This window comes from Nelumbo lutea, chromosome 1, assembly GCF_056320005.1.
Source record: "Nelumbo lutea isolate HS-2025 chromosome 1, American lotus-T2T, whole genome shotgun sequence".
Lineage (NCBI taxonomy): Eukaryota > Viridiplantae > Streptophyta > Magnoliopsida > Proteales > Nelumbonaceae > Nelumbo > Nelumbo lutea.
In genome coordinates this window covers 178,002,959-178,147,137 of record NC_142684.1, presented here as the reverse complement: position 1 = coordinate 178,147,137, position 144,179 = coordinate 178,002,959, and the positions used below count along the sequence as shown (strand labels likewise).

The following is a 144,179-nucleotide window of genomic DNA, read 5'->3' as shown; positions in this document are numbered from 1 at the left end:
GTTGGCTTACTTCTTTTCTCTTGATGAACTGCCTTAGGTACCTACGGCGGATCAGCTCTTCGATCTCGTCCTTGAGGTTCTTACAGTTTTCTGTATCATGACCAATGTCACGATGGAAATGACAATATTTATTTGGGTTCGTATTTGTTGGGTCACCTTTCATCTTGGGTGGCCACTTTATATATTCAGTTGATTTAATATGCATTAAAATTTTACCCCTTTTTTGCATTTAGAGCAGTATAATTTCTATTTTGTACAAGTGGGGTTCTAGATTGTCAGCCTGATCCAGAACTTCGATGAGGAGACTTGCTCTTTCTTCTTGCCAACTTGCTTCACCTGTTGCAGGGTGACCAACTTCTTTTTGGCGATTTACTCATTCATCGCGGTTTGCTGCTTCCTGCTTCCTCTTCTACTCGCTTCCTTTTCCCAAACAACTCCGATCAGGATCCCAATGCTTCTTCCGCCTTTAAAAACTTGTTAGCTTCAATGAGGAACCTCTCCATGGAAGTTGGAGGGTTCAACTCGATTTCCCAGCGCAGGTTGGGGTGGCAGACGCTGTTCGTTGCCGCGGTGAGTTGTATAGCTGGGTAAAGGTTGGGGATTTGGAGATGCTCCAGGTTGAACCTCTTGATGTATTCGTGGAGTGTCTCATTGGGTCGCTGAACGACATTCAGTAGGCAAGTTACAAATTTGGAGTGCTTTTTGCTGGTGCCGAAGTGAGTGATAAACATATTGGGGAACTAATCCTAGCTTTTTATGGAGTTGGGGGCCAATCCTAAGTACCACAGCTGAGTTGTATCTCGGAGAGTTGTTGGGAAAGTGATGCATAAACTTGCGTCATTGGCCCTTTGGAGTTGCATTAGGGCCTGGAAGCTGTCAACATGGTCCACGGGGTCTATTGTCCCATTGTACAACTCAAGATTGGGGGCCTAAAATCTTTGGGTCGAGGAGCAGTAAGTATCTTGGGGGCCAGTGGCGAGGTGTGAGATAAAGGCCATCCAAACGAGGTGCTTGCCTAGCTGATTTCTTTGCTTTCAGTCTTCTTATCCATCATACTCGTGGATGGAGTGAACTGACTTTTCTTTGAGGCACGGTGAGCATGTATGCAGTGCCTTCTTTTGGACCCTCCAGAGGAACTGGCGGCCTCAGTTCCGATAGGTGCGGTTGCCAATCTTTCCACCAGGGGCTGATTCAGGTTCTAATCGGGTACCTGGTTAGGATTTTGACCGGGAACCCGAGCAGGAGATGGGATAATGTTCAGCCCGTCATTCTGTCGCTGCTGTGGTCACGGCTGTTGTGTTCGCTAGTTTTGTGGCTGATGCTGGGTCTGTTGCTATGGTCGCTGTTCTTGAGCATTGAATCAAACTGGATAATCTAATTCAAATCCACATTTTACCTATATATTGGATATCAATTTTAATTCAAATCTCTCATATTCTTATCAGCTTGATTCATATTTTACCTCTACCCAAATTTGATCCAAACCATAGAAGGAAATGAAGAACTGTCACATGACATATATACCAATTTTTGATTTATTGAATGATTAATGGTGTTGAAAATAATTCTTCATTAATTTAACGATGGATATAACATTGAACAGAACGAAATGAGATCTAACCATCAATGGTAGCATGTATTGTGTAGCCATGTATGTTGGTCTGTTGGTTGAAGCTAATTTAAATCCATGTAATTGATGTGGATTTCTTTGTAGACTTGGTTTCTTTCTTTTAATTGCTTTTATACAACTCAGACATAGACATCTGGTAGTAGAAGAAGAGAAAATGATTATGCCATAGAAAGCTTGGGGGAGGGTTTACTGTCGAAGAAGTTGGGGGGGGGGGGGGGGTCTTATGATCCCTTGTTGATTTTAGAACTCAAAGACATGTTAAATTAAATTGAAATGTTATTTGGAGTGTAAGACTTCCCTTAGTAGACTCCCATTAGTTTTCAACTAAAGGGGGCTGGGTTAAGTTGAGGTTTTCTATTGGTGAGTACTAGCAAGATACTGGTCTGATCGCAGGGACTAGCTAGCAAATGCAGACTCCTACAGTGTTAATCCTTTCATAAGCAAAACTGATGGGAGATCGATTTTTTTTTTTTCATTTGCTCTATTTCGAATCCAATCTCTTCCTCTCTGGCTCTCCCCTCTCTCTCTCCTTTTCCTCTTGCTTCCGCTCTCCCTAGCGGTCATATAATAGTGACCATCACCGACCATAGTTCTATGCCATTGCAATTCCGGCCACCACTCAAGCAATACTTCAACAGTTCAATCTTCTTTTAAGATTTTTGGTTTAACACTTTAATTAATTATTCTTTAATTGTTCATCAGTTCATGGAGGAGTCCTAATTAATCTCCACGTCTCTCTTTAATTCCTTGACAAGGAGAGCTCTCGTTGATTAAATTCCAGGGCTGCAAGTCGGGCCGGGTTAGGTTGGGTTGAGGCCAACCCTAGCCTAACCCAACCCGACCTACCCAACCCTAACCCTAACCTTAGCTAATTCCTTCAACCCTAACCCAACCTGATGTCAACTTTGGGTTGGGTTGGGCTCAGGTTTGGGCCCAACCCAAGCTTCCCATTCCTTAAAATCTATTAGAAAAATAAGTATTTGTTTATCGTGAGTTATGACTTATGATAGTTTTTTCTCAAAAATATAAATTCATGAAATCAACAATAATGAAATACAAAATTATGGAAATAAAATCACTAGTAACAACTCATAGGGTCAAACAAATAATTTGAATATATTAGATAGATCACACATAAAAATTACAAGGCAAAAAGAAAAGACAAGTAGTCAAGTACTTGTGAATAGCTTAAAGAAAGGGGGCTATGCAACTATCATGTAGTAGAGTTGTAGACTAGTAGTCTAGTACTATAGGGGATTGGATTTCAATCCTAACCCTAACCCGATCATCAACCCGGCCCAACCCATCCTGACTTTTTCGGGTTGGGTTCGGGCCAACCTGGCCCAAGTTGCAGCCCTATTAAATTCGCTACTGATGGCCAACTTTCAGCAATAGGGCATGGGGCCCATGGTCCATGAGGCAGTTTTTGTTGATGAAGATCTATTTATGTCGTTGTAATTTTGGCCGCACCACCCAAGCAACAGTTTCCATTATAGTTCTAGCGAGTTGCCTAATGGTATAAGTCGGGAAGAACCCATTGAAATCTCCTCTGAAATTGATTCGGTTCAAAGTGTTCTTGAACCGAGGTTGCAGTAGATGATCCTACCAAGTGGACAAAGCTGAGGTGGAAGGATGAAGCCGTGTAGCAAATCTGCAACCAAGAACAGAGTCAGAGGCTGAGTAGTTGAGAGAGCAGTGCTGGTCCGAGCAGAGTAACAGTACAGGTGCTAGAAAGTCAAAAGTCCCTTACCTCAAGCGGGGATTGCCTAATTATAGCCGAAGATACATGTCCAATTCAGATTAGGCTTCCGAAGTTATCGGGATGAGGTTATCCATCGAGGTCTTCTGGATAAGACCTAATCCCCGGTAGAGCTGTCCTCCTTATCCATGCGATGCTCTCCTGTCTTGATTGCACTTATCCATCTGAAATGGTGACAACATGGCTGAAGAGATAAGATGGCCGTGGAGGTGACACGTAGCACCTAGGTCTAGCTCAACCACAACCCAAACACCACTCCCCAGTTCCGAAGTCGAGAAGTGTAGTGCTCGGCCGCGATGTGGCATGGAAGAGCTCTTTAGTTTTTGGCTAAGGAACTTGAATTTGAAGTCCGATTGAGCGTGCTATTTGGGCTGAGCGACTCGAGGTTGAAACAATTTTATGGATGAACCGGCCTGCTCGGTGCTCATATTGTTTTCAAGACGGGTTGACGGGAGCGCCATTTCATTCCTCGAGGCTACACGCGTGGGAAGGGCAGTGGCATCGTTTTGTCTTCCCGATCTGTCAAAGGGTGGCATTTGATCTACGCCATTGATTTGGATCGCCAAGTGCCCTATAGAAGGAGTTGAAGAGCGTTTCTACCTTGTCATTTGTGAAAGAGGCGCTTGTAGAGCTTGGCGAGAGGTAGTCTTTGGCTTGATGTTGCTTTAGTTCCGCAGTCTTTGTTAAGTTCAGTAAAATGTCTTCCTCGTCCACTGACTTCTCCCACTCTTCTTCCTCTTCTTTAGCTTCATCTCGTAGTGACTCCAAGTCGGATCTCTCATCGAGGTTGTCGTGCTCAATACAAGTCAGGCCGATAGCCAGGGGGCTGAGGCTGGGGAGTTTATGGTGCTCGATCCTGAGCGGGTCGCTGAGTGGGAGGTTGAGGCCGAGGAGGCTGAGGCGGGGCCATCAACTAGGGAGGTCGACCTTCCTCCACAGGCTGGTCATCGATTAGAGACGACTCTGTGTTGTCTAACGCCCGAATGAAAACCTTTATTGTATTCCTAAGGAGTATGAACATAGGTGCACGAGAGCTAGTGATAAGCCCACGGACGCTTGGCCGGGCGAGCTCTGTGTGTACAAGTACAGCCTGATAGTTGGGCTGGGGTTTCCACTGGGTGAGGGCATTATTGAGTCGTTTAGGTGGTACCGCATATTGCTTGTCCAGTTGATGCCAAATTCCTTTTGTTATGTGGTCAACCTTTTCTGTTATTGTTCAATCCATGGTCTTGAAATCATCCTCCCGATGTTTGCATACTTCCACCAACTGAAGCATCAATAGCAGGGGTATTATTACTTCTCGGCCCGGCAACGCATTAAGGTGTTGGTGGGGGCCCCGTCTCCAGTGAAGCGCTAGAAGGGGAAGTTCTTCTTCATGTGATGTCTTGGAGGCTCGCCCCTTTCGGTCGAGCTCCAAAAGCCAAGGACCAAAGTGAAGGCATCCCCCCAACCCAGCTCACCAAGGCAAAAAGGACGTCGGTAGGGATGATCGAGGATATCGATGTGATGGAGTACACGTCCTTTTCGAAGTTGATAAGCATCAGGCTGATGAGTGAGGTGGCCGGTCTATTTGTTGTGCTAACACCTTCGATTTCTCCTTTTTCGGAGCTCTTTCACTTGGTACTAATTTACTATTTGTCTTGCGTAGGTGCTGAAATGGCCAGTTGCGAGGAACTATACCATCACATGAGGGCCGCGGCTGAGAGGGCACGGTCTAGCTGGACCCAGGGGCTCAGCCCCAAGAGGAGGTGCAGTTGAGGTCTGTAGAGCACACCCCCCATCAATAGAAGTGGCCGAGGCAGGCCAATTAAGAGGTCGTAGTGGTCGACCAAGAGGAAAGCACCTAGGCCGTCCACTGCCCTTCCCTACGAGACAACGCACCAGAGGGCAGCAATTCGGTCATTTACATGCCGTAGTGGAACGTTTGGCCTAAGGATGAGCTCGAGATGGAGGGCATTATCGAGTATCTACTCTAGGGCTTGTTAACTCTGGCCATTAGGCATGAACTTTCCAAATCTTCAAGTGATGCTCAAGAGAGCATGCTCATGCTCCAGGCCTCCTCAGTAAGTCCTTGCTTCTTTTTGTTTATTCTTGTTCTGGCTGATCATTCTTGTTGTGTTGACAGTTAGTTTCTTTTTGCATAATGCTTGCTCGGCGATTGTCATGGTCGAACATCTTCGAGTAGGGCGGCGCCTTACAAGGCTAGTCAGGCCGAGGTGGAGTGCTCCAAGGCTCGATTGGCAGAGCTCGAAGCCAGGAATACCCACCTGAAGCACGACATCGAGGAGCGGAGTGAGACTATCTACAAACTGAAGAGTTGTGTCACCGACCTCAACGGAGTGCGGGAGGCACTGAAGAAGGAGGCCGATGAGCGGGTGTCCTGGGCCAAGGAGGAGGCAATTGCTAAGTTCACGGCCTCAGTGGAGTACCTAGATGACTTCGCCTTGCACTCTTGGGCGGAGGGCTTCTACCGCTACCATGACAAGATTGTGTGTTGATTGCCTGATGTCATCGAGGTCACATAGTGTTTGGGCCCGTACGCCGCCACCACACAAATCGAGGGTGGTACTACTACTGTCGAAGTGCCCGAGGAGGCCGAAGAGCACCTGACCAAGGAGTGAGAAGTCTTCCCAATGTTGTTACTGCTTTTGTTTTGTTTTTTTTAGTGTAGGTCTTTTTTTAGTTATTGATGTATACAACTCCGTATGCCGAGCTTTTCTTTTTGTAATTAATGAAGAAGATGCTTTTTTTGTTTCAAGTAGTGTGTCTTATCTCCATTTGTTTTTTGTTTTGTCGAGCATAGTTGTAAGCCTCGATCATATCTTGGTCGAGGTCTAGGGTAGCCGAGATCTTGACGTCCTAGTCTTCGGCTTTTGCTGGCCGAGGTGCTTCCGAGCTCTCATCACTTAGGGGATGCTTAGTGGCACCTGGTCTCGGGGAGCCTTACGCTCTTATTGGGCTGGCCGTTTCTCAGCTAGCTCTAGTATGACAGTTGGTCAAAAAGGTGTGCGAAGTTTGATGACCGCCATTTAGCCTTAGGAGGTGGGGGCATCCTTTCCGCTTTGGGCTCTGGCCAACATCAGCCGAGTCAACTAGTTTTCTTGATCGGTTGTGCACTGCCAGATACGTTGTGGTCTCTAGCTGTTAGAGTTTGGCTGAGTTAGTGCACGGGTGCCTCAGCCATTAAAGTCCGGTTGGGCGATGCATGTTACACGACATTTGTTGTGCTGTGCAATGTGCTGTGCAGTGTGTGCTGGACAACTAAATGTAGAGAATATTATCTTTATTATCGTAGATTATTGATAATACATCCTCAAGTTCTTGGTATTCCAACTCCTCGGAATGGGCTTTCCGTCAAGGTCTTCTAGTCTATAGTTACCAGGTCCAAGGACTTTGGTCACTCTGTATGGGCCTTCCTAGTTCGGTCTAAGCTTTCTTTCTCCTGGCGCGGGTACTATGACTTTGCGAAGGACAAGGTCACTTGTCTTGGATTTTCTTCTTCAAACTTTAAAGTCATAGTACTTGACCATTCTCCGTTGTTGTGCTGCCATCTTGAGGTATGCTTGGGTACGTGCTTCATGATGTGTGTGCAAATTATACATAAAATTCTGGTGTTTATGCATGGTTTTTGTGTTGATTTGTATAAAGTTTTACCCTAATTCAGCTTAATTTCAGGAATTTATCCAAGGAGGCCAGCTTAGAGAAAAGAAAGCACAAAACCAAGAAAAATGAGCCAAATTGGAGGTAATTCAGCCCAACTGTGATCAAAGAAGGGCCATTCGGCCCATGAAACCCATGCTTCACTCTTGGGAGAGCCCAAAGAGAAAGCCTAGCCGCAACCTCCAAAGAAGATTCAAGAGAGGCTAAGGGCAGCAACTTCTAGAAGAGAGAGGGAGCTGAAGGAAAAACTATATAAAGAGAAATCTTGGAGGGAAAAGGGGGTTCAGCACCTTATGATTCAAAAAGCCTTGGGGTTCGAAGACCTGAATTCAAACTCTCCTTGGCTAGTTCAAACACTTGGGGTAGAAAACTCCTTTGTTTGAATTCTTAGAGGGAGAAGAGGGAGATAGGCTCAAGAGAGGAGAAAGGAGATTCAAGCAACTTCAAGAGAAGAAGAAGCTGAATTTGAATTTGGGAGAAAAATCCATTGGAGGAGATCAATCTAGGTTGTCTTCTTCCTTGACTTCTGCACCATTGGTAATTGAAATCAGCTAGGGTTTCATGTTCAATTCTCCATTAATTTTTCTTTCTTGTTGTAATTGAAGCATGATTTCTATAAATTCAGATATGTAGTTAGCTTTCTAGGTTCATTCGAATGGATTCGATGCATTCATGATGTTTCTTTATTAGAAATTTGATTGCTAGAACTGCTAGCCGAATTGATCTTGATTTTTGTAATGTTTGAATTGCTTGAGAAAGAATTTAGGCAACCTTAATTCTATTTGTTCGAACTGTTCTTGATTCTTAGAAGTTCTAGAGTGCTTGAGAAAGACTCTAGAAATTTGGATCTGTTAATCAAGAACCGAATTGAGTGCAAGGTTAGAAATAACTTGCACAATTTGGTTGGTGTTCATTCAATCTGAAATGATGCCCTAGAATGTCTAGATCTTAATGCATGCATGGGGATTAGATTCTTGATAGAGATATAAGAATCATCACTCATGCATAGAGTGAACATGCACTTGAGAGAGGCTGTTCATTGCCTTGGGGTTTCACCGAACCAAGGCTGAATCCTAATCTACTCGAATGACCTAGAGAACTAATTGTTGACTCAAATCTATGCATATTTAGCTTGTCTTCTCAATTTGCATGCAAGGTGTTTGATCCAATTTCTTAGAGATAGTTTGTTAGCTAGGATTTCAGTTTTATGTTAGATATACATTTCGGTTTATCAAATAATAGAAGGTTGATATGCTACTAGTAGTTGCTGCATAAGTCATCGTGGGAAATGATACTCTATTCATCACTCTATTACTTGTGCGGCTAGTGCACTTGCTAGTGTAGCAAATACGCATTAAGTTTTTGGCGCCGTTGCTAGGGACTTATTGCAGCAATATTATGAACTATTAGCCACTGTTAATCTAATTTCTAATTCTGTATATTAGGATTCAGATCTGTATATAGTAACCTCCATTGCTGATATAAGTAGTTTTCTTTCCTATTGCTAATTTGCTTAGTCTTTGGTTGCTGTTCTAGTCTTGGTAGTGTAGCTGATTTTCAGTCTGTATATCTTATGAAAATAGTATAGTTCAGATCTATATACATTAACTTTTGTTGCTGAAATCATAAATTTTCTTTCTTCTTGCCGAATGCCTCTAGTTTAGGTTGTTGTTCTTGTTGCGGTAGAGTGTAGTTTCTTGATCCTATAGGTTGCTTTTCTGATTTGATAGAATTCAGATCTATGTTTTGTAGGTAGAATTCAGTAGGTTGCTGTTATAGATTTCAGATCCGATTTGATAGATTTTTTTATTTGATAGAATTCTATAGGTTGCTTTTCTTTTTGGCTAGCATTCAGCTTCTATGTGTTGTAGATTGTTGACTGTTCTTCTTTCTACTTGACTTTGTCTTAGGTTGTTGTTATAGTTTTGGTAGTGTCAATTTTTCTTGATGGGATAGGTTACTTCCCTGATTTCACTCTCGTATATCAGATTTCAGATCTGCCTATATTAGCTTTCAGCTTGCTGATTGTTCTTGTTCTTGAGGCTTTTCTTTTTTAGATAGCATTCAGTTTCCTTTGCCTTGTAAATTGCTGCCATATTAGTGTTTAACAACCCCTCTTTCTTAGGTTGCTGATTGTTTGATTGTTACATTTCTGAGTGGTGTACATTAGTCTTTTTATTACTTTGACTTGTATAGTTTATGACAAGCAGACCTGAACTAGAGGAAGTCCCCTATGATCTGGAGATTGAAAGAATCCTCTGCATCCGCCTTAGAGCTGCTAGACAAGTAAGAGCTGAAACTGAAGAGATGGCCGAACCAAGAACTATGATGGATTATGCCAAACCAACCCTTACCAGGGCTGCTTCAAGCATTGTAAGACCATCCATAGCTGCTAATAACTTTGAGATCAAACCATCCATATTTCAGATGATACAAAACACAATTCAGTTTTGTGGCATCGCTCATGAATATCCAAATTCTCACATAGCCAATTTCTTAGAGATTTGTGGTACTTTCAAGCACAATGGGGTGAGTGATGATGCTGTTAGGCTCAGGTTGTTCCTATTCTCATTTAAAGACAAAGCCAAGGCTTGGCTGAATTCATTGTCGGCTGAATCTATAGCCACTTGGGATGAGATGGCTAGCCGATTCCTCTCCAAGTACTTCCCTCCATCCAAGACAACAAAGATGAGAAATGACATCACTACTTTCTTTCAACAAGATGGAGAATCTCTATATGAGTCATGGGAGCATTATAAAGAGCTGTTAAGGAAGGTCCCTCCTCATGGACTTCCTATATGGCTGCAAGTGCAAACCTTCTACAATGGTCTAACCAAAACCAACAAGACTATCTTGGATGCAGCAGCTGGGGGTTCCATCAACAATAAGACCCCTGAAGTTGCCCATGCACTCATAGAGGAGATGGCTGCAAATAACTGTCAATGGCATTCAGAGAGAGCACAAGTGAGAAAGCAGCATGGTCTTCACAATGTGGACACATATACAGTTCTATCTACGCAAATAAATGCACTTAGAAAGAAAATTGATGAGATGCAGATGGCAGCCATGCATGTGCAGTCCATGACTTGTGATTGGTGTGGGGAAGGCCCTATCTGTACTGAATGCCAAGTTGGCAATCAGTCTCTGCAGCCTCCAGAACAGGTAGACTTTGTTGGCCACTATCCAAGGCAGCAAGGAATTCAGTACCCTCGCGCCTTTAATCCCATATGGAGAGGCTACCCGAATCAGTCATGGCCAAATCAGCATGTGCCGAAGACCTTCCCCCAAAACTTCAATTAGTTGAAAAAGAAGACAAACCTAGAGGAGCTGATGACCAAGTTCATAGCTAGTGCTGAAACAAGATTTCAGATCCAAGAAGCAGCAATAAAGAACTTGGAGAAGCAAGTAGGGTAGTTGGCACAAATGATTTCAGCAAGAATACCAAGCACTCTACTAGGTAATACTGAAGTGAATCCAAGAGAGCAAGTGTAGGCTATCACTTTGAGAAGTGGTGAGGAGCTGCTAGAGGTGGAGAAGAAGGCAAGGACTGGAAACAAGGTTAGCAGGTTGGCCAACCCCCTTGAGCTTTGCATACAAGAGGGAGGAGCTGCAAGGGAAGAGAATGAAGAGATGCAAAGCATGGTAGCATACCTAAATGCCAATCCACAGTTTCAAGGGAAAGGGTGTCTCAAGTTGGAGATCTTGGACACCCCGCCAACACCAACAAGCAATCCTTCAACCCAAGAGTCACCCTCCCTTGAGCTGAAGCAACCCCCTCCACCTCTGGAGTATGCTTTCTTAGAGGCACCATCATCCTTACCGGTAATCATATCAGCAACCTTAACCCAATTGCAGAAAGAAAAATTGTTGCGGGTGTCTCAGGAACACACGACAGCTTTAGCTCGGAAGGTGTCATTGATGATGCGGTTGGTGGATGTTTTCAGACCAACGGTCATTACCTCACTAGAAGGTCGAGCTTCAAACAAAAAACAAGCGTTTGTTGGGAGGCAACCCAATTCAGATTTCTAGTCATAAACTTTCGTAATTGTTTTCTATTTTTCTCATTCATAGCATTTGAGTTTATATTTTTTTTTCTTAGGATGTTAATTGAATAAGTTGTTGATCTCTCTTTTTAGTTTTATGTGATTCTTAGCAGCTAGAGGCTTCCTATCAAAAGAGCTATTGCAGAATTCAGAATAATCTTCCGAGAAGTCCTCTAAACCCCTCTCCTTACTTGATAATGTTCTTCATGCAATTACCCCTCATTGTTGGATTTATTATTGCTCTCTAACACTAGAAACATTGAGGACAATGTTCATCTTATGTGTGGGGGAGTTAGGTTGTGGCTATGCACTTCAATCAGCCCAGCACTTGTATACATGCATTGATAGGCCAAATAGACTGAAAATCCCCTCGAGATCATTGTTGTTTATTAGGTGAATTCAAAGAGGGAATACAATGAGTTGAGGGAGACCACTGTATATGTTAATTTTTATTCTTGTGAATGATCCAACTTAGCACAATGCATGAAGTTAAGGGAGCTGAATATGACTTTCATCATGACCAGCCCTAACTACCTTCATGTGTATGATGCACTTGATTGAATTATTAATGATCACTCAAGCTAGTCCATATTTGAATTGCTAATGCATGAGGTTCAACAATTGAAAAAGGCAAAAGAAAAAAATAGAAAAAGAACAAAGTCCAATTGACTCCGTTGTCATGAACTAAATAGTAAAACTAGCGGTTTATTGTATGAGTTTAGTCTCAACTCTGCTATTCCGAGCTGAATAGTAAAACTAGCAACTTGGAATATGAGTATTATTATCTGCCTCAAGCCTATGACCATTGTGAGATGGAGCATAAAGTGCACTCACACCAAAAGAAAAAATAAATAAAAAAAAAGAAGAAAGAAGAAAATACCCCATGTGAGATGGAGCATAAAATGCACTCACACCAAAAAATAGGGGAAAGAAAAGAAAAAAATTCGGTGACAGCTGAGGTTCAAAGGGACAAAATGCGGTTGAACACTCAATGAGGTGCAGTGACAGATTCAAGACCAATCTCAAAGTGATGGTTAATTTTGGCGGTCAAGGAGCTGATCTACATATTGAATGAGAGTGAAAGTTGGAACTTGAAGAATCTCATATTCTCCCCTTCCTTGGCTCTTATGTATGTGATAAGAATGGTAGTTCATAGGAATGGAGTAGAATACTTACACAAGTTTTTCGACCACTCAATGCATCCTCCTCCTAAAAATTCATCTAGTAAATGGTGAGAATAAGGGGGAATGATCTATTTATGGCTGATGTCTTTGCTTGAGGACAAGCAAAAGCTTAAGTGTGGGGGTATTTGATGTGTGTGCAAATTACACATAAAATTATGGTGTTTATGCATGGTTTTTGTGCTGATTTGTGTAAAGTTTTACCCTAATTCAGCTTAATTTCAGGAATTTATCCAAGGAGATCAGCTTAGAGAAAAGAAAGCACAAAACCAAGAAAAAGGAGCCAAATTGGAGGTAATTCAGCCCAGTTGGAACAAAAGCCCAGCTGAGAGATCAAAGGAGGGCCATTCAGCCCATGAATCCCATGCTTCACTCTTTGGGAGAGCCCAAAGAGGGAGACTAGCCACAGCCTCCAAGGGAGCCTATTCGGGCCAGCAAGGAGGAGGCCCATTTGCAGCTCAAGAGCAGCCCAAAGAATATTCAAGAGAGACTAAGGTTGGCAACTTCTAGAAGATTCAAGAGAGGCTAAGGGCGGCAACTTCTTAGGTCGGTGAATGGCCATGGTCTAGTGATCGATCTTCAAGTCAGCGCAGAAGGCTTTGAACTTACGATCAGTGAACTATGCGCCATTGTTGGTGATGAGAACTCGAGGAATGCCAAACTAGCGGACAATACCTTGTAAGAAGATATTCTAAGCATTTTGTGCGGTAATGCAAGCCAAGGCTTCGGCTTCCACCTACTTGGTAAAATAGTTAACTACAACTACAAGGAAGGGGGGAGACACCTCAGGAAGGGGAGAGAGTGTGATCGGTAGTATAGCTGTCCCTGGATGAGGCAGTATAGGGCTGACCTATGTGCGAGTCTTTTGGCTTTAGCTCAGTCTTCTGGTAGTGTGTTTTCCTGAAGGTACTATGTTATGGGGTCCATCTAGGATGGGCATGCTGAATTGGGACGATGAGGAAGGCAGTTAGCACGATGCTAGGTTGGGCCAAAGTATCGATCTGGACTGCTTGGTTGAGGTTGGTCTATGGCGAGCTAGCGAGATTTGGTAGTGCGTCCATTCGTATGTTCTCGGCCCAAGGGATCTACTGGATTGTGAAGTGCTTGAGCCATTGAATGAGCTCTTGCACCCTATGTAGGTAGCTCACCATGGTTGTTGTCTTCGTCTCGAACTGTCTGTGGACTTGGTTGACCACTAGCTGGGAATCATTGAAGGCCTTGACTCATCGGGCATTGAGGTCTATGGTGAGCTGAAGTCCCGCAATGAGAGCCTCGTACTCAGCTTTGTTGTTGGAGGCCTTGAACTCGAATCTGAGGGTGTGCTCTAGTACTGCGTTGTCAGGCCAAGGAGGATGAGGATGGCTCCGCTGCCTTGCTTGTTAGATGAGTCGTTCACATGGAGAATCCATATCTATGGCACAACGACTGGGTCCTGCATTGAGAAGGTGCATTCGGACAGGAAATTGGCCAAGGCCTGGGCTTTGATGGCCAACTGAGGTGCGTAGTCAATGTCGAATTTGCTCAGTTCCATGCTCCATTTAACTAGGTGGCCAGATGCTTCCGGCTTTTGCAAGACTCATTTGAGAGGCTAGTCGGTAAGTACCCAAACATTGTGGGCTTGGAAGTATGGCCTGGGCTTTCTTGTCAAAGTGATTAGAGCCAGGGCAACTTTATCCATGTTTGAGTATCGGGTTTCCATGCTATTGAGAACTTTGCTGGTGTAGTAGATCGACCTTTTTACTTGGTCTTCCTCCTTCACCAGTACCAAGCTGACCACCCCATCTCCAGTCGAGAGATAAAGCAATAGCTTGTCACCGGGGCTTGGCTTTGTGAGCAAGGGAGGTGAACCAAAGTACCTCTTCAGCTTCTGGAAGGACTATTCACACTCCTCGGTCCACTAGAAGTCTTTCATCTTTTTTATGGCCTTGAAGAAGGGCAGGCATCTGTCCACAAACTTTAACATGAACCTATTGAGGGCGGCTACTAGTCTAGTAAGGCATTGCACTTCTTTGTAGGTCTGAGGCGACTGAATGTTGAGAATGGCCTTGATCTTCTCAAGGTTAACTTCGATTCCTCGCTGCATGACCATGAACCCCAGGAATTTTCTGGAGCCAACTCCAAAAGCACACTTTGTTGTGTTCAACTCCATTCAATACTTCATGAGGGTGTTGAAGACTTCCTTAAGGTTGGCCAGGTGGTCCTCGGCCTTCTTGCTTTTTACCAGCATATTGTCTATGTAGGCTTCTACGTTGCAACTGAGCTGATATTTGAACACCTCATTCATCAGCCGTTGATTGGTAGCGCCAACATTCTTAAGGCCAAAGGGCATTGCCTTATAGCAGTAGAGTCCCCGATCGAGGATGAAGACTGTCTTCTCCCGATCGTCTGGATGCATTTGGATCTGGTTATAACCTGAGAACTTATCCATGAAGCTCAAGAGTTCGTGCCCTACTGTTGCGTCGACGAGCTAGTCGATCCTTAGAATGAGGAAGCTATCTTTGGGGCTGGCTTTGTTTAGGTCAGTGAAGTTGGTGCAGATTATCCACTTCCCACTAGCCTTCTTCAGCATTATGACATTCGCCAGCCAATATAGGTACTTTACTTCTTGGACAAAGCTGGCATCGAGCAACTCCTAGACCTCTTCGTTGATCACCTACCACCATGCTGCAACGAAGTTTCTTTTCTACTGCCTTATAGGTCAGTAGCACGGGTCAACGTTCAAGCGGTAGGTGATGACCTTGGGGTCGATCCCTGAACCGTTTTCTCAAGGTCTTCTTTGGAGAGCGGCACCTGGATGAGGTCCTCGACAAGCTAGCCGCATTGTGTCTTCAGCTTGTCTCATAGGTCTATGCTGTCAATGGTCAGCGTCTCAGTGGCTTGGCGCTTTCCTCAGCAGGATGTCAGGTAACATTGTCGTGTTGCTTTCTGGTCTCCACACACTACTCCCACTCCGTATGGGGTCATGACTTTAATAGATAGGTGGAATGTGGTGGAGATAGAGGCTTATAGAGCATTCAAGGTTGGCCGACTGAGGATGGCATTGTATGACGAGAGGCATCGGACGGCGATGAAGTCCACCATTATCATGGTTGTTATATCACCATCGTCGATCAACAGGGGCAATGTGATCTTCCCTTTAGGCATGAGGGACTCTCTGGAGAAACCCATTAGGAGAGTGTTGACTGAGGTGAGACATTCCTTGTTGATGCCGAGTTGTTCAAAGGCTTCTTTGAAGAGGATGTCAGCTAAGCTTCCCATGTCTACTAGGATGCGCCGGACTTCGAAATTTGCTATCTCGGCTATGATCACCAGGGCATCATCATATGGGGTCTGAACCCCCTTGAGATCATCGTCAATGAAGGTGATTGAATCCTCCCGCCTTCTCTTCTGTTCCCTGTCGTCGATCTCGAGGAGCTGTGCATACGCCTTGTGGCTCGAGTTGCTGTCACCTCTGGTAGTCATCCCTCCTGAGATTACGACGATGACCCCAGATGGGCAAGCTCAGGCTAGAGGTCTAGCTGTCGGGTGCAATTCTTTCTTGGGCTTATCCTTCTTGATGTCGATGAACCCTCCGAGGTAGTCGTGCCTGATCAGGTCCTCGAGGTGGTGTTACAGATCATGGCAGTTGTTTGTCTCATGGCCATGGTCCCGATGGAACTCACAGTACTTGTCCATGTTCCTCTTGTTGTTCTGGGACTTCATCTTTTCCAGCCACTTGACGTAGCTGCGGTCATGAATCTGCATTAGAATCTCTGATCGAGAAGTGTTCAAAGGTATGAAATTTCTATAGGTCAGTGGCAGAGTCCTCGGTCTTCGGTCTAGTTGACGGTTTTGTCACTTGTTGCCTCTTTTTGTCTTGCAGTCGTTGGGGTCCCTCCTCTTTGGCATTGATGTACTTCTAGGTGTGGGTCATCAGCACTACCACGGTCTGAGAAGGATTCTTTGATATGGAGAAGCTGAAGGGAGAGGGACAAAGGCTGTGCATGACAGTTGTGACGGCCAACGACTAGTTCAATGCTCGAACTTGTAGGGCTTCGGAGTTGAATCTTTCCAGGTACTCCCTAAGGGACTCTCCCTTCCTCTGCCACACCTATATGTGGCTTGCCAAAGTCTTTTAGTGTTTTTGGTTGGCTATGAATTATGCCAGGAATTAGTTCTCCAGCTGCTCCCAAGAGGAGATAGAATGCGGGGGAAGGGAGGAGTACCACATCAGAGCCACTCCCTTGAGGGTTTCCCTAAAATCTTTGCACACTAGACCTTTGGACAAGCCATGCAGCATCATCTAGGCCTTGAAGGCTTCAAGGTAGTCGTTGGGGTCCATGGCTCCATTGTTTCTTTCAAATTGCGGGGCTCGCCAACCGGTTGGGGGTAGCTCGTCTACAATGTCCTGGCTGAAGACCGGCTCTTTGGCTGGCTGATTGTTGGGTTCCGCGGGCCGAGGCATGGGAGGAGCCGCACTTCTCTCAGCCTAGCTACACTCTAACTTGGTCAAGCGTTGTCTGAGTTCCCTAATCTCTACATCCCTGTTGTTTGGTGTCATGTGCATAGTCTTCTCTTTCTTGAGTGCTAGTAGGCGATCTTTAATCGAACTAGACTCGACGATGGAGACTTGTTGTTGTTGTGTCCGCTTGACGAGCCTTTCTTTCACCGGAATCCAGGCAAACCGGTATATTCTGCTATGGTCATCGTGTTCACAAGACTGGGCCAAGGAGCCTAATCTTCTTGATGTTTGTTGCCTTTCTTGGTTAGACTACACCTTACCCTTGTCCGATCGATGCAATTGAAGAGGGTCAGAGATGATAAAGAAGAAATATTTCTTTTATTTGCTTTTGAAATTATGAAATGAGAGAGGAGTTTGGATTAGATGGATTAGTCATAAAAATATATGTTTAATAAGGTTGACTTGCTATTCAAGAGGCAGTTTAGTCATTAAAATTGCATTTATAGACAACTCCTATCAATGTACACTAACATGCTTTAATGGATGGTGAGTTTTGAAAAACAAAAAACTCATTAACATGGGGTTACCTGGACATTTTGGAAAGCTATGATGAGTTTAAGAGAAAGGCCAAAAAGTCATAAAGAGTTTTAAACAATTCCCCAAAGAGAAAAAAAAAACAAATTTACAAGGAAAGAAGCAAAAATCATTAAATCCAAGTGAGAATATTCAATTATAGCTCCCTTTTGGAGAGAGCGATCACTGATATACAAATATTATAATACACATAAAATATAGAGAAGTTAACAACACTACTGTAAAATGGAAAGAAGATATACAAATCTATACTACTTTGAAAAACACAAATGGCCTCAAGAATATTTCTGGAATTTTCTAAGGGCAAAATTTACCCCTCTATATTTAAATTTATTGATAAAAATTTGAGGGCAAAAAGGGTAATCGATTCTTGATATTAAATGAGTTGAAAAGAGGTAATTTAAAGATATTCAATACATTCAATTCTCTCTCATAAAATCCAACATTTAAGTGATTAACTTGCATTCATGTTCATTGAATCATACATTTAAGTCATTTTTATTTCTTCTCATCATTAAGTTCTATTAATTAAATGCATGCTTAATAAATTAATAATTTCAATAACATAAAAGCTTATTCTTTTAAAATTTACCTAGCAAAAATAGTATTTCATAATGTAAATGAAATATATAATTTAAAGGAAAAATTATAGTGAAAGTTGATTGTACATTAAAATTAGGTTGCAGGTTGGTCCAGAAACCAGCAAAACTTTGACAATCAGCTCTACATTTCAAATTATAAAAACCTTTGCCATGTCATCGAAGGCTTATGTTGCAGTTGCCAACATGGGACTCTTAGTCCATGTTGGACACAACAAAAAACCTATACCAAAAAACCCCTCCCTCTATCTCTCCCACTCTCTCAGCTTCACTCTATAGCCAAATCAAAACTCTCTCTCTCCCTCTCTCTCTATTGTTTTCCTTCATTCTTCTCCCTCACTCTCCCTCTCGATCAATATCTCCTTCTCCCTCAATCTCTATTATTCTCCAGTTTGTGTAAAATTCATAACCAAGAGCTGCTTGTGATTTTTTATCAAATTGGTGTAATAACTTTTGAACCATACCAAGTTGGTCTCATGTTCATTTATACGATATGATTAATACCATATAAGTGTGTATGAAAAAAAAAAATGAGAGAGGGAGTGGGAGAGAAACCGAGGGAGAATGATAGAAATTAAGGAAGAATGAGAGATCGACCGAGAAAGAGAATGGGAGAGATTGAGGGAGAACGATAGGTAGAGAGAGAGAATGAGAGAAATCGATATAGAGAACATAAATATAGAAACAAAAAACCATTTTTATTTATTTTCAAATCACATAGCCGTTTATCATATAAAGATGACTATGAGTGAGAGAGTGCAAGGGAGATTGAGAGAGAGAGAGAAACTAAAAACCCATTTTTTATTTTTCAATCACCCAAAATTAAAGGGAAATTTCAATATAATTTTTTTGTTGTATCCAACATGTATTAAGAGTATCATGTTGGTAACAACCACATAAGTCTCCGATGACATGGTGAGGGTTTTTATAATTTGAAATGTAGAGCCAGTTGTTAGAGTTTTGTTGGTTTATGAACCAACTTATACCCTAATTTTAAATGTACAATTGGCTTTGACTATAATTTTCCCTAATTTAAAACTAATCCAAAAGCAAAGCTATTTTCTTATCTAAATGATGGATCATTGATCCAACTTTTCAAAGAAACCCATAATGTCATAATTGAATAATAAATATTTAAATTTATTTTTAATCATATAATATATCTAAAATTCAACTAATTAATATGAAAAAAAATTCTCACATACAATGCATGTACTTAATTAATTACTAATACTAAACAAAATAGCAGAAATCCTATTAAAATTGAAACTATACTAAGTTTTCATTCCATTACAATGTATTCACGTCATTGATTGAGTTTACTTGAAGCCCAAAACCGTGACTATGATTTGATGACATATTTTAGGGCACCAGGGATGTGAATGTCCATCAAATAGTCTTCCCACTCAATGCATTTTGGATCAAAACAAAATGTGTTTGCTTTAGCAGCATTCTTGAAGGTGGCCATTCGGAGCTTCTCTAAATTTGTATCATCAAAGCTACATATGTACAAACATGACAACAAAAATTACGGTAAATATATCACAGAACCTTTTTTTTCATTTCAATCATCATGAATTTCTGAGAGGTATAGAAATTGCAAGTAGAGAAGAGAGAGGAGAAGATGGAGAGAGATACATACATTCCTTTAAAGAATAAGAATGGCTGGTAAAGCTTCATCAGAAACATTAAATATTTGATTTTCCGATTGAGATCCTTGTATCGGTGTTGGAGATGCAGACAAGATGCTATGTTCAGAACTTGCAAACCCTAAATGAAAAAACAAGGACAAAAACAAAACAGAAATAAGAAAGAGATATTACTTACATGGAAGATCCAAACAATTGATCTGATGTAGGTTTAAACGAAATCGAGCAGGAGATTAAAGATTAGTGCCCGATTTAATAAGTAGTACTTTTCATATTTTAACTTGGCATGTTAAAATTTTCTTTGGACGATATTGAGATTTATATCCTTTATTAAGTTACATGTATAATTTAGCTTGGCATATTAAAAATTTTCTTCATGCTTGATCCTATCCCATCCCATCCAGTTATACATGCATATGGACACTTTTTAGAATATTAAGTTGAAGTTTTTTGAGAGTGTCTGTTTAAATTTATAGATATATTCTAGTAATATACATATTCATTGATTGATTGAGTATTGAATCAAACTGGTAATCAAATTCAAATCCACATTTTACTTGGATATTAATTTTAATTCAAAAATATCAGATTGGTTCAGATTTACCCATACTCAAATCTTTTCCAACTCATTTGAAGCTTTAGGCAATACAGGGAGCCTTTGTGTATATCTTTGATTCAATGGTTTTGAAAACAAACATAATTTTTGTAAGAAGAAATGATTTAAGCATCCATAATTTGACAATGGATATAGTTAAGGTTTTAAAAATTGACGCGGAACTGGAACCATTCTGGCCATCGGTTTTTAGGTTAATGGTTCGACTGTTCGGTTCGAATGGATGATTCATTCTAACTTAAAAATTTAAAAATAATTAAAATAAAAAAATGGCCAAAACCATTGATGGTCAAATGGTTTAATGGTTCAACTGCCTGAGTTAGAATGTCGCTGATCAATTCAACAACTTTTGGCCAAAAACGAAATTTAGAATAAAATGGAACCGATTGCCTAAACAGTTTCTGGGTCGAACAATTTGACCGTCAAAGTCAATGGTAATTCAAAAACACTGGACAGAACGGAATGACAAGACAGAATTCATGACGAAGCGGACCCCATATAATTGGGACTTGGAACAAGAGGCTTAGATGATGATTAATATGGTTTTGAGATCTAACCTTCAATGGCAGCATGTATCGCATAGCCATGTACCTCTGCAATGCATGCTTACTGGTTAGAACTGCATACTTGCGAATCTTGATGGGGTTTCCTTTCTTATCAACGAATGGATTATTGATAGAGAAGTAGCGGTGAACGTATTCATAAAGTCTGCTGCATTTGATGGGATTACTTCTAGAGGAACCCACTTGGTAAATGAACTGTTTGGGCTGATTGGCATGGGCAACCATGGCTGCAACCATGGAATTCACCACCATGTCTCCTGGGGATCTGTGAAATCTTGCATCTTATATTGCATTTACTTATTGACAACACTAACAAATTATAAATATATTTGAAAATTTTAACATACCAAGTCAATAATCATCTCCAGACCACAAGCCCAGAATGTCAATTTGGCTTTGGCGAATGCAGTCACCATTGCATCAACAGTTCTATAACCCAGAAAAACATTATGCAATGAAAATGCTTTTTAACATCCGAAGATTATGCAGGAAAGATTGTATGTTTTAATTGAAAGAGAAGCTAATTAATTAAGGTTGTGTAGATTACCTGAAACCTTCAATCCAACCTGGGAATGGTTCTCTGTAAGTGCTTGTCACAATAGTTGGACGCATGATAACGACAGGAACATTCTCTCTCATTTGCCCCAGAAGCATCTCATCCATCGCCTTTGTAAACAGATAGGTGTTTGGCCACCCATGAAGTCTTGCTGAATTCATTTACAAATAAAATAAAAGAATGATGGACATAACGCTGTTAAAATTTTGTGAAAAAATGGTAAGAATTAGTATTTACTACCTACTGGGTTTTATGCTCTCCCTTTCGTTTTGTTTTTTTTTTCCTTTACTCCTTTTCTTATCCAATCCAATCTGCCCAGCCAGGTCTAGCCTAGGACCAGCTGAGTTAGGAGTTTCGTTAAACGAATCCATCCATTTTTGACAATTCTGTAAAATTCAGTCCAAAGCATTTGGGATATCTGGTAAATCTGGAGTTTCCCCTACGCAGTGGAAGCCGGAAGGTATGGATCTGTTACATCAGCATCAGCCCTTCCAGTGGTTGAAAAGGCATAGATTATGTAAGTATAACTTCCCTTTATTAAATAAATGTTTGTATTTAAATTGTTTTCAAAATTGAAAAAAGTATTTGATAAACTGTTTATTGACAAATAGGCATTACATCAGTAAAACAATGAATAAACACTCAACTATTAGGGGAAGCATTAAAATAAACCTTCTCCCAATAATTGGTGCACATATAAATCAAAACCCACTTTTGTGATAAACTGTAGGTATTGTTGCTGCCCCATCTTAGGCCAGCAATAAATTGAAGGTTGTGATTCACGGTTTAACCCTAAGTTAAAAATCATATATGGACTCACCAAGTACTATATACTCTACATTGTCCACTGGATCACCCATTGAATTTGTGACATGTTTAATGTAAAACTTAGGCTGTGTTTGGTTGCAGTGCAATTTTAGGAGGGTCTACAGCTGATATGGGTTGCTGGTGGGTGGGTGAAAGAGAGAGAGAATTATAACTAAGTGTGTGTAAGTGTGGGTGGGTGGGTAGAGAGTTTCTCAAACCAACCTTTGAAGTCCCAACTGTTTCATTGCAAGTTTTTCTTCATCTTTTGTTGCTCGCTTTGCGCACAGATGCTGCAAACTTTGTTCGACCATCTTTAGCTCTTTCCTGATGTCTAAACTCGACTTCCCGCTGAGCGTTTCTCCCATTTTGAATGGTTTCTCTAATATGATTCCTGGTTTTTCACAAGCCGCATAAGCTGCAAAACCATGCGTTGTCTTGATTTGTTAGAACCCCATCCCATAAACAAAATAATAAATAAAAGGGAGAATGACTGTTCTAAGAATTTTTAACTCTACAGTATAGGTGGGATAGGTGTCAGCTCGGAATTGATGTTAATATACTGGTGGGTATTGCGGGTATTGATGATTTAAGATAAGAGTATTTATCATTTTGAATCATGTAAGATTTCAGTGAAATTCAAAATTCTATAGTATAGTACAGTCTATTTTTCTGTAAATAAAATCAGAAGAAAGAAAAACAAGTATAGGTAGGAAGAATTAATTGTGGACGAACCAGTTGATACATATACAAGCGTCTGCAATTTAACACATCTTTTTGTAAAGTCCAAGACATGCTTAGCTCTGATGGAGGGCCAGCTCACCAACCGGCGACAGCACTTTCTAGAGTCCTTACGTGATCCAACACCCATAGGATAATAGCGACAGCTCCATGCATTGGATAAGCATTGGAAGGCGGTGGCTATCGGACGGTGGAGATCAAGGCAGCATCAAGGAGGACTTCGATCCTAGCTAGAAGGCTAGGTGTTTTAGTTGTTTTAGACCTTTACAACTTTTCTTTCCTAGTTACTCTATGAGTTTCCAGATGTATTATAAATATCATTATTTCCAAGCGAATAGACACACAAGAATTCGCCAACTTCTCTCTCTCTTCCAAAGGCTTACGCCTAGTTACATCCAGCTTCACGACGAAACCTCGTGTTCGCCCGGTGCTTGCATAGCCAGCCCGATTTATTGCTTCAACACTACGTCAGGTGGTATCAGAGCGGGAGTTCGCCCAGTCAGATAGCCAACCAAGACGGTAGCAGTCACAACCAATCCCGTGACGGAGATCAAGGGTTACAAGTTGTTTGGAGAGCAATCAAAGAATAGCATACAGCCACGCGTAACATTGAGCAGCAATTGGCAGAGATCGCTGGACAACTCCGGACCTTGTTGCGGGAGGATGTTCCAAGGAACCGGGATAACCCATACCCAACCAGAGGAGACGACCACGGTAGACCACTCATCAATCCCATACCTCAGAATCCTGTTCTTGATGATGATAGCGACGATGAACTAGAGCTCGACGTCGCTCCAGTTCTTCCCAACGATGACAGAAACAGTAGGATTGGCGCAACCCCGACAATTTTAATCCTCGTCGGAATCATGATGAGTTTAAATTAAAAGTAGATATTCCTACTTTTAGTGGGGATCTGGATATCGAGGGCCTTCTAGATTGGACCACCGAGGTCGACCGTTTCTTCGAGTACATGGAGATCCCGAAAGAAAGAATGGTGAAATCAGTAGCTTTTCGACTAAAGGGATGAGCATTTGTCTGGTGGGAACGAATGAGGGAGACTCGGATCAGAGAAGGAAGAGGTCCAGTTCGAACATGGAGGTGCATGAAGTAGCTAATAAGAGGTAGATTTTTACCCCCTGATTATGAGCAGTATATGTTTGAATCATATCAACGATGTGCACAGGGAACAAGAAGCATAAATGAGTACACATCATAATTTCTGAGATTGGCTTAACGAAATCAACTATCTGAAAGTGATAACCAGCAGGCAGCCCGTTATCTGAGTGGTTTGAGACCTATTATCAGAGACAAGATTGGCGTCCAGATGGTTCTCTGTGTGTAGGAAGCAAGGAACTTAGCTTTGAAAGCTGAATTAGTGTTCCAAGAAAGGACCCAGCCGAAAGCTTTCGACGGTATAGTGGGAGCGACAATAGACCGACAACAGTCGACAAGAGTAAACCAGCCCCGAGAGTACAACCCTCCCACCCGCCAAATACAGCTAACGCCAGTAAGGCCGCCACAGGAGGAAACGCTCGAGGTAACACTTCAAACCCTCCTAAACCCAGTAATCCCTATGCAAAACCTGCTCCTTTTAAGTGCTTCAAGTGCAATAAGTTGGGCATAGGTCTAGTGACTGTCCTAGAAGGAAGGCAGTTGCCATTGTAGAGAGGGAGGAGGAAGAAGATGTTGACGATGAAGTATATTGTGGGCCTAATGGAGAGGAGGAAGAAGGTCCCTATGAACATGAAGAATACACATGTGTTGTAAGGAAACTAATGTTGTCCCAGAGAAGCAAAGATACTACTCAACGTCATCGACTGTTTCGCACTAGATGTACTGTACAGGGTAAATTATTTGATTTAATTATTGATAGGGACAGTCAGGAAAATATTATTTGCAGGGATGTGGTACAGAAATTACAACTACCTCCTGAGAAGCACCCGAACTCATATACAATTGGGTGGATCAAGGAAGTTGGTGGTGTACGGGTGGAGGAACGCTGCAATGTCCCATTCTCCATTGGTAAGTACACTAATGAGGTATATTATGATATTGTGGATATGGATGCTTTCCATATTTTGCTAGGTAGGCCTTGGCAGTTTGATGCAAATGCAAAACACTTTGGTAGGAAGAATACCTATTAGCTCGAAAAAGAGGGTGTACGCTACACCTTATTCCCCATGGCAGAAAAGAATCCACCAAAGGTTCCAAAGGCAGAGGCAGAGGAAAGAAATTTCCTTACCATTACACATCACCATGCTAAATTTGTAAGGGAATGTAAGGATACCCGCGAGGTCCACTTGTTGGTAGTGAAGGGAGAAAGCATGAATGAGTCACTTGAGGAAAACAAAATTCCAGTGGAAGTGCAGGGACTACTCGATGAGTTCCATGACGTAGTTCCTGATGAGTTACCTAATGAGCTCCCACCCATGCGAGATATCCAACATCATATTGATTTTGTTCCTGGTGCTAGTCTACCTAATCTACCACACTACAGGATGAGTCCTAAAGAAAATGAGATCTTACGGGAGAATGTAGAAGAATTATTAAGAAAGGGGCATATCCAAGTCAGCATGAGTCCTTATGCAGTACCAGCATTATTAACACCCAAGAAAGATGGGAGTTGGAGAATGTGTGTCGACAGTAGGGCCATTAACAAGATCACTATTGGCTACAAGTTTCCCATACCCAGGCTAGACAACATGTTGGATCAACTTGATGGAGCCGTGGTCTTTTCCAAAACCGATCTCAGGAGTGGTTACCATCAGATCAAGATCCATCTCGGAGATGAGTGGAAGACAGCTTTCAAGACTAGAGATGGGTTGTTCGAATGGTTAGTCATGCCCTTTGGACTAACCAATGCACCTAGTACCTTCATGAGGCTAATGAATCAGGTATTGCACCCTTTTATTGGCAAGTTTGTTGTAGTATATTTTGATGACATCCTAATTTATAGCAACTCTATTAGAGAGGTCTTGAATGCATTAAGAGAAAAAACAAATTATATGCTAATTTAAAGTACACTTTCATGAGCGATAATTTGTTGTTCTTAGGGTTCATTATAAGTAAGGATGGAGTTAAGGTGGATGAGGAGAAGGTGAAAGCCATTAGGAAGTGGTCAACCCCATCAAACGTCACAAACGTAAGACATGTCCATGGGTTAGCTACTTTCTATAGGTGATTTATCAAACACTTTAGTAGTATTGTAGCTCCCATCACTAAGTGTTTGAAAAAGGGAAAGTTTCAATGGGAGAAGAACAAGAATAGAGTTTTTCTCTTATAAAAGAAAAATTATGCACCGCTCCTGTCCTTGCATTACCAAGTTTTGACAAACTATTTGAGGTTGAATGTGATGCCAGTGGAGTTGGCATAGGGGCCGTATTGTCACAAGAAAAGAGACCAGTTGCCTTCTTTAGTGAAAAGTTATGCGAAGCCATGAAAAAGTGGTCCACTTATGACAAAGAATTCTATGTTGTTGTTAGAGCACTGAAAACCTGGGAACATTATTTAATTGCTAAAGAATTTGTTCTCTACACCGACCACCAAGCTCTTAAGTATCTCAGTAAGCAAAAACAGTTAAGGAGTGACCTGCATGCAAGACGGTCTGTTTTTATTGATAAATTCCCATACAAATTTGTGTATAAGGCTGGACAGCAAAACACAGTGGCTGATGCTCTAAATAGGCGCGTAGCTCTCATCAAGACTCTTAGCATTGAAATAGTGGGCTTTGAATGCTTGAAAAATCTGTATGCCTAGGATGATGACTTCAAATAGGTGTGGAAAAGTGCATAAATCGACAGCTAGTAGGTGATTCTTACATTCATGATGGGTTCCTTATGAAAGGGGAACAATTGTACATCCCTTGCACCTCCCTCTACGAGAAGATCATCAGGGATTTGCATGGGGGTGGATTAGCAAGACACCTCGAAAGAGACAAAATGATTGAAGCAATCAAGGGGCGTTACTATTGGCCTAAATTAAAGAGGGATGTGACCACTATTGTGAGTAGATGCTGTATTTGTCAGACAACTAAGGAACAGACCCAGAATACTGGCATCTACATGCCTCTACATGTTCCTATTATGATTTGAGAAGACATTTCCATGGATTTCGTGCTAGGCTTGCCAAAAACTCCAAGGAATATGACTCTGTCTTCATAGTGGTTGATCGGTTCTCCAAAATGGCTCACTTCCTCCCATGCAAGAAGATCGCAAATGCAATAGTGATAGCTAAGCTATTTTTCAGGGAGATTGTCTGTTTACATGAGGTACCTAAGACCATCACGTCGGAACGAGATACGAGGTTCTTAAGTCACTTCTGGATGACCCTGTGGAGACTATTTGACTCATCATTGAATTTCAGTAGTACCGCTCACCCACAGACAAATGGACAGATAGAGGTGGTGAATTGAACCCTAGGTAACTTGATCCACAGTATCTATAGGGAGAGAGCAAAGTAGTGGGATTTTGCCATAGCACAGGTCGAGTTCACCTACAACAATGCAGTTCATAAATCTACAGGTAGATCCTCGTTCTCCATTGTTTATATGAATGTACCTAACCATGCATTGGACTTAGTAAAGCTAACCAGAGTACCCAGCCTCAGCACTTCTGCAGAACAGCTGGCAGAAAAGATCCAGTCAGTCCAGTAAGTAGTGTAGTAGAAACTAAAGCGAACTAATGCCAAGTACAAGATTGCAGCTAATAAGCATCGTTGGCACCAAGTGTTTGACATCGGTGATGAAGTCATGGTGTTATTAAGGAAGGAATGCATACCCGTGGGAAAGTATAACAAGCTACATCCTCGGAAGTATGGTCCATACAAGATCATTAAGAAAACCAACGAGAATGCTTATGTCGTGGACTTGCCAGATCACATGGGTATCTCCAAAACTTTTAATGTTGCTGATCTACATCGTTACTTACCAGAGGCCACGCTTGCATATACCATTCATGACTCGAGTTCGAGTTCTTTCCAAGTGGAGGAGAATGATGGAGGGCCAGCTCACCAACCGACAACAGCACTCTCTAGAGTCCTTACGTGATCCAACACCCATAGGATAATGGCGACAGCTCCATGCATTGGATAAGCATTGGAGGCGGTGGCTATCAGACGGTGGAGATCAAGGCAGCATCAAGGAGGACTTCGATCCTAGCTAGAAGACTAGGTGTTTTAGTTGTTTTAGACCTTTACGACTTTTCTTTCCTAGTTACTCTCTGAGTTTCCAAATGTATTATAAATATCATTATTTCCAAGCGAATAGACACACAAGAATTTGCCAACTTCTCTCTCTCTTCCAAAGGCTCACGCCTAGTTACAACCGGCTTCACGACGAAGCCTCGTGTTCGCCCGGTGCTTGCATAGCCAGCCCGGTTTATTGCTTCCACGCTACGTCAAGCTCCTAAGACATTTATATTCAGTACTGTATCATACCTGCAAAAAATGGAAGAACAAACTTTTTTTTCTTCATTTTCTCATTCTTATTATTTAGGCTCTGTTTGTCGTGTTAATTTCCATTCAGAAGCTATAAATTTTGGAGAGTGCAAATAGGCTGAATGTAGATTCTGGTTTTCTTTTTGTTTCAGATTTGAAGCCGTCTTATTTGTTTATTGGGAGAAATAAAATAATATTATATATATATGATGCAAATTTTGAATGGAACTATGATGCAGAAGGAAAGAAGGACATTTGTTTGAGTGCATGATGAGAATCAAGATAGGAGGAAGGTGGTGCAAATTTTGCATCAGTATTTTAATCAAAATTTGCACTGCTAATGGGTATGTATATATATGCCCAAGTCCCAAGTAGAGTCTTAATTAGTTTCTTAAACTAATTTAATAATCCCTAGCAGGCTTTATTAAATTACCTCTCATCAAACTTGGTAGTGGCAGCTGAGTGAACGATGAAGTCGACTTCTCCCCAAATTTCTTCGAGATAATTAGAATCATTAATCCCCAAGTTCTCCCAAGTGACATCCCCAGCAACCGGAGTCACCTTGTCTGAAATGAAGGAATCCGTACATTCACCATTGGAAATTAAGATGGACTTGTTCTCTAGAGAGCAAGCAATTCCAGGTAATTGATCCATTGGAAATTAATCGAAACCCAAGGCTGAAGAGAGACTCTGTCGCTTCTTATGTATTTCTATAGACTATATGGTACAAGGATCCTCATTAATGGACGAGCTAACATAGAGTAAATGTCATGTGCATGCGTCGTGATCTGGACTGCCCATAACCAGAGACAGCAAGTTAATATGACAGCAGTACTCTACAGCATCTCTTTAAAATATATATATGAGTGAGAAGCTCCACAACATTTAGTATTTTATTTTAGGCCCCGTTCGCTATTTGATAAATTATTTATTTGAGCAAATCGTAAATGCAGTTAGAAGTGTAAATCGGGCCGCGACGCTCGTGGCCTGGCATGGCTTGGTCCGACTTTGGACCCCCCCAACAGTTTGTTTCAACTTTTTAGGGAGTTCATTATAGAAATACCCCCCAACAACTATAAACAGCTATATATGGGGGTATTTATGTATTTTGGTTATGGGGGAAGAAAAATGACACAAATGCCTCACCAACAGCTATATAACAACTAGTTTAGGGGGTATTTTGGATAAAGTGATAAATAACTTTACAATGATCAAAATACCCCTCCCAACAACTAAAAAATGGCTAGTTTTTAGAGTATTTTGGGCAATTGAATTTGATGTAACCGTTTTCGGCCACGTACCAATGTTTTGTGATGTAAATTTTTTTGGCAAAGTACGTCGTTATTCGACCCGGTGGCGGCGTGCCTTAGTGACGAGCTACTTGGTGGCGAACTGCTTGGTGGCGAACTGCCTTGGTGGCGAACTGTCTGGGGGCGAACTGCCTGGTGGCGAACTCCCTGGTGGCAAACTGCCTGGGGGTGAACTGCCTTGGTGGTGGACTGCCTAGGGGCGAACTGCCTTGGTGGTGAACTGCCTGGGGACGAACTGCCTGGTGGCGAACTCCCTGGTGGCGAACTGCCTGGGGGCAAACTGCCTTGGTGGCGAACTGCCTGGGGGTGAACTGCCTTGGTGGCGAACTGCCTGGGGGTGAACTGCCTTGGTGACAAACTGCCTGGGGGCGAACTGCCTTGGTGGCGAACTGCCTGGGGACGAACTGCCTGGTGGCGAACTCCCTGGTGGCGAACTGCCTGGGGGCGAACTCCCTGGTGGCGAACTGCCTGGCGAACTCCCTACTAGGCGGTCGATGCCTTAGAGAATGTTTGAGCTCCCTGGTGCGGCGCAATCCGACTGCCCTCAGCATGAGGTGGTCTTCTTTCCTTTGTAGGCTGCGAGAGATGAGGGACCTGCGAGAACTTCATCTTTTCCTCCTCTTTGTAGGTGGCGGGAGCTGAGAGACCTACGAGAACTCCATCTTTTCCTTCTCTTTGTAGGTGGCGGGAGCTAAGGGACCTCCGAGAACTCCATCTTTTCCTCCTCCTTGTAGGTGGCGGGAGCTGAGGGACCTCCGAGAACTCCATCTTTTCCTCCTTGTAGGTGGCGGGAGCTGAGGGACCTCCGAGAACTCCATCTCTTCCTCCTCCTTGTGGGTGGCGGGAGCTAAGGGACTTCTAAGAACTCCATCTCTTCCTCCTCCTTGTAGGTGGCGGGAGCTGAGGGACTTTCGAGAACTACATCTTTTCCTCCTCTTCGTAGGCGGCAGGAGCTGAAGGACCTGCGAGAACTGAATCAGAGGTCCCGGGGGTATTTTCCCGGTGGGGGCTCTCTGATGCTTAAGTTAGCACTCTTATTGTAGAGAGCTTTGAAGATAATATGAGAGAGCTAGAGAGCAAGGTTACTTCCCTTTCTTTTTTTCCCCTCTCCCCTTTGGGGGGTGAGGTCTTTATATACCAGAGTCCTCATGGGTTAGGTGGGTGAAAAACCTCCAAACGGTAAGACTCGTCGCATCCTGTCAGAACCGGGGTACGGTGGTGAACTCCTCGAGGTCGTCAAGCTGGCGCTTGTGTCAGGCGGCCAGGTCGGTGCCTGGGCCGGGTTGTCAGAGGGGTGCTTGCGTCAGTTGGCGGGTCAGTGTCTAGGCCAGGTCGTCAGGTCGGCGCTTGTGTCAGTCGGCGGGTCAGTGTCTAGGCCAGGTTGTCAGGTCGGCGCTTGTGTCAGTCGGCGGGTTAGTGTCTAGATCAGGTCGTCGGTGGGCGCCTTGGCCGGATCATGCGCTAGGCTGGTCCAGGTTGCGCTGGCCGTGCGCAGTTCGCGTAGGCCGCATGCTAGGCCGCGCGCAGTTCCCGCAGGCCGCGCACGCGCTTCGCGCAGGTCGCGTGTGCCGCGCACAGGTCGCACCAGGCCGGCCAGACTGGTGCCCGGGTGGGTCACCAACTTCGTAAGTTTGTTGGCTGGGTGTTTTCCTAGTTGTCACGAGGTGCCACGTGTCACAATTTCACTGAAGGGCCAAATGTGCCCTCATCAGAATTATTTTCAATTCCTATAAATAGCCATATCCTCCATCATTCTCATCACACTAATTAAACAATTCTCCTAATATCTTTTCTCATACATTCTCTGAATTCTAAAGTGATATAAACTCTATTGATTGTTTTCAAATTCTCAACTTTATTGAAGTTTCAACAAGAAGAAGGCTTGCTCTGTTCAACCAAATCAAGTATCTCAAGTTAATCAGCATTTAGCAATTTGGAAGGCTTGGACTCTTGGAGTTGAAAGACTTCTACCAATGAAATCAAGTTGAGATTCTGAATCAGCAATCTGCGTAAGTCCAATTAAATTAATTTTTATTTTTTAGAATTTAAAAAAAAATTGGTTGGCTCCTCCCAAAACTGATTCCCAACATGTTCAATGTTAACAATATTCAGTCGTATCAAAATAGTGCTAGCACCAATATGGATGTTATTGATATTGATGTAACTTTCACCCCTATTACTAATACTAGGGGAAAGAAAAAGAAGACCGCTAAGTTGGTTAGCCCGGTTTGGAAAATATTTAAAGTTGAAGAAGTTGAGGGGAAGGGAAAAAGAGTTGTTTACCAAAAATGTAGGAAAGACTTTAGCTATTGTAGCAAGAGTGGCACTGGCCATTTGGGCAGACATTTGCTCAACCATGAGAAAGAAGAAGAAGAATGGAGAGAAACAACACAAACACAAATTGGGCAGGGGATTGGTACATTTAACTGAAAATACTAAACTTGAAAATGGTTATATAATTCCATAAATCCACAATATAAAAAAAATTCTAGGAATACTATAGACCAGATGCTTTAAAAACGTTTTATTCATATAAATAAAATTTAATTTATATGTTATCAAATCTTAATTCTAAAGTTGCAATTACTTTTGATGTTTGGACTTCTAAATTTAACATAAGTTATATTTGTGTTACTGGTCATTTTATTGATGAAAAATGGCTTTTAAATAAAAGAATTTTAAGTTTTACTAGGCTTGAATGGCCACATGCTGGCCCAACTATTGCTGCAAGCATTTTAAATACTTTACATGCTTATGAAATTGAGAATAAATTATTTTCTCTTAGTTTTGATAATGCTAGTAATAATGATTCTATAATAAATAATTTAAAATCTCAATTAAAACAATTTTAAATTTGAATGGCCACATGCTGGCCCAACTATTGCTGCAAGCATTTTAAATACTTTACATGCTTATGAAATTGAGAATAAATTATTTTCTCTTAGTTTTGATAATGCTAGTAATAATGATTCTATAATAAATAATTTAAAATCTCAATTAAAACAATTTTAAATGGTAAATTATTTCATACCAGATGTGCATGTCACATCTTAAATTTATGTATTCAGGATGCTTTAAATATTATTTCTACTCATATTTCTAAAATTAGAAATTGTATTAGATATATATATTAAAAGATCTAGAGCAAGAAAACAAGAATTTAAATATTTATGTCAAAATTATAGTTTAAACTATAAACATTGTATATTAGATGTTAAACATAGATGGAATTCTACTTATGTTAGAAAGTTGTCTTTCTCATAAACAAATTCTTAGTGATTTTTATAAAGCAAAAATGCCTAATGATATTTATTATATTTGAGGAAGACTGGGAAATGACAATTTGTATAAGAGATTTTTTAAAACATTTTTATGATACAACTAATGATTTATCGGGTACTTATTATCCAACTATCCAAGTAGTTGTAGTTTAACTTATCAATTAATGTGATTAGTGATTGTTTTGCAAAATATAGAAATAATCCACAATTTAAAAGTATTGTTGAATAAATGGAAAATAAATTTAAAAAGTATTGGGAGAACATTTCTCTTCTTTATTGCTTAGCCACAATATTAGATCCTAGGATTAGGAAATATGATTTAGATATTTTACTTGAAACATATTATGAAAATATGAATATTGAAATTGGAAGATAAAATGTACAGTTTATATGAATTTGAAGTAACAAAAAATAATTCTACAAGTTATGCAGTTGCATCTTCTACTTCTGAATTTGAACTTGAGCCCAATAGTAGAAGAGAAAAACTTTTTTATTTAACAAGTAGAAGGCAAAAATCTACTACCTCAACAACAAGTTCATTTACTGAACTTAATATTTATTTATAAATAATTTTTTTTTAGGTGAGGGAATAAATAATTTTGATATTTTAGCCTGGCGGAATGAACATTCAAAAAATTATCCAGTTCTCACCACCATGGCACATGATCTACTAACCCCTCCGATGTCTACAATTCCATCGAAGTCTTGTTTTAGTGCAGGTACTAGAATGTTGGACGACAAGAGAAGATATATGAATGAAGAAAGTATAGAGATATTCATCTGCTTTAAAGATTGGTTGGATACTGATAACAGATTATAAGACAAAGTAGGGCATGATACAACACTGGATATTTCATCTGAAACAGATGATGAAAGTCATGATTCATGAACAATAGTTGTATAACACCAGCATATCCATATGCACATTAGGAATATCTCTCCATGAATTTAACACACATGTATAAGAGATATTCCTAACGTGTGGATAGATGCCAATACTTTTAGGATATGTGCAGAGTTTTGTGGGGAAAGAATTTAGGCTCAATAGGTATACAAAAATAGAAAAAGGGTTTCCAATTTGGATGTATATTAAGCAAGCTTCCCTTACACAAACCAACTTATTTCTGTCACATAGAAGGATTTCATGGCCAATCTAAAGTGTCAATTAGATAGGGGACCCACTACATTAGCCACCTATTTAATTCTACATCCCACATCATCCAATATATCCCAACTTGTATATCTCGTTTTCACAACTAGTGTATTGCCTTTCTGAACTTTAATATTCCCTATGAAAGAGGGTCTGTTCCGCCGCACAAATGGCATGGCCTTTCAAAACAAAAACTGAGTGGATGGAGGAATTCTTTTTTTCTTTTTTTTTTTTTTTTTGAGAGAGAGAGAGAGTGGAGGAATTCTGAGTAAATTAGGGGGTGTTTGTCAAATGTAAATGGTTTTGTTTTCTAAAATAAAATCAACTGCCATGTCCGTAAAAAATGCATTATTTTTTCTAGCATGACAATTGTTTTTGTTTTAGAAAAAACCATTTACATTTACAAACGCCCCTTAAGGCTCAATTTGGTAGGAGTACAAAGACAAATAGGTACTATGCAAATATATACAAAATAATACAAAATACAAGGTTTTGCACTCTGCAAATGAAATAAACATATGAGTTTCTATGTTTTATTAAATTAAAATTCCAATAATGAATCCATTTCATGATCCATATAATGAAACTATGGGTTCAAATACTGGGATAAAATGCCACTGGATTTTTTTCTTGAGATGTAGTTGTGGGTGAAACAGCTCTTTAGATAGCCCAAGCGTTAGTATCATTTAAAGAATAGCAATTCTCCCATCATCAATATTAGGGATGCAAGCGGATCGGGTCAAATTCGAATCAGGGTATAGCCAAATCTAATATGATATTGTTTATGTTGGATCTGATTTGATTATTGGATATAATAGGCCTCAATTTGAATTTGAATCCTATCAATAAGTTAGATCTTTGGATCTAATCCAATCCGACTTGTTTTCTTTAAAAATTAATAAATTATTAAAAGAAAAATAAAATATACCAATTTAAATAAAGAAAAAATAAAAAATATAAGTATTTTTTTAATTATTTTCATCATAATACATGTTCTTTATAAAAAAAATAAATAATATAACAAATTTATAAAAGTACAATATAAATAATATATTTATAAATAAATAACATGTATATGTACTATATATATTTCTTTATAACATTTATCGGATCGAATCGGATCTCAGATCGGATTGGATCTTGATCTGATCCATTTGCACCACTACATTTTATCCCTCTGAGTTCCAAAATCTAAACTATTTGATGAAGAACAAGTTATTGAACATATAAGCATTAATTTATTCCATGTAAAAGTTTATTCTAGTGGCTGAATTGGGATCTTGAGTGACAAGCATATCGGATACCGCAAAGAGAAAGATAATAGATATTAGATGAACATTTTATTAGATTGGTGTGACACACTTATTATGTGCTCACCTGTTGTGTTGGTTGAATGTGACTATCAAATTTAGATCCAATTTATACATATATTCCTGATTGGTAGCAAAATAACCAATTCAGCTACTAGATAGTCATGAATCTAGGGGTACAAATTAGGTACCTAACCGGATTATTATGCGCTTACTTGGTGTGTTGGTTGAATGAGACCATCAAATCTAGATCTAATTTAATACATATATTTCTGATTGGTAGCATTAGTTTATCGGATCAAATCTCAAACCGGATCGGATCATGATCCGATCCATTTGCACCCCTACATTTTATCCCTCCGAGTTCCAAAATCTAAACTATTTAATGAAGAAAACTAGTTATTGAACATATAAGCATTAATTTATTCTATGTAGAAATTTATTCTAATAGATGAATTGGGACCCAGAGTGACAAGCATATCGGATACCGCAAAGAGAGAGATAATAGATATTAGATGAACATTTTATTGGATAGGTGTCACACACTTATTATGTGCTTACTTGATGTGTTGGTTGAATGTGATTATCAAATCTAAATCCAATTTAATACATATACTAGCGGGAACCCGAGCGATGCAAGGGAAAATTAAATGCAATTTTTGACAAATTAAAGTAATTTATTTAGGTTCATATTATTTGATAATTTGAAGTAATATCATCCTAAGTTCTAATTTTTGGAATTTAATGGTTATTTTTACAAAGTTATACTAATTTCATCTATTTTATCATATTTTATGGAAATTAGTGGTTATTTTTCCCTAAGTTCTACTAGTTTCTAGTAATTTCTATTATAATAATTTATTAGAATTCTTGGTCAATATATACTTATTTTTTATATATGATAGTTTTTTGGTCAATTAGTGGAAATTAGTTCAATTATATAATTTCTACTAATTTCTGGTGATTTCTATAATACACTAATTTCTTGGTAAATATATACTAATGCATTATGTTTATTATATAATAGTTTATTGGTAAATTATAGTAATTTATCGATTTTATGGAATTTAGTGGCTATTTTTGGACAGTTCTACTAATTTAAGATAATTTTTGGAAAATTATTTTAATGTATTTAGGATTATATTATTTGATAATTTCAAGTAATTATCATCCTAAAGTTTACTAATTTGTGATAATTTCCTTTGATTTATTTTTAGTATCTTTTTATAAATATTGGTAATTTATGTCTAATAGTGGTAATTTGTTTTAATTTATATTTTATAATTTTTATAATTATTTGAAAATTGTTATTGTTACATTATTTGACAATTTTAGGTATAACAATTATCAATTTTCAAAAAAATATCAAATAGCAATATTTTTAACTTACAATATGTAACAATCTTTAAAGCACAAAATCTATAAATGTAAACCAAAGCAATTCAATGTTCAAAGTATCGACACATATCGGCCCGTAGCGGCCGATGCATAGTGTTGGTGGCTTCTCAATACGCCCCTATAGGGGTTGTATCTAGGGATGAGAATTATTCGATTAAAACCAAATTACTGAACCAAAATTTTCAGTTTTTGGGTAATACGGTTTTTAGTAATTTCGGTTTTCGGTTTTGGTTTTCAGTTTCAGAAATTTGGTTAACCAAAAAAACTGAATTAGCCAAAATTTACTATATAATATATAATATATGACGTACAACATTTAATATTTAATATATAATATTCTATATATTTATATATTAATATATTATATAATGTATTATAATGAAATTACATTTCATAATATATATTATAGGTTACAATATATATATATATATATATATATATATATATATATATATATATTAAATTCGGTTTTTAACCAAAATAACTGAAAACCAAACCGAAAATTTAGGTTTTATTATTTTTGGGTTTCGGTTTCGGTTTCCATTTTTGTATTTCAGTTTTAAAAATTGCAATTTATCGGTCCGTGTTGATATTTAGAACCTTGAAGCAATTCATTAAGCTAAATGCAAATAGCATTTTCAATTAACATTATGTAACAATCTTCAAAGCACAAAACCCAAAAATTTAAACCAAAGAAATTCAATAAGAAAAAAGACAAACATTATTTTTGCTGATTTTTGTTAACATTATTTATCAAATATTTAACTATTTACAGCATTTATGAATAATAGTAAGTAATTATAATATTTTATTAAATAATTAGTAGTGATAGTTTTAATAAAATTATTTAGTTATTTTTAAATTAACAATAATTATTAAATTTATGAATAGGATTTATTAACAATATTCATTAAATTAATAACTACCAAAATTAAATTAAATTAACAGTATTTATCAGTAATAGTCAGTAATTATGATATTGTATTAAATAATCAATAACAATACTTTTAACAACATTTTTAATTATTTTTTATATAACAATAATTACTAAATTTATTAACAATATTTATAATTTTAATTTAAAGTAAATATCTATTTATTAATAATATTTATAATAACAGTAATTAGTAATTATAATCAATAATTATATATTTATTAAACTACTGTAATAATCAATAATTATTAAAACCGGGTTAAAATAAATAGATAACAGTATTATAATCGGTAATGGCACTATTGCAGTAATTAAATTACTGCCATTTGGCGAAAGGGGAGACCACCCCTTTCGTATTAATAGATATATATAAGATTCCTGATTGGTGGCAAAACAATGGTTGTTTTAACGTTAGGATCCGTTTGTTTGCAATACAAACGTCAAACTGGGGTGTTTATGCACTGCGGTTCACGTTTGTGAGTGTTTGTTTGACATGTAAAAAAGTAATGATTATCATATCAAAAACGTATTTTTTTACATTTTTGTAATTTGAAAAGAGAGCATTAATGTACCTATTTTTTGGATACAATTTTGTGTTCTTTTGATAATCAACTTTTTAACCAAAGTTAAGGCATTGGTGCACAAGGTAGTTGGAAAATTTAATGATGGGCCCACACTTAGCATCGATTTCAAACAAACAAGATGAATGAAAAAATGATTTAAAATTTGATACTGCAAAGATAGAGATAATAGATATTAGATGAACATTTTCTTAGATTGGTGTGACACACTTATTATGTTCTTACTTGGTGTGTTGGTTGAATGTTCAAATCTAGATCCAATTTAATACATAAATTCCTGATTGGTAGCATTAATTTATTCTATATATGTAGAAATTTATAAATCAATAAATAAATAACATATATATATATATGTGTGTGTGTGTGTGTGTGTGTGTGTGTGTGTGTGTGTAACATATATCGGATCGGATCTCAAATTGGATCATATCATGATCCGATCCATTTGCACCTCTATATTTTAGCCCTATGAGTTCCAAAATCTAAACTATTTAATGAAAAACTAGTTATTGAACATATAAGCATTAATTGTTATATGTAGAAATTTATTCTGGTAGCTGAATTGGGACCCTGAGTGAAGCATACCGAATATCGCAAAGAGAAAGATAATAGATAATAGATGAACATTTTATTGGATTGGTGTCTCACACTTATTATGTGCTTACTTGGTGTGTTGGTTGAATGTGACTATCAAATCTAGATCCAATTTAATACATATATTCCTAATTGGTAGCAAAACAATGGTTGTTTTAACTTTAGGCTCCATTTGTTTGCAATTCAAACACCGAATCGGGGTATTTATGTACTGCGTTTCACGTTTACAAACATTTGTTTGACATGTAAAAAGTAATGATTATCATATCAAAAATGTATTTTCTGACATTTTTGTACTCAAAACAGAGCATTATTGTACCTATTTTTTTGTACAATTTTGTATTCTTTTGATAATCAACTTTTAGCCAAAGTTAAGGCATTGGAGCATAAGGTAATTGGAGCATTTAATTATGGGGCCCACACTTAGCACTAATTTCAAACAAACAAGATGAGTGAAAAAAACATTTAAAATTTGAACTATGTTTGCATTCATGAACCGAAAAAATGATAAATATGCAGTGTACATATTTGTGTTTGCATTGCAACCAAACACAGCCTCAACGCCTTTTTTACTATCTACTCCACCTCAAAATTCAAAAATTAAATCCCCAAATGTATTTATTTTCGTCTCCCCCTATAAACATCCCCTTGAATTAGAAATATTTCTCCCCTTAAGGGAGTGTTCTATAGCATGGATGAGAAATTGGTGGGTGTAGATTGGTCCACACCACACCCTGTGGTGGGACCAATCCACACCACACCACAATCTACAACTGTTCTGAACTGTGGATAGATTGTGTGGACCGGACCAGTCCACACCCACGGTAGCATTCTGTAGGTGTGGTATGGACTGGTCCACACCATACTTTTTGATTTCATGTATCTCATATACATTTTATGAGAGATCTACACAATCAATAATAAATGTCTAATTTTTGCATTTTATATGGTAAATAAATTGGAAAATTGCACAATATGTAGACAACAATTGCATTTTTTTACATAATTAAAAAAATTATTTTAAATATTAAAATAAAAAATTAATATTTTAAATACTATTTTATTGATAAAAATATTAAAAATTAATATTTAAATAATGAAAAAAAAGTTGAGAAAGAGAATCATCGGACTTTTGCTACAATTAACATTAAAAATTATTATTTTATTGATAAAATATTTAAATTTAAAATTTTAAAAATTATTAAAATATTAAATAAAATGAGAGTAAGTTGACCAATGTAATGCAGGTGTGTTACATTGAAACCTTCCCACAAACTGTCCACACTATAATGTGGACCATCCATGAGAAAATACTATGGACGATAAATTGGGGTGTGGTTCATCCTCGTCCACACTATTTTGTGGACGGGGACTGTCCACACATAGCAAAACACCATATCTTACGTTTGCTTCTGGCCACGGTATATACACACTACCAAACGCCATTGAAATTCACCTAAACTATATGATGTCATTATGAATTCTGAGTGGACTGAACTCAAATTACCCACTTGTTTTAATAGCAATTATTAGTAGCAGATATGGAGTGCAACAATTAATATATATGTCAAAAATGATATGGACTCCAATAAAAGATTCCAAAATCATAAATGATGAAACTATCATGTATGGGGTGAAGATTATTGGCTTAGCCCTTGATAGGGGTGGCAAATGGGTGGGTGGATTGGGTTGGGTAAGGGTTGAATACCAACCCACCGACCCACCATGACCCATCATCAAAGGGTCATAACCCACCCTGAAACACCTATATTGACCAACTTAACCCATACATATTAACCCTTAACCACCCTCACCCATACTAACCCACCTACCCTCACTTATAAATACAAAAATGGGTCAGGACGACCCGTATACCCAAAATAATAAAATTTGAGAAAACAATCTCTCTCACGATTGCCACGTAACAAAAATGAGTTAGGTCAAACCATATGCCCAAAAATGTCAAAATTGTAGATAAATGCAGAAAATGCAAAAAAATACCAAAAAAATTGTAGAAAACTACAAAAAAAAACTAAAAAAAAGTATAGAAAATTCAAATCATTTGTAGAAAAAATCAGAAGATATGAAAAAAGTACCAAAAAATTATAGGAAACGCATGAAAAACACCAAAAATGCAAAAATTATGCCCAAAAGCACCAAAACAATTATAGAAAATGCAGAAAAATACCAGAAATTTTAGAAAATGTAGAAAAATACCAAAATTTGCAAAAAATGCAGAAAATACCAAAAATACAGAAAATGCAGAAAATAACAAAAAAATGCAGAAATGCAAAAGTGCACTTTTATAAAAGTGCTTTTACAAAAGTACTTTATGAAAGTACTTCTATAAAAGTGATTTCATAAAAATACATTCATTAAAGCACTTTTATAGAAGTTCTTTTGTGTAAAAGTAATTTTGTAAAAGTACTTTTATAAAAGTGATTTTATGCTTTCATAAAAGTGTTTTCGTAAAAGTACTTTAATAAAAGTGCTTTCATGTAAAAGTATTTTTGTAAAAGTAATTTTATAGAAGTGTTTTTATGCTTTCATAAAAATGTTTTCGGAAAAGTACTTTCATAAAGTGCTTTTGTAAAACTACTTTCATAAAAGTACTTTTATAAAGTGCTTTCGTGTAAAAGTACTTCTATAAAAGTGCCATTGTGTAAAAGTTCTTTTGTAAAAGTCTTTTTCATAAAATTGATTTTATGGAAGTGCTTTTGTATAAAATTGCATGTGAACATGAAAGTTAATAAAATCTATTTCATTTCACTTATAATCTCAAAATGAAATATACTATGGTGGTTTGGAAGTTTAATGAGATGTGGCTATAGTAAGAGGCATGAGTTTAAATCACTACAATTTCTAATTTTTGAGATTTGGCGAGTATAGATAGAGTTGACTTTAACCCAACCCATCTTCACCTTAATGGGTACCCTCGACCCAACCCACCCTAACCCTTTTCCACTGACCCTAATGGGTAGGCATGTTCATGGGTCAGGTAGCCTGACGGGTTGGCCCAGCCCGACCCGTTATTATGTCGGGCTTGGTCATAATTTTAGGCCTACGGGCTCAGGCTCAGGCCTAAAGCACTGGGCCCAACTTTTTTTCAGGTCGGGCTCGAGCTTTCTCAAAAAATCCCAGCCCAAGTCCAAGCCTGACTTGATACTATATTAAATACTAAAAATATATTTTATTTAATAAAAATATATATACAATATTTTTTCTTTGTTCTTCTTCTCTTTTTTCCAAGTAATAGTAAGATGTTTATTATTTTTGAGTTTTGAAGGTTTTTAATATGAATAAAACACTTTTTATTGAATAAAAAAGAAAAAAATTGTTTTCAAATTTTTGGTCGGGCTCAGGCTCGGGCTCAAGACTTAGGCCCGATGGTCCGGTTGGGCTCAGGCTTGGACCTGAGTGTATTCTGTTGATACATATACAAAGCCCAGCTCGGCCCGGCCCATGAATAGGTCTACTAATGAGTTACTCAACCCATATTGACCCACCAATAGGTTGGGTGGGTTTGGTTTGATTCCAAGGTGGGTGGATTGGGTGGGTCAAATAGGCTAGGGTCAATATTACCAGCCCCAGCCCTTGATTTCAAGTGCAATGTGCCAACGCTATCCCAAGCTTGCATATGGGTGGTAATTAATAATATCGTTTCAGCTCTTATGCTTCTTCAGTCTATCTCTATGTCTATGTTCGTCTATGTTCATGCATGCTTCTACCAAGTATCTACTTAAAAGTTGGTGGTATAATTAAATAGCTAGGTTTGATTATTTACACAATTTATTAAGTAGTTGTATTTAAATGGGGCTTGAGGTTTGGGGTTTGAAGCTTCTCCTCTCCTGCTATAAGGTTGCATTTAACATTGTTGTATTATATGATGCAGCAGTCTATTGTGATAATTTTTTGGTAAAAAGGATAATATATTAACAGAAAGATCCAAACAACAGACAACCCCAGCAAATCCTGGGTTACAAGATTAATTTAAACCGCCTTCATTAGGGTTGGTCTATGTAATAATTTAAATATGACATGGAAAATCTCACCTTCAGGGCTCCCCCCCCCCCCACCCACAAATGTTAGGGGGGAGGATCGCTCAATCATTTTGGTTGCCTCCACTACAGCCAAAAGGCTCAAGCCAACCCGAGATGACCTGCCTATAAGTGAGCTGGGGCAGAGCCAGCTAGTATCCATTCTCATGCATGATGGACATTTTTCAAACCATACTGACTCCAAAGATCACTCAAATATAGAACTAAAACACAACTTTCTAATATTAAACCTCAATCAGATTAAATCTAAATAGGGATGGATGTGATCAATTGAGCTAACACTAAAATGGAATTTGCTTAATTGGCAACACACCCAATTAAGAAATTGAGATAAAGATCTAAGGCCCTGTTTGGTTTGCAGGAATAGGGGCCTGGAATTGGAATTGGAATATTCCGATTCCAACTATTTGGTTGGACAAAATCGGAATCACATTCTTATTCCTGGTGAAAAAGCATTCCCCTATTTGAGGAAATGATCATTCCCTACCCCTCCTGTAGAAGTGAAATCTCATTCCTGTTTATTTCAATTCCCATTCCCATTCCTATCTGAACCAAACAGACTATGGGAATAGACCATTCTGATTATAATTTTGGTTGCGAGCCAAACTTACCCTATGTTAGCACCTGATTTTTGCTTGGTCCCTTCTTTGACCCATCCCCTACATTCCAAATGCTCGTTCAGAACACACCATTCACTTTAAAACATGTCAAAACCCTAAGAAACCAAATTTTAGCCCAAGTGCCCATAAATCTATCATTAAATATACATGATTCCCTTTCGACGGTCTTAATTATGCCACATCACCATACTTGATCCCTGATCAAACTCCATCATGTGAAACAAAATCCTTAAACAAACAATCACACAAATTTTCAACCCTAAATTCCTAGATTTAGCCAATCATCCCTTAAAGATTTCATTTAACACTACGACGCTCCTCAAACCTAAAACCCATGATCTATACATACCTAACATGATCAAACCCTTCCAACAGCCTCATAATCCCATTCCATACCTACCCACCAATTTTTATCCCAAAATTCCCTTATTGGACCCAACATCAAGCCATAGTTCTATTTTCGCAAATTTTATTTATCAAAAGCTCACTTGCCATGGATCTTCATCATCCAAGTCTTATTTGACCAATCAGACCCCACCACTATGTTCAAAGAACCAAAGAACCCCAGCACATCAAATTTCATAACCAAACACCTCCATTTAACCGTTAAAAAAATAAGATTCCATTTTGGACCCTCTCACTGATTGGAAAATCATAAGCTAAGACCATGATCTAAACTGGATCAGTCAATCTACAACTCTAATCAAAGATCCATTACTTCCATAATATTCGGGATGATAAAAAATGCCTACCCACCAAGTTTCATCCCAAAACTCCCATGTTTGACTCTTCATCAAACAAATATTTTATTTCAGCAAATCTTATTGATTTGAACTTGTCACCATATATCTCAATCATCCCAACCCTATATGTTCGATCAGACCACACCACTATGTTCAGTGAGTCAAAAAACCCCAGCATGCCAAATTTCATGACCAAATTTATCAGTTTGACCGTTAAACTAAAAAGATATAATCAGATGTCCAACCTAGAATCTTAAAAGGGTGAGGACTAACGTCAGCTCCTTACTTGACCCTAATAAAACACGTAGACCAGTGAATTTGAGCCTAATAGGCTTAAAAAGCTCAAAATACCAAACAAACCCCCACTTAAAACTAAGAAATGACAAAACCCCATTTAAAAGTTCTTCAAATTTATGTTGTTTTTGCTATTGACAACCCCAAATACAGAACTACAACGTCAGGCACGCCCCAATCCCTCATTGGATGCATGAAATCCATGAAAATACCTCCAAACACGAAAAATTTTGTCAAACAAAGAAAAAATGGTCAACTACAGGCTCTTCTCTCTCAAAATCTTTGTCAATTTCAATGAAAGAGCTCTACTGAATCATAGGCGTTGTAGTTGGGCGAATTTTAGACCCATCTCCCTTCATTTTCTCTATAAATAGAGGCCTAGCTCGACCTTGAGGGAGAGGAGGGTAGTTTCCCAACTTCTATGATACACCAATTTTGCTTGAAATCCCGAAATCCCAAAAGTCACGCTCAAGCCTCATCCCCTATTTTCCAAACTTAACACCAAAAACGCTTAGCCAACTCCGTGCTTTGCTCAAGTTTCGCTGAAGTCCTTTCAGTTGGAGGAAAGTTTGTTTCAAGGTTGTGCACAAGAGGTAAGCCTTTCATTCCACCATCACTCTGCTTTTAATTTAGTTTCAGATTGCTTAAAATCCTAAAATCCTGGGAAACATGCATTCCTTGTTTCCTCCAGATTGAGAAAAAGAGATAGAGGGGCAAGGGTCTTAGGGAAACTAGTACCTAAGACCCAATAATATCACCTCAAATCAATTCTAGGCAAAGTTGGGAATATTTTTCCCAAATTTCAAGAGCTTTGAATGATCCTATTAATTGGTGTTTTACCAGAATTTGAGCCTGAATTGCTCCCGTTTTCAGTTGCTACAGCAACTTGGAGAGAGGGATGCCTAACATCTTCCCCCTCCTAATCCTTTGAATCCAAAATCTCTCCATTAAGTGCATTCCTTGGCGAAGAACAGAGTCACTATCAAGGCAAGTAAACCATTTTCCGAATCTAAAAATGGGTGGCGACTCCATCTCTTTGAGCCGGCCATAAGCTTCTCGAAACTCACACCCTAAGACCTTTTTTTTTGAAGTTTTTAATTTCCCAATGGAACCATTCAAAGAATATATATGGAGAGAGATTATTAATTTTCACCTTGAAAATTGGTGTGCATGTTTTGTATGCTTCACTTTGATATTACTTTTCGTATTTTTTGGACATCCTAAAAGATAGGATAAGATGTTGAATTATTGCCAAAAAAAATAGTTGAACTCCATGAAAGTCTATAAGGGTCCGTTTGGTTACAAGTTTGGAATAGGAATCAAAATCCATCTGAATCAGAATTGAAGTGATCTATTCTTTCTACTTGTTTGGTTTGGATAGGAATTGGAATCAACTAGAGTGGATTCTCATTTCCAAGTGAGGGGAAGGGATGAGGGGATGGCCATTCTAGCAAGAATGGGAATAAGATTCCTATTCCACCAACCAAAGAGTTGCAATTGGAATAAACCATTTGGCCATTCCAATTCGAATTCCAAACCCCTATTCCTGCGAATCAAATGGACCCTAAGTTCATTCAGAGGCATTTTAAGCAACTAGTAGTTCAGATCAATGTTTTGTGATTTATAAGATAATTTTGAAAAAGAGTGATGCCAATCATACTTAGTAAATGGTATTAGGGATATAATCCCACCATATCTTTTACATGTTTTCCAGGTCGAGGATGTTTGTGCCTTTTCATATGGGGGAGGATTGATAACTAAACCACATTACATGAACCTGGATATGTTGGTTAGGGGTAACCGAACTGTGGCTCTTTTTGTAAATCGAATCGGTAGTACCGGTTTTTTCATTTTTCCAAACCGAAACCGAATCGGTACCACCGGTTAATCGGTCTGCTAGTTTCTGTTTTTGACCGATTCGGTTCTTCGATTTTTTGTTTTTTTATATTTATAATATATATTATATAAATACATGTATAATATTATATTATAAATAATAAATTATATATAATATATTATAAATATTTTAAAATATATAATATATTTGTAAATAGATCATTATAAATATAATATAAGTATATATTTATATATAATGAATATATATTTATATAAAATACATAGAAAATATGTGACATATATTAAAAATATATATATAATATACATATAAATATATATATATATATATATATATATATATCGGTTGATTTGATTAACCGTCGGTTTTTTATAGGTTAACCAAAAACCGAACCAGCCCTTTGGTTTTTCAAAAATTCTGAACCAAAACTGAACCGACCAATTCGGTTTTCTCAGTTCGGTTTGGTTTTTATGTTTTTTGGTTTTTCATGGACACTCCTAATGCTGGTATTCTATGAGTTGGATTTATTGGTTTATCAATGAGTTTGATCTATTGTTGGATCAAGTTGAAGCATGCAAGTATAAGCATACCTTCCACAGAACAAAACAAAAGTGGGAATGGTGGTTTGGGAAGCCCTAAAGGGCTTCTCCAAATATTGTCACTAAACTTCATGTGTCAATTAGTTGATCAAACACATGTAACTTGGATGTCAAACCATGTGGTCAAGAATGCTACTTTCAGCAAGCATTTCATCCGATGAGGGCTTAATAGGTGATGTCCAGTCACCATGAATGCCTAAGCCATCAAATCTACATGGATAGTTAAACTCCCATGTGGGAATGAGTCATCATCATTAATGAACATTAAATGATATCAATGTCAAAACAAAACAAGATGAACATGATACTCCCACTAATCAAAATAATTCACTAGCATCTATTACACCCATATTGGATACATGACGTTGGAAGGGTTTGATAGGTAAGCCCTTAGTCAAAGGGTCAACTAGCATGTCTTCAGTGGGCATGTAAGAGACTATTAATTCCTTTTCAGTGTTATCACAATAAATCTGAAGAGGTCTATGAATAGAATCCACCACAATTAAATCAATGATGAAAGTCTTAAGCCAAGAAGCATGCCTTGCAGCTTCACAACATGAGACATATTCATCTTCCATTGTAGAGAGAGATGTAGATTCTTGCTTGTGACTTCTCCAAGAAATATCACCACTGGTAAACGTGAAAATGTATCCTAAAGTTGACACTTGAGTATCAAGATCACCTTTAAAATCTCAGTCAACATATCTCATAATCTCCAATTGGTCTACTTGGTTGAAAACTAATATGAAGTGTTTAGTTATTTGCAAGTATCTTAAAACCCTTTTAGCAGCCTTCCAATGACCCATTCCAGGATTATGTTGAAACCTACCAAGCAAACCAGTAGCAAAGAAAATACCCAGATGGGTGCAATTCATGATATACATGATACTACCAACAATAGAGGCATATGGAATGTTTGCCATTTCTTTGCATCCTAAATCGTTCTACTGACATTGCCCCTTATGCAATTTGTCTCCTTTTACAACAAGAGATTCACCTGAATTACAATTTGCCATCCCAAACCTCTCTAGTACTTTCTTTATATACCCTTCTTGTGATAATCCCAACATTCTTGATGTGTGCGCAAGCTAGACAACATTTCTATTGTTTTATGCATGGTTTTGATGATAATTTGCATGATTTTTCACCCTAATTGAAAATGATTTCAGGAATTCAAGAGTGTGGACCAGCTTAGGGGAAAGATAGCATAAAACCATGTTGAAAGGGCAAATGTGGAAGCAATTCGGCCCATCTAGAAGACAGGCCCAGTTGAGAGTCATAAGGAGGGCACTTTTGGCCCATAAAGAAACAAAGCCCCATTGGGGACACTAAGAAGAGAGCCCATCCGAGACTCTCCAAGGGAGACCTTTCAACCCACCAAGCGAGAGGCCCAAGTGCAGCCCAAATTGCAGCCCAAGGGGTCCTAAAGGCGGCTACCTTTTAGAAGAGAAAGGGTTGAAGAGAAAAGTATAAAAGGAGAAGAGAAAGGGGAGAAAATGGCTCAAACCCCCAAAAGGAGAAAGGAGAAAAGAGAAGATCTAGAGGAAGAAGGTTGTTGAATGTGAATTGGAGGAGAATCACATCCAAGAAATTGAAGATTGAAGCAGAGTTTTAGGTTGTCTTCTTCTTTGGTTCTATGCAATTGGTAACCGAATTCAGCTAGGGTTTCATGCAATTTTGTCAATTAATTTCTCTTTTTTTCTAGAATTTGAACCATGATTGATGATTTTTCAGATCTGTAGTTAGTTCTCGAGGGTTATTCAATTGATTGGATTCATTCTTGATGTTTCTTGGTTAGGGTTTTAATTGTTAGAACAGTCTTAGCCGAATTGTTCTTGATTCTTGGATTGTTTGAATTGCTTGAGAAAGAATTTAGGTAATCAGATATGCTAATCAAGAACCGAATCTAACACATCTTAGAGATAATTTGTGTAATTCGATTGGTGTTCATTCAAATCTGAATTGATGCCCTTTGAATTGCTTGCTCTTAATGCATCCATGGGGATTAAATTCTTGATAGAGATATAAGAATTGTCACCCATGGATAGGATGAGTTGTGCTCGAGAGAGGTTGGTCATGCCATTAGGGTTTCACCAAACCATGGTTGAATCCCAATTCAATTGAATAACTTCGTGAATTAATTGTTGGATCGAACCTGTTAATGTTCTTATACAGCCTTGCTTCTCTCTACATGAAGGTGGTTTGATCTGAATTGATTAGGATAGTTTGCTAATTAGGAATTCAGATTTTGATTAGGTAAGAATTTGGTTTATCAGATAACAATTGACTAATTTATTACTAGTAGTTGTTGGATAAATCCTCATGGGAACGATACTCTACTCATCACTTTATTACTTGATCGGCTAGTGCACTTGCTAGTGTAAGCAATATGCATCAATTTTCATACATCTATTACGCTAAATTTGAATACCCAAAACATCAATTCCTAGTAATAATGCCATGAAATTTACGATACCACTGTCTAGAAGCTTGCTTGAGTCCATACAATGATTTGTTCAACTCACATACCTATCTTTCATGTCCTTTGGCTACAAATCCCTCAGGTTGGTCTATTTAAATAATTTCATCTAAACCACCATTTAAAAATGTTGTTTTTACATCCATTTGATGTAATTCATAATCAAAATGTGCCACAAGAATTAATAATATTCTAAGAGAGTCCTTTCTTGAGATAGGAGAAAAAGTCTCATCATAATCAATACCCTACTTTTGAGTATAGCCCTTGGCTACGAGTCTTGCTTTATGTTTCTCAATTTGACCACTTGAGCATCGCTTAGTCTTAAAAACCCACTTGCAACCAATGGACTTTGCACCTACAGGGAGGTCAACCAATTCCCATACAAAATTTTGTTCCATGGATTTCATTTCTTATTGCATTGTCAACACCCAATCATTTGAGTTTTTATAAGTTAGGGCTTCAAAAAAACTATTTGGATCTGTGACATCATCAATAGATGAGCCAGATAAATACACAAGAAAATCATCTGATATGGCAGACCTTCTCACTCTTTGGGAGCGTTGAGGTTCTTCTCTAGAAATTGTAGAAGGATTAATAAATTCAACAGATGAAGGTCTGAACTCTGAGAGTTTTTCAAATTATACTTGTCCTTTCCCTTTGAATTTAGAAGTCTCTTCTAAAAATTCCACATCTCTAGACTCAAAAATTGCACTACATAGGTTAGATGATTCAATCAATCAATAACCCTTAGATCTTTCAGGGTACCCTACGAACACACACTTAATTGCCCTGCTAGCAGTTTTAGGTAGACCAGGTATGTTAATCTTAGCCACTGCTTCACAGCCCCAAACATGAAGATGATTTAAGCTAGGTTTCCTGCTAGTCCAAAGTTCAAATAGAGTTTTCAATGCTGCTTTGTTGAGTACTCGATTCAATATGTAGGCAGCCATTTTGAATGCTTCTGCCCAAAAGGATTCATGTAGGGTTGATCCAGCAATTATACTACGCACCGTGTCCATCAATGTCCTATTTCTCCTTTCTGCAACTCCATTTTGTTGCAGAGTCCCTGATATTGTGGTTTGATGGATAATCACATGATCTTGAAGAAATGCATCAAAACTATCATATTCTCGTCCCCTGTTAGACCTTATTTCTTTGATTTGTTTAGTAGTTGCTTTTCAACTTCAACTTTATAAATTTTGAACATTTATAATGCATCAAACTTGTGTTCCATCAAGTATATGTATCCAAATCTTGAGTAATCATCAATAAAAGTCACAAAATATTTTCGTCCACCTCGTGCAACTTGCCTAAAAGGTCCACATACATTAGAGTGAATAAGTTCTAAAAGAGAGTTTGACCTAGTACCCTTAGGAAAGGGTTTTCTTGTTATTTTTCCTTTCAAACAGTCTATACAAATATTAAGATCACTGAAATCTAGTCCTGACAAGTCGTTTCAATCTCTCCTTAGAAATGTGCCCTAACCTTCTGTGCCATAATAGGGAAGAATTATCACATTGCATTTTTCTTTTACTGTTTTCATTTATGAATATAACATCAGTTCTAGCAAGGAAACATGCATTGGACTTATTCAAATTTTACAGATATAATCCATTATGAAGAACACTTGAACCAATAATGTTTGCGTCACATAAGATTGACAAAGTATTGGAAGCAAAATGAAAGGAATATCCAATTGTATCCAATCTAGAAATGAAAAGAAGATTGCACTTCATAGTGGGTACAAATAAAGTATCCAATAAATCTAAAGCATATCTTGTATCTAAGACTAATCTAAAGGTTTCTATGCCAGTTTCCTTTACTTTATGTGCATCTCTTGTATATATTAGTATCTCCTCTCCATCATCAATTCTTCTTAGATTCTGGAACCCCTATACAATCGCTTATGAAATGTCCAGGCATTTTGCAATGGTAACATATCACCTTATCCACACTGGTGGTTGGCTCAATGGCAGTCGGATTTGATTCAGGTTGTTTGGTGGGTGACACCTTTTTACCCTTCTTATATTTCTTCTTTCCCTCATTGTCCTTCTTTGGACCTTTCTTGAAAGGTTTCCTATTAGGACCCAAGAAAGTGAAATGAGCAGATTTTATTGTTGTCTTTTTTTCCTTTCTTCTTTTAAAACACATTGATTTATCATCTCATTGATAGTCCATTTTGCTACACTTGTATTAAAATTCACCACAAAGATCTCAAAGGATTTTGGTAACTTTGACATGACAGCATACACCAAAAATTCATCACTTAATTTCATCTTCAAATCTCTAAGTTGATAAACAATTCCTGGCATCTTAGAGATGAACTCTCTAACATTCATTCCAGACTCAAAATTAATAGTGAAGAACTATGTGAACAAGCTCATTGTGAGGGCTTTGGTTGATCCAGCAAACTGTGCCTCTATGTTGTCAAGTTATCTATGGCAATGTTGAAAATGAGAATCCCGGGTCTAAAAGGTTCAGAGATAGTGTTCTGAACTCTCAAGAGTACTAGTTTATTTGCTTTGTGCCAAGTGGTGTATCTTGTTCTAAGTGCCTCAGAAGCATTAGGAGTAGGCTTAGACGGTTCAAGTTGGGTGAGACAAAAGTCTATTTTTCGAATTCCTAAGTAGGATTCCAATTGGCCTCTCCATCTCTTATAGTTATTATTGGTGAGAAGCTCAACAGGGTAAGGCTGATTAGGTCTAGCAAAAGTGTTCACATCAACTGCAATTTTAAACCATCAAATTAATCATTATTTCAAAAAAACTAAGCAATCATGATGTCAAAGGAGTATATTTGTATCTAAAGTCCATACATCATGCATCACATCTAGATGTCTATGACTTATCCACCTCCTCCTTTGGGCTGAGATAAATCATCATTTTCAATGAATAAATATTGCTCAAACAAGGCAAGTTCTATATATGAATGTATATGATTTCCTCTTACTCCTTTAGGCTTAAGAAGCTCACTTACACACCATATACTTTCCTCCCTTGTCTCATTCCATCTTTATCACAATATTAGGTGTTACCTTTGGGCTAACCATAACAAGAATAAAGAATGATAATCACAACCTACGTTAAGGTTCTTAAAATAACAAATAAGGATTGAACGCTTGATTATCATGTCGTAAACGTAAGGTACTTTGGCACCATCCATTTACTAAATGTCCCCAAGTTTCAATCAATAATGCAGCCTAAATGTATACCTTTTCCTCTAAGCATATAAAACAGAAATACAATATCAACAAATGCATCAAATAATTCATCTTGAACTTAAGGAGACAATAAAATTCAAAACCAACAAAAGAAATAAAATATAGAGCATATAGTATTTCAAATTTTGGGTTTAAATACTCATTGAAATCTATAAAAGAACAAAACATCATCAAATTCAAAAAAAAAAAACATTCAACAAACAATTGTCAGCCCTAAACCAATATGGGTTCACATAGGAATTCAAATAATTAAGATAAGAAAAAGAGGTAGTCAAGTCTAGTTGAACGGGCTTGACAAAATCAAGTTCAATACCATATACAACACTGAGATCAAAGGGTACACATTCAAAACCATTGGAATAGTAAGCATGGAATGCTTACAATACCAAAGGTATCATCGGCAACCAGCAGCCTTTGATACACTATTCTAGACAGCGGTAAGTTCAAGGTTTGGTCCCATGGTTAAGCCCTGTATTTTCGGATAGAGAAACCCTTTTATAACAGTATCAAAAAAATAAATTAATTAATTAATTAAATGGTTAAAAAAGACAAAAATTGATGGTCATTAATCATTATATTTATAGTGATTGTAAATCATGAGGAAGAGTAATCGGCTTAAATCCCAAACAACCTAATCTCTTCCAGCCAAATGAAAAGAAAAAATCAAGCAAGCCATTAGTTAAGAGGTTTGCACGTCAAGCCAAGCAACGCAAAACTTAAAAGATTAAAAAACATGATGGACGCAACGGAGACGAAGCGGTGTTAAATTAACAACATCCTTATCATACTAATTGCTTTCAACAATTCTCGGTTCAGATGTATCAAATAGATACATAACGAAATTTCACTAAAATTAAGACGCAATGGAACTCCAATCAAACCGCTCATCAACTAATGAGTATGGCTCTGATACCAATTGCAAGCGTTAAGACTTATTCAATTGACGAACTTGAAACAAATCAGATTCAGATATACAATACCTATTTGCATTCCACTTTGAGATCTGATCATTGTTGTTGAATGTTTATGGTGTGCTTCTTTCTTTGTCAGCTCTTTGAATTTACTAGTCTCTCTGAATCTTGGGGTCAAAAGTGATGGATCCAGAACCACTATGTGGTTTTTTATAACCCCCATCCAGAAGTGATCAGGACACTAACAATTCTTATCGCTGGTGGAGATTAGTTTCCCATCAAACTGATCTCAATCCAGTCCTACGGCACTTAGAATCATATTCCAAGTAGGTCATAGACCCATACTTATCAAGTGTCAACCCAATAAATAAATATATTTTTTTTGAAATTGACAAATACTAACACAATCAACATGACTCAATTAAAGAATAGCAATAATCCGTACTATATAATAAACCAGTAGGAGTGAAACAAGGACCTTGTAAACCCTATTTTAAATTGAACTTATAGCTGCTGGACGAACTTCACATTTTTCTTTTTATTTTTATTTTCCCTTTCTTGTGATATTTCTGAACAAAGGAAAAGGCAGCAAAAATAATTCCAAGTTCACATTTTTCTTTTCATTGGCCATTTCACCTTTGTTTTGTGATCCAGCAATTTTTTTTTATTTTACCTTTTCCTGATTCTCAATTTCATTTTGCAAATGATAACACATTAACACAGAATAAGATTGGACCAGAGAAAGGAAAATAGAATAGAGCCATAACCGTTCAATTTTGCCCCACAAAAAGACTCATTTTTATAATGTAAAGAATAAGGTTAATCTTATTCGTGTTGAACTATTAAAATTCTCATAAACATTCTAAATGTAGCATTTGGCTTAGAGAAGTTAAAGAAAACTCTGCCACTTTCACATTTTGGAATACCCATAATCATAAGGAAGTAGGAAGCCAAGGATCAAACAAAAATGAGTCATTTTACCAATTACTTCATGATTTCTATACCATTATATATTGAAAATATTGCAATTGGTTTGATTAAAACACCCTGATTTTACTTTCCAATTTAACCCTCAAAACTTTCTATTTTTTTCCATTGCATATATTGTCATTGCAAAATTATTATGAAAAAAATACATAAAATGAAGAAAACAATATTAATTACATTAAAACAATGAAATACATAAAAAATTTACAAAACAAAATATAGAAAATCCTAAAAATTTCTATACCATACTAAAAAAATGAGAATGTTGCAATTAATATTGTTAAAACACCCTGATTTTACTTTTCAACTTTGCTCTCAACTTTCTATTTTTTTCCCATTGTATATATTGTTATTACAAAATAATTATGAAAAAACATAAAATGAAGAAAATAATATAAATTACAAAAAAAAACAAAGAAATACATACAAAATTTACAAAAATATATATAGAAATTCATAAAAATTAAAGAAAAATAACTTAAATTACAAATCTATATCTATACCATACTGAAAAATGAGAATGTTACAATTAGTTTAGTCAAAAACACATAAAATAATTGAAAATAATTGTGTTTTTGTATTTTACTTTCCAACTTTCCAACTTTACCCTTAAGTTTCTATTTTTTTTCCATTGTATATTGTCATTGAAAATAATTGTGAAAAAACACATAAAATGAAGAAAATAATATAAATTGCAAAAAATCAAAGAAACACAGAAAATTTACAAAAAAAAATATAGAAAATCATAAAAATTGAAGAAAAAACATAAATTACAAAAAAAAACAAAGAAAAACTATAAATTTCCAAAAAAAAAAAAGAAAAAATGTAGAATAAAATAAATATTCATATCCACTACCATATATGAAAAATGAGAATGATTTAATTAGTGTGGTTGAAAGACCTTGATTTTTCATACCATTTATACCCCTTAAAAATTAATGGGTTGGGAAGGTTGGGTTATGGTGGGCTTGGGTTGAAGTAGGGAATGTATGTTATTATGTTTGCGGTTGTTAAATAGGGCCTGCAACTCATGTCCTCAGTCGTATGCAACACTGTGACACATTATGAATCGTTCGATTGTTTTATTCTTAAACAAATGTGTGGAGGTGCTCAACATGCCAAAAAGGTGTTTGCATACATGTTATTTTAGTGATTGGTTGATAAATTTTGCTTCCACCTAATTTCTTTATTTCCTCTTAGTTAAAAATTAAGAAAAAATGTTTTTAGGCTTAGACATAAGTTATTTAATAGTCATCTTAAATAATGACTTATGTTATTCAATGGTTATTTGAGTAAATTAACATCTAACTTAATTTACTTATAACCATTAATTGTAATTATTTTTATAGGTTTTAGGTTATCACAATACAAGAGATCGGTTAAGAGTGGCGTCTCCAATTCTCCATAAATTTTGTGTTTCATTGGGATGAGCTGTATCTGTATATAATGTTATTGAATGTGATTTTATCATTGATTTGGTGCTGATGCATTTGCAACCAACATTATATGCATATTACAAATTTCAGATCTTAGCATTTTGTGAGGATAGTCTTTTTTATGAAATATATAATTGTCTTAAGACTTGAACGGTATGTGAACTTTCATCTATGCCCAAGATGTAAAAGCATAGTCAAACATCACCATCAATATCAAATACCACGTGCATCGCGCACGGGCCATTCCACTAGTTAATTAAAAAAAATAGTAATAAAATGCACTATTGAAGTCCATAAACAAGTAACGCTCCAACTGCTGCAATTCCAGCCAATAACCCAACTATAACCCCAATGGGAGGCAACCCACCACCAATTGGTTTTCCAGTATTAACATCATAACGTGCAAACCGCTTCTTTGGCGCTGAACATTGTGGGCATGCATATGTGTCCGGCTGCAAAATATATAAACTTCTCTCAAGAAAGCTTCAATTTTGAAGGTATTTAATCAAAGTTAATATGTATATTCCAGATTTATCATACAGCAGAGTAACATGACTTTGACCACCCCATAAGGATACTTCTATCTCTATCATATACTATGTCAAACTTCTATTTTTAGATTTATCGAAGTCGGGGAAATTTTATAAGATCATATTTTAGGCCTCAGTGAAATGGTGGAACAAGGTTATACTGTCCCCACCAGGGATGATAAGGCAGATATTGGACATGGGTATATAATACCAACTTTGAAACTTTAACAATGTCAAAACTCAAATTCTTTGTTGTTTGATTAAGGTGATTCAAATATGTTTTTCCTATATTATGTGCAAAATACTCAAACTAAAGAGATGAAGACAGTAAAGCTTTACAAGAACCTAAGTTAAAAAGATAGAGAATATAATTGAATCTATATAAGCTTATATTTAGTGGGTACTCTCCACCGTGAATTGTTTTTCTCGTTGTCAACTGTAACCCTTGTTTTTAGTAGGTACTCTGAATCCTTGGATTTGATCCGAAGTCTTCTCTTTCTTTAAGAAAACATTTATTCAAGAACCCCCCCCCCCCCCAACACCCTTTGCTGATGCAGCATATTTTAGAAACAAGAAAAAATGATAGCATTCAAAATGGAGACCACCCCCTTAGATGGTGTTCACCAATATGTATGATTTTGTTTTTCAAAACAAAAACAACTGCCACAGCAGCAAAAAGAATATAAATTTGCAACATTAACATATTGATTTTAATCAACCAAAATCTATTAAAATAGGTCAAGCTAACACATGCACAACCCAAATTGAGAAATTGGGTCAAGACCAGCCAAAACCAGGGCAGCATGCAAAATAGGTTGAGAACCACCATCCCTGTTTTCTAAAACTCTTATATACGAATTCTGAGCAAAACAACATAGCAAATGTCAAAATATCAATATGGAAGAATTGAAGAATCATGTATCCCTGCATTTGATGTTCAAAAACAATTGAATCCCCCCATGGTAGACTAGAAATATAATCTGATTATTATGTATGAATTGGTGAACTTTATATAAAAACCAAAGGAGATAAGTAGGCTTGCCTGCTCTTCAAATGGTTTCTGTAAGGTATAAACATACCCACAATCAAGGCATATATGAGTTGCTCTGGCCTGCAAAATGGAGAACCCCATTTGATAATTCAACATAAAAAGTACATATCATCTTTCCCCCTAAAGTAAAACAATAAGCTCATGAGAATGAAAGGAGGCTTACCTTTTGTGCTTCAGTTAACTTCCGTCCAAAGCGAGGTGGTGCAGGGCGCTTTGGTAACCGTTTTACATCTACATCCCCACCTCTACACAAAAAGATAGAAGTGATAAGTGTAAGAAAAACAGTGTCCTTGTTAACATACCAATAAATTGATACATTATGCCCATAAAAATGTAAATTGTAACAAGTTCTGGTGTAGGAGATTTTTCTTTTCAGATTCATCAGATTTGTTTTCCATCCCACAAATCCACTTTGCAGTTCCAATTATATATTAAAATCTTTAGGGCAGGGTTTTTGACCCATAAGCAAAATAGTAAAGTGATATAGAATGAGAAAAACTCCACCAGTTTGAGCTTGTCTTACATCACCGGTCTCAAGCCTAGATAAGGGAGAGTGGTGTCAGGTTGGCAGCCATCATAAAATCTTTTGCCAAACTCTTATGAGCATAGATCCTGAATTGTCATTTCAATGATGATGATGTAGGATGAGAAAGAGGAAATCCTACAAATCTGTCATAGGCAGAATAGATAAGAAGAAATGAAATATATAGATTATATGATAGAGAATGCTTGAGAATTAAATTAGGATGTTTCTAGTATGTCCAGGAAAGGAATTTCTAGGCTTGAAGAAAAAAAGCAAAAGCTTTGAAGGTGTTTAGATAGGGGACAAAACCAGTTATAGGTGCAACATTGCAGAACAAGGTGCAACATGAAATAGCTACAAGCTAATGATAATTAAGATTTTTACTATATACTTGTACTAAAAAGTGGTAAAAATGTTTTGAAGACTTAGAGAGAAGACATGGCTCTTGATTGAGCACAATGGCATACAGGATTCATCTAACCAGCTACAAGTAGTCGGGGTTAAGGCTGAGTTGAATTGACCAAGAACAGTAAATTTCTAAAAGACTGAAACTTAAACCTATAACCACCTCCACCTCCATGATTTCTCTTGAACTTCACCTCCAGCCTCCAGCATTATAAATTCAAATATACCATGGTTCCCCATTCAAAACCTCACAACCATGTCCTTGGAGAAGTGTTATGATTTTAAATGCTACATGCTTTACAAAAATAGCTAACAAAAAGAGAAATGGCATACTAATGAAAAAAATGGAGAATGAAATAAAAAAATAAGAAATTTGGCACGTACAGCCTCTGGCTCAAATGGGAGATCATAATGTGTCCAAACAATTAGTCAAAAAAGCTATGTTGCTTGTGGATTTATCAAAAAATCTATGTTGCTTGCGGTACTTCTCATTGCACAAGAAAAATTTACCTAGGGATACCAATGATCAGGCTAGTAAAAATCAAGTTCCAGTTGTTAATTGCCACCAAATGGAGAGAAGTGTTGATTGCACAGAGAAATGTCAAACCCAGGAGTGGAAACAGTGCGTATGTCAAGCTGGTTTTATAGCTATTGACTATCTTAAGCCAGGTCGAGTCAGGTCAGAACTCCACCTAATACAGAAATTCTCAACCAATACCTTTTTGGGGAACTAAAATTGATGAACTTAATCAATGTCTAGAAAAGAAGACAAAATGCAGTAATATTCAAGATTCTTTACCCGTTGCACTAACTGCAGAGAGTAAAAAGATCAACTGAAACCCAATATATATAATGTCCATAGACCCTTTTGACAATGCTAGTCATTTGAAAGGAGAAGGGAAGACCTGCTAACTACAAAGTAGACAGAATCAGGCTTTGCTTGAATGGCAGTTTTGGTGAATCCAAGCTTATCTGCGGGCCAAAGTTCGTCCCCGAAGAAGCTGCTTGTGTATAGTACCTGATCCCCTACCTTGAGCCCTGCCTTTGCAGCGTTCCCGCCACTCTCCACACCCTAATAGAAAATTGGTTTCATTGCCCAAAACAACCCAAGATTCAAAATTGCAACCCCGAAAAATGCCCTCGTTGGAGTTATAATTTTATGATCGAAAAGCAAAAAGAAGAAGAAATTTAAGAAAAAATAAAGAAGAAAGAACTCACAGTGATGACAACTCCACCACCTTGTTTTTGGCCTAAAGTGAGACCTAAAGGCTTGTCGACTTCAACTTCAATGTTCTTTGCAGCACCAGCAGTCCTTGCTGTGATTTCGAGATTTCTTCTTCTGAGCTTAAAACCGCTCCTCTTCTTCTCGGCTATGAAAGAATTTGGCAGACCCCTTTTAGCATCGTGAAGTGAGAGACCTTGAAAGAAGGTTTTCTAAACAAGATAACGGAGATAAGCAGAGAAATCAGTGGTTTTTCTTTAGTGGGTTTTCATCTTTTTTCTAATTTTGATTTCAATTTCAATAACGTACCTGGTTGTGAACAGGTGTGAGTGATTTCGGAGGAGTTGTGGTGGTGGGTTGAAGAGAATGATTTCTGGTTAATGTGGAGCAAGAAGAGGAAGCAGCTGCAGCCACAGCCGACGACATCTTCTTGATTGATCTATGATGAGAAGAATGACCGAATGAACGACTGAATGAGGATGCATGATTTGCAGGGGAGAGATGAAGTAAAAGAAGTTGGTGATCAAAAGTGTTGATTTAGCTCGTGGACAGGAATGCGAGACGAGATAACCTTTTAGTGGCGGAGAGGATGACAACTAGCCAGGCACACGCCAGTCGAGGCCCATAAGACGAGCTTCTTTTAGCTCCACAAATCAAGGACGCAGGCGTTCGTTGCGTCCTTCGAACCTCTCAACTGATGGACACGTAGGAGTGTCAATTGTACTGGATTTCGTCTAATCCGATCCGCTCTAATCTGAGTTTATTATAAATGGATCAGGTCCAATCCAATAAATATTTTGAATCATTTTGTACCAATCCAATTCAATGTTTAAATTGTTTAATTTGTTTAAATTCGTTTTAATTTAAATTGGTTTCAATCTAAACCAAGTCCATTGACACTTGTATTCTCTTAGATCAATAGACTGAATATTGGCTTAATTTAACTGAATCTAATATAAATTTATTACAGATGGACCAGGTTCAGTCCAATCTAATAAATATTTTGGATAAAACTGGTTCAATCCAATATGTCTTGTTGGTCCAGTCCAAATTGACACCCTAACGAACACATATCATTCTTTGGAGTTGATATTCGGCTCCCATAATTTTCATTACAGTCCGTAAGGAATGACAATGAGACAGGAGCAAGGTCGGGTTTTGCCTGCCCATACCCAACCCCAAATTCAAATTCTTCCCCTCGAAGATAAAAATCCTAACACCATCTGATGTAACCGTTTTCGGCCACGTACCAATGTTTTGTGATGTAAAATTTTTTGGCAAAGTACCTCGTTATTCGACCCGGTGGTGACGTGTCTTAGTGACGAGCTACTTGGTGGCGAACTCCCTGGGGGAGAACTGCTTGGTGACTAACTGCTTGGTGGCGAACTGCCTGGTGACGAACTGCCTTGGTGGCGAACTGCCTGGCGGCGAACTCCCTGGTGGCGAACTGCATGGGGGCGAACTGCCTTGGTGGCGAACTGCCTGGGGGCGAACTGCCTGGTGACAAACTCCCTGGGGGCGAACTGCCTTGGTGGCGAACTGCCTGGGGGCGAACTGCCTGGGTGGCAAACTGCCTGGTGGCGAACTGCCTGGTGGCGAACTCCCTGGTGGTGAACTGCCTGGGGGTGAACTGCCTTGGGGCGAACTGCCTTGGTGGCGAATTGCCTGGTGGCGAACTGCCTCGGTGGCGAACTGCCTAGGGGCGAACTGCCTTGGGGCGAACTGCCTTGGTGGCGAACTGCCTTGGTGGCGAACTCCCTGGTGGCGAACTCCCTGGTGGAGAACTGCTTGGGGGCGAACTGCCTGGGGGCGAACTGCCTGGTGGCGAACTCCCTGGTGGCGAACTACTTGGGGACGAACTACCTGGGGGCGAACTGCCTGGCGAACTCCCTACTAGGCGGTCGATGCCTTAGAGAATGTTGGAGCTCCCTGGTGCGGCGCAATCCGACAGCCCTCAGCATGAGGTGGTCTTCTTTCCTTTGTAGGCTGCGGGAGATGAGGGACCTGCGAGAACCTCATCTTTTCCTCCTCTTTGTAGGTGGCGGGAGCTGAGAGACCTGCGAGAACTCCATCTTTTCCTCCTTTTTGTAGGTGGCGGGAGCTAAGGGACCTCCGAGAACTCCATCTTTTCCTCCTCCTTGTAGGTGGCGGGAGCTGAGGGACCTCGGAGAACTCCATCTCTTCCTCCTCCTTGTAGGTGGGGGGAGATGAGGGACTTCCGAGAACCGCATCTTTTCCTCCTCTTCATAGGCGGTGGGAGCTGAAGGACTTGCGAGAAATGAATCAGAGGTCCCAGGGGTACTTTCCCGGTGGGGGGCTCTCTGATGCTTAAGTTAGCACTCTTATTGTAAGGACCTTTGAAGATAATATGAGAGAGCTAGAGAACAGGGTTACTTCCCTTTCTTTTTCATCCCCTTCCCCTTCGGGGGGTGAGGTCTTTATATACCGGAGTCCTCGCGGGTTAGGTGGGTGAAAAGCCTCCAAACGGTAAGACTTGTCGCATCCTGTCAGAACCAGAGTACGGTGGTGAACTCCTCGAGGTCGTCAGGCTGGCGCTTGTGTCAGGCGGCCAGGTCGGCGCTTGGGCCGGGTTATCAGAGGGGTGTCTGCGTTAGTCGACGGGTTAGTGTCTAGGCCAGGTCGTCAGGTCGGCGCCTGTGTCAGTCAGCGGGACAGTGTCTAGATCAGGTCGTCAAGCTAGCGCCTGTGTCAGTCGGCGGGTCAGTGTCTAGATCAGGTCATCAAGCTAGCGCCTTGGCCGGATCATGCGCTAGGCTGGTCCAGGTCGCGCACGCCGCACGATAGGCCACGCGCAGGCCGCGCGCGCGCCGCGCAGTTCGTGCGTGCCGTGCGTAGTTTGCGCAGGCCGCGCGCGCGCCGCGCAGGTCGCGTGTGCCGCGCGCAGGTCGCGCCAGGCCGGCCACACTGGTGCCCAGGTGGGTCACCAACTTCGTAAGTTTGCTGGCTGGGTGTTTTCCTAGTTGTCACGAGGTGCCACGTGTCACAATTTTACTGGAGGGCCAAATCTGCCCTCATCAATAGCCCCCCACTCCCGAGCTGATAGTAACTCAGCAAAGGGAGTAGATTTCTTTTGGCCCGTAAGTCGATGAGCTAGTAAGTGCTGATCCAATTACTAGTATGGCCCGTAGGCTTTGGGAGTGACTCGTAGTCTATTCTTTTTTGACTTTGCCCGTGCCGGAGAGGCAACCGGGTCTTGAGCAGTAATGTGGCTCATAGGCTTTTGGGAGTGACTCGTAATCTACTCTTTTTTTGACTTTTGCCCGTGCCGGAGAGGCGACCGGGTCTTAAGCAGTAATGCGGCCCGTAGGCTTTTGGGAGTGACTTGTAGTCTACTCTTTTTTTACTTTTGCCCGTGCTGGAGAGGCGACCGGGTCTTAAGCAGTAATGTGGCCCATAGGCTTTTGGGAGCGACTCGTAGTCTACTCTTTTTTTACTTTTGCCCGTGCCGGAGAGGCGACCGAGTTTTAAGCAATAATGTGGCCCATAGGCTTTTGGGAGCGACTCGTAGTCTACTCTTTTTTGACTTTTGCCCGTGCCAGAGAGGCGGCCGGGTCTTAAGCAGTGAGGTGGCCCGTAGGCTTGGCCTGCATCAGCTTCGTAATGCCGGTGACCTACTCCTACAAGAAGCTACTAGGGGCTCGACCTTCGGGGGCAACACCACTAACTTTAGGTTGCCAGCTCACACGGGAGCCTTGGAAGGCTCGACCAGTAAAGGCGCCTATGTAGTCAGTTGGCCGCCAACACCCGCGGAAGCCACGAAGAGCTCATCTTTGTAGGAGGGACCTTGCGGAGAGGACTAATGTGGCATTATCTGAATTGAAAGTAAGGTTGGTAGAGCTACTTAGTCCGTTAGCTCCCTGCATAGTCTCTGAGTTCATAAAAAATGTAAACTATAAAGCGATAGCTCCAATTTCTAAAAAGTGAGGACTTAGTTTTGGCAAGATGAGAACTTAGCTTTGGTAGGATGAGAACTTAGCTTTTTGTAGCGGGTTCCCACAGACGGCGCCAATTGATGTAACCGTTTTCGGCCACGTACCAATGTTTTGTGATGTAAATTTTTTTGGCAAAGTACCTTGTTATTCGACCCGGTGGTGGCGTGCCTTAGTGACGAGCTACTTGGTGGCGAACTCCCTGGGGGAGAACTGCTTGGTGACTAACTGCTTGGTGGCGAACTGCCTTGGTGGCGAACTGCCTAGCGGCGAACTCCCTGGTGACGAACTGCCTGGGGGCGAACTGCCTTGGTGGTGAACTACTTGGGGGCGAACTGCCTGGGGGCGAACTGCTTGGGGGCGAACTGCCTGGTGGCAAACTCCCTGGTGGCGAACTGCCTGGGGGCGAACTGCCTTGGTGGCGAACTGCCTGGGGGCGAACTGTTTTGGTGGCGAACTGCTTGGGGGCGAACTGCCTTGGTGGCAAATTGCCTGGTGGCGAACTGCCTGGTGGTGAACTCCCTGATGGCGAACTGCCTGGGAGCAAACTGCCTTTGGGCGAACTGCCTTGGTGGCGAACTGCCTGGTGGCGAACTGCCTTGGTGGCGAACTGCTTGGGGGCGAACTGCCTTGGGGCGAACTGCCTTGGTGGTGAACTGCCTGGTGGCGAACTCCCTGGTGGTGAACTGCCCTCAGCATGAGGTGGTCTTCTTTCCTTTGTAGGCTGCGGGAGATGAGGGACCTGCGAGAACTTCATCTTTTCCTCCTCTTTGTAGGTGGCGGGAGCTAAGGAACCTCCGAGAACTCCATCTTTTCCTCCTCCTTGTAGGTGGCGGGAGCTGAGGGACCTTCGAGAACTCCATCTCTTCCTCCTCCTTGTAGGTGGGGGGAGCTGAGGGACTTCCGAGAACCGCATCTTTTCCTCCTCTTCGTAGACGGCGGGAGCTGAAGGACCTGCGAGAACTGAATCAGAGGTCCCGGGGGTACTTTCCCGGTGGGGGGCTCTCCGATGCTTAAGTTATCACTCTTATTGTAGAGAGCTTTGAAGATAATATGAGAGAGCTAGAGAACAAGGTTACTTCCCTTTCTTTTTCATCCCCTTCCCCTTTGGGGGGTGAAGTCTTTATATATCGGAGTCCTCGCGGGTTAGGTGGGTGAAAAGCCTCCAAAGAGTAAGACTCGTCGCATCCTGTCAGAACCGGGGTACGGTGGTGAACTCCTCGAGGTCGTCAGGCTGGCGCCTGTGTCAGTCGGCGGGTCAGTGTCTAGATCAGGTCGTCAAGCTGGCGCCTTGGCCGGATCATGCGCTAGGCTGGTCCAGGTCGACCAGGTCACGCAGGCCGTGCGCAGTTCGCGCAGGCCGCGCGCTAGGCCACGCACAATTCACGCAGGCCGCGCACACGCCGCGCAGGTCGCGTGTGCCGCGTGCAGGTCGCGCAGGCGCGCGTCAAGCCGCGCGTAGGTCGCACCAAGCCGGCCAGACTGGTGCCCGGGTGGGTCACCAACTTCGTAAGTTTGTTGGCTGGGTGTTTTCCTAGTTGTCACGAGGTGCCATGTGTCACAATTTTACTGGAGGGCCAAATCTGCCCTCATCACCATCCGTGCTGATATGGGGAACAGCAATTCCCGATTTTGCTCCGCTTTGGCCCAGTTATTCTTATTTGTATATTTATTATTTTACTTTATTTTTAATTTACCTAGAACTATTTTATATTATATAATATATGATATTATAATATAATATAATATATAGCATATATTAATAATTATATATATATTATATTATATAATATAATCAGGGCAGGGTGGACAAATATCATCCCTGCCCCATCCCGGACCTCAGAGTTTCGAGTTATTTCTGAACACGCCCCAAACCCCGCTCAGCTGGTAAAAAAAAATCCCCCGATCGAGATAGGACCCATGGAGACGGGTCAAATTGCCATCTTTACTATCTGATTTCCAAAAAAAAAAACGATATGAGAGGGGATGAGAATGGGATAAAAACTGAAAATTTATTCTCTTACTTGGGTATCCTCTGTTCGATTTGTTTTGCCAAATGTGTGGGAAAATCAAGTTTCCAATGTTTTACTGAGAAATTTTGTAGAAATTCATGATAAACTCACTATTGGTTATTTTACATCAAGTAAAATGTTACTGACATTTGGCTTTCATAATTTTCATTATGGTTTTGGAATTGAAAACCATTAGTTCACATTTTTTATTTTTTGCTTGAACTGCACCATAGTACCATACATAATCTTCTTGTGTCATTCTATATTAATTATCATAGTTAAGGAGTGTGCCTCGTTTTTTTAATCCTGGACTGGGGTGATCATGGGCCGGGCCGGGCCAGGCCGAGCTTGACACCTGTGGTAAGAGCCACAGCTCGGACATAAGCCCAGTCTAACCTGGATTTCGTGGCAATGATTTATATATATATATGTGTGTGTGTGTGTTTTATTTATTTTCATCCCGGCTCAGAAATTTATTGTCTGATGTGGGCCTGGACCAAACCTAACCTGAACACAAAATTTATGCCCAAACCTAAAATCTCTAGACCAGGCTGACAATGATCACCCCTAAAGGCTAGAAGGCTAGGACCAACCATATAAAATCGTTCTTTTCTCTCGTGCTTATCTTCATGGTTTTTAAAACTGAATCGGTCGGGGGTCCGATTATCAGTTCAAACGGTCCAATTATTCGACCCGAACAGTCGGCATGTTCTAACAAAAAAATAAATTAATTAAAAATTTTGAAAAGCGGTCAAAACGGTTCAAACAATTAACTGACCAGTTCAACAGTTTGCTGACCAAAATCAATAGTTTTGAGGAAAAAAACGCTTTTGGGAAAATTAGTGACCGATTCCTGATTTTTCCGATTGGTCCAGTTTTGAAAACCATGCTTATCTTTTCTAGTTTCCTTGGTTCTTTCTTTATTATAGTTCACTGCAGGGCTGAAGTTTAAGCCAATGGATGCACAATGGTCAATATTAGAGCTTTGCATGCGCATATCTATGCATAATGGTTAAATATTAGAGCTTTGCGTGTGCATATCAATCCTGCTATTTCTTACCCACAGGTGAACAAAGGAAACATACGGCATTAACAATGCAGTATCATCAATACAAGAAGGCAACTGATTTTCATTTTCTGGAAGTTCATAGATTTGCAGACCATATGCGCTGTTATGCTTCCTCTTTCATTTTTAGTACAATGTGCAAACAAATTAATTAAGACAGTTTGACTTATGGCCCAGCTCTTATGAGGAAGGTTTTCACTTTTCAATGATAAAAGCTCCAGTTATTCAGATACTCTAATCTGTATTAATCACCATTCATAAAAGGCTTAAGTTATATATTATTTTGTAAATTTAGTGACATTAAAAGCAAACATATGAGTAAATAGTAACAAACCCTTAGTAGACTAAATACCCAATACATTGTGCTTTATTGTGGGATGTTCAGTACATCTCTAGTCATCCAAATTTTTGCCCCTTTTTCCTTGACTTTAGTTTTAATAATTTCAGCCAACAGCTCATCAAAGAGGATTCCTTGTAGACATTACTTCTTTACCTAGCTTAAGGACTGGATGGCTCAAAATCAATATTTAGGAGGGCCATGCTTAACTATCCATTTTGGAAAAATAGAATACTTTCTGACATTCAAGTCTAAATTATACAGAATTACACAAAACTTAGAAGACTGGTCAGGATAGAACTTTCTAGAGTGCGTTAAGCCTTCAAGTAGATCATCTCCATATAAAATCTTTATATCCTCTGTATATTCATATTGGGGTCTAACTCGCTTCCCTTGGGCCCAAGGAAATCATAGCCCCCTTTAACATTCAGATCAAAAAGTAAGGAGCTCTCCTCAACCTTGATCTTAATTTCTTTCTTCTTTGCTTCTTCTAACTCCCGGTAAAGCTGGAAACCTGAACTGTGATTGTTCTCCTGGTTATCATTCAATAAACTCTTCCCTATCATTTCACCTTTCCTCTCATCTTCCCTCACTTGGTTCATGTTCTCCATGAGACCTGAAAGTGCTAAATTGAAGTCGGTCAGTTGGGCTCTTGTGGCTTCTAAACTCCTTGGGCATTTCGTATCAGTGGAAAGGCTCTTCTGGGCTTTCTCTAATATGGCATGTAAATACTTCCCTTGTGCTTCAATTCTTATCTGTAGTTTCTTCTGCACCTGCATGAAATTTTGTGGAGATTTTAGGGGTGAGTTATTTAAGAAAGATTGAGTATTACAGAAAATCAAAATCCAATAGTTGCCTACCTCAAGTTGCTCTTGCAGTCTTCTCTGCACCTCAATCTGATACCTTAATGCCTCTGCTATTGGTATTCCTCTGTTATAGAAGAAATGATATTAATTATTTATGTATTCAATTTATTTTTATTTTTCTGTAATTGTAGCATCACAAGAAGTGAATCTGAAATAATTCACCAGCCTATGAAAAAAAAAGTTGGTTCTATTTTTCTTTTGACCCCAGCAGTGGAGCCAGTGACCAGGACAGCTGACTGGCCGACACCTGTTCTGTAACTTGCTAGTTGCTACATGCTGTTTATGTTTCTGAGCGTTGACCTTACCTGGTAAATAAAAATATAAGATGCCCCAAACAAACATGGAGAGAAAATCTAGTCACTCGATTTCACATTTAGGGGGTGTTCTCCAATGTGAATGGCTTTGAAACAAATATGTATGATTTTGTTTTCTAAAACAAAAACAATCGACATGTCAGTAAAAATATTTTTGCTTTAGAAAACAAAAGCACTCCCTTACTGGGTGTTCAATTTGAACTGTTTTTCTTGTTGGGAGTTATAAAAGCAAAATTTATCCCACACTTCTTGCATTTAGGGTTGTCAATTAGACTGGATTTGGTCCAATCTAATCCAGTCCATTGTGAATCGATTATAAATGGACCATGTCCAATCCAATAAATACTTTAGACCATTAAGTCTGGGTTGGTCCAATTCAGTGTTTTATTGGTCTGTTCAATCCGTTCAAATTAATTTTAGTTTGGATGGGATCCAACCCAAAATCGATCCATTGGCACCCCTACTTCCATTCAGTTTATGACAAGTGTTCCCTTACAGTGTAGAAATCCTTATTCATATAAGAATACACATGTGATGGGACATCTGTTACACACCGAATGGAAGTGTAGAAGAGAAGTGTAAAACAAGTGTAGGAGGCCCAACACCCCGTACTGTGATGGTCTTGCACTTGTAGGAGTGCAAATGAACTTCCACAGGGAGGATACATACCTTTCACTGTTCTCTTTAGAAGTGCTGCTGCTTGTTGCCGAAAAATGCATGTGGTTATAACCAGAGTCTCCTATATCCATAAAGCAATGTCAGTTAGTAAAGAATACTTGTTAGAAGAGAAGAGAGAAGATCTAGTACTCTAGTTTTCACACTTGAACATTTTTCATATTACTTCCCTCCACACAGAGGTAAAAATAGGTACAGATGCAACTTGGGCCGGGCAAAAAGAAAAAGGTTGGATTGAGTAAGGATTTGTTCAAGATTATTTTAGGGTAAGGTTGGAAAATTCAACCTAACATAGAATATGATTCTTTATATGCTATAAATACATTATATTTTTGTGTTATATAATAAATACATTATATTTATATGATAATATTGTTTTTGTATTTTATTATAATATTAGTCTGTACGGTATTATTATTATATTATTATTATTATGATATTATAGAGAATTAAACAAAAAGATAATTATCATATGTATTGTATTCAAAGGGTAACACTAAAAAACAAAGTATTTGTATCTCTCAAAAATCACAGTATTTAGAAATCTAAACACCTTCACCACATTCAAAGATTTAAGAAACTTCCAAGCTTAGAACCATTTTCGAAACTTTTTTTTTATTCTCTTTTGAAAGATTAGTTGGAATTTAATTACCAAACGCTTTTATAGGGTCCCAGTCCTCTTTTATCCTTTCTAAAAGAGGGCTGTCCGGTACACCAGCCATCAGAATCCGCCAAGTTTCTTCATTTCTCCCTCAGACACGAAAAGAATATTCTCTATCTCTTTTTATCCTTTGGTTTCTTTTCTTTTTGCAGTGGTTTGAATTTAGAAAAGCCATCGCAGATGAGGTCAATACATAACAGTAAAAAGCACCAAGTCATTCCATCTCAAATTCCCCCAACTTGGGCTTCTACTCGTGTTCTTTCTAAGTTATCTTTTTTACCTATACGCAAGACATGCGAAATGCAACCGCGTCCTGCTTCACCATCAAGCCTAACCGGCAACCAGGCTAGCTAGTTCTACAATACAAACATCACGAGCTTTTGCTTTATGGAAAACCATCACAAAATCATGCGTTAAACCTTAAGCTAACCTGCCGAAAGTTTCTTCTCAGTTTAGTTTAGAATTCGTTATTCGGTTCAAGGTTCAAAATTTTGTATAGGGAAAATTTCGGATCAGTATCCTGTATTTTGGTTCGAGTGAAAATTTGGTCCTGAATTTTAAAATGTGATAATTTAGTATCGGAATTTTTGAAACATGACAATATTTAGTATCTGTTGTTAATGGACCGTCATTTATGTATATCAGGTGACTTCATGTGTGATTTAAGACTTTTGAAAATCTCAAAACTATCATTGAAAATAAAACACACTGTTCATCATCTTATTCCTCAAAAAGATGAAACAAAGCCCAAGTTCTCTATCACAAACACCAAAACCCTTGCATGGGCTTTGCCTTTCTAGCAAAGTCGTTACAAGTCTTTGCCAAGAACAAAAAATTCCAAGTTTTACACAACTTATTTTTATTTTGTTTTAACTTAACACAATAATATTTTATTCCTACAGGTTAAAGATAGGAGAAGAATTGGAAGCTTTGTCTCAATACTTGAGAGAGTGAGAGAGATCAGTGATGGTGGCCGGAGACTTTTCTCTTTTTCCATTTTTCAGATAAGATAATTACAATAGTTAAAGGAAAACTTTTCTCCTAGAAATTGCTTTGGTTTTGGTCTGAAGATGACGGAATATTCAGAGGAGAAGAAAAACAAAAATGTTGTCGTGAGGATGAAAATTCTGATGGTTGGTTTTGATTTTAGTAGATGATCGATAAAGAAAATTATATTACACTTGAAGGGCATTTGTGTCTTTTCACATGCCACTTAACGGTTGATTAACGACATGTACTAAATTGTCGTGTTTGAAAGTTAGGATATTAGATTGTCGCATTTTAAAGTTTGGGGACCAAATTATCACTCAAGCCAAGGTACAAGGTACTAATCAGAAATTTTCCCATTTGTATATTATATCAGATTTTCAAGGTCTTTAGGATTCATTTCGTTTGTGTCAGAATTAGAATTAGAGTCAAAATCAAAATTCCTTGAATTTGGAATTGAAATGACCCATTGTTATAATCTTTTTAGTTCAGACAAATTTAGAGTTAAAATAAATTGAAATGAAATTTCATTCTCAAAGGAGTGGGAGGGAATGGCCATTTGGGGGAATATCATTCTAATAGGAATGTAAATGAGATTTTGATTTCACCGAAGGGAATGACCCATTCCTATTCTGATTCCATACCTCTATCCCCACAAACCACACAGGCCTTAGTCTTTTACTAGGATCCTGAGTTCCTGACCGCTTTGTATCGGATGTATCAATCCTTTGAACATTGCTTGGGTTTGGGTGGCAGGTTTACTGGCCATTATCTGAGTTTCGGTGACCCCTCATAGAAATCAAAATCGTAGTGGTGATGTAATATTTACATGGTCCACCTAAGTGGGAATCTATGCTCGAGTAGGTTCTCACAGAAATAGTGAGGGAAAAAAGTTGATCCTTGTAGGCTGTGTTTGGTTTGACAAAAAAAAAATAGAGAGAAAGAGAGAGTTGAGGGAACATTTTGTGAGATTCTTTAACAACTTTTTCATTACTGTTTTCAAAATCAGATTGGACCGGACGGTTGGATCGGAAAAATTAGGAATCAGTCACCTGACCGGTTCCGTTTTCCTCCAAAACCATTTTTTCCCCCAAAAACCGTTGATTTTGGTCAGCAAACTACTGAATTGGCCGGTTAATCGTTCGAACCGTTTGAACGGTTTTGACCGTTTTCTAATTTTTTAAATTTTTTATTTTTTATCAAAACGAGCCAGCCATTCAGGTCGAACGGTTGGACCATTCGAACTGATAACCGAACCCCTGACTGGTTCAATCACTGGCTCATTTTTAAAACCATGTTTTCCATAACACTATATTTCTCTCTTATTTTCTATAAGCCAAACACAGCATTAGGGTTGCAAAAGTGCGGTTACTCACCAACACTGTCCACGCTTAGTTCTTCGCTCTTAGCCTGCTCTATATTGGTTCCTTTCTTCGATTGCTTTCCAAGTCTATACTTCTGCACCCACCAAAAAACCAGACATAGATCCGTTAAAAAATGGACTGGAGACAAGGCAACTGGGCTTGGTTGTTAGCCCAGCCCAACAGGTACCCTTTGGGGATGAAAATCAATCCATTATGTCATTGGGGTACTTTCATCTCTTAAAAGTAAGGGTCCGTTTGCCTGGTTTAAAACCGGAAAGAATGTTCCCAATTTACTACCCTTGGCCATTTGCATCATCAAAATTGGAAACAACCGGCGTTCCATAATTCTCAATTTTGTACCTTTTGTCTTACCTGTTTCTCATGTTTCGTACTTAACAGGCAAATTTCCCAAAAACAACATAACATCCAAATCAAGTGGCCAGAAATCATCTGATCAGACTCATCTTTTGTGAAACAATGTCTTAGATGGGACCCATTTAAATTGGACCCTGATTCAGTGAACACGTGAAAGGTCATCCAAGCCTCAGATCCATCTATGGTCATGTGACCCTAGACCATAGATGATAGAGCTCTAGACGCTCAGAGTCAGAGAGGAATGCCAGCCAGAGACGGTCGAAATTCACAAGCCTAGCTCTGTGTGAGACGGCCCCATTCCAACATTCCATCTCTGACACTTGTTGGACTGGGATATCGATAGAAGCCACCAACACCAATTCATTTGTCCAATCCAGTCGACCTCAGAGTCAGAGTCGGAGTCGGTCTCATAGATCAATATCTTCTTCTTCTTTGCCTTGTAAGTTAACAAAGAATTAAAAGTAAAGCAAGAGAACACGAGTCTACCTGTAAATGGCTCTTCAAATGGTACAATGTCAATCCCTTTAGGCCCATCACCCTCAGCACTGACTTGGGTGTTGCTTCTGTACACAATCAATTCATCCATTTTACTCAAATTATCATTCATATTAACTAGAAATGGATAGTTAATTGAAGCTCAGAACAAGAAATAACATACTGTCGGGTCCACCAAGCTTTGTCACGGCATCAACAAACCGGTCGTGAAGATCTGGCGTCCACCTCAGCCGGGGTTTAGGATCCCGGGACAGAACCATTCCCGTCTCCAACGCATAGCTCCCACAGGTCCTCTCCATCTCATCACCACCACTTCCGCCACCGCTGCCGTCTCCGTCGGCGCCACCACAGTCGCTCCAAAGCCGGAAATTTTATTTTCCTGGATAGGAACTATTCAGGAAATACGTTGGATTTTTCCGACTCCCATCCTTGTTTAAAAAGCTTATTCCACTTCTTCATAAATCATACGCCTTTTGCTTTCCTTAATGCAACTCTCGCTCTCCATTTGCTTTATAACAGTGAGAAAAAGAGAAATTCGTTAGAGAATGTCGAAAAGCAAAAGCAATCAAAAGTTCGGGTCCACCTTATTGTGTTCGTACCGCGAAAAGTCCCCGATTCGAATTCTCATTCTTTGTCAACAAGTCTCGCCTTCAATGGATAATGCATCAAAAGATGAAAGTGCAGAGCCAGATAGAGGGATTTTTTTTTTTTTTGTACAGAAGAAGCTGTTGATTTGTCCGAGGAAGCCTCTAAAGCAGATGCGTTCTTGTCTCTGTAACAAGAGCTACCACCTGGTTCACCTCTTGGAATCAAAATAGCTAGATCCTTTTGGTCGAACTGTTTGGACGAAGATTTTGATGCAAAAAGAGAAGATTTTGTGAAGAAATCCTGATAATGACACTGATGACTTTGAAATGTTTTCAATTTGAACTGCTGTTTGATCGGATAATGATCTTTAACACGAACAAAACGAAGAGTTCAGAGAAAGCAAGATAGAGAGAGGCTCCGATCAAGACTTAAAGAAGAGACTACAGAGATGAGATAGAGTTTTAACTTCAACGGACAACAAGATGAAGAGAGGAAAAAAATTAGAAAAAGAAAAAAGGGGCCAAGATTCGAGAAATAAGAACATGGAAGGGTTAAAGAGATAAAAGCAAGAACAGAGAAGAAATTCCGAGAAAAAGTATTCAATCAGCGAATGAGTGTTGGGTGCGTTACAGAGAAGGCGAGGAAATAAGAACATGGAAGGGTTAAAGAGATAAAAGCAAGAACAGAGAAGAAATTCCGAGAAAGAGTATTCAATCAGCGAATGAGTGTTGGGTGCGTTACAGAGAAGGCGTGGATGAGCCACGTGGAAGCCAGCGTGGAAGATTCGCCGGCAATTTTGGCACAGAATATTCGGCAGCCCACGTGCCACGTCGACCGCATGAGTGGTCTAGGCCTAACAAAAGGGACGCGTTTCGACTTATCCGCAAGAGACGGGAGGTCAGAGGTGACGCGAGAATATTCGCGTGGGCCGAAATGTATGAGGCCCGTGAAGGCGTGAAGTGATTTTTCCTCTCTCCCTTGTTTATACTTTACACTAGTAGATGTCTAGATTCTCCGGCAAAGCTTGGTCCCATCACGGCATCACCCATGCCCAATGACCCGGTTGTAGAACCGCCCCGGACTATAATTTGTCACGTGTCAGATCATTTACCTTTTTGGTTCTACTGTGGGGATTTATGTGGGCCCATGAGACGCCACGTATGTATATAAGGATTTATTACAATTAAAGGGCATCTGATAAGCTGATATTGGGTGAAACCGTTCTCTTAAAGTGGGATCCATTTTATTGATGGGTCCCTCTAGTCCGGTTCTATGTATAAATCCGTTATTCAGTTTGGTCGAAGTTCAGAATAGCACGAATCTAAGCAGAACCATATCTCCGTGCAGATAAGAGAATCTCATCTGGATGGCATTTCTAGCAAATTATCTAACCAATTGGCTAAAATAACCAATTGGCTAAAATACAGGGATTAATTAGAATTTCTTTAGATCATTTCTTTTACAACTAGATCTGAATCCTATCCTAATTGGTACATATATTTTCCTGTCAGGTTATTTGATAACAGTTGAAATGGCTGAACTGAATGATTTAATGTTGTCTTTTCTCGTCTCGGAAGAGTATAAATATAAATATGTATTGTATAAAATCTTGTGGTCTGTTCAAACTAGACCGCAGGGAAAAAAAATCTTGTAATCTGTATTATTTTGTATTTATAAATCTTATACTTGTATTATAACAACTGAATTAGCTGAACTAAATGACTAAATGCTTTGCCTTTTAGGCTCAGTTTGGAAAGAGTATAAATAAAAATATATTGTGCAAAACCTTGTATTTTTGTACCATATATATTTGTATTTGTACATGTATTCTTTTAGCTCAATTTGGAAATAGTATATATATATATATCAAGTCCACGTCACCATGACTCTCTTTGCACCAAACCCTATTTCCTAATTTTTTATTTTTTGAATTTTTTATTTTTTAATTTCACATAATTACCCATTAAGCCAATAAGGAAATCACACACGCTTAACTATTTCTAACAATCATAAAGAAAGAGGGATTTGTTTTTCTAATGTTTAGCCAAGGGGCACCACTTTCTCCTAAATTGACTCTAATTCCTATTTATCTCCTAAATTATCTCTAATTCCTATTTATCTCTTAAATTATCTCATAAAAAATAAATTTCAACCTCAAAATAATATTGAAACAATATAAATAATAAATTAAAAATTACTAATTATTAAATGAAATTATTAAAATTAAAAAAATAATTAATAACTATAAAAATATTAAAATAATTAACAATTAATAATTTATACAAATAAAAATTAAAATAATGTTTAAAAATTAATGAAATAATTAATTATTAATTGGACCACTCTGCCCCCTCTCCAAACTCGGTAGTCGGATCATTCATAGTGGGTGAACTCCCGCAAACGGAAGGTTCTCTGAAATATGATCTCAGTAAGCCAAAACCAGTAGCTACTCGATTCAAATCACAAAACTAAAGCTAACCTGATACTAAAATATCAGACTAATTTAGATTAACATTAGAGTAACTCAAATGCTAGTACCAGTTGTCGCCATGGCTAATATAGCATATAAAAGTTCAATCCAACAGATGATAGAAGGAAAATGATATGCAGAGAATTAGAAACTTTCTAACGTTTCTATTCAACTAATTTTAAACTTCAATAAAAAGTAAACAAACTGAACAATAAAACCAGGAAAACCATGAAAGATGACAACCGCTAAAACCAGGAAAGGCCTATTCGATTTCTAAATAACCAAGAAAGAAATGTTTACAGACATGGATTGACAGTGGGAATTCATAGAAGCTGGTTGATGCTTTGTCGGCTCTCCGTCTCCCTTAGGTTCCGATCGTTCTGAAGAGATTTAGGCCTAAATTCATTCATTCGTTGTTGTAGGGAAGAAGGAACCGCTGTGCAACAGCGGTGGAGCTTCCTTAATTGCAGACTCGCAGTGAGAGAGCAGGAGAGAGAGAAACAGAGAGAGTGCAGGTTCGATTTGAGTTACAGGAAGGATAAAAACATGTAATATTATTTTTTTAAGGGCATTTATGTCTTTTACATACCTCTGATTTATCTCTGAACCAGTAAGCAGTCGCTCTATCTCTTAGAAATTTCAGATCTCTAATAAGAGGGCATATCAAACGCTCTGTGGCGTCTGAAAGGCAACTTTTTTAGATTCAAACATCTGAAAATTGCAATCAAACGCCACCTTAGTAGAGAGGTTCTCTCCTAAACTATCTCTAATTCCAATTTATCATCTCCCCCACTTTTTATCTATATCTATCTAAAAAAAACATCAATTAAAAAATTTTAGAATTATTTAAATAATATAACAAAATTATATACTAAATTTAAAATATTTATTCAAAATTATAACAGAATTATCAATAACATTCATATTATTGATAATTCTATATTTTTACAAAATTAAATCTATTAATTATAATAGATTTAATAAATATCCTCTCCCCCACTACTAATTTTTTTAATTTTTTTTGAGAAATTTTCGATTAGTACCCTATACTTTGGGTCTAGTGCTACTTTGGTCCCCAAACTTTCAAAACATGTCAATTTAGCACCTACCATTAACCATCCCATTAACCAATCATTAAGTGGCATTTGGAAACACAAATGCCCTTCAAGTGTCATCTAATTTTGTTTATCAACCATCCAAACATTGCAAAAAATAAACAGTCACAAATCCTTGCCTCTTATATATATTCAGGAAAGTTGGGATTACGTCTTAGTGGGCATTTTGGTAACCCCAACATTCTTGAATAGAAGAGGCAAGGATTTGTGAATGTTGATTTTTATCAACACTTGTATGGTTGATAAGCAAAATAAGATGACACTTGATGAGCGATAATTTGGCCCGACCATTGACATGATGACACATGGAGCGACCCAGTGACTTGGTTATATCTCAGCAGTCCAAGTCACCTTGGGCACCTCAGGTCACTTGGCTAAGACCAGGGCCTGATCAATTCGTCATACTCATCGAGGTGCCACGTAGCCTCCTTCTAGAAGCAAGCCAATTGTCTCCAATCTCTTCGAGACCACGTCGCATGCCAATGGATCCTATCTTTATCCCGCCCGAATCGAACGGACCTAGATAAGCCTTTCTCGACTTACACGGAGTCCATCTTTGGGTGCAGAACGGACTCCATGTTAAACGGGTCAGTGATCTTTGACACATTTCATGAGGCCCACGGCAGCTTGCCTACATAAAGGCATCACCTCAGCCTCACAAAGTATGCACAATTTATCTCTCACTTGCTATTACATTCTAAGCTAATAGCTCTCCACAATATCTTATGCTAACTTAAGCATCAGAGTTCCCACACCGAATTAAGTACCCCGGGACCTCTGATTCTTCATCCTTGCAGTTCGACCTGGCCACGTAGTAGTCCAACGTTCGAGTTGCCTTCTAATAGAGAGCGAGCAGATCGCGCTACATCAGCACTTGAAGGGTGTACATGTCTTTTCAATTGCCACTTAACGGTTGGTTAATGGTATGTACTAAATTGGCACATTTTGAAAGTTCGAGTACTGAATAGTCACATTTTAAACTTTGGGGACCAAAGTGGCATTAGGCCCAAAGTATAGGGTACTAATTAGGAATTTCCCCAAAAAAATTAAAAAAGTTAGTAGTATTGAGTTGTAACTCTTAAGCTCAATTAGAGAAGAATCAAACACATATATTTATAGGGAAATTTCTTTATTAGTACCATGTGCTTTGGGCCTAGTGCCACTTTGGTCCCTAAACTTTAAAATGCAATAATTCAGTACACAAACTTTCAAAACGTGCCAATCCACTATATGTCGTTAAGCAGCCCATTAATCAGCCATTAAGTGGCATTTAAAAAGACACAAATAACCTTCAAGTGTCATCTATTTTTCTTTATCAACCAACCCAACGTTGATAAAAAATGAACAGTCCCAAATCCTTGCCTCTTTTATTCAAGAAAGTTGGGGTCACCAGAATGCCCAATAAGACGTAACCCCAACTTTTTTGAATAAAAGAGGCAAGGATTTGGGACTTTTTCATTTTTTATCAAAGTTTAGATGGTTGATAAAAAGAATCAGATGACACTCAAGGAGAATTTGTATCTTTTCAAATGTCACTTAACAGTCGGTTAACGTCAAGTACTGGATTGACATGTTTTAAAAGTTTGAGTACTAAATTATCGAATTTTAAAGTTTGAAGACCAAAGTGGCACTAATCCCAAACTATAGGGTACACATCGGGAATTTTTCCATATTTATAGTGCATATACAACATTTGCAATACAATATATAAGGTTTTGCATTGTACACATTTGTATTTGTATTCTTTCCAAACTGATCTTAAGAAGAATACAAATGCAAATATGTACAATGCAAAAACAAGGTTCACAAGGTTTTGCATTGTATATATTTGTATTTGTATTTGCACTCTTTCCAAGGAAGGGTTATTTATGAAAATCCAATCCAATTCATTTTCAATAAAATAGATATTGAACCAATCCAATCTAAAATAATATCAATAAAATTGTATTTCTGTATACAACATGTAGTGCTTTTGTATATATAGGATCGACAACAATTAAAAATAATGCAAGCAAAATTTACTTTTGGTAGGACCTATACTTAAGAAAATTAATAATGTCAAGTCAATGTGTTTTAATTTTTATAAGCCCAAAAGGAGAATCTGACACTCTGCCATCGTGTTTAGCCCAAGACTATTTTCTTTTCGTCCAAAAGTTAGCAATGGCCGAGTATGGCTTGTATTTTGTAATGGTCAAGTATATTTTTAACAATTTAGTTAAGTATTGGTTTGTAAAAGTTGTGACAGGTTTGCAATGGTTTCTAACAGATTAGTATGGATTTATATGGAGCACAGGTTTTCAAATAGCTTATAAAATTTGAATATGGACATGTGATAGTTGAATATGGGTTTATAACAGCTTGAATATGGGCATGTGATAGATGAATATGGGTTTACAATTAACAGTGGAGTAGTAGTTGTAATAATTATTTCCACCCATTTGCAAGTTGAAAATCTCTCCGTGATGGTGAATGGCCCAAAAGTGGTTGTTGAGCATGAGTTTGTTCACATGGGAATATATATCGTACCATTAGATCACAAATATGTGAAATATAAGCTTTTGGGGGGTTTTGATCCATTTCAGGGGGTAAGCATGAGGCCCTGATCAATTTTTGAGTGAAACACTTGATACCCCCCCTCCCCCATCTAGTGTATCAGGGTGTATTTATACTTTGAACCTTAGCTGATATGGATCGAACATGATACCCCCCCCCCTTGGTAACAGTAAAATATCAATCCACTTTCATTGCCAAAATTTATCATTTAAAAGGTGTTCTCAACATAAATGCCTTTGTTTTTCTGGTTTTAAGGAATGCTACACCAAGAAAGGAACAAAAAAACAAACAATTTTTATTTGAAAGAATATTTTTTATTTGATTGAAGAAAATAATGTCATCTATGAGGAGGTGGGATTGGGCCTTCGTTAAGACGCGAACATAACGGGATGGGCCTTTCATATGACAAAACTGGACTCTTTCCAGAGTTGTTTTTTTCCGTTATATAAAAACCAAATTGAGACGAAGGTAAGATGATCTATGAACAGGAAGAACCAGAGAAAGGAAGGATTTAAAAAAAATGAAGGCTCCAACTAAGGTTCTGTTATCGTTGGGGAAAATCTCGCTATTAAGGTTCTGTGAAGTATCGTTCATCGTTTTATAGTTCAGAAATCAAAACCTAAACATGGCCCCCAGTTGTTCGGTCTACACTACAAGAAAATCGGTCTGCGACCACCGGCTTAGAACTGAAGACCGCCGCCTTTCAGTCCGCCCCCTAAACCACTGCGGGCTTAAGTCGAAGACCACCGACTTAGACAGTAAAGACCGCCGCCTTTAAGACCGGTCTGACACGGTTCAATCATCCCTAAGCTGGTAGTAGGTCAAAACCACCGGCTCAGAGTAAATAAAGGTGGTTGTCATGACCGCCGGCTTAGAGCTCCTTAGACCGCCGACTTAGGCTTAGATTTTTTTTATTTTTATTTATACGAGTTAATACTAACATTTTTTTTGCACCTACACTTTCATTAAAATGTAATTTAATATAAAAACAACTTCCGATCACTTTCATTTTGATTTATAAAAACAACTTAAATAAAAAATGTAATTTAATATAAAATGTTTTAATTTAAAAAAACAAATAAATTTTATTATATCCAAAACAAATTATTCAAATACAATATCCAATTAACATAAAAATTACAAAGACTTTAAAAAAATTCAATTTGTCGAATAATATAGCACACCTTCCGATGCAAGTCCACTTAACATAATGATCACACCTGCAAATAATAACATATAAATTGTTAGAAAACATAAAATAAATGAGATATTAATAGAAAATGTATAAAAATAGATATTCATCTGCACAAAATATTAAAATGGGCCCACTCAGGCTCAATCTTAAGCAATGATCAATGTAATATGGTTTATTTTTCTAAGATAAACTAGTTATCTAATACATCAATCAACTTTTCTAAATAAGGTAGTAAGAAATAAAACAAGTGTTTCTTGTTATTATACATATGTTGATGGCATATTTCAAGCTCATGCTAAACCCTTAAGTGTAGCAGCCATTGATATGGCCCAACATAGAGTATGCACTATAGAATCAAAACCAAGAGAGATAAAACTTCCTCTTTGGTTGATTTTTGGTCTACTTATCCACATATCAGCTGCCATGTACACTACAAATTTTATTATGTTTACCTTGAGATAGAAATGTAAAATTATAAATCAAGTTTGAATTTTGAAATAATAATTATGAATCAGGTTTGAATTTTGAAATAGTAAAAAATAGTAAATGTTAAAAACATAGGATTGATACTAAAAAAATAGTATCAAGGTAAACATTGATTAGGCTTGATATAAAAAAAAAAAAGTAAATGTTAAATTATAAATCAAGTTTGAATTTTGAAATAATAATTATGTTTACCTTGAGATAGAAAGAAAGTCCTGTTAGAAAACAACCCAGGAATGTTCTTGTTGTTGAAACCTGAAACTAAGATCATCTCCATTGTTCATCATAGGTATCTGTGTTATATACTTTTTGAGGTAAGAATAAAGAACAACTTTAATGCTACTTACCATTAGAAGGGGTCTCCTTCCAGATTTATCCATTAAGATTGCACCCACAACAGTTACGGGAACCTGTTAAACAGTAGTGTGAGATTGGGTAGAGAGTATTCCATTTTCGAGGATTGTGGTAGCAATGAAAACCTGAAGACAAGCATTGGGTAGAGAGAGTATTCCATGGAAAACTTTGTGGGGGAACTGGACCTGGGTTAACTCCAATATCAACACCTGCATTGTGCTTATTTGAAGCTTCAACAATAACCCCTGCTTTAACCAAGAAGTCTTCTAAAGCCATGTCACCATGAGTAGGTTACCTTTCATGAGCTTTTTGTTCTTCATCATTCTTCTTCTGCCCTTGTTTTTTTGAAGGATAAAAAGAAGCTTTATTAAACTGAAAAAAAGAAAAAAGGAAGTACACCTCAAATCCAATGGTTGTCAAGTTGATAAACCAGATACACACTAGAAATTAAATTGAGAATGAATCATTATTACAAGGCTGTAGTAACAACCAAAGCTTGATCGGAAAACAAAAATACTAATACTACCTTGGTCTTCACAGGTAGTTTGATTACCAAACCACTTCTTCTTGATCATATTCATGTTCTCTCCCTCTGTAAGATTTAAGATTGCTCTAAACACATGGGAGACTCAAGGGGAGCGCATTGGGAAAGCCTGGGAGGTGAGGACAAGGTATTAAGATAAGAAACAAACAAAACACTGAGAAAAGGTTAGGATCTGAAATGTCCAACATAAACACATCATCCATTTAGGAGACTCCTTACAACACTGAGAAAAGGTTAGAATCAAATTCTTATTGAAATAATGCTGTAGAATGAGGTTTTTATGTATAAGGGTTCAATAGGTGCCATAAACACTTTTAGAATAAAGCTTGTTAAGTGCTGCATTATCAACCAAATTTTAAAATAAAGGTTTGGGCTGAATTATTTTTAGTGGAACAATTCCCCTTTGTCACAAAAATTCCTTCCGAGTTTTTTTTTTTTTTTTGGCAAAATAAGGAACCACAAAAAAAAACATTTATGGATACAACTTATACCCCCTGATTCACCTTGTAGCTGCATTATCAACCAGATTCACCTTGTTACAGGTTTATTGTTTAATTCACCTTGATATTATGAACTTCAAACTTCATGCTCTTGAACTTAATTGGAACTATAATTTTATGTTGAACTACTGATACATCTGTTTCCAGTTTTCTGTTCAAATATATCAATTTCAAACAACACCATGCGCACACGGCACACTTTTTGTTTTCATGTTGTTACAGTCAATCTTGCAAATCTGTGACTCAACAATAATTTCAGGCTCTTTGCAAATCATGAAACTACAAAGAAAGCAACCAACAAATTCATAGACATCCTTGCCTGCCCCACTTGCATCTGCATATCTAAACAGAATCGGTTTTAAAACACCAGAGCTTTATCGTGAGATAAAACACTTTATATATTCTACATCTAGAATTGCAGCTGAAAAAGAAACATCGGTTTGCATATTAATGTCAAGGACTAAATCTTGAAGCTATATTATGAACCTTCATGACCACATACATCACCTTTGTTGTCTTTTAATCACCTACATTAGTTTCTTTTTTATTTGTCATGCACATACATCACCATTTATAATTCATGTTACTTTTCTTTGTTGTACTCAAAAGAAAAGAAATGAATAAATTGTTATTTGCCTTTGTTGTCTTCTAATCAGGGGACATCTTTGACATTTACATGAAGACTAATTAATTCTTCTAGTTGTAGGAACCCGTAAGCCTTAATATAGCCTACACATCATAAGACAAAAACAACCATCATAAGAATTTTGGCTATTAATAACCAGCCTCCTAATTATCAAAAGGGACTGTTTGGGTGTAGTGAAGTAATTGTTGTTGGGTCAACATTACTTGGAGACATCTCTCACATACACTAAGCCAATATGTTATAATTTATAAACCTTTTTATGATATATCATTTTTTAGAGATGCCTAAATGAAAAGGTCGCAAGCAGATTAATTGTTCTTACGTTAAAGGTCAAATGACAATGCAAGTGTAAATGGGGCCAGTCCATATTTTAGACTTTGGTTAGGCCTTTGCGATCACCACCTAATGAAAGCTTCATAAAGTTGAATTTTGATGAAAGCAGGGGAGTCCTTTTGAGTCCCAATTCAGATGCCACATGGATGAGTCCTGAGTAGGTTTCTTCACTAAATGACCTGACGAGCAGACTTGTTTATTGCTTATTTGTATGTCTTACTAGTACCTTGAGTTCAGGCCAGCCCAATGCCCAAAGTATGACATTGGGCTAGTTCCAGTCTTGGGTCTAGCACCAAGCAATTATTGTGTCCAGGCCTTGCCTAAACCCAAAGCATGAGCTTGTGCCTAGGGATAGGGCAACCTCAACCTGATTAGGCCTGGCCTGATGAGTGGTGTTACATGAACAAATAAACCTACACCTGTAGGTTAGTTACAAAGTGGTCACTTCAGACTTGAACTTGTGTTCTCATGCTTGTCATCGGCGGAAGGTTTTATCATTACACCAAGAAATGGCTCCTGAAAAGAGATAATGAATATGCATGAGATAATCCTACCTAGGTTGGTAGTCCTCAGGTGAAAACCACCAAATGATAAAACTGTTATTGGGATGTGGTATTTGGACCACAGTAAATGCATCCAAGGGACTATATTACCACTTTCCTGAATTAGACCCCAGACTAATTGTGTAGAAAAATCACTAGTAGGGGAGTTAGCCCAATATAGCATAACATATTCCAAGGGCATTCTTCTAGCCATCAGATCTATTGACACTATGTCAACTTTTGGGTATTTGAGCAGCTTTATTAGAACTGGAATAATTTAAGCAAGCAATTCTTCTTGAGATTCCCAACCATATTTGTACATAGTTGTATGATTCTTCATTTTGGTTTTCATGAGAAGCTGATAACATTCTACTACTGCTTGCTATTTTTAATTACTGAACTTTTGGCCTAGAAGGCAAATTAAAATCCCAACTGAGAATCCCTTGTTGGTGTACAAATTATATATCATTGTACATGGGATAAGTTGGTGATACATAATTGTTGATAGTGCTTCAAACTAAGTGGTCGTAGTGGGTGATTTACTTCCTAATTGTTACGCATTATGTTAGCGGACTTAGTGGGTGAGTCACTTCCAAATTGTTAGGCACTATTTTGAGTTAGTGAGCCATGTTTTTCCACTTTCTAATTTAGTTGATTATTTTTAGCTAAGGTTAGTTCAGCTGTAAATCTATATATTTGGACCTCTGATGCTTTTGTATGAAGAAAATTGAATTCGAAGTGGCTTTGTTTTCAAATTAGAATTTTTGTTCCTTTTTCCCAACAATTTCTTTGGCATTAGAGCTAAATTGGGTCTTCATCTAGGCAAAGAGTAAAGTAAGAGAAAAGAGAGTTTCACCATGGGAAGCAACGGAGCCAATTCATCAGCTTTTGGAGTCTCAAAATGAAGACCATGTTCAAGTCTCAAGAGCTGTGGGACTTGGTGGAGAAGGGATTTGAAGACACAAATCCAACCAAGCCTGATCAACAGTTGCGAGAAACTCGTATGTTCTTCATTCAACAGGCCCTTGACGAAGAAATTTTTCCAAGAATTGCAACAGCTAGCACCTCCACTCAAGCATGGCAGATTCTGAAGCAGGAATTCTCGGGCGACAAGAAGGTAATTACTGTTAAATTATACTCTTCATCGTGATTTTGAAACATTGGCCAAGAAAAAAAAGAATCTGTGCAAGTATTTTTTATCTAAAGTATCTAGGAGTGTTAATAATATGAAGTCATATGGTGAAAGTGTTAGCAATGAAACTGTTGTAAGGTTTTGAGGAGCAAAGAAATTGTTGGGAAAAAGAAACAGAAATTATAATTTGAAAACAAAGCCACTTCGAATTCAATTTTCATACAAAAAACAACATCAGAGGTCCAAATATATAGAATTACAACTGAACTAACCTTAGCTGAAAATAAGCAACTAAATTAGAAAGTGGAAAAACATGGCTCACTAACTCAAAATAAAGCCTAACAATTTGGAAGTAACTCACCCACTAAGTCCACTAACATTGTCCCTAACAATTGGGAAGTAAATCACCCACTACGTCCACTTAGTTTGAAGCACTATCATAGTGTCTAACATTTAGGAAGTAAATCACCCACTACGTCCACTTAGTTTGAAGCACTATCAACACTCCCCCTTGCTTCAAAGCTTGTTACTCCCATTTGCAGTCTGAAGTACTCATATTTGGCACGTGGCAGTGACTTGGTAAGAGCATCAACTACTTGCTCATTGGTCCCACAATGCTTCATTGCTATTATTCCTTCAGCAACCAGATTTCGGATAAAATGATAGCAAATGTCAATGAGCTTCGTTTTGCTGTGGAAAGCTAGATTTTTCGCCATAGCAATGGTTGCCTTGTTGTCACAAAACACTTGAGTCGCACCTTCTTTAACTTGGCAAAAATCAGCTAACAATCTCCTTAGCCAAATTGCTTGACAAACTGATGTTGTTGCAGCAACATATTCCACTTCTGATGATGACAAGGCCACGATCTCTTGCTTCTTTGAACTCCATGAAATAACACCCGAACCAAGGGAGAAAGCATAGCCGGAGGTGCTTTTTCTATCATCCAAGCAACCTGCCCAGTCACTATCAGTAAAACCCAAAAGTTTGAAATTTGATACTTTTGAGTACCAAATTCCAAAATCAACAATTCCAGCAACATAACGAAGGATCCTCTTTGCTACACCAAGGTGATGCATTGTTGGGGTATGCATAAAACTAGAGACAACGCTGATAGGGAATGCTATATTAGGCCTTGTGTGAGACAAGTTGTTCAAACCGCCATGTATACTTCTGAAATACTTCGCACTTGCTATTCCAGTGCCATCATTAGCTATGAGTGTCTCATTCACATTCATGGGAGTTGGAGTTGCTTTGCAGTTTAACATATTGAACCTTTTCAACAAATCATTAGCATATTTTCTTTGGGAAATGAAATTCCCATCCGCACTTTGGTTGACCTCCAAACCAAGAAAATAATGCAACAAACCCAAATCTGACATCTTGAATTTTTTCATCATGCAAGACTTAAATTCCTCAACAAGAGACTTACAAGATCCCATATAAATTATGTCATCAATATAAAGACACATCACCAAAAAATCAGTTACCTTGCTTCTTCACATAAAGTGTTGTCTCATTTTTACTCCTTTCAAATCCATTCTCCTAAAAGTAGGAGTTTATTTTGCTATACCATGCTCATGGGGCTTGCTTTAGGCCATATAAAGCTTTCTTTAACCCGTAAACTTTGCTGTCATCGTCACTAACAAAACCTTCAGGTTGAGAAATGTAGACCTCTTCATCAAGTTCTCCGTTCAAAAAGGCGATTTTAACATCAAACTGGTACACAACCCAATTTAATTGTGAAGCCAAGGCTAGAAAAGTTCTCACCGTTTCAAAGTGAGGAACCAGAGAAAAGGTTTCTCTGAAATCAACACCCTGCTGCTGAGAGTACCTTTTCGCCATCAACTGAGCTTTGTGTTTCTGTATAGTACCATCAGCATGATACTTTGTTCTGTACACACACTTGAGCCCAATAACATTCTTGCCTTCCAGTAGATTGATCAATTCCCAAGTTTCATTTCTTTCAATAGCCGACATCTCTTCTTTCATTGCGTCTTGCCAAACTTGACTTTCTACAGCTTCATCATAACAAGTGGGGTTAGAAACATACAAAGCAAAGCTACATGAAGCATAAATATCCCTCAATGATCTGAATTTTTTTGGAGGTGTTTCACTAGAAGAACTTGAAGATGAGGGCTACAAGTTTGTTGGAGTAAAGGCGCTACTGTTATGGGGGGGAGATGAGTAAATGGTTGAGCTGCTGCTACCAACATATGGACTAGCCGGTTCTGGAGGTTCTGCCACAAGAGTTATACTAACATCTTTTGTAACTTGTGGTGTTGTAGGTGTTGCATTGTCGTTGTTCCAGGCCTAAGTTTCTTCTTCATTGAACTTAACATCCCTACTAATAATTACTTTGCCACCCACAGGGTTATACAACCTATATGCTTTGGATTAAGGGCTATAGCCAACAAAAATGCATTTTTTTTTATTTTTCATCAAGTTTGTTGCGAGTTGGAGAAGTAACCAAGGCATAGGCTATACAACCAAAATTTTTTAAAGTGGCTTTCTCGTGGCTTCCTGCCCTTCCAAGTTTCATATGGGGTCCAGTTCATGACAACCTTTGTAGGTGAGATATTGAGAAGATAAACTGTTGTTGCCACTACTTCTGCCCATAACTGATTTGGAACACCACTTGCTTTCATCATGCTTCTTGCCATTTCAACCACCATTCGATTCTTCCACTCAACCACACCATTTTGCTCCGATGTGTACGGTGCCATCAACTCCCTGTGAATGCCATTTTCCTCACAGAAAACATTAAATTCATTAGAGGTAAATTCACCACCCCTATCGGAGAGGAACACCTTTATACAACACCCACTTTGCTTCTCCGCTAATGTTTCAAATTTCTTGAAAGTTTCAAAAGTTTCTGATTTGAATTTCAATAAATTCACCCAACTCATGCGGCTGTAATCATCAGTAAATAACAAAAAATATTTGCTTCCACCGAATGATTCAATACTCATTGGTCAACACACATCAGCATGTACCAATTCAAAACAATCAGAAAGCCTTCCATGACTTGTCTACAAGAAATGAACTTCTACTTTGTTTCCCATAAACACAGCATTCACAAAAATCAAGATCATCAATTTTTGGTAACCCAACAACCATATTTTTTTGAGCCAACAATTTCAGCCCTTTCACATTAAAATGCCCATAACGCAAATGCCACATTTTTGCATCACTAGCTCTAGCAATCAAGGCACATTCTCTGACTTCAGAGACTTCTAACGGAAACATTTTATTTTGTGCCCTATTTTCTTATCTTGGACAGAATAACTCCATTATCCATCAATTGCCCAACACTCAACAAATTATGAGCTAAATTAGGAACATATTGCACATCATGGAGGAGTTGTACATTACCTTGTGAGGTTTTGATGGCAATTGTACCTTTCCCTTCAACTTGCATTTGCTTGTTGTCTCCGAGTTGAACTTCACTTTTTTGTGACTCATCAAGTTCTTTAAAAAGAGACTTTGTTCCAGACATATAGTTGGAGCATCCACTGTCTAAAAACCAAACTCCTTTGGAAGCATCATCAATAGAAGAATGAGCCATGAATAGATTGCTTTCCTCTTCAACTTTCTCTGTAAAATTGGCTTGTTTCTGTTCATCTTTCTGCTTGGCCCAACAATCTACTTCTTTGTGACCCAATTTCTTGCAATATCGCCATTGGATGGTGCTTTTGTGTTGACGTTGATCACCAAATTGGCATCTTCCTTTGCCGCCACCACGACCTTGACCACCTCTGCTCTGTCCACGGCCTCCATAATTTTTTGACTTTCCCTTGTAGGAAGACTCCCCCTTAACATGAAAAGCCTTCTCCTCAACCTTTTCATAGGATCTGCTCAGTCTAGATTCATGGGCTAACAGAGAACTCATTAATTCATCAAAAGTATTAGTAGACAAGTCCTTAGACTCTTCAATTGAAGCAACTACAATAATATCCTTTTCAGATTTCTCTGATGATCCTCTTGAGAAAATTTTTATCCCAGATTTGGTTGCTAGATTCTGAAACTTCAAAGGTCTTCTCTGTTTTGACCAAAGAAGATGAGGAAAATGAAAGAAAAGAAAATTATGAAACTATGAGAAATCTTTATTTTTCTGTCCTTATGCTTAAATATATCTCTTTAAGTATCCAAACATGACCTAATTAAAGAGGTCAAGCTCGGGTAGGAGGGTTTAGCTTCACAAATCCTACTTTCTTATTACACTTTAACATATTACTGATATACAAGATCAAGGATTTTTGCCTTTGAGGAACTAATAACATCAAACCAAACAAATTGTTGGAAAACGTGGGGTTACTGGTTCAGATCTGAAAATAGAATTGTATATATTCCTAGGATTGTGGAAGGATTGATTTAGAAAGTTCTTTCTTTCTATTTCTTTCTTTCTATTTTTGTACTTTCTATTTTCTTTTCTTTCTATTTATTGCAGTAGCTTACTGTATAAATATGCCCATTGGCAATAGAATGAAACATATCAATATTCTACCATTCCAAAACATGGTATCAGAGCTCTAGGTTTGTCAACCTTGAGATTTTTTCGGCCTTCATTGCCAGTTTTTTGTGTTTTTCTCTTCTGGCCTTCAGTGTTGATCTGTAACCAGAAGTGTTCCTTTATTCTCCTTTCGTGCTGGCCTTATTTTTCCTCCATTAACAATGTCCGACATGACTACAACAAGTGCTCCCGTCCAAACCGATGAAGGAGCAACAAATTCTCATTCTCACACTGGTGATTTGTAGAATACTCAGGCAACATATAGACTAAATGGCCAGAATTACTTGAAGTGGTCACAACTAGTGCGTACCTATTTGAAGGGAAAAGGAAAAATTAGTCACCTCCTTGGAACAGAACCAAGGTTAGGCAAGCCATATTTTGATGCTTGGGACGAAGAGGACTCCATGATTGTCATGGTTGTGAAGTTCAATGACACCCGAGATCAGTGATACTTGTATGTTTCTTCCCTATTTGGGATGCTATCCGACAAACCTATTCCAAAGCCCATGACGATGCTCGTGTCTATGAAGTCAAAGTGAAGACTGTGGTGGCCAAACAAAGGAACAGGAGTGTTACAGAGTATGCAAATCTGCTGCAAAATTTATGGCATGAGCTTGATCATTATCGGGTTCTTGAGCCAAAGTGCGCAGATGATGCTGTGATCTTGAAGAATTTTATTGAAAGAGATAGGGTGTATGATTTTTTGGTCGGACTGAATGCTGAATTTGATCATGTCCGAATACAAATTCTTGGCAAAGAAGAAGTGCCTCCATTGAATGAAATCATAGCCCTTGTCAGAGCTGAGGAAAGCCGTCGTGGAATCATGCTTGAGCCTAAAGATCTCGAAGGCTCAGCCATGGTGGCAAGGGGAGGAAGTTATAGTGGTTCAAAGGGTAAGAACAATCACAACTTGGCTCGTGACACAACCACCTGTGACTCTAACGATAACCTCTGGTGCACCTATTGCAAGAAGCCCAAACACACGAAAGATCGGTGCTGGAAACTTCATGGGAAACCTCCCACATCCAGCAAGGAATGGGGAAACTGAGGAGTTTCAAAAGGAGTTCAACAGGCCCATAATGTCTCCACAACCCCGCAGCAAGAACACTCAAGTCAAGGACCATTTAATGATGAAGAAATTGAAAGGCTAAGGTGCTTCATGAAATCCTTGAAACCAGGAAGTGGTTCTACCTCTCTTGCTCTCTCAGGTGAGTCTTTATCTCTAGGATTACATGCCTCGACTAGTGTTTTTTCATGGATTCTTGATTCTGGAGCTACTGACCACATGACACCCTCTTCACTACATTTTCTCACCTATACACCCTGTCCTAGTAATAGAAAATTTTCTGTTGCTGATGGTTCTTTCACCACAGTGGCAGGGATTAGGAATATTCAAATTACTCCATCCCTATTACTTAAAAATGTGCTTTATGTTCCTAAGTTATCCACTAGCCTTATCTCTATAAATAAACTCACCCAGGATGTGAACTGCAATGCTGTGTTCTTCCCTTCTTACTGTGTATTTCAGGACCAGGTTTTGGGGAAGAAGATTGGACTTGCTAAGGAAAGAGATGGACCATACTACTTTGAAGCAACCAGCAAATCATCTCACACTGTTATAAATGTCACACACGAGTCATTCTTATCTACCTCCAATAAAGATTTAATTTGGCGTCATCATTTCCGTTTTGGTCATCCTTCATTTCCTATTTTAAAAACAATGCTTCCTTCCTTGTTTAAAGGAATTGATGTTGAAACCTTTCATTGTGATGTTTGTGAACTTGCTAAGCGCAAAAGGGTTTCTTTCCCAATCAGCAATAAAAGATCTTCAACTCCTTTTTATTTGATTCATTCGGATATATGGGGCCCTTCTCAAATTCCCAACATTACTGGTTCTAGATGGTTCGTCACCTTTATTGATGATTGCACTAGGGTCACCTGGATTTTTCTTCTTAAGTCTAAATCTGATGTGGGTACGATTCTTCCCAACTTTCATAACATGGTCCAAACTCAATTTGGTGTGAGAATTAAAAGGTTTTGATCTGATAATGCTACAGATTATTTTAATCAGAATTTGTCCCCATTTTTTCAGAAAGAAGGCATTGTGCATGAATCCTCCTGTGTTAACACTCCCCAACAGAATGGGGTAGCTGAGAGAAAAAATGACCATCTTTTGCAAACCACCCGAGCCTTTCTCTTTCAAAATCAGGTGCCAAAACAATATTGGGGGGAAGTTGTCCTTACTGCTGCCTACACCATAAATAGATTACCATCTAAAGTTCTTAACAACCGAAGCCCAATACAAGTCATTTCTCAATTTTACCCTGATATTCGAGCCTCAAATAATCACACCAAGAATTTTTGGCTGCACTGCCTTTGTTCATGTCCATAATAAGGGGAAATTAGACCCACGAGCAATCAGGTGTGTCTTCTTGGGATATTCCCCAACTCATAAAGGTTATAAATGTTATCATCCAGCCACCAGAAAATTCTACACCTCCATTGATGTCACATTTGAGGAAGGAAAATCTTTTTTCACTCAATCTTATCTTCAAGAGGAGGCCTCATTAATGGAAGATAAGGCATCGGATCTACTCTCCCTAGATGTATTACCCTCCTCACAAACATTCAATCGTCAAGAATCACATCCCTCTGAGTCACATTCCTCCGAGCCCCACATTCCCGAGTCTCAACAAGAGTCAAACAACCCGACCATTGGACCAAATTCGGACACTGTTAACCCCACGAATGATGTGCATGATGATGTGAGATATATGCAGGTTTACTCTAGGAGGAAAAATCCAGATCCTCAACCTGTGCAAGTCCAAGATTCAACTCCTAATCCTAGAACTAAGGGATGCTTAGAACCTGAACCTACGCCTTCACAGTCTGAGCATGAGTATGACCTGCCTATTGCACTGAGAAAATGAACCAGAGAATGTACCAAACACCCATTGTACCCTTTAGCCAAATATGTATCATTCCAAAGATTCTCTAAATCCCATAAAAGTTTTCTAGCCAACCTTAACACCATTCCAATTCCTAATACTCTAGCCGAGGCACTTTCTAATAAGGAGTGGAGAAAAGCCATGAGAGTGAAAATTGAGGCATTAGAAAAAAACAACATATGGGAAGTTGTGGATCTACCAAGAAACAAGAAGACGGTAGGTTGTAAATGGGTGTTCACAATTAAGTACAAATCCGATGGGTCATTAGAAAGGTACAAAGCACGCCTGGTAGCCAAGGGATATACACAGACTTATGGGGTAGATTATCAAGAGACTTTTGCCCCATTAGCTAAAATGAATATAGTAAGGGTGTTACTGTCATTGGCTGCTAATTATAATTGGGATTTGCAACAGTTTGATGTAAAAAATGTGTTTCTCCATAGTGATCTAGAAGAGGAGATATACATGGACATTCCACCGGGTTTTGGAGAAGGCATTAAAGGGAACAAAGTTTGTCGATTGAAGAAAGCACTATACGGTCTCAAATGATCTCCGAGAGCATGGTTTGAAAGGTTTACGAAGGTAATGCTGAGTACAGGTTACAAGCAAAGTCAAGATGACCACACATTGTTTATCAAACACATAGCCTTAGGGAGAGTTATTGCACTATTAGTCTATGTGGATGATATAATCGTTACAGGGAATGATAAAAAGGAGAAGGAAGCATTGAAAAACTGCATTGCCAGAGAATTTGAGATAAAAGACTTGGGGAGACTAAACTATTTTCTCATAATTGAAGTTGCACATTCTAAACAAGGCATATTTATCTCTCAACAAAAGTATGTTGTTGATCTTTTGAGAGAAACAGGAAATATGGCATGTAAACCAGCTTCCACGCCTATAGATCCCAATCATAAACTTGGAGAAGCCAACGATAATGCAAGTGTAGACAAGGAGATGTTCCAAAGACTAGTTGGAAAACTCATTTATCTTGCACATACACGACCGGATAATGCATATGTTGTAAGTGTAATAAGTCAGTTTCTGCATAATCCTAAAGAAGTTCATATGCAGACTGCTCATCAAATTCTGCACTATTTGAAAGCCAATCCAGGAAAAGGAATTTTATTCAGAAGAAATGGAGGACCGACTCTTGAAACATATACAGATGCCGATTATGCAGGATCTCCAATAGATAGACGGTCCACTTCTGGTTCCTGTACCTTCTTAGAAGGAAACTTAGTCACTTGGAGGAGTAAGAAGCAAAATGCAGGGGCTTGGTCAAGTGCAGAGGTAGAATTCAGGGTTATGGCACAAGGAGTGTGTGAATTAATCTGGTTAAAGATAATTTTAGAAGACCTAAAGATTCCACGAGAAGAGCTTATGAAACTATATTGTGACAATAAGTCAGCCATCAATATTGCTCACAATCATGTTCAACATGACAAGACGAAGCACATCGAAATTGACCGACACTTTATAAAAGAGAAACTGGACAGCAAGTTGATTTACACTCCCTATGTGTCTACAAAAGGACAACTAGTCGATGTACTTACTAAAGGTCTCGATAGTACAGACTTTCGAAGAATTATAGCCAATCTGGGAATGGAGGATCTCTATTCACCAGCTTGAGGGGGAGTGTTGAAAAATGTGGGGTTACTGGTTCAAATCTGAAAATAGAATTGTATATTTTCCTAGGATTGTGGAAGGATTGATTTAGAAAGTTTTTTTCTTTCTATTTTTGTACTTTCTATTTTCTCTTATTTCTATTTTTTCTTCTTTTTATTTTTCTTTCTTTTTATTTATTGCATAGCTTACTGTATAAATATGCCCATTGGCAATAGAATGAAACATATCAGTATTCTACCATTCCAAAACACAAATTAAGTATCTACAATTGATTAATTAATAAAACTTTGAACATAATAATGAAATGCAAAATCACAGATTTTTAAATGCAGAAGTTCAACCAGATGCAACAACAATATCAACATGTCCAAGTCAAGAAGCTGATATAATATTGCATCACTAACAAAGGAAAGATAGCATATGTATCCAAATAAAATGCCCAAGAAGATCCAAAACTCAGATTTAGAACCCATAGCTGACAACAAAAACGATTCACTCGATAAAGATTTCATACCTTATTCCTTAAGACAGAAGTTCCCGGATTTTTCCCACAGGAAGTAGTTCCACTTGTGAAACTTTGAACGCAACTTCTTCCTACCTCACCTGTAACAAATTGATTTCAACAAAATAAATGATAAGGTTACGTAATCTGTATCATTTCCATGGACTAAGGAGTTTGAGACTAGCTACCAACAACCACTAGATCATTTTCATATCCCCTCGGCTCTACTGAACCCCGACCGCCCTCCATCCATTTTCAGAGAGAAACAATTCTTTGGGAGAAGTTTGGCCACTTCAGGAGGAAGAATGGCATGTCTGTACTCATAAGTACCACCGAAGTATTTCTTGGAACACTAGATCTGACCCATTTCTATTTTCTTGGCTTGATTGACTGAAGAAGGGGTAATCGAGAAAGTGAAGCACTCAGTCGCGAGAATGAGAGAGCAAGTGAGAGCCCTTTAAAACACGAGAAGTCGAAGAATATTCCAATGAATAGGAAATCTAGAAAGAGAAGAGAGAGGTCGGGGGAAGATAAGGAAAAGGAAGGAAGATAGGGTAGAGGAGGTTTTGAGGAGAAGATCGTTCAGACAAGGGTTTCGAAGAAGGGTTTGTTTAGAGAAAATTAAAAGTAATTTGCTCGAAAAGTTTTGCGCGGTTGTATTCTTTAGGCGCCAAACCTCAGCGATTACTCTTTTTTCGCAGTCGATGCAAAGGCATTAAACCGGTTCAAATTCGGTCCAAGTGTAGAAATCGCCATGCCAGTTATAAAGACCGCCGCCCAAGTTTCATTTTTTTTCATTTTAGTTTTGTAGGTGGCGCTCTTGAGAGGCAACTAGATCGCCACCTTAAATCGTTTTTCTTGTAGTGCTAGTATCTACGGTGGCCATCAGTACCATCTCCGATTGATTAATTTAATTGGAAGGATGAGATTTATTGAATAGCATCGTAGTGAATTCCATCAGCTTCTAAGCCACCTTGAGCCACGCCAAGAAATAGCCTAACACCATATCAAGGTATCCAATATCCAATAATGTCATCTACGAGGAGGGGGGAAGATTCTTTCAAAATCCAAAACATGTTTTTCCATAAGGCTAACATCTATTATATATACTAAGGTGGGATTGGACCTTTGTTAAGACGACGTGGCCTTCTCTTCCCGCAAGAAAAGGTATCTACACGTGAAATCCTTTTTCACACGCGAAAATAACGGAATGGGCCTTTGATATGACAAAACTGAATTCTTTCCAGAGTTGTTTTTTTCTGTTATATAAAAACCAAATTGAGACAAAGGAAGGTAAGAAGAACCAGAGAGAGGAAGGCTTTAAAAACAAATGAAGGCTCCAACTAAGGTTCTGTTATCATTGGGGAAAATCTCGCTATTAAGGTTCTGTGAAGCATCGTTCATCGTTTAATAGTTCAAAAATCAAAACCTAAACATGGCCCCCAGTTGTTCGGTCTACACTACAAGAAAATCGGTCTGCGACCATCGACTTAGAACTGAAGACCGCCGCCTTACTCTTCAGTTCGCCCCCTAAACCTCTGCGGGCTTAGGTCAAGACCGCCGCCTTTAAGAGCTGTCTGACACGGTTTAATCATTCCTAAACCAAACCGTCGGCTCAAAGTAAATAAAGGTGGCAGTCATGACCGCCGGCTTAGAGCTCCTTAGACCGCCGCCTTAGGTCCATCGATATATTACTTCCGTTTTTAGGTGGCGGTCAGGACTACCGGCTTAGAGCTCCTTGGACCGCCGCTTTAGGTCCATTGATATATTACTTCCGTTTTTAAGTGGCACTCGGGACCTCCGCCTTAGAGCTCTTTGGATCGCCGGCTTGTTAGATTTTTTTTTTATTTTTATTTATACCGAGTTAATACTAACATTTTTTTTTGCACCTGCACTTTCATTAATTCACACTTTAATACATATTTATTACAAATCTCATGACAATTGATTTATAAAAACAACTTTAATAAAAAATGTAATTTAATATAAAATGTTGTAATTTAAAAAAATAAATTTTATTATATCCAAAACAAATTATTCAAATACAATATCCAATTAACATAAAAAGTACAAGGACTTTAAAGAAATGCATCCAAGGGACTCTATTACCACTTTCCTGAATTAGACCCCATAGTAGGGGAGTTAGACCAATATAGCATAACATATTCCAAGGGCTTTCTTCTAGCCATCAGATCTATTGACGCAATGTCAACTTTTGGGTATTTGTGCTGCTTTATTAGGACTGGAATAATTTAAGCAAGCAATTCTTCTTAAGATTCCCAACCATATTTGTACATAGTTGTATGATTCTTCATTTTGGTTTTCATGAGAAGCTGATAACATTCTACTACTGCTTGCCATTTTTAATTACTGAACTTTTGGCCTAAAAGGCAAATTAAAATCCCAACTGAAAATCCCTTGTTGATGTACAAATTATATATCATTATACATGGGGTAAGTTGGTGATACATAATTGTTGATAGTGCTTCAAACTAAGTAGACGTAGTGGGTGATTTACTTCCTAAATGTTAGGTACTATGATAGTGCTTCAAACTAAGTGGATGTAGTGGGTGATTTACTTCCTAATTGTTAGGCATTATGTTAGTGGACTTAGTGAGTGAGTTACTTCCAAATTGTTAAGCACTACTTTGAATTAGTGAGCCATGTTTTTCCACTTTCTAATTTAGTGTTTATTTTTTGTTAAGGTTAGTTCAGCTGTAAGTCTATATATTTGAACCTCTCATGTTGTTTTTTGTATAAAGAAAATTGAATTCGAAGTAGCTTTGTTTTCAAATTAGAATTTGTCCCTTTTTCCCAACAATTTCTTTGGTATCAGAACTGAGTTGGGTCTTTAATCTGGGCAAAGGGTAAAATAAGAGAAAAGAGAGTTCCTCCATAGGAAGCAACGGAGACAATTCATCAGCTCTGCCCCTAACTCCAGTCTTCAAAGGGGAAAATTATCACTTCTGGAGTCTCAAAATGAAAACCATGTTCAAATCTCAAGAGCTGTGTGACTTGGTGAAGAAGGGATTTGAAGACACAAATCCGACCGAGCCTGATCAACGATTGCGAGAAACCCGTAAGAATGATGCAAAAGCTTTGTTCCTCATTCAACAGGCCCTTAATGAAGAAATTTTCCCAAGAATTGCAACAACTAGCACCTCCACTCAAGCATGAGAGATTCTGAAGCAGGAATTCTTGGGCAACAAAAAGGTATTTACTGTTAAATTACAGACTCTTCGTCATGATTTTGAAACAATGGCCATGAAAGAAAAAGAATTTGTGCAAATATTTGTATCTAAGGTGTCTAAGATTGTTAATCATATGAAGTCATATGATGAAAGTGTTAGCAATGAAACTGTTGTGAATAAGGTTTTGAGGAGCAAAGAAATTATGGGGAAAAAGAATAGAAATTCTAATTTGAAAACAACGCCACTTCGAATTCAATTTTCTTCATACAAAAAACATCGGATGTCCAAATATATAAACTTACAACTAAACTAACCTTAGCTAAAACTAAGCAACTAAATTAGAAAGTGGAAAAACATGGCTCACTAACTCAAAATAAAGCCTAACAATTTGGAAGTAACTCACCCAATAAGTCCACTAACACAATGCCTAACAATTAGGAAGTAAATCACCCACTACGTCCACTTAGTTTGAAGCACTATCAACACTCCCCCTTGCTTCAAAGCTTGTTACTCCCAGCTGCAATCTGAATTACTCGTGTTTGGCACGTGGCAGTGACTTGGTAAGAACATCAGCTACTTGCTCATTGGTCCCACAATGCTTCATTGCTACTATTCCTTCAGCAACCAGATTTTAGATGAAATGATAGCGAATGTCAATGTGCTTTGTTCTGTTGTCAAAAACTGGATTTTTCGCCATAGAAATAGTTGCCTTGTTGTCACAAAACACCTGAGTTGCACCTTCTTTAACTTGGCAAAAATCAGCTCACAATCTCCTTAGCCAAATTGCTTGACAAACTGATGTTGTTGCAATGACATATTCTGCTTCTGATGATGGCAGTGACTTAGTCGGAGGTGCTTTTTCTATCATCCAAGCAACCTGCCCAATCACTATGAATAAAACCCAAAAGTTTGAAATCTGATACTTTTGTGTACCAAATTCCAAAATCAACAATTCCAGCAACATAACAAAGAATCATCTTTGTTGCCGCAAGGTGATGCATTGTTGGGGTATGCATAAACCTAGAGACAACGCTGACGGGGAATGTTATATCAGGCCTTGTGTGAGACAAGTTGTTCAAACCGCCAACTATACTTCTGAAATACTTCCCACTCGCCATTCCAGTGCCATCATTAGCTATGAGTGTCTCATTCACATTCATGGGAGTTGAGGTTGCTTTGCAGTTTAACATATTCAACATTTTCAACAAATCATTAGCATATTTTCTTTGGGAAATAAAAATCTCATCTGCACTTTGGTTGACCTCCAAGCCAAGAAAAATAATGCAACAAACCCAAATTTGACATCTCAAATTTTTTCATCATGCAAGACTTAAATTCCTCAACAAGAGACTCACAAGATCCCATATAAATTATGCCATCTACATAAAGACACACCACCAAAAAATCAGAATTACCTTACTTCTTCACATAAAGTGTTGGCTCATTTTTACTCCTTTCAAATCCATTCTCCTGAAAGTAGGAGTCTATTTTGCTATACCATTCTCGCGGGGTTTGCTTTAGGCCATATAAAGCTTTCTTTAAACTATAAAATTTGCTGTCATCGTCACTAACAAAACCTTCAAGTTGAGAAACGTACACCTCTTCATGAAGTTCTCCATTTAAAAAGGCAGATTTAGGCTAGAAAAGTTCTCACCGTTTCAAAGCGAGCAACCGGAGATGAGATTTCTTCGAAATCAACACCTTGCTACTGAGAGTACCTTTTCGCCATCAACCGAGATTTGTGTTTATGTATAGTACCATCAACATGATACTTTGTTCTGTACACACACTTGAGCCCAATAACATTCTTGCCATCCAATAGATTGATCAATTCCCAAGTTTCATTTCTTTCAATAGCCGACATCTCTTCTTTCATTGTGTCTTACCAAACTTGACTTTCTACAGCTTCATCATAATAAGTGGGGTCAAAAACATACAAAGCAAAGTTACATTAAGCATAAATATCCCTCAATAATCTGAATTTTTTTGGAGGTGTTTCACTAGAGGAACTTGAAGATGAGGACTACAAGTTTGTTGGAGTAAATGCGCTACTTTTGCTGGGGGGAGATGAGTAAATGGTTGAGCTGCTGCTACCAACATATGGACTAATCGGTTCTGGAGGTTCTGTCACAAGAGTTATACTAACATCTTCTGTAACTTGTGGTGTTGTAGGTGTTGCATTGTCGTTGTTCCAGGCCCAAATTTCTTCTTCATTGAACTTAACATCCCTGCTACTAATTACTTTGCCACCCACAGTGTTATACAACCTATATGCTTTGGATTAAGGGCTATAGCCAACAAAAATGCATTTTTTTTATTTTTCATCAAGTTTGTTGCGAGTTGGAGAAGTAACCAAGGCATAGGCTATACAACCAAAATTTTTTTAAGTGGCTTTCTCGTGGCTTCTTGCCCTTCCAAGTTTCATATGGGGTCTAGTTCATGACAACCTTTGTAGGTGAGATATTGAGAAGATAAACTGTTGTTGCCACTACTTCTGCCCATAACTGACTTGGAACACCACTTGCTTTCATCATGCTTCTTGCCATTTCAACCACCATTCGATTCTTCCACTCAACCACACCATTTTGCTCCGATGTGTACGGTGCCATCAACTCCCTGTGAATGCCATTTTCCTCACAGAAAACATTAAATTCATTAGAGGTAAATTCACCACCCCTATCGGAGAGGAGCACCTTTATACGAAACCAACTTTGCTTCTCCACTAATGTTTCGAATTTCTTGAAAGTTTCAAAAGTTTCTGATTTGAATTTCAATAAATTCACCCAACTCATGTGGTTGTAATCATCAGTAAATAACAAAAAATATTTGCTTCCACCAAATGATTCAATACTCATTGGTCCATACACATCAACATGTACCAATTCAAAACAATCAGAAGCCTTCCATGACTTGTCTACAAGAAATGAATTTCTACTTTGTTTCCCATAAACACAGCATTCACAAAAATCAAGATCATCAATTTTTGGCAACCCAACAACCATATTTTTTTGAACCAACAATTTCAACCCTTTCACATTTAATTTTGTACCATAAAAATGCTAACTATTTTGTGTCATGTTTTCTTATCTTGGACAAAACAACAACCATCATCAAACAAAATAGAGTATCCACCATCCATCAATTGCCCAATACTCAACAAATTATGAGCTAAATTAGGAACATATTGCACATCATGGAAGAGTTGTACATTACCTTTTGAGGTTTTGATGGCAATTGTACCTTTTCCTTCAACTTGCGCTTGCTTGTTGTCTCTGAGTCGAACTTCACTTTTCTTTAACTCGTCAAGTTCTTTAAAAAAATACTTTGTTCCAAACATATGGTTGGAGCATCCATTGTCTAGAAACCAAACTCCTTTGGAAGCATCATCAATAGAAGAATGAGCCATGAATAGATTGCTTTCCTCTTCAACTTTCTCTGTAAAATTTGCTTGTTTCTGCTCATTTTTCTGCTTGGTCCAACAATCTAATTCTTTGTGACCCAATTTCTTGCAGTATCGGCATTGGATGGTGCTTTTGTTTTGGCGTTGATCACCAAATTGGCATCTTCCACTGTCGCCACCACGACCTCGACCACCTCTGCTCTGTCCTCGACCTCCAAAATTTTCTGACTTTCCCTTGTAGGAAGACTCCTCCTTAACGTAAAAAGCCTTCTCCTCAACCTTTTCATAGGATCTGCTCAGTCTAGATTCATGGGCTAATAGAGAACTCATTAATTCATCAAAAGTATAAGTAGACAAGTCTTTAGACTCTTCAATTGTAGAAATTACAATAATATCCTTTTCAGACTTCTCTGATGATCCTCTTGAGAAAATTTGTATCCCATATTTGGTTGCTAGATTCTGAAACTTCAAAGGTCTTCTCTGTTTTGACCAAAGAATATGAGGAAAATGAAAGAAAAGAAAATGATGAAACTATGAGAAATCTTTATTTTTCTGTTCTTATGCTTAAATATATCTCTTTAAGTATCCAAACATGACCTAATTAAAGAGGTCAGGGTCGGGTAGGAGGGTTTAGCTCAAAAAATCCTACTTTCTTATTACACTTTAACATATTACTGAAATACAAGATCAAGGATTTTTGCCTTTGAGGAACTAATAACATCAGACCAAACAAATTAAGTATCCACAATTGATTAATTAATAAAACTTTGAACATATTAATGAAATGCAAAATCACGGATTTTTAAATGCAGAAGTTCAACCAGATACAACAACAATATCAACATGTCCAAGTCAAGAAGCTGATATAATATTGCATCACTAACAAAGGAAAGATAGCATATGTATCCAAATAAAATGCCCAAGAAGATCCAAAACTCAAATTTAGAACCCATAGCTGACAACAAAAATGATTCACTCGATAAAGATTTCATACCTTATTCCTTAAGACAGAAGTTCCCGGATTTTTCCCACAGGAAGTAGTTCCACTTGTGAAACTTTGAATGCAGCTTCTTCATACCTCACCTGTAACAAATTGATTTCAACAAAATAAATGATAAGGTTACGTAATCTGTATCATTTCCATGGACCGAGGAGTTTTAGACTAGCTACCAACAACCACTAGATCATTTCCATATCCCCTCGGCTCTGCTGAACCCCGACCGCCCTCCATCCGTTTTCAGAGAGAAACAATTCTTTGGGAGAAGTTTGGCCACTTCAGGAGGAAGAATGACATGTCTGTATTCATAAGTACCACCGAAGTATTTCTTGGAACACTGGATTTGACCCATTTGTATTTTGTTGGCTTGATCGACTGAAGAAGGGGTGACCGAGAAAGTGAAGCACTCAGTCGCGAGAATGAGAGAGCAAGTGAGAGCCCTTTAAAACACGAGAAGACGAAGAATATTCCAATGAATAGGAAATGTAGAAGGAGAAGAGAGAGGTCGGGGGAAGATAAGGAAAAGGAAGGAAGATAGGGCAGAGGAGGTTTTGAGGAAAAGAAGATCGTTCAGACAAGGGTTTCGAAGAAGGGTTTGTTTAGAGAAAGTTAAAAGTTATTTGGTGGAAGAGTTTTGCGCGGTTGTATTCTTTAGGCGCCAAACCTCAGCGATTACTCTTTTTTCGCAGTCAATGCAAAGGCGTTAAACCGGTTCAAGTTCGGTCCAAGTGTAGAAACCGCCATGCCGGTTATAAAGACCGCCGCCCAAGTTTCATGTTTTTTTCATTTTATTTTTGCAGGTGGCGATCTTGAGAGGCAACTAGATCGTTTTTCTTGTAATGCTAGTCTCTACGGTGGCCATCGGTACCATCTCCGGTTGATTAATTTAGTTGGAAGGATGAGGTTTATTGAATGGCATCGTAGCGAATTCCATCAGCTTCTAAGCCACCTTGAGCCACGCCAAGAAATAGCCTAACACCATATCAAGGTATCCAATATGCTCCCAACAAAAGAACCCCTTGCCTCCGCTACACTTTTCGTAGCGCAGGCGTCCTTTCTTTAGAGTAGCTTTATGCCGTTGGTCTTCTCAGCCACGCCAAGAAATACCTACCACAATATCAAGGTATCCAATATGCTCCCCACCGAAGAACCCCTTGCTCTGCTACGCTTTCCAAATGCCGCCTCCAACAATGCCAAGACAAGTGGATACTATAAAAAAGGTACACAAATTTTGTTATTATCTAATAATCATCTTTTGTATGTTTACAGCTGGTTGATTTATGTGTTGTTTTTATTTCATTTATGCAGGTTTTATTTTACAGTTGTCGTAATACATTTTGAAAATCTGCCACATGCATGTTATAGACAATTAATATCAATGTACAGATGCATTCTTATAAATACGTAATGAGAGTTTTTTCGTCTCTGTGTTCAGTTATGTTGTTTATCCTTTACAAATTAATTTTGTTTTTTGCTTTTTTTTTTTTTTGTTCATGTTGTTTTGACTATGTATAGAAGTTCTACAATATGAAAAGGCATGGCATTTGTGCTCAAATTTTTATCAATTTTCCACTAAATATGTCAAGAACACCAATTCTTTTTTTGTAAGTCAATTCATTTGATATATAAGTATTATGTCTAATACTTGACTCCCTTGGATAAAAAACCCTAGAAATTGCAAGATATCTAAATGTAAAATCTTCATCATTCATCCATTACTTGTACTAGGGATTAATTGTACTTCAACAAATTCACTGCTCATCTCCTCCTACACCTTGTTCCTGGTTTGACAATAGTTTGCACTTTTTTGTCTAGACTAGGCTTTTGTGATATCTTTTTAGAAAGTGCACTATGATAAATCCACCACACAATGGTAGTAGTTGTAGCATAGAAAAAAACAAAGATGGGGGAAGGTCCGAATGGTAAAGATTCCACAAATAATCTGTTAGCAGACAACACTTCCATTATTGTACATGTATGCTTATAGCCGGAATCTTATTAAAATTGGGAGCATATGGATTGGTTCGGATCAATATAGAATTCTTACCCCATGTTCATTCTATATTTTCTCCCTGGTTAATGATAGTAGGCACAATTCAAATAATCTATGCAACTTTCACATCTCCCGATCAATGCAATTTAAAAAAGAGAATAGATTATTCCTCTGTATCTCATATGGGTTTCACAATTATAGGAATTGTGCCAAAAATATTTACGATGTTTAGCTTTTCGATGGCTTCTCTTGCATTGCCGGGAATGAGTGGTTGTGTTGCAGAATTGATAGTATTTGTTGGAATAACTACCAGTCCAAAATATCTTTTAATACCAAAAATACTAATTACTTTTGTAATGGCAATTCGAATGATATTAACTCCTATTTGTTAATTATCTATGTTACGCCACATGTTCTATGGATACAAGCTATCTAATGCCTCAAACTCTTATTTTTTTTATTCTCGACACTACAAGAAAATCATTATTTAGAGGCGTTTTTTATAGTAGCATCTATTTAAGTGCCACTAAATGTTAGTTTTAGTGGCGATTTTAAGAATTTCCATTATATATGTAGAAAAACCGCCACTAAATATATTTTTTTTAGCGGCTGATTTTAAATTGTCATAAAATGCATGTATAAAATTCCACTATATTTTTGTTTTAAGTGGCTTTTATGAACTTGCCATTAAAAACACTTTTAAGTGCCACTAATGTGATTTTAGACTTTTAAGATATATCATTTTATTTGAACCATTGATTTGAATTGAGAATGAAAATGAAAAATGTAATAATCAGAGGAAAGAAAAAAGGCGGGGATGCAAGTTTCTTCATCCCGTGCACCTTTTCTCCCTACCCGCTCATTTTCGTTTTGGAACAAGGAAGAACTCAGCCACACATTCTTGTTCTTAAAGCCGCACCTTAGCTTTTCTCTGCCGATTCAACTCTCTCAGAGTCGAAGTCTCCCACCACACTAGTGAACAATCTCCATCAAAGAAGCTTCTCGTTACTGATTCAACTATTAATCTCCTCTCAAAATCGAATCCGTCACATTTGGGCATTCTCAGTTTAGGTTTTTTTTTTGTTTCTCTATTTTTTATCTTCTTTCTCTGTTAGGTATCATTTTGCTTCTTTGGGTTCTAGAGAAGAACCTATTTTTGTCATTGCCAATTCGAATCTGTCTCACATTTGGGCATTCTTGTTGTAATAGTTCTTGAAGAACCTGTTATCTACATCGTCACTAGAACTGTTCTTTCCAACCTATTGTTGATTGGAGGAGCTAGAGTTGCCCACCTGCTTGGTAAGTTTTTTGTTTTTCTTTTTTTTTTTAGTATAAATATTATTTGTACTGCACAAAATAATATTATTTTGCACTTGCTCCTAATAAGAAATTTCAGTATAAATATTATTTGCATGAGCTCTCGTTGCATAAGCACCCAAACACAAGCTTCTATTTTTCTTTTCTTTTTTTTTTGTTTGTCTTTTTTTTTTCAAGAGCCGCCCACTTGCTCCTGATAAGAAATTTCAATATAAATATTATTTGTACTGCTAAGTAGTGCAAAATGATGATCTGATAAAACAACTAAAGAAACCCTAGAGCTTATGATGTCCAGAAAAAATAAAAGTATTTCTTTGTTTTTTTTTTTATTTAAGATACCTACAAAATTGAACTTAGTTAACAGGGGTGTTCAAATTAATCTCTCCCAATTGCCCATTCTGTGTGTAGATATGGTTTTAAGACCCCCTCAAAATAATGGGGATTTTATTTCCTGGTGGAAAAAAGATGTTGGAAGACAAGGCTAGACCACTTGGTATGGGAAAAAGTTAGTTGCATACGAATGCTTCAATTCTAAATTTAGATGTGATGGTTTTATTATTAGAAATTGCAAATATGAAACTTTCTAATTTCTCATAAATTTTCCTATTTTTTGGATATTTACTTTTTTGTTTAGTTTATCTCATTTTTAATTATCTATTAATTAAAAATTCCATGCCTAGGAGGCTTACACCTCATGCCTTAGGATGGTAGGACATCTTGCACCTTGCCTCCATGATTTTAAATAATTGATCTCAAGGACTTGTTTGAGTTTGCATCCAGTTACTGGGAAAGATTGTACTAGGTTTTACCTTAACTACTTATATGTATGCAAAGCCTATTCAGTATGACCAAGAACCTCTTTTAGCCTGAGCCAGAGTCTATCTGATTTTTCAATTCTCAAGATATTTATTCCCTTGTTTGTTGTGTTCCAGTAAAAAATTGATGATCTTTTCTTTATTTTTTTCCCAGTCTTTCTTAGTAGTCTAATGTCTTAAAAGTGAAACTTGTGAAACATGTGTTTGCATATATGTTGGCCTCCTGATGTTACCTCTTTCTTTGCATCGATTTATTTTGTTACCTCCATTTAAGGTTTGATCATTTCTACCAGGTCAGCATTGCCCAATCCAACCCAGAAGGTTAATATAAATAATATAATATATATTATATAATATTTATAATATATGTATTGTATATTAAAAATATATATACTAATATTTTTATATATTTTTTTGTATTTTCAAATACAGACTTATATTTACATTTTATTTTTTTTAAATATAATTTTATTAATTTATATGGACAGGCCTGGATGTCTGGCCCAGACTAGACATCTATTATCAGAGCTGTGGTGCGGGCCAGGACAAATGCAAGTAGCCCAAATGTTGTTACTGCCCTGTAATAACCCAGCCCAGCCTAGCACATGATCATCCCTACCTGCATTGCAGGTGGAGATAGGCATACTTTAGGAAATGTATGTTTGAAGTATTGTACATATATGCATCCATATAAGAAGCCTATATAAATACATAATCCATTTTTCCCATGAATAATCATTCTTCTATCTAACAGTAATGGAAAGTGCATTTTGATCTTCTATTTCTAATGACTTAAATTTTGCATCACATTTCATCAAATCTTTTAAATGCTTACAACTGAACAATTTCCCCAATCTCTGTTTCTTTGAGATTCTCTAACGCAACATACCTAGAATCAGAACTATGTGAGATATGCAACACGTAAAAAACATGCAGATGCAAAGAAAGCTCTAGAGGATCTTCTTTTCAAGAGTGGATGCTCTAGATTTTCATTTCAGGTTTACCCTTCTTGACCTCTTCTGATATGTGACATTATTCAAGAACATTATCCCCACAAATAATCTTAGAATATATTTATTATTATAGACAACTAAAAAATGTTATGAAAGAATGTTCTTTCTTTTTTTTTTTTTTTTGCAGATTGTTCTTTGAACTTTCATGGTCTTGTTTTATTCTAATTAGTAAGTTTTGCATGGGATCTAGTAATTTCTAAATCCAGTACACACTATTCCCAAATACAAGTCTTTCAACTGCATTCTCGCAATAAGAATGGTAATTGCTATTAAGTAGGTATTTGTATTTCACATTTGACTGACTTGAAGATTAGGAAATACAAGTCCTTCACTGACAAGATTTGGTGTAGTGTATATTGTATAAAGAACTCAGAACATCTTCAAAACAAATCCAGTTTAAACAAGAGGAATGGCAATTTCTGTTTAGCGGGCACTATATATATGACAGTTCTTCCTTATCAATTTGAACTACACAGGATGACTAGATGTATAGATCAAATTGAGAAGTCATCTGGGATGGGCATACCATTGAAAATTGTAGTTCTTTGTATTTGGTCTGTTTTGTTCCTATGTGCAAGTTTCCTTTTGCTTGTCAATGAATTATCTTCTTACAGATTAAAAATGCTGAGTTATAGAGGCATTGGTTCTCCACCCTCTACATGCATTGCATGTGCTATGGCTCTAAATCAAGGTTTTTAAAACTGACCTGGAAACAGAATCACTATGGCCACCGGTTTCCAGGTCAGCAGTTCGATTGTTTGGGTTGAGCAGGTCAAAACAGTTAGGGTATTGTCTGCATACTATTAGGTGAGAGGTGAGAGGTCCATCTCTACCTACCTTCAAACCCTCTATCAGACCCTCTTGACCACTCCTTTCTGTAACTCTTTTCAATCCTCTTCAAACCTAAAATAAAAATAAAATAAAATAAAGCAAAAAAGTGAACCATAAAACTTCACCATAAATGAATAAGCACGTGTTACCCCATCTTGAATGAATTTGAAGAATCAAGAACTATATTCTTCAGGAGTAAGGTTTCCTAGTTTGACATCTGATTTAATATAATTAGTGGAGGTGAATATTGGAGACTCTGTATCATGTGTCAAAAGAAGAAAGGAAATTTTCTTAAAGTACGTATCTTGAAGTTTTAATATCTACTGATTCCAAGTTCACGTATCACTGCATATCTCTAGATAAAACACTATTCTCTTCGAAGTAATGTGGGTAACCCTATATTTTATGATATTGCTTTCAAAACTAAAATAGGGGAAGGGTCTTGCTGAATGTATGTTGTTAAATAATAGCAAAGGTTTTCTTCAATTAAGGTCATGTCCAATGGAAGCTCTCGATTGCAAAACACTAGAGATGCAAGCTTGTTTACTGTTGAGGCAGCAAAGCTCATATCGAATATGAAAATCCGGATTCAAGGTCATTGTTTATCAATAATTATGCATATGAACAGTATTCGGAATTGGTACCTTGAAGATGGAAGCATTTATTCCTAGATGAACTCATGGTCGGATGTCTTTGGTTTATCCATACAGAAAATTGAATGTATTGGCTCATATTGTAGCTCAATGGTACAATCGAATCATTTTGAAGACCAGATAGGGAGGTCTCCCTCTTATATCAGTCAATCTTCTAATTAATTAAATTTATTTCAGTAGTAAAATAAAAAAAATAAAACATTCTTCTGACCATTGAAACCCAATTTAAAATATCGGGAATAACAAGATTTTAAACTATTGAACATTATACTGTTATATATTCCATTTAGTATTTCTTTGTTTTTGAATGATTCTGATAATCGACGGCACTTGGGAATAATGCTTCCATGGTGAGCCTGATTTATTGCTACTAACTTGCTATATACTGTTATGTTTTCCATTTAGTATTCAAGTGCTAACTTTCTAAGCCTGATTCATTGCTGCTAACTGATAATTCTAATCTTTGGTTTTTATATTCAAATATGAGTCAAGACCTTTCACCAAAGTAGGTAAACAAGAAAAATCAACGGCCATGTACATGCAGAAGCTGGTACCAACATTCAAATTGATGCAAGTATCTCAGAGAAAAGATGACACCATGCAACAATGCAAGTGCCATGGCTCAAGACCCAAATAATGGTAAACACACATTAGGCACAGATACTATTAACTCATGCAAATCATCCTTCATCATCTGACGCAGCGTGATGTATTCGACCGGGCTAACTATATAAGCACTCGAACGATCTAGTTAGCTTCGGACTTGAAGCCTCACAAAAAGAACTAGGCGTAGAACCTTAGTAGAGAGAGAAGTGATAAAAAAAATTATTGTGTTATTAAAGCTCAAAAACAGAAGTATTTATAATAAACACCGGTAAACTTGTAGAGTAAAATAACTAGGTAATTCGGACTTGTAAAACAACTAGGAAACGTGACTTGTAAAGCAACTTCGAACTCTTCTTTAGTATGTCTTCGATGCCCTTCGTCCGATGTCAAGGCCTTCAATGTCCACCGTTCGATGTCCACCATTATCCGATGCAGGTTGGTTGGCATACGGAGTCCTTTCTAAACTTGAGCTGGTGTCGGTTGGTTCGGTGGGTCTCAAGCTGGCCCTCTATCATTCTCCCCCACTTGGAAAGAACTCGGCCTCGAGTCGTGATCGGGATAGGCAAACGTAATTTCCGGCAAATAATGATGAAGATCAGCAACACTAAACGTTTTGGAAATACCCATGTGGTTTGGCAAGTCCACTACGTAAGTGTTGTCATTGATCTTCTTAATAATCTTGTACGGACCATACGTCTGAGGCTGTAGCTGGCTATGCTTCCTGACGGGTACATGTTCCTTCATTAAGAACACCGTGACTTCATCACCGACTTCAAACACCTGGTACCTACGATGCCTGCTAGCTACAAGTTTATACTTCACATTGGTCCTTTGAAGTTTCTGTTGTACTTCCTCCTGTACTGACTGAATTTGTCCTACCAACTGCTCTGTTGAGGTACTAAGGCCTGGTACCCTGGGTAGTTTCACCAAGTCCAACGCATGGTTAGGGACTTTCATATAAACAATATAAAATGGGGATCTACCTGTAGAGCTATGAACTGCATTGTTGTAGGCAAACTCTGCTTGAGCAATGACAAAGTTCTACTGCTTCGGCCTCTCTCTACAAATACTGCGGATTAGGTTACCCAGAGTTCGATTTACCACTTCTGTCTATCCATCAGTATGTGGATGAGCTGTACAACTGAAATTTAATGACGAGTCAAATAGCCTCCACAAGGTCATCCAGAAGTGACTTAGGAACCTCGTTTCTCGGTCCGACGTAATGGTCTTAGGCACCCCATGTAAACGGACAATCTCCCTGAAGAATAATTTGGTTGTTGCTGTTGCATCCGCGGTCTTCTTGCATGGGAGGAAATGTGCCATCTTGGAAAACCTGTCAACAACCACAAAGACGGAATCCATGTTTCGTGGAGTCTTCGACAAACCCAATATGAAATCCATAGACAAGTCTTCCCAAATAGCAGTAGGAACTGGTAAAGGCATGTAAAGACCAGTATCCTAGGCCTGTCCCTTAGCTATCTGACATATATAGCACCTGCTCACGATAGTGGTCACATCTCTTCTCAGTTTAGGCCAGTAGTAAGGCCCCTTGACAGCCTCAATCGTCTTGTCCCTCCCAAGGTGTCCTGCTAAGCTGCCACCATGCAAGTCCCTAATGACTTTCTCGCGAAGGGATATGCAAGGAATACACAATTGGTCTCCCTTCATAAGAAATCCATCATGTACGTAGAAATCACCCGTTGGCTGCCTGTTCATACATTTCTCCCAAACCTACTTGAAGTCTTCATCCTGGGCATACAAATCTTTCAAACATTCAAATCCCACAATTTCGATACTGAGAGTCTTAATCAGGGCCACACGCCTACTCAAAGCATCTGCCACTGTATTCTGTTGTTCAGCCTTATACACATTTTTTTATGGGAAATTATCAATAAAAGCAGACCACCTAGCATGCAGATCACTCATCAACTGTTTTTGCTTACTTAAATACTTAAGAGCTTGATGGTCGGTGTAGAGGACAAATTCTTTAGCAATCAAATAGTGTTCCCAGGTCTTCAATGCTCTCACAACAGCATAAAACTCTTTATCATAAGTGGACCACTTCTTTCTAGCTTCACATAGCTTCTCACTAAAGAAAGCAACTGGTCTCTTCTCTTGTGATAACACAACCCCTATGCCCACTCCACTAGCATCACACTCAACCTCAAATAATTTGTCAAAGCTTGGCAAAGCTAAGACAGGAGCGGTACATAACTTCTCTTTTATTAGAGCAAAACTTTGCTCATGTTCCTCTCCCCATTGGAACTTACCTTTCTTCAAACACTCAGTGATATGAGCTACAATACTACTAAAGTGTTTGATAAACCACCTATAGAAAGTTGCTAACCCATGAAAACACCTTACGTTGGTGACGTTCGTTGGGGTTGGCCACTCCCTAATGGCTCGTACTTTCTCCTCATCCACTTTAATTTCATCCTTACTTACAACAAAACCCAAGAACAATAAACTATCGCTCATAAAAGTACACTTCTTTAAATTAGCATATAGTTTATTTTCCCTTAATATACTAAATACCCCTCGGATATGTCCTATGTGTTCATCAACAGATTTTCTATAAATCAAAATATCATCAAAATATACCATAACAAATTTACCAATGAAAGGGCATAGTACCTGATTCATCAGTCTCATGAAAGTGCTTGGTGCGTTAGTTACTCCAAAAGGCATGACTAACCACTCAAACAATCCATCTCTTGTCTTGAAAGCGGTCTTCCATTCGTCTCTGGGACGGATTCTGATCTGATGATAACCACTCCTGAAATCGATCTTGGAAAAGACCACAACCCCATCAAGTTGATCAAGCATGTCATCCAGCCTAGGAATGGGAAACTTGTAGCCAATAGTGATCTTGTTGATTGCTCTGCTGTCAACACACATCCTCCAACTCCCATCTTTCTCCGGTGTTAATAATGCTGATACCGCACAAGGACTAATGCTAACTTGGATGTGCCCCTTTTTCAACAGTTCATCTACCTTCTCTCATAAAATCTCATTCTCTTTAGAACTCATTCTGTAATGTGGCAGATTACGTAGGCTAGCACCAGGAACAAAATCAATGTGGTGCTGAATGTCTCGCATGGGTGGAAGCTCATTGGGTAACTCGTCAAGAACTACATCATGAAACTCGTTGAACAGTCCTTGCACTTCCACTGGAATTTTGTTCTCCCCTAGTGGTTCACTCATACTCTCCCTTTTTATAACTAGTAAGTGGACCTCGCGGGTATCTTTACACTCCCTTACAAACTCAGAGTGGCGATGTGTTATGGTAAGAAAATTCCTCTCCTCTACCTTTGAAGCCTTGGTTTGATTCTTTTCCACCATAGGTAACGGTGTATAGCACACACCCTCTTTCTCAAACTGGTATGTGTTCTTCCTACCCAAGTGTTTGGCATCTGCATCAAACTGTCAAGCCTGCCAAGCAAAATATGGCAAGCATCCATATCCACAATATCATAATAAACCTCATCAATATACTTACCAATAGAGAATGGAACCTTGTAGCGTTTCTCCACACATACGCCCCCGACTTCCTTGATCCAACCAATCATGTAAGGGTTTGGGTGTTTCTCAAGAATTAGTAGCAGTTTCTTCACCACGTCTGTGCCAATAATATTCTCCTGACTGCCGCTATCAATAATCAATTCAAACAACTGATCTTGTACCGTACACCTAGTGCGAAACAGTTGGTGTCGTTGTGTGTCATCTTTACTTCTCTAAGATAGCATGAGCTTCCTCACAACACACGTGTACTCTTCATGCTCATAAGTACCTTCTTCGTCCTCTCCATCAAGCCCACAATATACTTCGTCACCAACTTCTTCCTCATCCCTCTCCACCATGTTAATTGCCTTTCTCCTGTGACAGTCATTAGACCTATGCCCAACCTCATTGCACTTGAAGCACTTAAAAGGAGCATGTTTTGCATAGGGATTAATGGTTTTAGGAGGGTTTGAAGTATTACCTCAAGTGTTTCCTCCCGTTGAGGTTTTACTGGTGTTAGCTACATTCGGCCGATGGGAGGGTTGTACCCCTTGAGTTGGTTTGCCCTTGTCAACCGTTGCGGGCCTGTTGTCGTTCCCTCCATACCATCGATAATTATCGGCTCGAGTTCTATCTTGGAACATTAACTCAGCCTTCAAAGCTAAGTTCCTCGCTTCCTGCACACTCATAACCATTTGGACTCCAATCTTGTCTCGAATAACAGGCTTCAAACCACTCAAATAACGGGCTGCCTGTTGATTGTCGCTTTCTGACAACTGGTTCCTTTCATCTAATCTCAGAAATTCTGAAGTGTACTCGTTCACTCTTCTTGTTCCCTGTGCACATCGTTGATACGACTCAAATATATATTATTCATAATCAGAAGGCAAAAACCTATCTCTTATTAATTGTTTCATGCGTCTCCACGTTCGAACTGGACCTTTTCCTTCTCTGATCCGAGTCTCCCTCATTCGTTTCCACCAGACAGATGCTCCTCCCTTCAATCGAAATGTGACTAGTTTCACCCTTCTTTCTTTCGGAATCTCCATGTACTCAAAGAAATGGTCGACCTCGGCGATCCAATCTAGAAGGCTCTCTATATCCAGATCTCCACTAAAAGTAGGGATATCCACCTTGAGTTTAAACTCATCATTATTCCGATGACGATTAAAATTGCCTTGATTTCGCCAATTCCTACTGGTCCTACCATCACCGGGAATAACTGGAGCAACGCCAAACTCTAGCTCGCCATCGCTATCATCATCAATAATAGGGTTCCTGGGTATAGGATCAATGATTGGTCTACCGTGGTCGTCTCCCCCAACTTGGTGCAATGCGCTATCCCTATTCCTTGGAATATCCTCCCGCAACACAGTCCGTAGTTGTCCAGCGATCTCTGCCAACTATTGCTCAATGTTACAAGTGGTTGTTCGTTGCTCTTCGATTGCTCTCCAAACAGCTTGTAACTCCTGATCTCCGTCACGGGGTTGGTTGCGACTGCTACCGTCTTGGTTGGCCATCTGACTGGGCGAACTCCCGCTCTGATACCACCTGACGCAGCGTGACGTACTCGACTGGGCTAACTATACAAGCACCCGGACGATTGAATCGGCTTCGGACTTGAAGCCTCACGAAAAGAACTAGGCGTAGAGCCTTAGTAGAGAGAGAAGTGATAAAAGAAATTCTTGTGTGTTATTAAAGCTCAAAAACAGAAGTATTTATAATAAACATCGGTAAACTTGTAGAGTAAAATAACTAGGTAATTCGGACTTGTAAAACAACTAGGAAACGTGACTTGTAAAGCAACTTTGAACTCTTCTTCAGTATGTCTTCGACGCCCTTCGTCCGATGTCAATGCCTTCAACGTCCCACGTTCGATGTCCACCATTATCCGATGCAGGTTGATTGGCATACAGAGTCCTTTCTAAACTTGAGCTGGCGCCGGTTGGTTCGGTGGGTTTCGAGCTGGCCCTCCATCATCATCTATAAATAAAACCCACATACCATTAACATATGCAAATGAATGCATGGCCATATAGTAGTCCCCCGAGTACTCTTCTCATGCATGATCCATGCAGGAAGAGGACGAGTCATGGACGCCCATATCTAATTCCAGTCTGTCAACAAGATCTTTCATTGGGTTTAGGGTGGGACAAAACCCAAGAGAATTTGTTAAAATTAACCAACTTAAATCTTATCATTAGACCATTTCCTCCTCCACTTTATTGTTAAACTTCTTATTATTATATTAGAAACTAGGGATTTTATGTCTAAGTTTCTATTGCTGGTGGTGCTATTTTAATGAGAACTGAATCAACTAATAAGAGAAATTATTCCCAAGTGGCAGAGAATCCTGCTAGACGTGAAAAGATCCCTTGCTAAACCCACCCATTTCTATGTATCTTATCTTCAAAATTTTCTTGAACTTCTTTATCTAACAGCTAAATTGGATAGTGATCTTTTGTAACAACTACAACAGATAGTGAGCTGTTGTAACCCAAACCTTTGCCGAGCCTATAGATCTTGTTTCCTTTCTTTTTGTGTTGGTTGTGGACATGTTCTTTGTAGCTATTGTAATGGCGCAAGATAGTGATTTGGGTGATGGCTAGTAGAGCTAGATATGCATTGCTTGTTTCCGGTACTATCATATGTTCTTCCCTCAAATTTTGATAAATTATTGAAATTTATTAGCCAGTATGCTAGGAAATTTATACACTTGAATTAATCCTTTTAATTTTAGAAGCTCTTTTACTACTTGATCACCTCTTTTACTTAGCCTTTTCAGGTATCAGCTCAGCCCTTTATTTTACGTTCACAATTGTACAGTAGTGTAAAAGACAGGACACAAGTAGATAGGGAATTAGAGGTTCGTTTGCATACTTCAAGATTTAAAATTCCTTGAACATTTAATTGATCATTTTACTTCCAAGGTTAGATTCTGTTAGTTTAATAAAAAATGAACTTATTGATGATGAGCAAACATAAGGAGAGAGAACTCATGGAGGAGCCTTTAATGAGGCCTTATGGATGTTATCGAACAATTGAGGATGCCGTTGGTTCAAGTGTTGCTTGGCTAACTTCATTAGTAAGTTTCTTTCATTGAAGTTTAGTTTTCTTACTTTTTTAGAACATTTGATTTACTGATTTTTATTTTCTTTTTGTAGGTTTTAGACATGTGATCTTTGGACAAATATGCACTTGGAAAAGTTTTTGATTCAACAACAAAGTTCCTATTACAATTGGTGAAGATGTTTTATTTCATTCCCAATTGGTGTGTTCATTCCTTGCATAAGCATTGATTTAGGTGGGATTGGGATTCCCTATGAAAAGAAAAATAGCAGAAATGGTGGATTGGGATTCATTCATTTATTTCATCTGATTATACACTTGAAAATCAGTGTTAGAGAAACACACGATCTCTTCTTTTCTTGTTATTTTCTAGTAGTTCTTCGCTACTAGAAAAAACCAGTACCTATTCTCTGGATTTTTTATTAGATTCAGAACATACCTTGTTGGATTTGAAGCAAGGCTACCCATTTGAAGTTCTTAAGCAAAGAGTTTTGGCAATGTGGGGAATTGATATAAAAATCAAATTATATTTTAATCAATTTGAAGTTCTTAAGCACTCAATGCTAAAACTAAGGAAGAAAAGAGTTTAGGCAATGTGGGGAATTGATTTAAAATTTGAAAACATAAGAGAGGACAGATAGATGGGTCCCATGATAGATTGTAACTGGTATGGTGTTGACATGGATAAACTATTGGGGCTGCCAACCTTAAGGAACCCCAACTAGATGGATGTTTTGGATTTGACTAAATCAACCTTCCACTTGGCACAATTATAGCTTTACATTAATGAGTTAAAAAAGATTTAATTAATTAGTGCCCCAACTAAACATCCTTTGCCACATGTTTCAACTGTAAAATATTGAAGGATGGGGTTCTATTGTCATATATTTGGATGATGACCACCTCTGTTTAGTCACGTGGAGGGATGGTACCATCCACCATTGAAGTTTCAACTCTTTAATTAGATAACCAATCCCATTATTGGAGCCTTTCGGCCTCATGTTTATTAATGAAAAAGGAAACCCAAGAAGAAGAAAATGGCTTCCTCCCATTGAAAGACTGACAATTAGCAACACGCTGAGTTCTTTTGAGCTAACATTGGAACTGGTTTGAGTTCCAATGTAGAATTACAGTGAAAATTTTCTTCAGAACACTAGTAAAATAAAAAATGCTTCTCTAACTAAGACTAGGAGTCTTAGTTATTTAAGTAATTAGAGAGAAGTCGGTCTGTATAATTTATTTTTTATGGACATGTTCTGGAAGAATTTCAAAAGTATGGAGATCCTGAAAATGTTCAAAGTAGGTACCAAATAGAGCCAGTAGCAGGAAATAGATAAAACTGCCTAGATAACAAGCTTAGTTGCACTAGCTGGTAAAATTTCTGACCTGAAAACTTCTGATGAAAAGTAGAATTGAATAAAAGGTTTGCCATTTCTTAATGCTTTAAACTTCATTAAATATTTAATTATAGAAATTAAGATAGTACTGAATACATTATGTTTCTTATTGCATGCTGATTTAATTTTCTAAATGTTGGCATGCTTAAGACTGTCTGAATTTTTTTTTTTTTGTCTAGCTACTTTAGTGCTTGGGGTTTAAAATGATCAAAGTAGGTACCAAGTTCAGACATGACTACAACTCTACAAGTTTAGCTACAGACCAACCATGCATCTAATAAAGGGTTCCACCCATCACACATCTACCCTAGGCAAAGGAATAGATTAAAAAGAAAAAGAAAATCAGCCCCAACACTTGTCAAACCTGGAGAGTCTCACTGATGGATGAGTCGGAGAGCTGATTAATAGTATCGTCTGATCATGCTGTGTTGGGATTCTTGAGAATTGATTGCACTTCTACATGCCTTGCAATGAGCTAAAAGGAATTAGAAGAAGAGGACATTATCTTGCCCATAAAGATTATAGATCCTGAACTGCCAGACTTCTTTTTCTAGTTTCATCTTATTAGTTAAGGACATCACCATGGTAAATCAATGCATTGGGATTTTACAATTGTCAGAGTCATTATCAATTGCCGCCGGCTCTGTTGTAGGGACCATTCAATGGTTCAAATATTGATTGATGGCATGTTAATTCCCATATTTTCAAAATATATCCAACATTGCTAATGCTCCCTGCTAACACCTAGTCATAGAAGTCATTTTTTTCTTGTTTCTTTTCCAACTTCTGTTATCTTTTTTCATGGTGTTCACGATCTTAGACCTTCTTTCTCATATGTTTGAGTTAAACAACCAATTTTCTTTTAACTGTTAAATGAAAACCAAAAAAAAAAAAAGGAAAAAGTCTTTCGATATTCATTTTACAACTAAGTTAATTAATTCATTACCTAGGATGAATGACTTTACCTAGTTTAATATATAAGAAAATACTACAACCAATTGGGTGGGTAGGGGATTGATGAATTTAAATTCTTTCTGTTTTTGTTTTGGGTCCAACGATGAATCTGAATTCTGAACCCTTAAGCTGATATGACATTCATGACTGAACTTGGTATTCAAACCACATAAGCATATGAAGAAGCTACCTTTCTTCTTTGATATCTGTTCATTTCAATAATGTTTTGTTAAATAATGAAAATGACATAGTACTACAAGGCCTTTTCAAGCAAGAGCTACCAAAGCTAAAGGGAGGCCAAACACTATTTAAGGAGCTAGGAGATTCCGTCTTTTCCAAATAGTTCCACATTACAGCAAAAAAAAAAAAAGCAAACAAAGTATAGGTTCTAATAATATTCCTACTCCAATGCATGTTAAGCATATGCATAATTGGGCTCTTAAGTACTCATATGAGCTGTAAGGCAATCCAAAAGCACACTTATAATGCTCCATGACTAGGCTTTTAGCATCTATATGCCCTTCAATGATTGAAGGATTTTACAATAGGATATGTTTGATCTTGGAAAACCATTAGGTCAAGTTCTGCCCCCTTCACCACCTCTTTCTTGCCATGGCAATATTGAAGGATTTTACAATAGCATATGTTTGATCTTGGAAAACCTATATTCTTAACTAGGTTCAAGTGTGATTTGTTTTCAAGATGCATCCAAAGTTAAGGTCTAGATTAAAATGATATTTCACGCATTGTCTGATATTGGCACCCATCAGTATTTTGCAATGCAGCCATCTATGAACTGCCTACATGGGTCTACAGCTAGGCCGGCCTTAGGATGGGCCTAAGGTTGGGTCAAATGATAGGCCCAACATTTAAGCTTCTGTAAGCCCACTTCTAGCTAGCCCAGTCAATAGGACTAATGTTGCTCAAGCTGTTATGTGCCTCTTGAAGATCATAAAGATTTTAAAATCTTTGCGAATTTGTTTGGATTTAAATGTATTTTTGCAAGATCTTTACCAAATCTAGGATTTCATGTTAGTCCTAGTTTGAAAGGTTTTTAGTTTTTACTGTGATTGGTGATGTCTTAGGCTGTGTTTGGTTTTTAGTTTTTAATATCTATTATGTAAGATTTGTCTATTTATCTATCTATCTCTAAGCCATCTATTATTAGATCCAAAGATATAATATTATATCTAGTTTTTATTAACAAGATGTATTTGTATTACTTTTCTAGATAGATTTCATGAAAAATACATAAAAAATCCTATGATCTTAAAAAATAATTCTTTGTACAATGAAAAAAAAAGTTATATTCCTTTTCTTAAGTAAAAAAAAAAAAACGAAGTTAATTGGAATTTTAATCGGATATGTTTGGTGTTTTTGAGAACCGTTTGAATCATGTACTCAAAAACTTACACGACATTTCATTATATACACTATTCTTATGTATTATATTTTGTGTTGTATTTGTCAAGTCGTTTCTTCAATTATATCAAAATGTGAATGACCCATAACCATGTAGGCCTATTCCTAATAGATTGACCCCAAAATAACACATCCAAATAATAAGAAATCCCATACAAGCCACAATTGTGGAATTTGTGCCTTGCAATTTTGTATTTGTTCGAGTATGTAAATAAATCGTAAATAAGGTCCAAGTAATAAACGCTCAAGTTTCCTTCAAGTCCCAATTCCAATATGACCCCATGCCTCATTAACCCATACTGAATCAATTAATGCCTATGATAGTTTCGTAAAACATTGTTTTTTTATTCATGTATTGGATCTCACAAAAGTAAAATGACCCAATTAATAAATGATTGCTTTTACTAAAATTTTCTATTTTTTTTGAAATGTAATGACTATAAGAGCTATTGATAATAATGATCCGCATAAAAGAGATACATAACTCAATACCATCATACTTACGTGTATCATCGACCATTGGAATTGAAGAGCGGGCACTACTATTGCAGATTGATGCATTTCACTTAAAAGACCCAAAGTGGCAAAGCCTTGGGTAAAAATAGCACTTGGTGTGGTTATTTTGCTTAAATTATTTTTATGTTTCCCTATTTTAGAAATCATAAGAATAATGGAAAAACTCCATGAAGGAACATTAATGATTCATATAAATCACTTAACGGGAAATGTCTTGAATGAATCCAACGAGTAACTAAGAATCTTGTTATATAGAAAAAAATTGTTATATGCCTTTTTCTGATGAATCATATAATCCTATGATTTCATCGATTAATAAGATCATTAAATGAACCGTGATTACAATTGAAACGATTGAAAAGGAAATGTGAGTTGATATTATGTACAAAAATCAAAAATATCATAAAATAAATCCTAAAAAAAGGTCCCTTAAGTGTAGAATGGAATTGAATTCATTATAGGATTTATTGTACATCTTTTATGAGATGTTGCCACTCGGATTCAAATGAAGATGCTCTCGCACTGCTTCCTAAGAGCAATGTGTCTACCAATTTCACCATGGTAGTTTTCTAGAAATCATAATAGCCCAATCGTATTCAACCGTCAATTCAATGCAATATTTTTTTACAAAACATTAGAATCGATAAATAAAAACCCATTCTGATTCCTATGTGAACCTTCAATAATCCTTATCCTTAGTATTAGTATCGTAGGATGGTGTCAATTTTAACAATAGGCTTTCATGTAGTTTAAGCTCTCTCGGAATAGAATAGTTGGAACTATCTAGTTCTGTCCTCAATCCATGCATATAACTACGAATTGTCCATTTTTCTATTTTATTTTCATTTTTTATTATTTATTTGTCATTTATCTGATTTCATAGTCATGGACTTAAAATGGAAAAGAAAATTCCACATCACTTATTCTACTGTAGTGGATCTTACGGAGCATGAATTCATGTACAACATGATTCAGGTCTGATCATGGAAAAAATTCTTCTCAAGTGAACCAGCCTTTCCTCTGTATGGGGTTTATGCGGTGGTTGGAACAGAGACACGTTTGGTTGTGAATTCCAATGTGGTGGATAAAATCACATATCTGCACAGCTCAATCAATAGTTCTGGTCACAGACTCCCGTAATCCATCTTCTCTTCGAAGAATCCACTTCAACTATTCATATTAAATAAATAATACAATATTGCGGAGTTTAAGGGAAATATCCAAATACATGTCTTATTCTTTTCAATAATCCATATTTGTAGCAATTAGGGTTGTTCACAGGTCAGGTTGGATCGGTTTAATAGTCTTTTTTTCAATCGACCCGACCTGGGTGGGTTACTTAAAGAGTAAACCAAAACCAAATTATTATTAAGCAAAACCGACCTAGTCGGTTTGGGTCAGTTTGGCTGCTAAAAAAATCTCTCTCAATTAGGCTAAATGGTTCAGCTACAACCTACAGAACTTAACCTACCAATGCATCACACACAATAAAGCTTAAACCTACCAATGCACCACCCTACACCTCTAGTCTATGAAAGACTATGACTCCTATAATCCTATTTGACTATTTGGTGTAGAGAACCTTTCTTTTACTTTTTCCAAAAGTGCAACAAAGCCAACTAGCCAAGTCTCCAACATGTTCACTCTCCATTTCTCCAAGACTCATATCATAGTATCAAATGAGAAATTTTCCAAGTTTGACAAGTCTAGAGGTGTAGGGATTTTGCTTGAAATGCTTGCCAATCCAAAATGGTTTTTGAAAATGACTAAAATTGTGTATTTTTGCCCCAAAGCCATATTCAAACTTTCCTATTTGATGTAAAATTTACTACTCAAAAAAAGAAAATAATCCTAAAGACTAGAAAGAAGAAACTAAAAAGTTAATGTTAAAAATAAATAACTAACCAAGTAACTAGAAAGAAGAAACTAGGATAGAAATAACCTAGTTTGGGATTACCTAGTAATTACTAACTAGCTAGTTCGGTTTCGGTTTTCTTATGTGAAAATCGAAACCGAACCGATAATTCGATTTACCCCTTTTCACAACCCAAAACCGACTGATGATGAAGAAAAACCGGCCAAATCAGGTTGGATTAGTCGTTTGATCAGTTTGGCATTGTTTTTTAACAGCCCTAGTAGCAATGAAATACTATTGTTCCTCCCCAAAATGATATATGATTGATTACAAATATCTATAATCTGGATTCTCTATAAAGGACCAGAAATACCTTGCTTATGTATCATTGGGAAGTGCATTACAACAATGAGAAGAGGTAATACAAAAGTGTGTAAACTATAAAAACGAGTCAAAGTGGATTGACCCACACTAGCACTTTCGCATAATAACTCAACCAAGGGTGATCCTTTAGGTACACCTGTCACGATTTTTACTGACCAATAACCAATTTGATCCCAAGGTAAAGAATAACCAATTACACCAAAAGATGTGGTCAATACATACAGAATCACACACGTAACCCAAGTTAATTCACGAGGTTTTTTAAATCCACTGGTGAGGTACACACGAAATACGTGCAGGATCATCATTAGGACTATCATACTTTTCGGCCATCGATGAACTAAACAAATTAACCAACCAAAGTTAGTTTCAGTCATTATATATTGAACAGAAGCAAAAGCCTCGGTAATGGTCGAATGATAATAAAAAGTCACAGCAAACCCAGTAGCTACTTGTACTAAAAAATAAGTAGGTGAAATTTCCCCCTAGACAATAAAATATGTTGACATGTGGAGAAACATATTTACTAGTTATATCATTTGCAATCGCCTAAATTTGAAGGCGTTCTTCGAACCAATCATATACTTTATTGAGATAAGTAACCCAAGAAGACTCCCATTTGAGAACTGTATATGAGAATTTCATCTCATTCAGCTCAAGTAAAAACACCCAAATACTAGTTACAATGGATATATGTAATAGAAAGTTTTAAACTTTAGTTCCATGATTAAAATTTCCTCAAAAATACAAAGGAACAAAAATCCGGAAGCTCCTCTTTGTGATGATAATGCCAAAATATCAAATCGACTCATTTGTCTTTATGTTGATCGTTACAAGCCTCTTGAATCTTCTCTTTCCTTGTTTTTTTATTTGATTTGTGATTTTTATTTATGTGTATTGTGAATTTCTTATTATTTTTTAGCGACAGGAATAATCGATCGAAACCTCATATTCATACTAGAACCAAGATGATTCAATAAAGCCCTAAGCCAAGTCCCAAGGTTCTCTGACTAAAAACCATTTGACCATTACTTATTCAATGAATAGATGTCATGAAAAAGTTTGTCTTTTGGTCAAAATAAGCATAAGCGGGATTTGAGAGAAGAAAAATCCTTTGATTTCTAATTCATAACTCTTACTTATAACTCTTTGAAAATTTTTTGGAGTATAGTCGTGATGTTTGAATTCAAATATTTATTAATCAAAATGAAGAAGCAATTAAGAAATTCAAACAACAGAAGATTGCTACTTCATTAATACAAGAAATGTCATTAGGAAAATATACAAGCCCTGTCGAATTCAAAACATTAATACAACAAAAACAAAATAAAAAAAATCAGATATCGTATCTTTGCATGTATCGCATCTATTGATATTAACCATGGATTTTGGTACAAGGCTTGCAAAAATTGCAAAGGAAAAGCAATTGAATCAAATTGAATTTTCAGTTGTCCAAACTGTCAACAAGAAAATATCGTCACAACCACGAGGTAAATTTTGAAATGAAAACTATCTTATTAATATGTCTAAATTATGCCACACTAACAACAATGTTTAATTGCATGTACAAAATATCCATCACATTTCAGGATCCAACAGCAACTCAAAATTTCATTATATTTGACAAGCAATTTGAAAATATTATAGGAATAACTGTATCAGAATTAAAACAAATATTCTCCAAGGTATGTATAATAAAATTCTTTGTTCGAACAATATCAACATTTTTACATTAAGAACATCATTATAATTATATCATCATAACATATAACCAAAAATTTATCGCGGGATGATGAATATGATGAGCTGCCACGTTTAATACAGTTTTGCTTATAAAAGTACCACATCTTATTAACTGAACCTCCTCAACAGACCATGCCTGCAATTATTTCATTCTTTGATGTGAATTGGACTCAAGAATCAATAAGGCTACTTACTAAAATTACAACTATCAAATCTGACAACAATAACAACAATATCGTTGCAACTGATGCAAAAAAATGGAGAAAAAATACCACCATTGCAAATACAAGAAAACAATGAAGCTACAAAAGGTAAGAACTCTAAACACATGCATTTGCAGCATCATCTCTCTCTCTATAATGTTATATATGACTACATCAACCAAATACAATTAATATCTCCCAAAATTTCTTATATTAAATTTAAATGCTTAAATAATGGTAAAGGTATGAATTAACACCAAGTAAAACCAAACAAAACACTTTCAACAAAAATAAAATAAAAATATACAAATATAGAAGCACGTGCTCAGCATGGGTAACTCCACTAGTAATCTACTATTTTGAAAGTAGTAAGCGTACTGGACTCTACTGTACACCCTATTAAAGTGTTAGTCTAAAAAGTTTATATATAACATAGTTCACATTGACGCACATTAAATGGATTTGATTCCAAAGTATAAATAAAAAGAATAAAATTGAACTAATACTTATTTGATCCTAAATTCATAATCTCTATTTGAATATTATTTGTTTCATGAAACTCAATAGCAAAGCATTTGTTTCATGTCAATATTTATGATCTTGCTTCATGAAACAAGTTTTTAACACTAAAAAAATTTCAAATGCCTTTTTCCCAAAACTTAAATTTGACAGGGCCTGGCCTTCTAACTCCCCTGTTCGCAATAACCACAGGGATGACAAATAGATTAAGGGATCACCGTTCAAGATGTCTACCATTTAATTCAATTTTTGTTGATTGTAGAGGTAAGACTTTATGTTCTCTTTCTTTTGGTTTAATCTGTTTGTCATTCCCTTTCATATCTGTTCTTTTTCTTTTTTACATAGTTTGTTTCATTTGTTTATCTTTTGTGTTTGGTTTGAAGGAAAAAAAGGAAGGGAAAGGTAAGGAAACCTTTACATTTTCCTACATTTCCCTACATTTTCCTTCAAACCAAACATAGCTTTAGGATTTTAGATGGCATGCACTTGGAAGAAAGAATTGTTGCATTCTCAGCATCTCACTAACAATGATACACCATGGAAAAGAAAGAAAATAACAGCAATGATAAGGAGTTCGGTTGCCCAAATATCTCGGGACCCCTCGCTGAGAGAAGGGAAGTCAATGGGATTTTTCCTGCATGAATTGAGAAACAATACCGTTACATGAGAAAACTTTGAGGCCCCGTTTACTTTTCGGTAAGTTACTTACCTGGATAAGTGTTTCCTAGGAAAGATTTACCCGGGTAACTGCATTTACCCATGTTCTTTTATTTCTCATGTAAATAAGCCAATGACCATTTTAGCCATAAAAATCCATTATTAAAAGGGGCATTTCTGCCCCATTCAAGTGTTGGCAACTTTCCCCCAAGTGGGAAAGTTATTTACCCACCTAGGAGATGGGTATCGCTTACCTGGGTAAATGATACCCAGGAAAATAAACTTTCCCTGATCCCTATATAAATCTAGAAGAAAAAAAAGAACATGGGATTCTTGGTCTATAGGATTTTGAACCCCATTGACTAACTTTCCCCCTCTCAAAATCCAGAAAAAGAACACCCACTAATTGTTGGGAGACCAACGGCCTAGGTTGTTGAAAATGTTATTGGGCATGAGATGTTACCGTGGATGTGGGGTAAAAAGTGTAGTTGCCCTCCATTTTCTTTTCTTCATGAAGCATGGTTTAAAGTATTGGTACACTGATATGCATAAACAATCAGATTAGGTGTTTCACTACTTAATAACTATTTTTTTAGTTTTTTAATCAAAATTGCATCAAGGGTTGGTTTTAAGCATGCCTACCCTCTAAAAATTTATCAAAGTCTGGAATACCCCTTATTTTGGGTTTTGGACATCTCTTGATACGATAGATATGCCTGATATGGGGTATGTTGTATCAAAATTTTGAACGTTGTCAAAAAGATAAGTGAGGAGCAAACATTACGATGGCTATGGATGTGGGATAAAAGAATAATTGCCTTCCATTCTTTTGATCAAAAAGATAAGCGAAAGTAAATAAATATCTCATGCCCAAACATGTTTCTAAGAGCATGACAAATTCATCTTACCAAAGAATAATAAGGTTGCATTTGGCATTCCTTATTTTAAGGACTAACTAGTAGGGACCCGTGCGATGTACGGGATTTGTTAAGTGAAAGCTAAGTAATAGAAACATATAAGAATATACAATTGTTTTATACTCTTAAATTTTTAAATAATTAATAATTATTTATAATTTATATAATACTTTTAATAATTTTTTAAAAATTCAAAAATAACAATAATTAATTTCAATTAAGGTTGTTCATCAAACCGATTAAGCCGACCAACCTGACCAACTCAGGGTTGAGTTGGTCGGTTTTCTAGCATTTCAAATCGACTTTGGTTCAATAATTTTCCAACCTGACCAGGTTGGATTAGTTTTACTCAGGACATTTGTAAATTGACCAAAATGGAAAGACTTGACCATATATATTTAAATATTTTAATTTTGTAAAATATTAAAATATTATAATTTTGAATATTATGTTATAATTATTTTCTACTTTTAAGAAATTTTTTAACTTATTACATAATTTCTTTATTTTAACTATTTAACATCTAGTTTTGTTAAATATTTTTTTATATAATTATTTAGCTATTTTTAATATTTTTTATTTAAGATGTTTAGTTATTGAAATATTTTAATAAAATTTTATTTTTGAATGTCACATTTTTATTATTTGAATAAAATTTAAATTGAATAATCAGGAAAATCATAAATTATATAGTTAGTACATAATCTCGTGATGAATTTTGTAAAAATTTAAAATTATTAATAATATAAACATTATTAAATCTATTATAATTATCTTTTGTGTTTTTAATAAATATTTTAAAATTATTATATAGTTTTGTTAGAATATATAAATAATTTTTAAATTTTTAGTTTAAATTTTCTTTAGATAGATACAAATGAGATAAATTAGGAGAGAAACTCTCTACTAACTTAGAGATAATTGGAGAGATAAATAGGAATTATAAATAATTTAGGAAAAAGTGCGGTATAGTGGGGGATGTAACTTAGGATAAATTTTATAAGAGGATATTATTTAGATTCTTGGGAATGTGTGGGATATATATATATATATATATATATATATATATATATATATAGAGAGAGAGAGAGAGAGAGAGAGAGAGAGATTTTAGGTTTTTTTTTTTTTATGGGAAAGGAGGGCATCTCATTAGTATATATACTAGACTATTGTGTTTTAGTATATATACTAGCGGGGACCCGTGCGATGCACAGGATTTGTTAAGCAAAAGTTAACACTCCCCATAGTTTCGTGGATTTTCTAAAATCTTTCCTATAGTTTGTATTTTCCTAAAACACCACTTATAATTTGCAATGGATTTAATCAATCTTACATTAAATGACAGTGCTGACCCTATTGTTCATTTAAATAAATTTGATCAAAATAAAACAAAAATAAAAATGTCATTTTTGCCCCTAATAAGACACACACAACCACTCTATTATCTATATTCGGTCAATTCTATTTTCTGTACAAAAAAAATGTTAAGGGTGTTTTTGGAATAAAAAATCATGAGCCTAGTGGAAAAACATACACACGTTTATGAAATATTGGTTAAGTAAATAAGTTGTAAAATATATGAGATATTTTAGTAAAATGAAAACTATAAGGTAGGTTTAAGTAAATATGTAAAACTATAAGGTGTGTTCTAGTAAATGACCCTAATAGAAACACATGAGAGTATATAATTGTTTTTATTTTCAACTTTTTAAATAATTAATAACTATTCATATTTTATATAATACTTTTAATAATTTTTTTATAATACAAAAATAAAAATAATTAATTTCAATTAGATTTATTAATCAAACTGATGAAACTAACCAACCCGATCAACTCGTACCCGAGTTGGACAGTTTTCTAGTGTTTTAGGTTGACTTTGGTTAAAAATTTTCCCAACTTGATCAAGTTGGATCAGTTTCTCTTTGTCCATTTGTAAACTAACCAAAATTGAATGACGTGACTTTATATATATATATATATAATATATTTTATTTATTTATTTATTTATTTATTTATTTATGTAAACTGACCAAAATCGAATGACGTGACTATTGATATATATATATATATATATATATATATATATATATATATATATATATATATATATATATATATATATAATGTTTTAGTATAATTTTTAATACGGAAAAATGGGAAATTTCCAATATTTCTTAGTCTAAAATGTTTTATATCACAAATTTAAATTTTAAATTAATTTTCTAATAATTCACAATAATTTTTAAAATTTAAATTTAATTTTTAAGTTTAAATCTTTTGAACTAATTGACCAAACCAAAAAATTGACCCAAACCAGTACAATTTGAGTAGGTCAGTTTTCACAAATGGTCAGCCGATTTCAACTTACCAACTCCTCAACTTGAACAAGGCAATTTGGTTGGCCAAACAGCCAATGACCAAATCGAACCAACTCATGAACACTCATAATTTCAACTTCAATTAATAGTCTCATCTTTGATAAATAATAATAGTTTAATTTCCAATAATTATTGAAAACTTAAAGCAAAAAATACACAATTATTGAAAATATATTGATAATGAAAAAAATACAATAAGTACTAAAAAAATATTAAATTAGTCAATAAATAGTATAATCTCAAATAATAGTTTAACCTCTGATAAATATTAATCAATGTCATAACAAAAATACAATAAGTACAATAAACAAAATTTAAAAATTTCAACAATAGTAGTTTAATCACCAATAATTATTGAAAGTTTTCTATTAAATAACAAAACAAAAAAAAATTACACATAATTATTGAAAATACATCTACCACAAAAAACAATAAATATGTACTAAAATACAATAAATATTAATATTAGTATATATAATTATATAATAAAAATATATTAAGAGTTTAAAATAATTATTATTAAATATTATTTTTTATGAAAGTTATTTTCTCAAACTATTAAATGATATAAGTGAAATTAGTTAATTTGTAAAATATTTAAATTTTTTTGTTATTTGAATTTTATTAATTTAAAGCAATTACATATTATTAAAGTTTTTGTTATATAATTATTTAGATATTAATAATACTTTGTTATTTAATACATTTATTTATTGAAATATTTAAATAAGATCTTTTTTTATGTTAAATTTATATTATTTGAATCACATTTAAATTGATAATCTGGAAAAATGGAGTCTATATTGTTAGTACATAATTTTGTGGTATATTTTATAAAAATGTAAAATTATTTTTTGTGTTTTTAACAAATATTTTAAAGTTATTATATAATTCTGTTAGAATATTTAAATAATTCTTAAATTTTAAATCCAAACTTTCTTTAGGTACATATAGGTAAAAAGGATAAATAGGAATTAGAGATCGTTTTGGAGTGAAGCTCTCTTCTAAATTATAAATAATTTTGGAGTGAAACTCTCTTCTAAATTATAAATAATTTTGGAGATAAATATGTATTAGAGATAATTTTGGAGATAAATAGGATTTAGAGATCATTTAGGAGAAAGTGGGGGATAGTGGGGGAGGTAGTTTAGGAGAAATTTTAGGATCAGAGATTATTTAGATTATTAGGAAAGTGCATCTTAGTGAATGACTAAAAAATGACATGGAATAAGAAAATAAAAAAAAATCAAAAAAGGAGAATTTTTCTAAAATTCCTTGTTTTAATATATAGGGGGAATGCTCGGGATTTATTAAGTGAAAGCTAAATAATAGAAAGAATTATTTACTAAAATACCCCTTATAGTTTCATGGATTTACTAAAATCTACCCTTAGCATTTTACTAAAACACCACTTATAATTCGCAGTGGATTTAATCAACTTCCATTAGATGACAGTGGAGAATGATAGTATTGACCCAAATGTTCATTTAAATAAGTTTTTTCAAGACAAAATAAAAATAAAAATACCACATTTTCCCTTAATAAGACACAGACAACCACTCTATTGGCTATATTTGGTCAATTTTGTTTTATGTACAAAAAAGTGTTAAGGGTGTTTTTGGAATAAAAAATCATGGGCCTAATGGCAAAATAAACACTCCTTAATGAAAGGTTGATTAAGTAAATAAATTGTACAATACATGGGATGTTTTAGTAAAATGAAAACTATATGGTAAGTTTAAGTAAATATGTAAAACTATAAGGTGTGTTCTAGTAAATGACCCTAATAGAAGCACATAAGAGTATATAATTGTTTTATGTTTTCAACTTTTTAAATAATTAGTAATTATTCATATTTTATATACTACTTTTAATAATTTTTTATAATACAAAAATAACAATAATTAATTCAGCTAGGTTTATTCATCAAACTGATGAAACCAGCCAACCCGATCAACTCGACCCGAGTTGGTCAGTTTATTAGTACTTTAGGTCATCTTTGGTTCAAAAGTTCCCAATTTGACTAAGTTGGATCAGCTTCACTTTGGCCATTTGTAAACTTATCAAAATTGAACAATCTTACCAAGGTTATATATTAATATAGTATATTTTAAATATAATTTTTAATATGGAAAGCTGGGAAATTTCTCATATTTCTTAGTCTGTTTTTGTATCATAAATGTAATTTTTAATTTATTTTTTTAATAATTGCACTATAATTTTTAAGTTTAAATATTTGGAGTCGACTGACGAAACCAGAAAATCGACCCAAACCGATACAACTTGAGAGGGTCGGTTTTCACAAAAGGTCAGTTGGTTTCAGCTGACCAACTCCCCATCCTGAACCTGGTTAATTTGGTTGGCCAAATAGCCTATGACTGAACCGTACCAACTCATGAACACTCATAATTTTAGCTAAATTGATAGTTTCATATATGATAAATAACAATAGTTAAATATCCAATAATTATCCAAATTTTATAGCAAAAATACAAAATTATTGAAAATATGTTGATAATGAAAAATACAATAAGTACTAAAAATATATTAACTTAGCCAATAAATAGTATAATTTCAAATAATAGTTTAATCTCTAATAAATATTAATGAATAATTTAGAAAAAAATACAATATATATAATAAATTAAATTTAAAAATTTCAATAATAGTAGTTTAATCTCCAACAATTATAGAAAGTTTTCTGTTAAATAACAAAACAAAATAAATTTATACATAATCATTGAAAATACATTTATCGAAAAAAAATAATAAACAATTATTAAAATATAATAAATATTAATTTTAGTATATATAATTATACAATAAATACATATTAAGAGTTAAAAATATTATTAATAAATATTAGATTTTATGAAAATTATTTTCTCAAATTATTACTTGATATAAGTGAAATTAGTTATTTACAATATTATGTAAAAATATTAAATTATTATTAATTTCAATATTATGCTATAATTATGTTTCTACTTTTCAGATTTTTTTCAAATTTTTACATAATTTCTTTATTTTAACTACGTAAAATATATTTATATTAAATATTTTGTTTTGTTATAATTATTTTTCTACTTTGAAGAAATTTTTTAAATTTATTACATAATTTTGTTATTTTAAATATTTTAAATATAGTTATGATAAATATTTAGTTATTTAAATATTTAAGTAATCTATAAAATATTTACATTTTTTTGTTATTTGAATTTTATTTATTTAAAGATATTACATATTATTAAATATTTGAAACATTTAAATTAAAATTCTGGAAAAACATAATTTAAATTGTAAGTACATAATTTTATGATATACTTTGTAAAAAAATATAATATTTTTTGTATTTTAATAAATATTTTAAAGTTATTATATATATTTTTAGAATATTTAAATATTTGTTAAATTTTTTAACCCAAGCTATCTTTAGATAGATATAGATAAAAAAAAAAAGTCAGGGAGAGGATAAATAGTAATTAGAGATAATTTTGGAGAAAGTAGGGGATTGTGGGTATTATATATATATAAAGAGAGAGAGAGAGAGAGAGAGAGAGAGAGAGAGAGAGAGAGAGAGAGAGATCTCCTTTTTGCAGTTAAAAACTCAATGTTCATAAGAGCATTTTAATGACTAAAAGGAGATTAATCTTTAAAATAAGGAATGCCAAATGCAACCTAAGAGAATATTTTCGTCTAGAAAAATAAGCATGAAAAAGTGGTTATTAATATTTTAATTTCATATATTAGTTGAGAATTTCCAAAAGCATGCTAATACAAGTTTGCACTGTCCAAATAATTGCTACCGGGAATAAATAGTTACTCCCACATTTTGAAGTGTTTTCTCATATTGTGTTTAGGGCAGCTACTTTTACTGGAATAACCTAAATCCAACTAAAAAGGGATGGGTCTAAGTTTTAGTTGTAAAATATAACCCAATTTACCTTTTGATTGGATTAACATTAAAACTGTGCAACTAGATATGTTCACGGGCCAGACTGGGTTCAAGTTGAGTTTTGTCCACAACACATTCAAGGCTGAGCCTAAGCCCATCCTGACCATCAGGCTTAGATCTTGTGCCCAAGCCTAGTCTTTTATATAAAGCCTAAAGTCCAACCGAGAAATTTGGGAAAAAAATTTTACGTAATTATAAAAATTATATTAAAGTGTCTCAAAACCCAAAAATAATGAAAGATCTCACTATGTCTTGAAAAAATATTAGAGGAACAAAAAAAAAAAGATATTATATATATATATATATATATATATATATATATATATATATATACATTATAAAGTACATTTTTTGTTATATAATATATTATCGCATTGGGCTCAGGCTTGGATTAGACTTTTTTGAGAAAGTCCAAACCTGACTCAAAAGAAGTCAGCCCTAGTGTTTTGGGCCCAACCCAAAACTTTGGGCCTAAAGTCATGTCCAAAATCAACTAAAAATGGGCCAAATTAGGCCAACCCGTTCTGGTACTTGGCCCATGAACATGTCTATTTGCAATTGGATCCAACCATTCTTTTTTGATAAGCACAACTGAATCCAACATGAATATGACATTTTTCTATCAAAAAAGTTTGAATCAGACATGTCTTCGAATTTATATGTATATATAAATTATGTGTTTTTTTAACTATATATGCAATTATGCAAAAAGACCCATGAGTTCGCTTTGGCTATGGTGGTGTATGGACTATGGCATGTAGGGTTGAGCATTATTCACTTAAAACCAAAAAACGAACCTAAAATTTTGGTTTTGGTTTTCGGTTAAATCGGTTTTTGAATATTTTGATTTTCAAATTTGGTTTTTAGAATTAGAAATTCAATTAATTAAAAAAATGAATTAATCGAGATTTGCTATATAACATGTAATATATAATATATAACATTTAATATATAATATATTTATATATTAATATATAAAATAATGAAATTAATTTCATAACATATATATATATATATATATATATATATATATATATATATATATTACTAGTAAACATGTACGTGCATTTTGCATGTGATAGTATCTCAAAGACAAAACTATTTACAATTCATGGGGAATTTTTGAACAGTTGTAAGTGGGCAATTTCTTAACTATTATAAGTGGACAGTTTTTGAACAATTATCAGTGGGCAGTTTCTTAACTGTTATAAGTGGACAGTTTTTGGAGTGAGAGTAAAGGATATATATGCCCGTTGTATGTTTCTTAGATAAGGGGTAAAAATATCTAATGAAAAATCCAAAAAATGGGGCTATTCTCTCTTTTATTAGTAGTATAGATATGCTATAATATATATAACAATATATATATATATATATATATATATATATATATTATTGAAATTCAGTAAAATAACTGATTGTTATGGGCCCGAGCATAGGATCGCGTCACGGGTCGCTCCACAGCAAGAACCTCAGATCTTTCATTGTCCTTGGCCTTCCATACAGGCCCTATTTTCACTATCTAGGGAGTGATTTGTCCAAGAGATCACCTATTTCTCCTTTACTCTCTTTCTTGACTGAATATTCGATGTCCACATTCAATAATGGCATCTTCTTAAATAGGATATTACAAGAGGAGGGTTCCTTGTTGGATTCGGCTAGGTCAGTCCTAAACGGACTCAAACTCCTACTTCTAATTAGACTATTTACTTTTAATGGTACTACAATTCCTTCTAAGAATAGGGGATAAGATAAGGGAGAATGGGATAAGGGATAAGGTAGGTTGGCGGTGAGTTCTCTTGACGTGTCCAGATAAGGGTGGGCCCACCCTATGAGCTATCGTGTGGGCCCCGCTCTACTGCTGTTGTCGGGTGCATGCGCGCGCTGCCACGCAGTGTACGCTGTTGCCTCAACTGCTGCCATGTGGTGTGGGTGCTCATAACATCACTCCCCTCCTGGACTACGAGCTTGTCCTCAAGCTCGAGGTCTAGATAGGCGTTGTGGAGTTCAGTCCAAGGGATCTAGGTGGCTTCTGCTGGAGGTAGTCCCTCCCATTCTACTAAAACCTCGAAGGTGCCATGATGGATGCGGGACCAGATGAGGGCGCGGGGCTGGAGGATAGGCCTGCCGTCTTACAAAGGGGGTAGGGGAGGCACATGGTCAGGAGGAGTGCCAACATAAAGCTTTAAGAGGGACACATGGAAGGTGTCGTGGATCCTACTGTGCTCTGGGAGCTCGAGTTGATAGGCCACCTTCCCTATCTTCCGTAGAATCTTGAAGGGCTTGTAGAATTTGGGGGCCAGCTTAGGGGGCCCCCGGCGCCTGAGAGACAGTTGCCTGTATGGTCGGAGTTTCAGCCAAATGTACTGCCCTGGTTCGAAGGTGACTTCGCGGTGCCGCTGATCGTAAGCATGTTTCATGCGTGCCTATGCCTGCCGTAAGCGCAAGGAGACTTCGACCAGGAGGGCATCGCGAGCTTGGAGGCTGTGGTCCACTTCTTCCAACCGTGTTGAGCCCGGCTCGTAGGACAGAAGGCGTGGAGGATCTCAACCGTACACAACTCTGAAGGGAGTCATTCCAAGGGAGGAGTGATAAGATGTATTGTAGCAGTATTCAGCTCATGGGAGGTACTTCACCCAGCGCCGTGGCTGGTCACCCACGAAGCAGCAAATGTACATCTCAATTGTCTGGTTCACCACCTCCGTTTGGTCGTCTGACTGTGGATGGTAGGCTGAGGAGAAGGCAAGGGCCGTGCCTTGTAATCAAAAGAGTTCCTTCCAGAAGGTGCTCGTGAAGTCCCGGTCACTGACGATGGACTCGGGGAGCCCATGTAAGCGAAAAATGTGGGTGAAGAAGGTATGGGCGACCAAGACTGCGGTATAAGGATGGGATAAAGGGAGGAAGTGAGCATATTTGGAGAACCGGTCCACTACCACTAATAGGACTGACTTCCCCCCGACTTTAGGCAGTCCTTCGATGAGATCCATGGCAATATCGGTCCAGATCTGCGTTGGGAGGGAGAGAGGTTGGAGCAGCCCTGCGGGGTGCAGATTTTCCCATTTTTGCTGTTGGCAAACTGTGTAGTTCTGGATAAAGTCCCGCACCGAGGCCCTCATAGCTTGCTAGTGGAAGTCAGCATGACTACGATGCAGCATTTTTTGGATACCCTCGTGTGTAGAGTGGTGTATGCTGGCGATGATGGAGGGGATTAGGGGGCAATCGGCGGGTAGGTAGATCTTCTTTTTGTAGAGCCCCAGCCCATCGTGGAAAAACCAGTTCTAGTTAGCTGACCCAATAGTATTTGTTGGACTAGGTCATTCCATTCTGATGACTGTGGTAGTGTGTTTCAAATGTCTTCTATCAGGGTGGCTCGTGGTTGGGAGATCACATGGAGGAGCATACTATCTTCTTCTCGTTGGGACAAGGCATCAGCTGCACGGTTCAGGGACCCTGCCTTGTAGTCCACCCGGAAATCAAAACCCATAAGCTTGCTAACCCAATGTTGTTGAGGGGAGGTGGTCAGTTGTTGTTCCAGCAAATATTTGAGGCTGTAATGGTCTGTTTGACAACGAAGGGTCTGCCCCATAAGTATGGCCTCCAGTGTTGTACTGCCTTGGCTAGGCCAATGAGCTCGCATTCATAAGCGGGTAATTTAAGATGGCAGTCAACCAGCTTGTGGCTGAAGAAGGCTATCGGGTGCCCTTGCTGCTGAAGGATGGCTCCTATGCCTATGCCGGAAGCATCACACTCGACTGTGAACTCAAGATCAAAGTTCGGTAGCTGGAGGACTGGTGTGGAAGATAGGGCTTCACTCAGGCTTACGAAGGCTGCATCGGCTGTGCTATCCCAGTGGAAGGCGTTTTTCTTGAGCAGGTTGGTAAGCGGGGCTGCTAACAGGTCGTAATTCTATACGAACTTTCGATAGTACTCTGTTAGCCCTAGGAACCCACGAAGGGCCTTGGCGGACTGTGGCCGGGGCCAGTCCTTGATGGCCTGAATTTTGGAGCTATCCACAGTTACACCTTGCCCGCTGATTAGATGCCCAAGGTAAAGGACTTGGCATTCCCCAAAGAAACACTTGGATCTTTTAAGGAAGAGTCGGTGCTGCTTTAGGAGCTCGAGCACGACCCGCAAATGCTGAATGTGTTCCACCCACATCTTGCTATAGACCAAGATGTCATCGAAGAAGACCAGTACATATTTGCGGAGGTGAGAGTGAAAGACTTCATTCATCAGGGCCTGAAATGTGGAAGGGGCGTTGCAGAAGCCTAATGGCATCACTAGGAACTTGAAATGGCCATGATGCGTTCTGAAGGTTGTCTTCTCTACATCTGTGGAAGACATCCTGACCTGGAAATAGCCTGACCTAAGGTCTAATTTGGAGAAGAATTGTGTGCCATAGAGTTCGTCCAATAATTCGTCTACGATGGGGATCGGGAATTTATCTTTGATGGCTCGGCTATTGAGTTCCCTATAGTCCACACAAAATCTCTAAGTCCCATCTTGTTTGGGTACCAACAGAACTGGGGATGAAAAAGGGGAGTGGTTGGGCCGAATGATCCCCTGCTATAATATATCTGCGCATTGCTTCTCTAACTCATCTTTCTGTCGGTGGGGGTAGCGATAGGACCGAACCACGACCGGGTCTGACCCTACTATTAGAGGGATCCAGTGGTCGCAGGCTCTAGGAGGTGGGAGGCCCTTGGGTTCTTGGAAAACGGCTGAGTAATTGGTGAGAAGCCTCTCCATGTCAGTTGTGCATGAATTCTCCCCCTGTAGTGCATGTAATTGTGTCTTGGTCCTTGTCCGGGTTCCCTGCCAAGTTACCGGTTTGCCATCTAAGTGGAAGGTCATGGTCAGGGCAGCGAAGTCCCATAGGATTGGGTCTAGCGTGATCAGCCATTTAACACCTAGGACGATGTCAAATTCGTCCAAGGATAGTACAAATAAATCTTCTTGGAATGATTCTTTTTCAACCTGAATTCTGGTGTTCTTGTAGATACCGGGGCTGTGAACTCTTTCCCCATTCGCCACGGCTACTTGTAGTTGTGGCTTGACTTCCATGGGCAACTCTAACTTGCAGGCCGCCTGATTGCTGATGAAATTGTGGGTGCTTCTGGAATCTATCAGAATGCACACGGGTTTCCCCGTCACTAGCTCCCTTAGTTGCATCGTTTGGGAGGTTCTGATCCCAGTGATTGCGTGGAGTGAGATCTCGGGTTCAGTTGGTGATAGCTCTTCCTCATCTTCTTCAGTCTCGTCTACTAGAAGGCAGAATAGTTTCTTGCATCTATGCCCTGCAGAGTATAGATCATCACAATTGAAACACTGCCCCTTCACGCGTCGTTCTGCAATCTCGGCTCGGGACAGACGTCGGATGGAGAGTGACACCCTGTTGCTCCCTATCTGTGATACTGATCTGGAAGGGTTATTGGTGTGGGTCCTTTGCTCCCTATTGGGCGCAAGGGTAAACACTCCCGCTGTCCTTGATTGTGCCCAAGTCGTGGCTGGCCATCCCATGTTGAAAGGACCCTGAGTGAGTTGCATCTTCCGTTCAAAGGCGCAGACGAGGTTCATTGCCGTAACCAGATTTGGGAGGTGTTGCATCTCTACGTCTACCCTTAAGGGTTCTGTCAGTCCTGCTGTTAACATGTCCACTTGCTGATCTGGCCTAACCGTGGCCGCTCTTGCAAGCAAGGTTTGGAACTGGCGGTGATATTCAGCCACGGTCCCTGTTTGCTTGAGATTAATTTGCTCACCCAGCGGGTTGCTCGTCATCGGGGGTCCAAACCTGAGGAGGCAATAGGACCTAAACTGCTCCCAACGAGCCAGGTTCTTCTTGCTCCACGCGATAAAACTAGAGTTGTGCCTCTTCCGTGAGGTGGAAGGCTGCCAGGCTGACCTTGTCTCTGTCATCTGTGCGCTTGTTGCGGAAGAACTGCTCGCAACGGTACAACCATCCTAATGGGTCTCCGGTGCTGTCGTAAGATGGAAATTTGAGCCGGCTGTACTTGGGGACAACTGCAGCCGTCGGGGCGGTGGCTTGATGATCATTAGCTGGTTCTATCTCATCCGTACGTTGACTGCTTGTAGAGGCTAATCTCTTAGAATTCTTTTCTTTGTTGGAGAGGAACGCTTCTAGTAGGCGGCATAGCTCCCGAATGTCATCTTTGACCTCTCGGACCTCCATACTAGTCTCTGCGAGCCTATGCTCCAGTTCATGGACTCTGAAAGACAGCGGCTCCTGTTCCCCCATGACGGTAGGCTCTGATACCAAGATGTTATGGGCCCGAGCGTAGGATCCCATCACGGGTCGCTCCACAGCAGGAACCTCAGATCTTTCCTTGCCCTTGGCCTTGCGTATAGGCCTTATTTTGACTATCTAGGGGGTGATGTGTCCAAGAGATCACCTAACTCTCCTTTACCCTCTTTCTTGACTGAATATTCGATATCCACATTCAATAATGCCGTCTCCTTAAATAGGAGATTACAAGAGGAGGGTTCCTTGTTGGATTCAGCTAGGTTAGTCCTAAATGGACTCAAACTCTTACTTCCAATTAGACTATTTACTTTTAATGGTACTACAATTCCTTCTAAGAATAGGGGATAAGATAAGGGAGAATGGGATAAGGGATAAGGTAGGCTAGCGGCGAGTTCTCTTGACGTGTCCAGATAAGGGTGGGCCCACCCTATGAGCTATCGTGTGGACCCCGCTCTGCTACTGCTGCCAGGTACATGCGTGCGGCTCATGGTGTCGCCACCGCGCATTGCTGCAGCCGCACAGTGCGTGCGCGCGTTGCTGCACTGCTGCCTCAACTGCTGTCGTGTGGTGCGGGTGCTCATAACACTGATGGTGCGCAATCTAGTAGCTCCTTGCAGGAGGGTAGCTCGCCTAGCTGGCTGGTCGAACTGTAAGAAAGGAGTATTCAGAGAACCCGAGGTGGCTAACCCGGTGTGGTCACTTTGATGCTTAAGTTAGTACTGGGTTGGTTGCAAGTTGAAAGTAAATGAATATGAGAGCTATAATGCACTAAATCGCGCGTACCTCGGTCTCAAGTGCTGATGCCCTTATATAGATGGACTGTTGTGGGTCTCATGAAACTCCTTCGAGATCCTCAGCCCACTCCTTTAGGAGTCCATTCTGCCCTGGGAGGTGGATAACGTGCTAGCCGATAAGGCCCACCGTGTCCGTCCAATCCATGCGGGATAAGGATAAGTCCTACGGTTATGCGGCACGATCCCAAAGAGCTCGGAGACAACTAGCAGGCTCCTAGAAGTCTGACGTATCGCTTTGGCAAGTTAGGCAATCCCGAGCTACTCGGACCTCGGTCATCACCGAAGTGCCCAAGATACCCGAAGTGGCCTTGCCGCCGAGGTGGTACGTAGTGCTGAGGTGGCAATAAATGTTGATTCATAGTCTAGCTGGCAAATCCTGTCCACGTGTCCTTTGCTCACTAGGTCAGACCATGATAACCCGCCCTGCTCGATCGGGAAGCCAGATCGCATGTTGAGGACGCACGGACGTTACACAAGTTATAAACTCCGCGGACATCAAGACATGCGTTCAACTGACTTTGGCATCGGGAGGTAGGGTGCTCGCCCCCATGAGAATGTTGGGTCGAGGTAGGTCTTTTATGTACACCGTCCTCATCATGTTGTCACTAGTGTTGGCCAACTTCGATAGTGCATCGACCTCAACATTCTCTGACCTCGATACTAGATGGATGAACTAGGAAAGGAAGCTGGACAATAGTTCCCTCACTTTGGCCAAGTAAGCCATCATGATAGGTTCCCAAGCCTCGTACTCACCGTTTACCTGATTCACAACTAGTTGGGAATCACTGCATACGACAACGTGCTTCGCGCCGACCTCCTTCGCCAAGTTCAACCTGTCTACCAATGCCTCATACTCTGCTTCGTTGTTCAATGCTTCGAATCTAAACTGGAGAGAGTATTCCAGCTTCACCTCGCTCATCCTGTACAGTATGAGTCCAACATTGCTTCCTTGCTGATTGGATGAGGCATCAACGTGGAGGATCCAGAGCTCCGCATCCCACGTCGGGCCCTCCCTAACCAGAACTGGTGCCACACTGGTTAACACCTTCAACATACTAATTGGCTCAGCCACCTCAGGGACTGGCATGCTGAACGTGCACTCCGTAACGAAATCCGCCAAGACTTGGGCTTTAATTGCTAGGCACGCTTGAACCAAATGTCATACTCGCTCAATTCGATGGCCCACTTCGTCAATCTTCCTAAGACCTTGGGCTTTTGCAAGACATGCCTCAAGGGTCCACCGATGAAGATGACGATAGAGTGAACTTGGAAGTAAGGGTGTAGCTTTCGAGCTGCGATCACTAGGGTGTAGGCTAGATTCTTGATGTCGGGGTACCTCGTCTCTGCTTCCTGCAAAACTTTGCTTATGTAGTAGACGGACTTTGGACCCGGTTTACCTCTCAAATTAGTATCAAGCTGACCACCTCGTCACTTGTAGAGAGGTAAAATCGAAGTTTGTCTCCTACTTTAGGTCGGGTTAAAATCGATGGTGTACTTAGGTATTTCTTCAGCTCGTCAAGCGAGAGCTGGCACTCGTTAGAGCATTCAAAGTTCTCATTCTTTTAATTGCTTTGAAGAAGGGTAGGCACCGACCCGCCGATTTAGACATAAACCGGCTTAGGGCGGCTACCCGACCAGTTAACATTTGTACTTATTTTACTTTCTGAGGCGGTCTCATATCCAGTGTAGCCTTTATTTTACCCAGGTTGGCCTCGATGCCACATTGGTTCACTATGTAACCAAAGAATTTGCCTAACGTGACTCCAAAGACACATTTGTTCAGGTTGAGCTTCATGTTATATTTTCTTAGAATTTGAAAAGCAAAGTTTAAATCATCGATTAAAGAATTTGAAAATTGGATTTTGACAATCATGTCATCAATATAACATTCTACTTTATTTCTGATCAAAGGTTCAAAAACTTTGTTTACAAGTCGTTGGAAGGTCGCTCCAGCATTTTTTAATCCAAAGGGCATCACTTTATAATAGTATAAGCCTAGTTCGGTTACAAAAGTAGTTTTCTCTTGGTCAGATAGGTCCATCCTAATCTAATTGTAGTCGGAATAGGCGCTCATAAAGCTCAACAACTCGTGCCTTGAGGTCCATCTACCAAGCAATCTATTCTGGGAAGGGGGAAGCAGTCCTTTGGGCAGGCTCTGTTGAGGTTTGTGTAGTCGACGCACATGCGCCACTTTTCATTAGCCTTTTTCACAAGTACTAGGTTGGCCACCCAGCTCGGTGTTGGACCTCTTTAATGACATCTGCTGCGAAGAGCTTCCCGACCTCCTCGTTAACTACCCTTCACCGCTCTGGGGTGAGGTTCCATTTTCTTTGTCTAATTGGCCTGACTAAGGGATCAACATTAAGTTTATGAGTTATAATACTAGGGTCAATGCTGGACATTTCTATCGCGGACCAAGCAAAAACATCTAAATTGCTGAGTAAGAAACTTACTAGTTGTGACCAAAGTGGTTCACTTAGTAGAGCGCCGATCTGGAGGATCTTCGTCGACTTGACATTAAAGACCGGGACCTGGACTGTCTCCTCCATTGGGGCAGCTCGCTCCTCTGTGTACTCGGGGGTGGCTCTAGTTCGACGTTGTTTGCCAACTTCGCCTTGCCCTTCAGTGCAGTTACATAGCACTTGCATGACTCAAGTCGGTCACCTCGTACTACCCCTACTCCGTAGCTCGTCGGAATCTTCATGGACAAGTAATAGGTTGACACCACCGCACGTAAGGCATGCAGGATGGGCTGACCTAGAATGGCGTTGTAGGGGGGCGGAGTCGTAACCACCAAGAACGTGTGCCTGAAGCACACCGAGTTGGGCCATGCTCTTGCTGCAATTGGAACTATAACTCGGCCGAGGGGTCTCACCACATCACAACTAAACCCGGTAAGGGGCGTGTTTGCTGGCTTCAGATCCTTTTGCTCCAGCCATAACTTGTTAAATGCCTCCAAGAACAAAATGTCTGTTGAGCTCTTGGAATCTACCAGTACCTACTTTACCTCGAAGTCGTTGATCACTAGCTTGACCATGAGGGCGTCATCATGCGGATTCTAAATCCTGCATGCATCATACTCGGTGAAGTAGATTGCCTCCTCCACCTGAGGTCGCTTTGGTGGGTTCTCACCTTCATGCTCGATCTCCCAAACCAACATCTTTCCCGCTGATGTGTTGCACCCTACAACGACTGTCCCATCGGTGATCATGTTGATCACCCCATAGATCGGCCTGTCCTCTAGTGGCGGCGGTGCCGGGGTGGCTACTGGTCATTCCTTCTACTCGACTCTAGAGCTTCTCTTCGTTGGTCGGCCTGCCGGTCCGCTATTTCCCCATCCTCATGCTTGATGAATTTCTTCATATATTTGCGGCGAATCAATTCTTCAATCTCGTCCTTGAGGTTTCAGCAATCTTCCGTGTTGTGCCCAACATCACAGTGAAAATGATAGTAGACGTTTGGGTTTCTGGTTGCTAGGTTTCCTCGCATCCTGGGCGGGCACTTGACATAGCCGGTATCCTTGATTGCCAAAAGAATTTCACCCCGTTTGGAATTGAGGGGGGTGTCGGTGAACCTCTAGATTGGAGGGGTCCTAGATCGCCGACCTGACCTAGAACCCCGAGATGGTGATTTCTCCGGTGACTTGCTCTGCTTGTGCAGGGACTTGCTTCGCTTTGGCGACTTGCTCTTTTGTCGCCGATGCTTGCTACTACTTGTGTCTTCATCTTCTCTCTTTCTCTTTTTGCCTTGTTGGAGCTCCAACTTAGACCCGAGGGCTTCTTTTCGCCTGGATGAACTTGCTGGCGTCTTCGAAGAACTTCTCCATTGTTATGGGAGGGTTCAACTTGAGATGCCAAGAGAACTCAAGTGGCAAACTCCCTTTTGGGCTCTAGTGAGCTGCACAACTCAGTCGAGGTTGGGTACTTGCAAGCAC

At 37.8% G+C, this 144,179-nt stretch overlaps 3 protein-coding genes, 1 long non-coding RNA gene, 1 other non-coding gene and 1 pseudogene across 26 annotated transcripts; 1 reads left to right on the top strand and 5 right to left on the bottom strand.

Annotated features, from left to right (window-relative positions):
• Window positions 1-9,734: 9,734 nt before the first annotated feature.
• Window positions 9,735-9,841, bottom strand: LOC148879478 (small nucleolar RNA R71). Its single transcript, XR_016106238.1, has one exon. It is a non-coding gene; the product is annotated as a small nucleolar RNA R71 (small nucleolar RNA).
• A 9,210-nt stretch (window positions 9,842-19,051) lies between these two features.
• On the bottom strand, window positions 19,052-28,920 carry LOC148879477 (fatty acyl-CoA reductase 3-like; annotated as a pseudogene).
• A 27,202-nt stretch (window positions 28,921-56,122) lies between these two features.
• Window positions 56,123-60,490, bottom strand: ENH1 (rubredoxin family protein). Its single transcript, XM_088961015.1, has 6 exons — window positions 60,064-60,490; window positions 59,751-59,966; window positions 59,438-59,604; window positions 57,768-57,849; window positions 57,596-57,664; window positions 56,123-56,475 (listed from the first exon to the last, which is right to left on the bottom strand). Exons 1-6 carry the CDS (start codon window positions 60,178-60,180, stop codon window positions 56,305-56,307), a joined length of 822 nt encoding a protein of 273 aa, XP_088817141.1. The 5' UTR covers window positions 60,181-60,490; the 3' UTR covers window positions 56,123-56,304.
• Window positions 60,491-67,122: 6,632 nt separating this feature from the next.
• LOC148879475 (myb family transcription factor PHL11-like) lies at window positions 67,123-76,436 on the bottom strand. 2 transcript variants are annotated; one of them, XM_088961014.1, is made up of 7 exons: window positions 73,440-76,436; window positions 73,020-73,364; window positions 72,848-72,924; window positions 71,999-72,080; window positions 68,969-69,038; window positions 67,980-68,049; window positions 67,123-67,892 (listed from the first exon to the last, which is right to left on the bottom strand). In XM_088961014.1, exons 2-7 carry the CDS (start codon window positions 73,153-73,155, stop codon window positions 67,470-67,472), a joined length of 858 nt encoding a protein of 285 aa, XP_088817140.1. In that variant the 5' UTR covers window positions 73,156-73,364; window positions 73,440-76,436; the 3' UTR covers window positions 67,123-67,469. The 2 variants fall into 2 exon arrangements, with proteins under 2 accessions (XP_088817140.1, XP_088817139.1); XM_088961013.1 differs by having other exon boundaries at window positions 73,456-74,163.
• Window positions 76,437-80,653: 4,217 nt separating this feature from the next.
• On the bottom strand, window positions 80,654-103,214 carry LOC148879474 (sugar transporter ERD6-like 16). Of its 21 annotated transcripts, none has more exons than XR_016104242.1 (9): window positions 102,662-103,214; window positions 102,486-102,574; window positions 94,913-95,001; window positions 82,141-82,267; window positions 81,910-81,986; window positions 81,740-81,823; window positions 81,608-81,670; window positions 81,456-81,521; window positions 80,654-80,802 (listed from the first exon to the last, which is right to left on the bottom strand). XR_016104242.1 is itself a non-coding variant. In XM_088961006.1 (8 exons), the coding sequence occupies exons 5-8, from the start codon at window positions 81,827-81,829 to the stop codon at window positions 80,797-80,799; spliced, it is 225 nt and encodes a 74-aa protein (XP_088817132.1). In that variant the 5' UTR covers window positions 81,830-81,986; window positions 82,141-82,267; window positions 94,913-95,001; window positions 102,486-102,574; window positions 102,662-103,214; the 3' UTR covers window positions 80,654-80,796. The 21 variants fall into 21 exon arrangements, 8 of the variants coding, with proteins under 8 accessions (XP_088817132.1, XP_088817134.1, XP_088817131.1 ...); XR_016104243.1 differs by having other exon boundaries at window positions 81,456-81,515; XR_016104248.1 differs by lacking the exon at window positions 81,456-81,521.
• On the top strand, window positions 102,960-116,522 carry LOC148879473 (uncharacterized). The gene is made up of 5 exons (XR_016104250.1): window positions 102,960-103,708; window positions 105,691-105,780; window positions 116,003-116,083; window positions 116,204-116,302; window positions 116,382-116,522. It is a non-coding gene; the product is annotated as an uncharacterized LOC148879473 (long non-coding RNA).
• Window positions 116,523-144,179: the final 27,657 nt, after the last annotated feature.

Coding starts and splice junctions, on each gene's coding strand:
- LOC148879475 (XM_088961014.1), bottom strand. CDS start 73,155: ATGGAGAGGACCTGTGGGAGCTATGCGTTGGAGACGGGAATGGTTCTG. Junction 69,039..71,998: donor ACTAAGCGTGGACAGTGTTG/GTGAGTAACCGC, acceptor TTATGGATATAG/GAGACTCTGGTTATAACCAC. Junction 68,050..68,968: donor TCTAAAGAGAACAGTGAAAG/GTATGTATCCTC, acceptor CTTCTATAACAG/AGGAATACCAATAGCAGAGG.
- ENH1 (XM_088961015.1), bottom strand. CDS start 60,180: ATGTCGTCGGCTGTGGCTGCAGCTGCTTCCTCTTCTTGCTCCACATTA. Junction 59,605..59,750: donor GTGGTGGAGTTGTCATCACT/GTGAGTTCTTTC, acceptor ATTTTCTATTAG/GGTGTGGAGAGTGGCGGGAA. Junction 56,476..57,595: donor AGAAACCATTTGAAGAGCAG/GCAAGCCTACTT, acceptor TATATTTTGCAG/CCGGACACATATGCATGCCC.
- LOC148879474 (XM_088961004.1), bottom strand. CDS start 95,149: ATGGAGGGCGGTCGGGGTTCAGTAGAGCCGAGGGGATATGAAAATGAT. Junction 81,950..94,912: donor CTTCTGTCTTAAGGAATAAG/GTATGAAATCTT, acceptor CAAAAAAACAAG/GGCAGAAGAAGAATGATGAA. Junction 81,824..81,909: donor GAACAAAAAGCTCATGAAAG/GTAACCTACTCA, acceptor AGCACAATGCAG/GTGTTGATATTGGAGTTAAC.